This window comes from Panthera tigris, chromosome C1 (genome assembly GCF_018350195.1).
Source record: "Panthera tigris isolate Pti1 chromosome C1, P.tigris_Pti1_mat1.1, whole genome shotgun sequence".
Lineage (NCBI taxonomy): Eukaryota > Metazoa > Chordata > Mammalia > Carnivora > Felidae > Panthera > Panthera tigris.
Window position 1 is genome coordinate 99152460 of NC_056667.1, and position 143088 is coordinate 99295547.

Below are 143088 nucleotides of genomic sequence, written 5' to 3' on the forward strand. Positions count from 1 at the left end.
AGTTTCCTCACCCGGTCATGTTTAAACCAATCCCTGACGAGGGTATTAAACTTATACGCCTTCAAGAGTAGGGGGTACCTGGGTGGCTCCATCGGTTGAGCGTCAAACCCTTGATTTCAGCTCAGGTCATGATCTCATGAGTTCGAGCCCCACATTGGGCTCCACACTGAGCACGGAGCCTGCTTGAGGCCTCTGCTTCCAACTAGCAGATGGGAAGAAAGTATGAGAAAGCCACGTAACTACTTTTTAACCTGCTCCCCTAGGTGTAAGTTCTGTCATTTCATCTAGGCAGAGAGGGAGCTGGGAACGTGGTCCCCGGCAGCAGGACCGATTTCCGGTGACGGTCCCACACTGCGGAACGGGGCACACATTTCGGTAGGCAGCCACGGTGCTCGTGGGGACACCCACTGCTGAGTGGCGCACCAGCAGCTTCTACCACGTAAATATGTCATGAGCCCTTTCTCAGTTCCCAAAATAATGCTTGGCCATAAATATCACTATCGTCCCCGTTTTACAGACACGGAAACTGAGCCCCAGACAGGTTAAATGACTCGTGCCAGGTCAGAGAGCTTTTGTAAGAGGCACAGCCTGAATGGGTGACTCCGGTTCAGGTCTCTTGGCTTCATTCTACATCGCCTGCAGAAAAACATCACCACTTTATCACTTGGCTTTCGGGGCTTCCGGCTCAGGGGAGTGTCAGAAGGAAAACTGTGGAGAATGGACCACACAGGGGAGAAGCAGGTGTCTGCTTTACATTCATCAAGTTGTTTGTTTGTTTGTTTGTTTTGTTCTTTTGTCACGGTATGATGGACTATGAAAATGCTACACTGGCCCCTCTTTCCTAAAGTAATGTTGGCCCGTGTCTGGGCAAATAAGAAAAGTTTAGTGGGAGTATGTCTGCTCAAGCAAGTCCTAACTCTCTCATTTGGCAGGCCAACTAGTTCCCATGACTCACAATCTCCCCCATCCACTCAAGTTAAAGTGTTTCACTGCTGGGTTTTTTTTTGTTTTGTTTTGTTTTTTTACATTGGCATGCCATGAGGAGTGGTAAACTTTGATTTCTCTGAGCTCTCATCATAATCTTTGACCATCCCTGGCATTCTGAATCTCACACACGTGCCCAAGACTGCAGCAGAAGGTTTTCTAGAGGTAGGAGGGAGCATAGGTGAAGGGGAGGGCTAGCCGAGGTTTTTTTTTTTCTTTCAATTTATTAAGATAGTTGTGCCATCCACATCTCGTTTTTTTGTTTTTTTTTTTTAATGAAAATGCCTCTCCCTATAGCTGCCACAGTCAGATGAATGGGTTGGAGGAAGAGAATGCTAAGTAAGTTCATTCTGATTCAAAGTCCTTGGTACATTACTTGAAAATGTGTTTACAGAGGGCGAATTTCTTCTCCTAGAAGAGAGAGCCCCATTCAAGCCATTCACCTCTTTAATCAGAGCTCAGGAACTTTCCAAGTTAATTTATTTTGAGCAATTTCCTGCTGGAAATCCAGCACAGAATGGTCATACCCTCCATTTCAAGTGCTAATAATTTACATTGTAACTCCGGCTGGCTCCCCTGTCTGCATTTGGCATACTTTGTAGAATCATTTTAATATTCCATAATCACTTTAATATACTGTGTAATCTCAGACAACTTACTTAGGCTCTCTGGGCCTCCGATGCCTCATCTGTAACATGAGAGGGTTGGACTAGATAAGTGGCTTTGGATATTTGTTTCCCCCAAATAAAATTTTACGTGGCACTCCCCTGGATGAAGGAGATAAAGCTACATTTGTTGGAGCTGACACATTTATTGAGCAGACCTACTCTGTGTCAGGCACTGTGCTCGCTGCTGGGGTACGAAGCTGAGTAGAAATCAGCCTCTGCTGTCATTAGTGTAACGATATGTCGTGTAACTATAAGACGTGCCTTCAGTAAAGAGCTGGAGATACTCACAGGGTACTGTGGGAGGGGGACACCAGCCTGGAGATAGGAGTGATGAGTAAGCTCCAGCAGATGCCCCAAGTCACAACCCTCGGCCCCTCCTGGGGTTTCCATAAAGCGGTGGGGGACAGTTCAGTGTGTGCCATCAGTGGCCCACCTCAAGCACACCTGTGTCCCTCCTGCCTGCTAGGCCAGGACAGGTGCAGACCAGAGAGGCATGAAGGAGTTAACATCCCTGCGGGCCAATTCCAACTATTGGAGCTGGAAAATCAGAGGGTAATGCCTGACCCTTCTGTTTCCACTGGGGGCAAGGGCGACAGTTCAGAGGCACAGAAGTGTGAACAGTGTTTCAGAGGCTGGGTATGGTGGCAGCAAATGTTCAAAAATGAGAAGCAGCAGAGTGCAGGGGACACTGAACAGTTCAGGGCCGGCTGGACCAGCGCACTGGAGCTGTTAACTACATAGAACCCAAGGTCCATTACCATCCTTCCACCCGGAACGTTCTCAGACCACCCCAACCCTCCACCCGTTGTGTGCTTGGAGAAAGCGAGTTGATTCTAACATTTGCCAGCCAGTGCTGCGGACACACGAACAGTGCGCTGAGCTAGGGTTAGGGGAGGACAGGCAGTTGTCTGTCTGCTGCTCTCAGAAAGGATTTCCTTTCTCAGGAGCTCCCGGGGCTCTGATGGGATGTCATGCCTCTCTCACACAGGCCCCGAGTTCAAGGGCAGCCGCCTGGGCTTAATCACATTCCAGCCTTTCCCTGCAAGCAGAGTTCATTGTGATTATTACCTCATTGTATTTAATCTGCAAATGAGGAGTTAGAATTTAAAATGTCTCTTGAAGGGCAGGAGGTGTGGAACAGAGTATCACCGTGGCAGGGAGGACGGGAAGCGGGTTCCTACGTGGTGCAAGCACAGGAATGTAAAAGAAAGGAAAATGAAGAAAGTCAAATGAGGGCAAGGGAAAAGAACAGGGGCGAGTGAGGCTATGCAAAATTTGTGCTTTTTGTCCTAGGCATCCGTTGGGGGCGGGGGAGGTGCGGATTTCACCATAACCTGTCTAGTCACTAGCATGAAAAGAGAAATACCACCAGTTATAACATTTACGGAGCCCGCGAGGTAAAAAGAAAGCAGTCACTAAGGAAAAGCGCAATTGTTTGTAGTGCTGAGAACAGAGTAACCTTTTTCCGTGATCTCCTAAGCAGAGAGGCTGCTGCCTGATGTAATGACCTGTCCTTCCAGGAAAAGACAATGACAAAGTGTGTCGGGCTGTTTGTTAGGTCATCCCTCATTATAAACTGATGGCATCAGGACAATCTGGAATTCAGTGAAAGCAACGTCATGGGGGTGCCCATATGAGATAGCTAGGTATGAGCTCACTGACTGTCTGCTTAATTCATAATTCAGGGGTAGACCGTAGGGTATTTAGAAGAATTTACAGACTGCATTTACTTCAGGTAATCTTCCATAATGTTGTTTCTCTCAGGTGGGCTTTTGAAAATGCTGCGAAGCGGTGAGTTTGCAATCATCATCTGGATGGTGGCTGTTCTGGGTGGCTGGTTAAGCACAGAGGCACTTGCCCGGCCCGTCAAGCAGCTGACATCCTGTCGTGACGATGCAGGGGCCATGCGAGGCCAGCCCACCGAGGCTCAGAAGCGGGGCCTCCTGTGTTTTCATGGGCAAGATGCCCAAGATTCTCTTCAGAAGGTAACTTTGCATTCTTCCTAACTCAGAGGCAAATGGATGATCAAGACCCCCACAAGATTTATGTCACAGAGCATGGATGCAATTTCAGGCCAGAAAAAAAAAAAAAGAAACACATTAAAATGGGTGCTACAAACCGGCCTCTGCTACAGGGGACAAAAGTCATTCAGTAAAGTACCACGAAGTGGCTGGCTGGCAAAATGCCACTCCCCATGCACCTTCCAAGGTAGACAAAATTGCAAAATGTACCCCTCTGCTAAGTGACTTTCTAAGGGGGGTTTATGAGCTACGGAGTGGATAAAAATGGGGAGATATCCACCCAAACCGACAGCTGGGTTTTAGAATAACTTAGCTATGGGTCCTCCTCAGTAGAGAGTAGGTAGGTAGGTAGCAGGGGTAGCAATCCCAGCTTTCCACGAGAAAGCTGTGGCTGGTGCATGAATTCACCCTGTTCTCTAAGCTCCAGGGCAGACAGCTAGCCCCGCCCAAAGGGGTGGAAGTTCCAGAAAAGGGAAGAGCAGCATGGACAAAGATTTCACTTTGGAAGAGGGACTAGACAAGAGAGTTGGCTGGCCTTAGATAAATCACAGGATCTTGAGGTTGGAAAGGATTGCCTCTGAGGTCAGCTTCTCTGTCCCATCCCCCACCCCACCCCACCCCCATGCAATAATCCCCCCACAGCCTCCCTTACAGGTAGGCATTTAATGTCTGCCTGAAGGCTTTATAGAGTAGGATACTGACACATAATGCAGCTCCCCTCATCATTGAGCTCACTCTGGTTGTGACAAACTAGGCCGATTCTGTCTCTTGGCAATTTTTACCCAGTGACTCAACATAACACCCGAAGCAAGTCTATTCCTCCTTTGAAATGCAAAACTTCAAAATAATCAGAAGATAACTACTGAGAGCTCCCTGTTGTCCTTCTCCAAGTCTTTTGGAAGAACCTATTTCCATATAAGGTAACTCCTCTCTGGACAAGGGTTGCCAGACTCAGCAAATAAAAATACAGGATGCCTAGTTGACTTCAAGTTCTGGATAAACAAGGAATACTTTTCCCAGTATGAGTGTGCTCCATGTGATATTTGGGACATACTTACCCTAAAGAAGTATTCCGTGTTTATCTGGAATTCAGTTTAACTGGGCATCCTGTAGTTGAGGTTGCATCCCTACTTTGAGTGAATTTTAGGTTGCAAATATTTTTACAATGTCGTGCCAAGAACTGGAGACCATATTCCAGTTGAGCCCTGAAGCAGAGCTCAAGTGGGGTGAGAAAGGCTGGTGGGAGGTAATGGCAAGGGGAAGGAAGGCGGACATTCAATGAGGGGTAGATCTGGTCATCTAAGAACATTTTCTCCACTATCTCCCATTCCAGCCTGAGGCCTGAGGTCACAGAGCTCAGCTCTCCGCAGGACCATGCTTAACCCAGTCCAAACAGATGAAGCCCTTACTGTCTTTAAGTTTGTCACTTGGGCATTTCGTAACATCCTCCACAGGCTCACCGGCTTTGAATGACTGTCACTCATCAGGAAACGAAGGCTTCCCCTCCCCACTCTTCCTTTCTAACTTTTAATTCCATCCTCTAATTTGATGATTAAATCTTACATTTCTTTTTGATTGGTAACCCCCTCCGTACCTTCAATGGGGGGAAAAGACACCTGCAAAGAAAACAAGGACTATGTTAACGAGAATGATTACTGGAATGGAAAGGTTGGACACCTTCCCTTGCCACTCTGCTCAAGTAGGGCCAGGGGCATCTGGAGACTGTGTGTGTGTGTGTGCGTGTGTGTGTGTGTGTGCGCGCGTACATGGGCTGGTGCGGATGGCATCACTAACACACCACGTGTGGGTGAATCTTAGAACAATCAGCAAATTCATTCACAGGGACCTTTTAATAATTCCATTCTTAACTTTAAATAATAGGGCGTCTTTCCTGATCTCAGCAGGAATATCTGTCAGGAGTGAGTGTGAGGACCTTCATGGGGTTTTCAGGGGGACATGCCCGAAGACAGAGAAGCGTAATCGAGAGACAAATCCTGGCTGTCTTGACCAGAGCCTCCAAGGGTCCTTTGTGATCTGGCAAAGGAAACCCAGGGTAGGACTCACCTCCTTGGGGATTGGGTGTGGGTCAGAGTTGCTGGAGAGTGAGTCTTGCCTTAGGCAAGCCCACAGATGAACCAAACTGAGAACAATTGGTTGGGGCAAAAGCCTTACCTGTATAGGAGGTTACTCACTCTGGCATAAATATCTTTCATAAGCAAAGCATCATTGGATTCCAGAGTCATGAATTAATAAATTGTGCTAGTCTGCTGCAGGTATTCTGTTTCTTCAGGATTTTATCCTTTGGTAGTCAGGGCTATGCAAAGAGCAGTGGTTATGAGCAACTGTCTGGAGTTGAGTTATTAATTTACACCCATTTTCTGCAACAAAACGGCTGACTTGGGCTGACTCTCATGACACAGCTCACTGCCCGCTACCAATAGGCTATCCACTTCCGTCATCATTCTGCCTGCCCTGCCTGGGCAGTCTTATTTATTATTTCCATTTCAACTACTAACCACTGCTATTTCCATGATTGAAAATGCACCATTAATTTAATAACACCTGGGGGTGGAGAGGGGAGGGGTGGGGAGAAGAATCCCTATCATGTTAAATATACAACATCTATTATAAGCACATCCCTACACCTCACAGCTAAAGACCTCCCAATCATTCGAAACTCATTTCACAGACATACTCTCTGATCAGCTTTATTTGACAACTTTTCCTGGGACCGACCACTCCCTGTGTCACACCTGCACCTCGCCTATGCTGTCACACCTTCCAAGTCATGATGCGTGGACACTAAGCACCTCAAGGGCAGGAAATGCCTTGTCCATCTCTGTATTCCCAGGGTCTAGCCCTGTGCCTGGCATTAATTCGCTGTATAAATATTTGCTGAAGACCTATCATGTGTCCAGACTTGTACTTATTTGTTGAACAAAAGAGTTTTTAGCACCGACTCTTTGCTTTATTACACAAAAATACGAATAGTATGCATGTTGTACCATTTTAGTCGGCTCAAGCTGCTACGGCAAATGCCATAGACTAGGTAGCTTAAACAAAAAAAACATTTATTTATCATAGTTCTGGAGGCTTTAAGTCCAAGATCAAGCTGCTAGATAGTTTAATTCCTGGTGAGGGCCTTCTTCCTGGTTTGCAGACAGATATCATCTTGCTGTCTCTTTACATGGTGCAGAGATCTTATAAGGACACTGATTCCATTCATGAGGGCCCCATCCCATCCTCAGGACCTAATTACCCCCTAAAAGCCCCACCTCCAAATACCTTTTGGGATTAGGGCTTTAATGCATGAATTTGTGGCGGGTGGGGGCAGGGTGTAGGTACAACCATTCAGTCCATAGCGCCAAGACGTGTGGTCCAGACATTAAGTGCTGTGGTGGGGTTAAGAAAGGAAAAGATCCCAGCTTCTGGAGGGGCCCAGCCTTCCTCTTCTCTGTGGTTCCAGCATCTCCCAAGGCCTAACATCAGGCTTGCATTTAAGGTGGATTGAATTAAATTCAAAAACTTCCCAGAGAAATTCTAGAGGGTTCCATGGGATGGCAAGTGGAAAGGGATTTCAGGGTGGGTGAACAGAACGAAGAGCACCTCGGTGGCAAAAATGAAATAAAAATGTTTTCTTTATTGTGTTAAACTAGGATTTACCATTTTAACCGTGTTTAAGTATACAGTTCGGTGGCATTAAGACATTCATATTGTTGTGCCACCTGGGATGAATTTTTTTTAATGTTGATTTATATATTTTGAGAGAGAGAGAGCATGCATGCACATGCATGCAGGAATGGGGGGGGGGGTGCAGAAGGAGGGAGGGAGACAGAATCCCAAGCAAGCTCTGTCCGCCCTGTCAGCCCCAAAAGGCTGGATCCGAAATCAAGACTGGGACGCTTAACCCACTGAGCCACCCAGGCGCTCCTTTAAGAGTCCCTTTTGGGAAGGTCCATACCTGGCTAACCACACACCTGTTAATGGAAATGATGCATCAGAGTAAAAACAGGGTTCCCCTCCCCAACCCAGGCAGTTTGTCCATTAACATCTGTGATCTGTTTTGCGTGTATTAATGAAAGGCCTTGGTGTTGGGGGGGCATGGCACGCCACGATGGTCCCTTATAGGAGCACTCTTGTGAATCACCCTTGTGAAGTTTTAAACGATGAACGCTAACAATTTTTTTTTCAATACTGTGCCTTTTGTATTCAAATCGGAAGCTCAGAACCCTATTCTAGGGAAAAAAAGAGTATTGGTAACCAGTTGTGTCCGCTTAAAGCAACACCCATTTAGTCTTAAGAGTACATTCCATACCAAGAACTGTAGCTATTCATACATGGATTTTTGGTCTTGTTTTTTGTCTTTTCCCCATGGGTGTATTTGTGGGAAGTGTTCTAATCAATGCCATAGGCACCCGGGAGAGGGAAGAGGCCCACCCGGCCACAGGGCGGTGAGCAGAGCCTGTGAGATCGAGGCTCTGGTCTTGCCACTAGGCCGTGAGTCCTTGGGCAGGTCACCTGAACACCAGGTCTCGGTACCACGAAGAGGTTAGAATCGGTGACCTTTAAAGTCCTCTCACCTCTGGGGAAGTCCTACCTGAACAATGTTTGGCAAGAGCATGGCGGCTTGTCGGTGGGGTGCTGGGCTGGAGACGAGCGGTGGTGGGGGTGGGGGTGGGTGGGAGGCAGCTGAGGGAACAGCAGACACGCGTGGGTGCGTCCAGAGTGGCGGGACGCGGGCTGTCGGGGAAGAGAGCTGCAACGATGGAGCTTCCAGCGGAGTCCTTCCGAGGCCAACTTTTAAAGGTCGGAGGAAAGTTGGTCGTGGGGCGGGGGCCCGAGGGGAGAGTGGGGTGGGCTCCGCCGCCTCCTCCCCTTTAAGCGGGTGGCCGGGCGCTGCCTCCGTTACCTGGAGCGGGGAGGGGCTTGGGAAAGTTTGTGTTTGTTGCTGGCAGAGCGCCGGATGGGAGGCGCGGGCGGGCGGGCGCTGCGGCTCTTCCCTTTTGCTTTCGGGAAGCGGTCGGGGCTGCGCGCTCGGCTCGGCGGGGCGGCTCCGGCGCCCGGCTCCCGGTGCCCGGCCGGCGGGAGGCGCGAGGCCGGAGGCGGGCGGGGGCAGGCGGGCGGGCGGCGCGGAGCGAGGGGCTCACGTACGGCCCAGCGCTGGGATTTCTCGGCTCGCGAGGAGAGCGGAGCAGGCGCGCGGCCCGGGCGGGGGAGCGCGGACTCTGGAGCAGCCGGAGCTGGAGGAGGAGGAGGAGGAGAGGCGGCGGGGACGCAGGAGGCGGGGGAGAGCCGCTCCCGCCCGGCGAGCATGGGGCGCCTGGCGCCGAGGCCGCTGCTGCTGGCGCTCCTGGGGCTGGGTGAGTGCACGCGCGGGGCTCGGCGGGGCGCGGGGGGCCCGGGGGAGGCTCGGCGGGGCGCAGCTGCGGCGCGCGGCCTGAGGCGCCGAGGTGCCGGGCGGCTCCCGGGAGAGGCGGCGGGGTACGCGGGCGGCGCGGGCCGGCGGGGAACGGCGCCGAGCCGCCCGGAGCGGGGCGCGAATCCGGCGGGGCCGCCCGGCCAGGCCGCGCGCCTCGCCCCACCTGTGCGGGGAGGGCGGGGGAGTGGCCCGTGGCCGGCTTCCCCCAGCCGCCCCGCAGCCCTCCCTACCTGTTGGCCGCCGGGAGCTAGCTCACCTTGAACTCCCGGCCTCGGAAGGTGCCCGCGGTCCCCAGCCGCGTCCCCAGGAGGGGGGCGGAAATATGAGCCTTTGATGTGCCCCGCCGTAGCCGAGACGGGCCGAATCGCCCCTGGCACATGCCAGCCCACGCTGAGTTGCCTTTCCAGGGATGGCAGGGAATCCGCCAACTTCCTTCTACGAAGGTCACGGGGTGGCCCAGAGCGCTACAGGAAAAATCGGTGTGCGCGTCCTTCGTCATGTTGGCGGTGGCTCGATATTCTGCCTCAGCCTTTTCCTTCAGCTCTTCTTCAAGCTGCCTAGCTGCACATTTGCACACAAAGACCTGGGAGCCGTGGCTTCTCCAACTTTTCCTACCTGTTACTTTTCTTCCCTTTCCTGTCCCCTGTCTTCCACCCTCCCCAAATCTGGGTGCCTCTGGATAATTTGGCCCAGAGCCTTCCCCCAACCCAAGGAATCTTTGGGGTGTGTGTGTGTGTTTTCTCTCCATTTTCCTTTTACCCCATACACACAGACACCATCTTCGTGTAAATCTACGTGATTATCATAGTAGGGTTATTTAACATAACCGTGCAGTTAGCAACAGTAGAAATGCATATGTTTGTTAAGTGACCACCAAGGTACCTGAGGTTCTGACCCCAGTGCTTTGATGTTCTTTAATATTCTTGGATCCCTTTGGTCTGTGTCAACCAGAACAGAAGGAGGCCTGCGACCTGACCCGGGGTTCCCTTCCAAACCCCGAGAGAAGGCAGATCTGAATCATTTGCAGAATGCATGGTGTATGGTGTTTGTCCCAGCCAGGCCCCAGCTGCACACAGGGCAGATGACTACTCTGCACTTACAGGCAGAGGTCCCAGTGGAAGCCTTCCACAGCCACTCCTTTTCTGCTGACACCAGGGCCCACACTGTCCCAACCCCCACGACTCCTGCTGCTGGTGGGCCAGCCTTTCTAGCTGCTACTGGGTTTTCTTTCTTCACCTTTGAAGGCTTTTTCTATAATCCACTCCCTAAGAGAGCTCATCCAGCCATATTACTTTAGCTGCAACCATGTGCAGAAAGCTTCCAGATCTTTCACTTAGTTTTGTAGCATGCCTTGTACGGTCTCGGATCCTAAGGCTTTCCCCTTCACGCCAGGACCCTTGAAGTTCTCTGCTGTGATAGTCCATACCCGTTAATGGACTGATGTATCAGGATCAAACCAAGCCATGGCCCATGGTTGGTTGCACAGATTGTGCACTGCACAACTCTAGGCCACGTTATTCACATTGTAGCCAATGTGAGTGACTCCCCCTAGAGTTGTGCAGTTTACAACCTGTGCACCAGCTCAGATGGTGGGCTCAGGTGGAAGTTTGAAAAGAGTGCCCTTGGGTGTAACTACATCGAGGGAAAGGCAAAGGGGGAAAAGAGATTGGCAAGAGCAAAAATAGAAACGGGGAAAGCACAGCTTGTAGAAGTCTTGGTTGTATGTGTCCCAGTGTATCCTGTGCTGGTTGGGCATTTCGTGTTAACTATACATGAACGTCTATGGTGTTACCAGCTAGTGCCTTTTCTCTAACAGCTCCTGAGCTTGGTATTCCAGATGATAGCTCTGCCCTACAGCATCACACTCGCTGTGGCTTCGTTGTGACCTCTGGGAAGCCCTCCGTGCTGTACTGGCTCCAGAAACTTAATATGTTGATGAACAAGCTCATCTTTCCTCTTGTGTTGCATCCTGGTGTAATCTTGCTGTCACTGCTCTTTTTTGACCTCTGTGTTCACACAGTCCCTCGATTTTGTGGCTTTTTTCCCCTAGCACAGACTCCAGCTTCTTCCCATTCTTCTTGTTTCTGCAGCTACTATCCTACTAGCCCAGGTTCTGATAGTTCCCCCCACAGATAACTTCTGACATCTTCCTGGTTGACCTTTTCCTCCAACCTCCCTTCTCAGTTCATCATTGTCCAGAAGGTTCGTTTTTGGGGGTCCCACCTGTGCTCATTGGTTCTTTATGATTTTTTCCTCCAAGGCTGCTATGCCCTTGTGGTCTCTTCTCTCTGATTTTCCCTCTGAATCAAATACTTCATTCTAGGTAATGTTTGCTGTCCTTTGCATAGAATGTATGTGAACCTTCTGGACTTTCTATTTCCCATGGCCTAGGAATGTTTTTCCTGCTTCTCCCCTCTCGCCTGTGTATTCCCTTTCCCCCTAAAACTCGCTTCCTCCATGAAATTTTCCTACGTCTGCCTCTCCGTGATCACATCAGAATCCACTCAGCTTCGCAGAGAAGGCTTTCACTTCTGTTGCCTGCGTCTGACCCGTCTTGTCCATCCATTCAAATACAGCATTTCTCGAATACCCATTAGAGCCCACAGAACGTCCCAGATGGATGCCTCATGGAGTGGTCGGTGCGGGTGGATGGACAAATAATGAAACAGCTAACTATAAGACAGAATGAAATACCTGACAGAGGAACCATGTGCTGGTAGGAAGCAAGGAAGAGGATGATTAATTTTGACTTGGGGTTGGGGTTGATTTTGCTGAAGAGGTGACATTTGAGCTGAGCCTTGAGGATAATTAGAATTTTGAAAGAAGGGGTGGGAGAGCATTCCAGGAAATGCACACTTGTGGGAAGGCATCAAGTTCAGATGAGTGAGTGTGTGGCTGCTTCAGGAAGGGCAGGGAAGCTCCTTGGAGCTGGAGGGAGGAGGAACAGGTGGGAGGGGAAAGGTGGGTGTAGGGTAGGTCCTGAAGGCTTTCTGTGCTGTGCTGAGAAGTCTGGGCTTTGAGGGATGGGTTTGTTGGCCTCATGGGTGTATTCTCCAGTCGTGTCACTTATTTATCTCACTGTATATAATTGTCTGTTTCTGGGCTAAATCCCCACCCTGATTATAACCCTAGAGCCAGGGACCATGGTCATCTTGTTCACTGTAGTATCCTTACTACTAATAGGGCACCTGGCCCATAGTAGGTATTTGGTAAGTGTTGGCTGACTGAATGAATACACGTATATATCCCTCAATCTGTGGGTAATGGGTAGCCATTAAAAGCTTTCAGGGTAAGGGGCGCCTGGGTGGCTCAGTCGGTTAAGTGCTGACTTCAGCTTAGGTCATGATCTTGTGGTTTGTGAGTTCGAGCCCCGCGTCGGGCTCTGTGCTGACAGCTTGGAGCCTGGAGCCTGCTTTGGACTCTGTCTCCCTCTCTCTCTCGAAAACAAAATAAACATTAAAAAAAAAAAAAACAAAGATCTCAGGGTGAGAGGAACACAACATGGGGATGTATTCGAGGAGGTATGTCTTGCTAACACACAGCATGGATTAGAGAGTGAAAGGTACAAAGATCTGGGGAGGGATTCAGATATTCTCCATGTGTGTCTTTAAAGAAAGGAATAACTTGCAAATCCATCGAAATCGTTTTTAAATGACAAAAGCATTACATCTATATTTTAAAATTCAAATAGGATAGAAGAATTTTGTACTAATTAGGCCAGACTGCTTTAAGAAAGATTCTCGAAGCATAGTGGTTCAAACGATATAGAAGTGTCTTTCCAAACAGTCCCAAGGGGATGTTAAAGGTATCCCTGCCCCTCGCAGCCCTTCTGGCACCCTGGCTGATGGCAGTCCCCTGTCTTCAGCCCACCTAATGTCAGCTTGGTTGTCACCATCACTGTGCCAGCCCCATATTGAGGAAAGATCATAGAGGAGAACACCTGGGGGTTTCATAGGCCAGGCTTGGAAGGGGCGCTCATCATTTCTGTACACATTCCATTCAAGAGAACTTGGTCTGGTCACCCTAGCTGCAAGGGAAGCTGAGAAAAAGTGGCCTGGCAGCAATGGAGTGCCAGCTGCTGTGGAAGAGAAGAGTGGATTTGGCTGGGGGGGGGGGGGGGGGAATGGGGGGGGGACCAGCAGTCTCTGTCAGTTACAAAGGATGTAAGGTAAAAAGCAAATATGCCCACCCTTGCACGGCCCAGGCTCAGCCACTCGCATGATGTGCGTGTGTCCATATACTGAATGTTTCATTGGTTCTTGTTTCTTTTTAAAAAAAATTTTTTTAACGTTTGTTTATTTTTGAGACAGAGAGAGACAGTGTGAGTGAGGGGAGGGGCAGAGAGAGAGGGAGACACGGAATCTGAAGCAGGCTCCAGGCTCTGAGCTGTCATCACAGAGCCCAACGCGGGGCTCAGACCCATCGACTGCGAGGTCATGACCTGAGCCAAGGTCGGACACTCAACTGACCGAGCCACCCAGGCGCCCCGGTTCTTTTCGTTTCTGTAGAGGGCTCTGCACGTGACAGTAACGATATTTGCTGTTTCTAGAGCGCATATCAAGCATCAGGTTTTATTGTGCATTCTCTTACTGAATCCTCACAATACGTTGAGAAAGGTGCTGTTCTTTTCCCCATGTTGCACACGAGGAAACTGACTTCCCGTGTCCCGAGTCATTCAGCTGTTCCATGGCGGAGCCAGGATTTGATCACTGGAGTCCACTGTGCCTGTTACCATGGAAAAGTTGACCGATGTTCGCCATCACCTTATGCTGTTTGTTGCTTGAGATTAGTTTCGCCAGAAAAGGGCGGCAGCATTTGGACACTCGGAGCGCAGTCAAACAGAGGAGGGTCTGGGACAAGTGCAGTCCAAGTGCAATTCCTGAAGGGGCCGTCGCAGGAGCCACCTCCCAAATGTGGCAACTCTGCAACCCTTAGCAGGTCACCAGGGACCCAAGGGCAACTTCCTCCAGAAAGCATGGGAGGAGGGGAAGGCTGGCAGGAGGAACCTAGTGAATGCATCCAGCTTAACGGTCTTTGAAGTGCCGTGGCCTTCAGAGATTCCTTGGCACTCATTTTAGCCTTGTTAACAGAATTCCTGTATCTGCCAAGCTGATTAATGCCTGCCCTGGCTATAATTATTCTTATTAGCCTGCTGAATAGGAAGCCTAGTTGTCAGTGATGGCTCCTTACAAGGCGGTCCGGCCGGTCGGCATTCGTATGACTATTTTGTTTTAGCGTTTTTTTTCCCCCCGTAGATTGAACATACATTTTCATATCGGCACGGTGTGTGGAAGTCCCAGAAGCTGTGTGCTTGTCCGGCAGTGTGTCTGCATCTCACTTTATATCAAATGCAGCTGGGGGGAACCTGTCAGGGCACTTCGTAGCCGGTCAGTTTAATTGCCTTGCTTCCTTAAAGGCAGGGGAGCAAGGCCATATGACTCTGTGCCTTGGGAAAATAACTTGAACTGGCAAAGACGCTTCATAATTTATCTTCTGGAAAAGGCGAAGTGCTGCAGTTGGCACAGTCAGTGGTTTTTAGGTCTTGGAATAATCACTCCCCCCTCACACCCCCCCCCCCCCCAACTGTAGAGTCTTTGCAAAGCACCAGAATGAGACCCGGTCGTTAACGCAGTTGCGGACCGGCAATGTGATTTCCTGGAGACTAGAGATAATGGCACCGTGTACACGTTTGTGTTCTTCGAATGCTGATTTCTCCACAATGTTCCCTAAGTGTTTGTGTGAGATTACGGAGTCGCTCAGCAGCATGATTCAAGTTTAAGTATGATGTTTCTGGGACCTTAATTGCATCCTGCTTTGCACCTTTATAAGCAGCTGGAACGTGAGCATTTGCATCATTTGGGATATTTCAGGGGAGTCGAGAAACACTGGCTAGGGTTGCTGTGTCTCAGATGAATTTTTCTCGGCACTGCGAAGGACAGGATTACGTTGAAGGGTTCAGGACGCATTTCAGAATGGGTGCTCCCTTTGAATCCTAATGAAATAGAAGCAGTGTGCAGATGGTTGGGTTACTTCTCAGACCTTCAAAGTGGCACCAAGGGGCGCCTGGGTGGCTCAGTCGGTTAAGCGTCCGACATCGGCTCAGGTCATGATCTCGCGGTCTGTGGGTTCGAGCCCTGCGTCGGGCTCTGTGCCGACAGCTCAGAGCCTGGAGCCTGCTTCAGATTCTATGCCCCTCTCTCTGCCCCTCCCCCACTCGTGCTCTGTCTCTCTCTGTCTCTCAATAATAAAGAAAACATTTTAAAAAATTTTTAAAATAGAAGTGACACCAAGCCAAGAATGTCCTGGTAACGATTCTTCTCCATCCTTATGTAGAGCGGGACTGGGCCAGAACTTCGCAGCCTGTCGGCCATGGTAAGAGGAGCCAGTGTCATGATGCAGATGCTCTCAGCCCCCGGAGCCCACAGGTCGGAGCTGCCTCTAAACCAGACGCCCTGTTTACTGAAGAAGGCCCTGCAGATATTATCACTTCCCGTGTGCGCTCCGGTTTGACCGCGATTGCTAGTTGTCTCTTACCGGTGAACCACAACCCTTTTGCCCCGTTCTGGCCTTGGGAGGTGCTGTTTGAAGGTGGAAATTGAGCAGTCCAGTGACCTGGTGAGAGGTCACTTATCCATTCAGTGACTACTGAGAGCGTGCACACTCCTCGGCCCAGGCATTGTTTTGACTGCCGATTGCACAGTGAACCGAGCTGACTCAGGTCTGCCGTCCCTCGGGTGGGACGGGATGCATGGGTGTGTGGTGGGTGGTGTCCCCACAGGGTGCAGCACCTCCTGGATGATGGAGGTGAGGGTCAAGGGCATGCAGCCGGGGATGGCAGCAGCTAGGGAGCAGGACCAGGAAAGGAGAGTTCTAAAAGGAATAGTCAGGGCTGGGGGAAGATCCAGGAGAGCCCCCTGCCAGAAGCAAGCAGAGAGGGTTTGAGGAGACCCGCTATGGGGGTTGGTCAAATGCTGCTGAAAATGCAGGAAGATCAAGGCGAAGAGAAGCCTTGGATTGCGAGATTGTGATTCTGACCCAACAGTGAAGGACGAGGCGGAATCGCCGACGTCGAGGAGTGAGTGAAGTGGGACCGCCATAGCAGGTGCCACAGCCCACCTTTTCAGGGTGTTGCCTGCTGGGAGGCCAGGCTGAGCGGGGCGGAGGGCTGCTACAGGATGATTGCTGGGGCTGCACTCCAGGGACGGGAGGCAGCAGGGTGGGAGGCTTCCAGAGCGCCCTGGCCTTGGAGGTCGGAGTGCCAGGCAGTCTCCCCGAGAGGAGGGAAGGGCGAGGTGGAGGGGGGATGTGCAGGGAGCAGTGTGGCATGGGAACCATGGGCTCGGCCACGCTTGCAGCCTTTTTAGCCTGAAGAGTGGTCACAGAGTCCCCAGACATGCCCGATAGAGGTTGTCCGTGTGTTCCCTTTCTCTGCACAAACTGAAAGTGTTTCCCGTGTTCCTCTGGACGTCTTCTTCCTTGTTGATTGGTGGAATTAGCCTCCTTTCTGATGGCTGCTTTTAGACCTTCAGCTGCTAGGTGGGACTTCCAGCAAAGGGACTTTGTGGCCATTTTTATAACCCATCTTTATCTCATGCTCACCGGCTAAGAAGATTTCAGCAGTTTGTATTCCATGTGCTTTTTCTAAACTCTTTCTGCTCTCGGAAATCACTTTCATGGAGGCCAAGTAGGGATCAGGCTTTGGAATGTGCCCTTTAGCAGCCCTCCAACATCGGACGGGTTTCTTCACCTCTCTGACCTTGGCTTCTACATCTGTCAAGTGGGACTAATATCTCGCTCGCAGGTTTGTCACAAAGATAAAAATCTAGAAAAATGCAAACACTACACTTTCTGTGCTCCTTAGACCTTTGCTACTCAAAGTGGGGTTCGGGGACCGGCTGCGTTGGTGGCATCAGGGAGAATCTCAGGGCCTGCACTCCAGTCTGTGGAGTCAGAGTCTGTGTTTTAACCGGATCCCCAGGAGATTCAAATGCCTGCTAAAGTTTGAGAAGCACTGGCCTGGAAGAGAGCTTGGCATGTATCTGGTGGCCTTGGCTTCCCTTGGTGAGCTCTGTCTGAGGCAAAGGCCGTGGTCAGGGTTAGAGCTAGAAGTGAGCTGGGGTGGGCTCTATGGGGATATGACAGGCGCTCAGTTGGCCACGAAGGATGCGGTTCACGTAGGTCTGTTGTGGTGGCAATTATATCACGTCCAGGTGTTGTAGGGAAAAGGCACGATCCTGTGACTAGCAGGAGTTGGGGGCTGGAGAGCAGGTATGCCAGGGAGAAGCCAATATGGGGATTATTCCTCCCTAAGAAATTCCTCCCTACCTCTTACATAGCACTTAGTTTGTGCCCGGCACTGCACTTACCGTATATGAAGTCCTTTAGCGAGCTTCAGAACCCATGAGGCAGGTGCTGTTACCACCCCCATTTGAGAGATGATAACACTGAGTCACAGAGACATGGAGCAAACTGCTCCAGGTTACGGGCAGTGGCGGAGCTGCTGGGATTCAAGCCCACACCGCCTGGCTCCAGAGTCTGGGCGTGTTACCACAGTAGGCTGTTCTGCTTCTCAGTGTCAGTACAGATATGCAGAGTCTGACCTGGGTTGGAAAACAGACAGAGGAATTGATACAATTAGCCAAAATGTGATAACATGTGTTTCCTTGTCTTTTAAAACAGCAGGTGCAGATTCTGGCCCTGATCTTCCACTCACTAGTTTTGTGACCTTGGACAAGTTGCTGACTAGCTCTTAGCCTCAGTCCAGTAAGGCCTGGGCTAGCTGATCCCGAAGGCCCCCTTCCATCTCCAGAACTGCTGGAATCCGCGCTGACCCCTGCTGGCGGCCATATGGGCTGCTTGGTCCAGCCCTGGGGTCCCTGGCTCCTGGCCTATCTTCCCCAGCTCTCCTCCTGTCTATAGCCTGTGCCTCTCACCTCTCACCTGCCTGGCACCTTTCCACAGAGGGACGGCTGGGGACCCAGAGGGCTCTGGGAATTGTTTGTTGTTCTGTGTCCGTGTTGGTAACTGCTTCCTCCTTCCAGACCACTTCCCGTGCTGGGAAACAGGGTATCTTTCCCTGTGGTTCTTGAGGTCACGGAGGTATCCCAACCACCAGGCCAACTGCGCCTTCAGACGGACTTTCTGGGAGAAGTTGCAGAAACAGTAAAACCAATTAGGCATTTCTAGATGGTGGACATTTTCTTATTACTGATTCGGTTGTTTGTAAGTGTTGTTGAGGAAATCAGCCATTAGTGAGTGAGTCGGGGTGGAGATAATCAAGTCTCAGCCCTCAGAAATGTGATTTGTGTTTTCTTCCACATTTAGCCTTCCAATCTAGGAGAGAGCCTGGGAGACGGTTACTTTGCATAGACTCTCTTTTTCCTAAGTCTCCACCCCATAGTGAGAAGAGACAAAGACATCTTTAAATGTGTCCACATATCGACACTAGTTTGGATTTTCCACTTGCCTAAAGGATAAGAGGGTCGAAATTCCGACATTTCCAATCAAGAGCCTTAACTGGCTCAGAAATGTGTTTCTCGTGTGTGGGGACTTTCTTCCTTTTCATTCTGTTAGTCTGAAGGAGGAAGGTAAAAACGACGTTGAATGTGATACCAACGAAAAGGGTGTACCCGGAGGACCTCCGTGTTGTTGCTGTGGCCTTGGTCTTTGCTGCGTCCTGGCTGCCTTGAGATGTAATGTGTGCTGCTGACCTAACAGTGCTCCTCACTCATCTTGGATGTGGAGATTTTCCCAGGCTTACCAGGAGCCTTCCAGGAGTGAGTTCTTGCATGTGTTTGAAGGTGAAGGGCTGGCTCGTGCGGTATGAATGCACCGTCCCCCAGGATGTCCTAAGAGCAGAGTGCCAGCCGATTTGGTGTCTGTCCAGTGCGCTGCCGCTCTGCTTCTGTTGCGGCGAGGACTTCAGAAAGCGAAGCCAAGCCACTTTGGGCATGGCGATTCATTTTTCCATTTTCCGAAGGCTGGCACATCCAAATGTTTTCTTATTTATTACAGGGCACCGTAGTCCGTCATCTTCGACTGAGGAATCCGTGCAGTAAGCCTGAAGCTCAGGCCACGGTGCCTAGCCCAGAGCCTGGCATGTGGCGGGCCCCTGGATTGCGCGAAGTGGTGGCGGTTGTGGATAAATGATTTGTGCCCAGTTGCTACCCTACTCTGCCGTATGAGACGTTCCTGCTTTTCCTCGGGAGCTTACCTTTTAGTGCTTCAGCAGCACTTAGGGACTATTTACTGTGTTTCTGACACTGGGAAATTACAAAGGAACTAGGAAAGGGGGGGCCAACGTGGAGACGGGACCCGTTATAACAGAGTGGATCGCCGGTGCTTTTGAAACGTCGAAGTGGCTGAATCATTAGATAGCTGTGCATATGGGGCTGTCAGGATCCCAGGGACAAAAGCGAGGCCAGGAGCTGTTATTATGGAAAGGCTCCACGGAGCAGGTGGGACTAGAAAGCACTTTGAGCCAGGAGCAGGCAGAGCATTTCAAGTTAGGAAAATGACCCGCACAGTGTCTCAGAGGTGGGAGTAGATCGGTGTCGTGCCGGTTGGCATTCCGTCCGGGAATTAGCTGACTTAAACTGGAACGGTACGAGAGACCTCAGGGGATGTGGATATTAAGCTCTGAGGAGGGGAGGTTGGTGGAGAGGACGAATGTGAGCAAAGTCACCCTGAGAGGTGTTGTCAGTGCCCACATAGCAGCTCAGAGCCCACGTGCATAAGGCTGGTGAGGTCTGCTGGGGCTTGCAGGGAGCTCGCCTGCTAAATTAAGGTGGTAAGTCAGGCCCTAATCCTATTCTGGGTTGTTTCCTACAAGGAAAATGGCTCACAAAACAATTACTGATGTTCCCCATAGATGGTCGATCAGAACATTTCTTCAAAGGACTAACACCTGATAAGAGACACAGATACCTCATAGAGGAGAGAAGGGGGATTTTAGATGCTTTTCTCTGGAAACCCAGTTTATGCAACCGCGTGGTCCGTTCATCAGAGCCCCCGCTTTAATAACAATTTATCCCGCAAATAAGCGTGCAGTCGAAACACCAGGATGAGTCTCAGCTCAAGTGTTGTACCTGGCTCGTAAGTGGCAGAGGAGGGAGCTCTGTGGGCGCATCTCCAGAATATCACAGCGGTGTAGCAAGGTGGGGGTATACTGCCCAGTTGTAGCCTCAGGATCCACGAGCCTTACGGCAGTTAACCCCAAGGCCGGGTGTGAGTTTGGTCCTAAGGAAACAGCAGTGCTCACACGAGCTCTGTGTCCCGTCCAGCACGTTCATCGAAGGCATCCGGGCCTCAGAACAGACAAGTGTGAAAACGGAACCCGTGATCGTTTTCCCCAGTCACCCTCACTCCATGCCCTTAGGAACCGACTCTACAGCCTATGTATGCAGTGCCCCTCTTCTGTTCATATGTCATCTTGGAATTAATTCCATTTGTTTGAGTCTCTGGGGCTCAGGTCAAGCCTTGCTGCCCTGAGAGAGGATGACACGTTCTGATCCAGGATGAGGCTGCCTGTAGCACATTCCTTTGTCATTGGCTCTCGTTGAGCCACGTTCCTTCACAGCACAGCCATCAATTGATGGTCTGTTTATTAGGAAGGGTTTTATCTCACCCCAGCTGGAAGGCCCGTGAAAATGGGACGGTGTCCGTTTTTGTTTACCCCGGCGTGTAGGCATGCAAGCCTGCGGACGATTAGATTAGTGTGTGTGCTTAGAAAATGTCTGTAGATATCTTGCATATATACGTGTGCAAATAGCGTGTGTACTGTAGAGGGCATGTACTGCACCTCTGTGAGATGCACATGTAAAATCTGTGTTGTGGAACCTTAATCACAGGATTCAGAGGTGATCTGTGTGTCCTCTCTTTTGTACGCGTGCTTGCGGTCTCTTTTTGTGACTACCACAGTATTTCTGTGGACTTGCCTGTGACTCCATTTCTAGGACAGAGGGCTGTGGAGTGGGCTAGGAGAAAATGGAGTCCACACGTGAAAAAGAAGGGACGGGAAAGCCTCCAGTCTTACTTAGGAGGTTTTCCTCAGTTTTTTTCCTTGGCAGCTGGTGTGGAGGACCGACGACTCGTGGGCTCTGGCTATTGTCTTTCCGCCACCTCCACCCCTTCCTCCCTTTGTGGGGTTGACACAACCTCTCCCATCCCCAACTGGCATCTCCTCCCTTCCTGGGCTTCCTCGTGCTCACAGCGTGGAGAAGCAGGCTTCTCTACTCCCAGTGCGAGCCTCAGGGGCCCCGTGGCGGGGTCAGTCCAGACCACAGCCCGCGGGCCTGTCACCCCTGCTCCGGCCAGCAGCCAGCTCTGGCCACGTCTGAGGGAAGGGGCAGTGTGCTGCTGCCTGCGGCCCGTGGCTCGCCCCTCCTTTTGCCTCCTTCGTAACTACTACTTCCTCTCCACCCTGTGCCAGGCGTTACTCTAGAGCTCTGGGCACATAGGGATGTAGACACAGTCCCTTGACCCCTGTAGCTGCCAGTCTAGATGTGGAGGCGTGACCCACACACGGGAAGCGAGGTGACGTTGAAGAGGTGTCCGAGATCATTCGAGACGAAAACATGTGGAGAGAAGGGAGAGTATTGGGGGCTGGTTTAGACGGAGGCGCTCTTGCAGGAGAGGTAAGGTGGTGGACATAATGCTCCATACCTGTGTGTGTTACTACCTGTGTCTCCTCTGTACCTGTCTGTGCGTTTTTTAGGCTTTGGTGCCGTGTCTGGAACGAGAACCTTTTATAAGGATCCAAAGCACCCAGCTGTGTTGGCTCCTCTAGCCCCACGGCTGAGTGATAATAACCCTGAGGTGTCAAAATGTGGGCTTTGGAATATTGGGATTGCATCGCCTCCTGAGGTGCCGAGGTCCCCACCCCACGGTGTTCTTGACCGATGCTGTGTGTGACAGGTGCCCTAGCCCTGTGCTCTTTGCTTTCTGCGCTGAGCTTAGCAAAGAGCTCTTCTGGAAGTTACTGATCAGGGGTCATTTCTGATATCAGTGAGATGAAGTAACTCCTGTTCACCCCCCTAGACGATGATCCAAAGATCAGTTTGGGTTCTGACATTCCAGTTTGCCAAAGCCCACTGAGGTAGAAGTGATCAGTCATTCTGTCACCAGGCACGTTGCTGGGCTGGGAATGTGGCGATGAGGAGGCAACGATCTGCCCCTTCAAGGGGCTCACAGTCCTATGAGGGCAGCACACGAGCTTCCTACGAGCGGTGGCTGAGCCGAGTTGCCCCTCAGAGGCACATTCACAACTCTGGCTGGGGACTGAGGCGGGGGGAAGGGGGAGGTTGGGGATCAGGAACGGCTTCCGTCAGGTGAACTTCTATGAGCTTACTGAATCTTGTCGATCATCGGGGTTTTGTCTGACAGAGAAGGGGTGGGGTATTTGTTTCAGGCAGAGGGGAGAGCGAGGGTAGGGAAATTGACCCATTTGTAAGGGCATTTTTGCGGCTAGAGCTGAGGGCCTCTCCAGAGGGAAAGGGTTGGGACGGGAGAGAAAATCGTAAGATTGGGAAGCGCTTTGAATGCCACCTGGAGGAGTTTAAGTCTGATGTTGTAGGTGAGTGTCTGTTTTGTTTTGTTTTTTCAGGTGCTGTGTTCCCTAGAATGCTTTAAGCCCCTCCTGTCCTTTATTTACTTATATCTTAGGATTCCCATTGTTGGAGAACTCCTCTCCTCCTGGCCTTTCTGCAAAGCTGCCACACTGTTTCCGCCTCCTCAGCTCTGGCACTTGGCTAGGTGTTGGCTCAGTCACCTTACCTGGTGATGTGGTTCAGCACACGGTAGGTGTGTGAAATATCAGACTGATAGAGCTAAAGTCTTCTCCTTAAAGGGCGTGTGAACCCAGAGTCTTCTGTTGAAGACCACCACAGTGTATTGCTTACTGAGCCTCAGTGGGGAAGATGGGCAGGGACGTCCACACCACCCATGGCAACTGGCAGTGTGCCTAGAGGTGTCAAGGGTGGGCTTGAGTGAGGCCTCCCTAGGGAAGAAGGGTGGACAAGGCTAAGAAAGAGCAGGGAAAGGGTACCGGAGACAGTAAAATAGAGAGAGAGGACAAAGCTGGCTACGGTAGGAGTAGGGGAGTATTTCACCGACGACTGTCTCAGGTGCCTTCCACGCACAAATGCGAGTTTAAACCCAATGTGAATCCCCCATTCTCTTGAAACTAGAGGCTGAAAGGAGGGCCAGGTGTTCGCCCAGAACTTGGCAGACCACGCTGGCCAGTTCGAACATGGGGAGAATTGAAAATGGCTGAGTAGTGAGGGATGCTGCTCAGTGCTTGGGCCGCTAGCAGCTGTTAATTTTACAGAACGCTCCAAACTAATCCTGGATAAATCTTGCCGCAGCCTTTTCTGTCTCTGGTCCTTGGGCAGAGAATTGTTTAAATCATTCTACACGTAGAGAGTTATTTTGGTTACTCATTAGCGCAGGTTGCCTCAAAGTGGTCTCTGCGCGTGTCATTTGGCCACCTAACTTCTCGGAACCTCAGTTTCCTTATTTAATCCTCTCAAGGTTGAGTATTAAATCATGTGAGCAGGCTTTGCAAACTGTAAAGCAGGGCTATAAATGTAAGGTGGTTTCTGTCCATTACTGAGTCTTTGAGGGCAAAGCTGTCTGCTCAATACTTGGCCTACTGTGTCCGTTAGGGTTCCATCAGGGAAGCAGAGCCACTGTAAATATGGTGGAACAAGGCCTGTGTCAGAGGAATTAATCTTTACACAATTATGGGAGATGCTGAGGAAGTGAAGGCTTGAAAGGGGGAGCCAGAGGAGCCGAGGAAAACCACCGGTCAGGCCTCCTGAAGCACCGGTGGCCAGGTTGGGGCTTACAGAGGACCTGGGAGCCATGCAGAGTGGGACAGTGAAGCGGGGGAGGGGGTGGCAAAGGGTCTGGGAAAAGCCTGTTTAGAGCTACCGCCTCTGACTTTGCAGCCGAGCCGGTGGTGGTCTTGGGGTCACGCTGGTCGCTAGGGATAGTGCTTGGGAAGAAACCTGGAGCAGAAAGAAAAACCGGGACAAAACTAGTGCCCGCGAGTGCCCGCGCATCTGTCTCTCGCCATCTTTAGCCATGGCGACCACCAGAACGTAATGGCTGCAGCTTCCCTTCCCTCTGCCTCCCAAGTCTCACAGGTGCTTCTGAAAAATTCTGGGTTCCTCTCAACCCGGAGCTGCACATGGAGGAGGATGCTGGGAGATGTAGTGCCAGCTTAGCCGAGCTGACACAGTAGAGAACCCCCACGATTTCATAACTTAGAATTAAAGATTTCGCAAGGCTCTGCCCCCACCCCGGGGTCTCTCAGAGGCCCCGGAACTGGAAGCGATGTCATGCTTATAGGATACAGCATTTTACTAGGAAGAAGTTCAGTCAGTTCGTGATCCAGTCTTTTTTTTTTTTTAATATGAAATTTATTGTCAAACTGGTTTCCATACAACGCCCAGTGCTCATCCCAACAGGGGCCCTCATGAACCAGTCTTTTAAGAAGTGGCTTGCAGTTGCGTTTTTCAGCCGCTGGGGGCCCTGCATCTCTCCTGTTGTCCTCGCGCTCCTGTCTGTCGTGCTGGAGGTAATGGTTATCTCAGCACCAGAAGCTAAGTGAAGGCGGGTTGTTCCTGAAGAGCCTGTCAGTTCCGGTGGAGTCAGTGTTGTTCGTGTCACCGGGTTCTTGTTTGACCCACGGCATATGGATACTAGCTCCGCCTTGCCCTGGATGAAGGCTACCCCATGCCCATGAGCAGGTATGAGCAGCTACAGACCGGAGCCAGATATCACCTGAGATAGATGTTAGGTGAGAACAAGGCTTGCATGACTGGACCACCCTTCCCCGCCCCGTGGTCTGTTCGCCACCCTGCCCCTCCCTCATGTTGCGGCAGCCAGCCTGGGCCAGCAAAGACTCAGGGAGGGCCTTCTACGGTAAGCTCAGCCCCTAGGAAAATCCCACTGTGTGAGATTTAATGGCCATACCTGGACCTTGTTGTCACTCAGAATTCTTCTACCGTTTTTTTTTTCTTTTAACATTTATTTATTTGTGGGGGAGAGCACAAGCAGGGGAGGGGCAGAGAAGGGACAGAGGATCCGAAGAGGGCTCTGCGCTGACAGGCTGACACTCATGAGCCCGACGTGGGGCTCGAACTCACGAACTGCAAGATCACACCTGAGCCCAAGTCAGACACTCAACTGACTGAGCCACCCATGTGCCCCTCTTTTCCCTTTTTGATTGTCCACTCTGATTTTCCTCATGACCACAGCTTCTTCCTTCTTTCCCCTTTTAAGTTCCCTTGTGTCTCTTGAACCTAATCTTCATCCTCACTGTGATCCCTCGATCTTGAATGTTCCTGTTGTCCAGTCCACCAGGCCACGCTCACTGTCCTGGGCTCTACTCCTAGTGTGGCGTGCATTTCAACGGTGGGCTTGTCAATATCCCATAACCCACTCCCATAATCCTTTGCCAGTTCTTGCACGTGGTTGAGTTATCCACACCGACCATTGTCTCTGATCCTGAGCTGTATTGTGCTGCTGGGGAGAATCTCGAAACCTGCCCACCCGAGTTTCCCCCAAATCAGGGGCTCATTACTGCATTTCAGCCCTCCCTTGTGTTCATTCTGTAATGGTTTCCTATTACAATCCTTTTTTTTAATGCTTTTATTTAAAAATTTTTAACGTTTATTAATTTTTGAGAGAGAAAGAGAGAGAGAGAGACAGAACATGAGCAGGGGAGGGGCAGAGAGAGGGAGACACAGAATCCAAAACAGCTCCAGGCTCTGAGCTGTCAGCACAGAGCCCGATGCGGAGCTCGACCTCACAAACTATGAGTGAAATCATGACTTGAACTAAAGTCGGGTGCTTAACCGACTGAGCCACCCAGGCGCCCCTCTATTATATTCCTTCTAATGGCTTATTCTAAACCTTTTCCATGATAAGATCTAAACCCCTCTCTGCTACTTTACTGAGACATTGGAGATGAACTTAATGTTTCCTCAAGCTTTTGCCTCAAAACTTTATTATAATTTGGGCATCTGGGTGGCTCAGTTGGTTAAGCATCCAATTTCGGTGAGCTCCGGTCATGATCTCACTGCTTGTGAGTTTGAGCCCCGTGTCGGGCTCTGCTGACAGCTTGGAGCCTGGAGCCTGCTTTAGATTCTGTCTCTATCTCTCTATCCCTCCCCTGCTCTCTCTCTCCCTCTCTCTCTCTCTCTCTCTCTCTCTCTCTCTCTCTCTCAAATATAAAATAAAACATAAGAAAAAGGGGGGGGCTTTAATTTTACCCATCCTTTTCTCCTAAATTCTAACAAAAGTAAGGGCCCTGTCTTTGGCTCCTTTTGTCTCTATAATTATGTATACATTCTGTCTCCCTGTATGACCCCAGGCAACCTGTGGCTTTAAATATCATCTATGTGCTGGTGACTCTTCAATGAAGCTCTTTGCTTGTGCCTCCCCCCAGCTCCAGATATACATAGCTGACTCTTGGTCAACGTGGGTTTGAACTATATATGCAGATTCGCTTACGTGCGGACTTTTTACAGTACCGTACGATAAATATATTTTCTTTCTTCTGATTTTCATAATATTTTCCTTTTTTCTAGCTTACTGTATTTTAAGAATATAATATACACTCCGTAGGACATACAAAATGTTGTGTTCATCAACTATGTTATTAGGAAGGCTTTCGGTCAACAACAGTAGGCTATTCGTAGCTAAGCTTTTGGAGAGTCAAAACTTATATGTGTATTTTTGGCTGCCTGGGGGGTTGGCACCCCTAACCCCCATGTGGTTTAAGGATCGACTAACTATGCAAGGTGTATCCTGAGTCTGACCACTCTGAGAATGACTGCCATTACAGCCTGAGGACAGGTGCCCATCATCGTGTACTTGATCTACTGTACCTTGTCCTCGCTTCCCAGTTGGGCCCAACATAATCCGTCTTTCACACAGCAGCCGGGGGGAGCTTTCTAAAAAGCAGGGTCTGTCTGTCATTCCCTAGCTGATGTGCTTCCCATTCCAACCAGAGTCAAGGCCTCTGCCCCCTCCTTCATTACAGTCCAGTCACACTGACATTTTTTCTATTCCGTGAACACCCCAAGCTTGCTCTGTCTTGGTGCCTTTATACTAGCTGTTCTCTCTGCCCGGAGCAGTCTTGCCCCAGCGTTCAGCCCCTGCCTCCTCCTCATTCTGGTCTGAACTCAAGGTCAAGGTGACCTTGTGAGAGGATCACCTTTCCTGACCTTGTTGGCAAAAGCAGCCTGCTACCCCTCCCCCACCCATCCCTGTCACTATCCTATCAGGTTATTTATCAGCACTCTGGGTTTGTTCCTTGCCCCCTTCCTTACTAGAACACCAGCTTCTTATGAGCAGGGACACTGAGCTGCGTGTCCCCAGTGCCTAGAAGGTGCTTGGAGAACCGACTGGTTGACTTTGCAGGATCAACTTCCCACTTGTGCCCTTTGTCTTGCCGGCTTTGGGTCTTTTTCATGGTTGTGCCCTCTCTGGATTGCATCCTTGACCGTTCCCTTTCCCCTGGCTCTGTCTCTGGAAATCCCACGCCGCATCACTGAGAATGCATTTCCGTGGTTACCAGTGACCAGTAGTTATCAATTCAGTAGTCGTTTCTCAGCAGCGCTCTGCCTTGACTTTTCTGCAGGTTTGACATTGCTATTCGTTTTTGTTTGTTTTTTTCCAAACCGAAACCTATCGCAGGAGTCTGCTCTCGATACTGTGCAGGATGCAGGGTAGGGAGCAGGTCCCGCCTGACCAGCTTGCAGGCTGCCAGGAGCAAGGAGATGGGTGTGTGCATAAGGGAATGGCACCTTACTCTCAGCCTTTTAATCTTGAAAGCCTTGCATCCCACGGCTGCCAGGATAGAAGCCTTTCCTGTTTTTTCCCTAACTCTGTGTCTGTGATTTTTTGTTTTCTTTGCTTTTGCTAAGTCTTTTTCGGCTGCTTGTGTCTTAAATGCAAGAGATCACGGTGGTTTGTCCCTCCTGCTCTTGTCTGCACTCTGTTTTGTGGTGACCTCAGTGATCCCACGTCTTTACCTTTACACAGATGCTCTCTTCACCCACCTCCCTCCATGCGTGCGACTCCACATTCATTTTGGGCTCAGATACCTTTTGGGGGTTTTCCATCCCCACTGCCTGGCGGACCTTTCAACCTGCCTACATGTCACTGGCTCTTTTTCTCCACTGTTTGCTTAGGCAGCTGTTAGCCCTTCCTTGCTGTCTCTAATGCCACAGGTCTATCAATTGAGGCTGCTTCTTAGCGTGGCCCTCAGAGCTGCTGCCTTTCCATTGCCTGCATTGCCCTAGTTTTGGTTCTCCTCTGTCCCACCTGTCCCCGTGCAGAGGGCTCCCGACGGACCTCCCATGTGTCCACTCCTGTCTGCGCTTGGTCACTGCTCCAACCCCCCTGCTCCCCATGGGTCCCTCCCCCCACCCCAGGCTCTTTCCTTATGCTCCTCCCTTCTGCAAAGGATTTTTTTTTTTTTGCGAAAAAAAGCACTTTGATCCTCAGTGTCCCCAGTCCAGCGCCATTCTCAAAAGGCCTAATTCAGCTGTTGACACCCATGAAGCTTTCCACTAAACCCTTTGGGTGGACATGCCCTCACTTTTGAACCCCATGGCACTCGTTAGTACCTCTCTTTGGTCTCTCATATTCTTCCTTATATTACAGTTTTCGTGTGCACCTAATGGCTCTTAACACACTCTAAATCTCCCAGGAGAAGTTCCAGAGGCTGGTTAGCCCTTCTCTCTCCTGTCGTCTCGCACAGGGGCTTCCTGCTCGGTAGCTGTTTGTTGAGTGAGTAATGCTGTCTTATATTTGTCTAGTGCATCCTGAGGAGGTCTGAGCCGAACCTTGCTTTTTTTCTTTTTTTTTTTAAATGATTATACGACCTGCTCTTGTAGAACCTGATTTGCGTTCAGATGGGATTTTGAAGTACCACCATATGTGACTCCATTACACGTTCTCTGCTGGCTCTGACTTGTTTCGTGTGTACATGGCTGCGTTTTTGTCACTTAGGGAGAGCTGCCACCGTCTCTTCCTGCCAGACCTCGCAATGGCAGACGTGAAGAGACAAAGGTTTTTCATTTGGTGAGTCCGACACGCCAGGAAAGGCTCTACTAGAGTTTGCAAGTTTGACCTTCTCTGTGTTCATCTCTAGCTCACATGTGGACTGGGGATTCCGTGTGGAAATCCGTACCCCGTGCGCCCCCCCGCCCCCGCCCCCGGTCTCTTTTAGTGGCCTTGTAAGGACTCAGAAAAGAGGGATTTAGATGTCCTTTGACAAGACAGACTACAATACCATAAGCTCTTTGTTGCAGTATTTCAGCTCTCCCTGTACCAATGGATTCAGTAACTGCCAATATTCATCTTACAAATGGCTCAGGTTGGAAAGTCAGATTATTTGCTTCCGGGCAGCTCAGTGAGATGATAAAGTTTGTGCAATAATGGAAACAATCGCAAAAAAAAAAAAAAAAAAAAAAAAAACCTTTACAGATACACTGTACTCTGTGGGTCTTGATTTAGAATAATGTTGATGATAACCCAAGAAATAAAATCTGCATATTTCCCATGGATATCATGAAGGGGTGGAAGAGGGTAGATAAATACGGTTTAGTCTTCATTAGCTTGTCTCTCTTAATGATTCCTCACGGTTGCCAGTAAGCACTTATTGAAATAAGTGTTGCAGGAATAGCTTACCTTGAAAAACTTGCCTGACTTTTCTTTCCCATCCCCATCCATTCGGCACGCTACAAGAAAGTTGAAGGCCTTTACTAATTTTCTTGAATACTTCAAAGGTAGGGAAATGGTAATCTGGAAGCGATTACCTCTTGCTTCTTAGTTATCCCTACTGCTGAAAAGTCACAGCAGTAGGGATTGCAGAAGTCCTTCCTATATGGGAAGGGATAAAGTTCTTTTCCCTTTTTTGAATATGATTGTGTGAAATGTTCAGGTTAGTATCGCTTAAAATAATGAAGGAACAGGTCCGAGAAGGTTTTGAAGAAACTGGAAATGGTTTATGACAATTCTCTTTCTCTCTATCTACATCATACTGAGAACGTGTAATATTTCCTCTCTTAGTGACTCGTTGTTACGTTGCTGCCTAGCCGGTCCACACTGCCCTTGGAGAATTTGAAATATTTCATATGGAATTTAGAGTGGTTTCTTCTTCCTACTAGGAGCAAGGACAAAACCAACTGAAGGTGGTGATATCAACAATGCAGTCGAAAGCAAACCATTCCGGCCCATCTTTGGACAGGGCAGCACATAGGCCAGATGAATCTGGGTGGGAGTCCCTCCTTTAATAGCTGTGATGGCCTTCTGCAAGTTGTTTAACTTCTTTGCATCTGTTGTCTCAGCTTCGGTCCTCAGTTTCATCAGTTCTCTGATGGGGGAGGTAGTGTCTACCTTCTGGTTCTGTTCTGTGGATTCATTAAGGGAAGTTTTGAATAGCACCCAGCTCGGTGCATGGTATAAGAGACACAGAGCAGATTATACCCAACTTATTGTTGGCAGCTATTTGCTGATGAATCGAAGTGAATAGATTACAGAATAAATGAGAAGTGCTTCTATGAAGTTAGCTGAAATGATGGCTTCTTTGATTAATCAGATATTTTTTCATTACTCCCCTCCCTCCATTAGTTTGTTTGTTATTCATTCTGCCATTTTGGTGGTTATTTTAGAGGTTGGAACATACATCGTTGACTTATTAGTGTCTACCGGTGGTCCTTTTTATCACTTCCAGGATCATGCAAGACCTTAGAACATTGAAGCTCCTCCTCGCTTTTGTGCTGTTGATGTCATATATTTTGATTGTGTATATATGTTAAATTCTAGAAGACATTACTAATATTGGACTGTATAGTCAGCATCCAGTAGATTTGCCACAGAGTTATCCTTTCTGTTGCTCTTTATGCCTTCTTACATCCATGATTCCATCTGGGATCATTTTCCTTCCGTTTGAAGAACTCCCTTTAGTATTTCTTTTGGTATTTCTTTAGTATTTTTTCAATTAATTCTCTTTCGCTTGTTGAGAGTTGGTTGAAGCATATTTATTCTGTCTGCCTTTTAAGGAAATTTTTTTCTGTACACAGTTGTGGGTCGGCAGTTATTCTCTGTCATTACTTTAATTTTATTTTTTATTGTTTTGAATTTACATCCAAATTAGCATAAAGTGCAACAATGATTTCAGGAGTAGATTCCTTAGTGCCCCTTACCCATTTAGCCCATCCCGCCTCCCACATCCCCTCCAGCAACCCTCTGTTTATTCTCCATATTTATGAGTCTCTTATGTTTTGTCCCCCTCCGTGTTTTTATATTATTTTTGTTTCCGTTCCCTCATGTTCATCTGTTTTGTCTGTTGAGGTCCTCATATGAGTGAAGTCATATGATTTTTGTCTTTCTCTGACTAATTTCACTTAGCATAATACCCTCCAGTTCTATCCACATAATTGCAAATGGCAAGATTTCATTCTTTTTGATTGCCGAGTAATACTCCATTGTGTGTGTGTGTGTGTGTGTGTGTGTGTGTGTGTGTGTGTACCACATCTTCTTTATCTATTCATCCATTGATGGACCTTTGGGCTCTTTCCATACTTTGGCTATTGTTGATAGTGCTGCTATAAACATGGGGGTGCATGTGTCCCTTCGAAACAGCACACCTGTATCCCGTGGACAAATGCCTAGTAGTGCAATTGCTGGATCGTAGGGTAGTTCTATTTTTTGGTTTTTGAGGAACCTCCATACTGTTTTCCAGAGTGGCTGCACTGGCTTGCATTCCCAACTCTGTCATTACTTTAAAAATGTCATCCCATTGTCTTACGAGCAGTGTCTGTTAAAAGTCAGCTGTTGGTTGTATTCTTGCTCCCTTCTCTGCCTTTAGAGTTTTACCACGATATTCCTAGGTGTGGTTTTCTCTGTATTCCTCCTGCGCAGGATATGTAGCACTTCTTGAATCTGGGACATGATGTCTTCTGTTAATTTAACATCTTGGCCATTATCTCTTCAAAAATTAATTTTGCCTACTTCTACCACATTCTTTCTTTCTCCTGTAGGACTCTCTTACACTTGTGTTTAACCTTTTTACTGTTTTTTATGTGTCTTGTACACTATTTTCTGTATTTTTCATCCTTTTTTTTACCCTGGGCTTCAGTTTGGATAACTTATATTGACTTTTTTCCTGCTCCTTCTAGTCTACTATTAAACCTGTTTATTGAGCTCTTTTAAAAAAATTTTTTTAATGTTTATTTTTGAGAGAGAGACAGACAGAGACAGAGCGCGAGAAGGGGAGGGGCAGAGAGGGAGGGAGACCCAGAATCCGAAGCAGGCTCCAGGCTCTGAGCTATCAGCACAGAGCCCAATGCGGGGCTTGAACCCACAAGCCATGAGATCATGACCTGAGCCGAAGTCAGACACTCAACTGACTGAACCTCCCAGGCACCCCTGTTTATTGAGCTCTTAATTTCAAATATGTGTTTTTTATTTTGTTTTTTAGTTCTAATATTTCAATTTGATTATTTTAATAGATTTCAGTTAAGGGGTCAAATTCTGTTGTTTATTTCTGTAGTAAAATAATCATAGTTATTTTCAAGTCCACGCTGATAACAGCAGTATCTGGATCCCTGTGGATCTATTTCTCTTGTCTGTTTTTCTTTTTTTTTTTTTTTCTTCCTCTTTTGTAATTCAGTCATTTGGTCCTATCATCTGGAACGTCAGATAAGTTTCAATTGAATACTGAAAAGCCACAGAGACTCTACATCTCTGCACGATGTTCTCTTTTTCCTAAGAAGATGTGCTTGTTTTTCTGGCAGTCCAGCAGAATAAGAGCTCACCACGATCCCGTGAGGGACTGAGATGTTTTGAGACTGGATCTCAGTGTCGACGACAGCTGATTCTTTGAGCTTTGCTCTCACTCTGAGGGCATGGCCCTTCAGGGCTGTCCCCAAACGCCTGGGGTGTTTACTACAGTCTACCTTCCTTTGTGAACTCAGAATTCCAATTTTCGTCTCCCCAGTACTGTGAGATGGTTGAAAACTTTGCTTAACCTTTTAGCCTCCTACTGTTTACTTTCTTCTTAGCTTCTCAGCCACTTACCCAGCCCTGTCCCCCTGAGTGTAGCTTTCATGTCAGTTCGCCTTGAGGAAAAATCAGTGCAGCAGGTCAGGCTGGCTTCTCTGTTTTTGCCTTTTTCTCTGGGATCCTGACTTCTCCAGCTATGACTTCCTAAAGGGGTTTGAACTTCAGTTATCGTCTTGGCCCTGTGAGGCACTGGGAAGCACCTACGTCGCTTAAAAATTGGCAAATGTCTTGGGGCATGTGGGTGGCTCAGTCCGTTAAGCGTCTGACTTCTGCTCAGGTCATGAGCTCATGGTTTGTGAGTTCAAGCCCTGCATCGGGCTCTGTGCTGACAGCTGAGAGCCAGGAGCCTGCTTTGGATTCTGTGTCTCCCTTTCTCTCTGCTCCTACCCCACTCATGCTCGCTCTCTCTCTCTCTCTCTCTCTCTCAAAAATAAACATTTAAAAAAATTGGCAAATGTCTCAAGAGAAAAAGCAGTAGACATTGTGGGGCCCACGTTGGTGTGTTTCTGGGATCTTGGTCCCCTGATCCTACATACCTTGATTACTGACAATGCATTCAATTAGCTGTTTCTTGTATTTTAGCCATCTTTTGTAGTTGTTTGCAAGGCTGGAGTTGATCTGATACAAGCTACTCTCCTTCATAGCAGAAAGGGAAAATCTCCCTAAAGAGGAAATCTTAATTATTGGTCTTTAGAAATGTATACCCTACTTCCCTCCCCTCCTTCCAAAAAAGCATTGGAGGCAATTTACAAAGACATCCATGTACATACATGCAATAAAAACCTTAAGATGAAGGTAAAAAAAAAAAAAAAAAGTACAAGGGCAGTAGGGACATATAGAGATAGAGAAAGGTATGGAGATAGAGAACAGATTATTATTAGAACTTTAAACTGTGTATGGTTTCCATAGTTGACCATATTTGGTACTGACTTGAAGCTAAGGTACGGACGGACACATGAATTTTGTATATGTTGGGGGAAACAGGAGTTGGAAGTTGGGATAGAGAAAAGAGAGATGAAGTTAGCAGTAACAATTGCATTAGGTATTTTTTCTTCGAGGTTGTTTTGTAGGCTTAGGCAAATTATTTGTTTAAAGTTTATTTATTTTGAGAGAGACAGAGTGCAAGTGGGAGAGAGGCAGAGAGAGAGGGAGAGAAAGAATCCCAACGCAAGGCTTGACCTCACGAAACCACGAGACCTTGACTTGAGCTGAAACCGAGAGTCAGATGCTTAACCGACTGAGTCACCCAGGCGCCCTGCAAAATTTATTTAGAACGGGAGTTAGGAGACAGTAGAAGCTTCTGAGACTTACCTGTAAGGGTTTGGGATGTGGTGCTGGGCCACTTAGTAACTGGGAGTGCTAATGCTTTGGCACAGAAGCTTTCATACCGCTACACAGATGTGAAGTTGCTGTGCCCTTATTTTGTCTTGAATAACAAAGGCACTTTTGGCTGTGCCAACTGGCTTGAATGCAAGGAATGCCTGCGTACTTCTTGTTTTCTTGGGAAAGAATGTACAATGGTCCATCAACAGGTATTTTTTTCTGGTACTACATTTCGAGGGAATTTTAACATACGGACGCTTGAGTCATTGAACAACACAGTAGTGTCCTCAGTGGTGCTTTTAAGGCTGATGAAGAAATGCTTTTCGTATGAGGGGTTCTTACACTGAACCCTAAAAACAAATGAAAGCACAGGTTAAAATCGTTCCTTTGTAAAGACCTCTGTGGAGAGCTAAATTAATACGTTTCAGTTGCCATTAAGTGTCTGGGGCTCTTAATTTGAAATACTGGTAGAATTTGGAAAACCAAAGGAGAAAATTGTTCTTTTTCCGTCAGTTATGAACTGATACAAGAGGTTTTGACAAAAATTGGCAGTGGGTGGCTCTGCAGACACTCTTTTTGATTTGAAAAGGGCCATATGCTTTAATTTTTACAAACTATATTTAAAAATATTATTAGCTGTTATTTAACAATATTAAAGGAAGTCTGTGCTAAATACCAGACTGCTCAGAGCAAGTTGAAATTCTGTTACCAAAATTTAACATCTTGGTTTGTACGGATGAGGGAACATCTCTGTTCTGCATGCAAGATGCTGGCTGGGTTTATATCTTTTTAGATTAGAATTTGATCTTTCGAGCATCTGTTCATACCTGCTTTACTTTTCCCAGTGGCACGCTAACGTAGCCAGCACTGAAGGTATTTTTGCAGGTTGAGCTGGAACATGGAGGCAGGAGTGCCCAAGTGATCCCAGGAGAGAGGGGGAAGGCTTCACCGAGGAGGTGCTTCTGGGACAGTGTCTTCCAAGAGGATGAGGAGATTGCTGGAAGGCATTCCAGGTGAAGGAGATACAGAAGCAGGGGCCGTGAGACCTCAGAAAGCATGGCATTTCCAGGAAATGAAGGGTCCTCTGTTTTGTCAGAGGCTGAACTTTAGAGGGTGGAAAAGTGGCAGGAGACAAAGCCACCCGGAGTGGCCAGCCTGCCGGTGACCTCGTATGTCTTTTATTCATTCACTCATTAAGCAAATGTTTATTGAACAAACTGCTAGGTACCAGGCCCTGTTCTAGGCACTGGCATTCAGCAGTGAACAAAGTAGATAACCATCGCTGCTCTTGTAGAAACTCACATTCTAGTGGGAAGAGACAGACAATAAATGATAGTAAAAATATACAAATACACATAGAGTCTATTAGTGATGAGTGATAAGAAAATCTGGCAGGAGTAAGAATGGGGGGTGTGGGTGTGTGCACAAGAGGCTGACCCGGGAATAAAGATCTGAATCCAGTGAAGGAGGCTTCGAGGTGGAGTGTGCTCTGAACTCTGGACCCGCGGAAGAGCACGGAGGTTGGAGAAGATCTGGTTTGTTGCAGGAATGTTAGGGGGAAGGCTTGGCTGGCTACCATCCAGGGAGTGCGTGGGAGAGGAGCAGGAGGTTCGAGAAGCAGCGCTGGGTCCTGTGAGGCCTCAGATGCTAGTCTGTGAGGCCTCTGTGGGTTTGGGCTTTGACCTGAGATGGGGAGCCATCGGCAAGTTTGCAGCAGGGTGATGACCTAATCCAGCCTAAGTGTTTAAAATAGTGCCTCAACTGCTGGGTTGGGAGTACAGGGCACGAGTGGAAGCCAGAGGCCAGCTGGGAGGCTCTTGCAATAATTCAGGTGAGAGGGATGGTGGCGTGAACTGGGGGAATCACGTGGGGGGCCGTTGGGAAAGATCGATTGTATCCTGGAGGTGGTAAGGAGCCATCACAGACCTTGACTAGTGAACGGACGCATGATTCGTGGGTTAAAAAGATGATTTTGGCAACCACGTGGGAAACGGATTACAGAGCTGAGACTAGGGGCTGGGTTGGGTGCCAAAGCTCCAATCACTAAGAAGAGGGAGAGAGACGGGAGAGAGACCTTATAAGGGATGTAGGCTCCTGCCTGAGGGCGCTGTGGGCAGCTTGCTAACCCTGGTCAAGTTCTTGACCACTGACAGAAATTGACAAGATTTGTACATTAGGGAATTCCTTTGTAAACCTTGCCAAGAAAGCAGCGTGGAAGGTTGTGATGAGGTTAGCTCCTTACCACCGCAGGGCACTGCGGTGAGGGTCCACAACTCAGTGACTCCTTACACAGTATGGGTGTGTGTTGGGGTGGGGGTGGTTATTGCTGTCTCCATTTCACGGATGATGAAACTTGGCCCCAAGGAGGTTAAGCACCGGGCTGCACTGCCTCTTTTTTTTTTTTTTTTAATGTTTTATTTATTTTTAAGACAGAGAGAGAGCATGAGTGGGGATGGGGCAGAGAGAGAGGAAGACACAGAATCCAAAGCAGGCTCCAGGCTCCAAGCTGTCAGCACAGAGCCCAACACGGGGCTTGAACTCAGGAACTGTGAGATCATGACCTGAGGCAAAGTCGGACTCTCAACCGACTGAGCCACCCAGGCACCCCTGGGCTACGCTGCCTCTTAAGGGTCTCCCCCACAACATTTCCTTCTGAAAGTTCTCTTAGGGATCTTCACAATTGTCTGGTCATCACTAAAAGTAAATATAAAAAAGAGATTGCATATGTCCTTTGTGAACTCTGGTGACGAATGGGTTCAGGGCTGAATGGTCATGTAGGATTCCAAGGCCCTGGGTTGCCAGTGATAGAAATTCGCTGAAGGGATATGAGTGGGAGTGAGTGAAATTGCAAGATACTGAAATGTGCGGGGGAAGAAGTATGTACACGTGCGTGTGCGTGTGAGTGGAGTGATTGAGGTGGTATGGCTGGATCCAGTGGTTTGTGATGCCAGGTGAGGTTCAATTCACCTTTCTGGTCCAGGTGCCTGCCTGGCTCTCTTTGCTGTAGATGGCCTCCTCACCTAGTCAGGAGGGCTGTGCAAATATGGCTTCAGAGCAAATCATCTCTTTTTTTTTATTAAAAAAATTTTTTTTAATGTTTTATTTATTTTTGAGAGAGACAGAGACAGAATGCGAGTGGGTTAGGGGCAGAGAGAGAGGGAGACACAGAATCTGAAGCAGGCTTCAGGCTCTAAGCTGTCAGCACGAGCCCGATGTGGGGCTCAAACTCACGAGCTGTGAGATCATGACCTGAGCTGAAGTCACATGCTTTCCTGACTGAGCCTGACTAGTGGCCCCTGTTAATATTTGCTTTAAATATTTTGGTGCTTCTATGTTGGGTACATGAGTATATATAAATGTTGTATCTTCTTGCTTGCTTGGACCTTTTATCATTATGTAGTGGTCCTCTTTGTCTTCTATTACAGTCTTTGTTTTAACATCTATTTTGTGTGATATGAGTATAGCTACACCAACTTTCTTTTCATTTCTGTTTGCATGGAATATCTTTTTCCATCCCTTCATTTTCAGTCGGTGTGTATCCTAAAGTAAGTCTCTTGTAGGCAGTATACAGAAGAGACTTGTTTTTTAAAATGCATTCAGCCCCTCTATGTCTTTTTATTGGAGAATTTAGTTCATTTACATTTAAAATAATTAAAGATAGGTATGTACTTCTTGCTATTTTGTTCACTGTTTTCTGGCTGTTTTGTAGTTCCTCTCTGTTCCTTTCTTCTCTTTTTCTCTTCCCTTGTGGTATGATTTCTTTCTTTAGTGTTACATTCGTTTCTCATTTTCTTTTGTGTATTTGCTGTAAGTTTTTGCTTTGTAGTCACCATTAGGTGCACATATACTGTCCCATGTACATGACAGTCTGTTTGGATCGATAGCAACTTAAATGTGAACACATTCCAAAACTCTACACTTTTACGCCCTGCCAGCTCACATTTTGTTTTTGATGTCACATTTTACTTTTTTTTTATTTTATGCATTTATTAACTAATTATTGTAATTTTAATTTTATTACTTTTATCTTTCAACTTTTATACTAGCTTTATAAGTGATTAATCCCCTACTTTTAACATATACTTACCTTTTCTGATGAGATTTTTTACTTTTGTATGGTTTCTCGTTGTTAGTGACATTTTTTTCAGCTTTAAGAAGTCCCTTTAATATTTCTTGTAAGGCTGGCTTAGTGTGATGAACTCCCTTAGCTTTTGCTTATCTGGGAAACTCTCTCTCCTTCAATTCTGAATGATAACCTTACCAGGTAGAATATTCTTGGTCAGAAGTTTTTTCCTTTCAGCATTTTGAATATGTCATGCCACCCTCTTCTGGCCTGCAGAATTTCTGCTGAAAAATTGCTGATAACTTTATGAGGTTTCCCTTGTATGTAACAAGTTGGTCTTCTCTTGCTGCTTTAAAGGTTCTCTTTTTTTCTTTGACTTTTGACATTTTAATTATAATGTGTCTTGGTGTGGCTCTCTTTGGGTATATTTTATTTAGAATTCTCTGTGCTTATTGGACTTGGTTTTCTATTTCTGTCCTCAGGTTAGGGACGTTTTCAGCCATTATTTCTTGAATTAAGTTTTCCACACCTTTCTCTGTCTCTTCTCCTTCTAGGACCCCTATGATATGAATGTTATTCCATTTAATATTGTCCTATAGATCTCTTAAGTTATCTTCATTTTTTATTTTTTTATCTAAAAAAAACATTTTATAATGTTTGTTTATTTTTTAGAGAGAGCACAAGCAGGGGAGGGCCAGAGAGATAGAGGCATAGAATCCAAAGCAGGCTCCAGCTCTGAGCTTGTCAGTGTCACAGAGCCTCATGTGGGGCTTGAACCCACCAACCGTAAGATCATGCCATGAGCCAGAGTTGGATGCTTAACTGACTGAGCCACCCAGGTACCCCATATCTTCATCTTTTAAAATTCTTTTTTCTTCTTGCTGCTCTGAGTGATTTCCAATGCTTTGTCTTCCAGTTCACTGATCCATTCTTTTGCTTCATCTAGTCTGCTCTGAATTCCTCTACTGTATATTTCAGTTCAGTTATTGTATTCTTCAGCTCTGTAACTTTTGGTTGGTACTTTCCTCTATTTTCGTATCTTTGTTGAAATTCTCACTGGGTTCATGCATTCTTCTCCCAAGTTTGGTGAGCATCTTTATGACCATTACTCTGATTTCTTTATTAGGGAGATTACTTATCTCCATATCATTAAGGTCTTCTTCTGAGATGTGTGTGTATGTGTTCTCTTGTTTGGAACATATTTCTCTGTCTTACTTTGCTTGACTCTCCGTTAGTTTTTGGGTATTAGGTGAAATAGCTACCTCTCGGGCATGAAGGAGTGGCCTTGTGTAGGTAATGATCCTTCTTGTTCGACCTTGCCATAGCTCTTAGTTGTCTCTCAAACCTTTGTGATTGTCTAAGTAGCCTGATTTATTCTTGATATGTCCCTATTGTTGAGGGTGTGCCAGGATCTGTCACTGCTCCAAGGGGACAAATCTCATTTATCACCTCGTTTCAGGCTGAGTAGAAGCCAGACCCTTAGGCAGCAGTTTTTAAATTATGCAAATATATACAGTCCTGTGGGACTGCACTTGTAAACCCTGCTGGCCTCCAGACCAGGAGATCTGGAGGCGTCCCTTGGGGAACAGTTGCAAAAATTGGGGCCCTGAGAGAGTGTACAATCTTATTGGAAGTTCTCATCAAGCTGTAGTGAGGCCAGTGGGGTGCACAAGGATGGTGTCTCTTTGCTTATGTTCCCTGGGAATGCCTGCATAGCCTCCGGATGTGTTGGAGACCTGAGGGTTATCCTGCAGGCTGAAGCTTCAGGATAAGTAAATAGGCCTTTTTTCGCAGGAAGACCCTAAGTGTGTTGCCGTCTGCTGTCTGGGCAGTGTCCTGTGGGTGTTGGCTTGCTAAGAACTGTCTTTCTGATTGTCCTAGTCCCCTGGAGTTCAGGAACACCAGCCCCCTTGGCCACCAGGGCCAGGCAGATACGGGGTATCTCCTGTGTGGTTTTTGCATGTCTGCTGGCTTTAGCAGATCAGCTAGAGAATGTAGGGGTGGGGTACCCTGCCAGCTTCAGAAAGGCAGTGGGAAGATGCCCTTGGACTTCAGCAGTGCAGCAGGAGAGTGCCCTGTCTGCATGCATGCTTTGGCCCGAGTTGAGGGTGGGAGAATGCCATGACCACTAGGGCTTGCCAGCCCCAGCCAGGGTGTAGGGGAGCGTCACAACTGCCACCTGCACTCATCAGCTTTGGCAAGGGAGGCCGAGAATGCCGTGATTGTTCCTGCTTGCTTACGCCTGCCAGGGAGCCGGTATTATTGCAGTCACCCAAGATCTCCAGCCTCAGCAAGGCGGCAGGACGGTTCCATGACCACTCACCCCTACCCAGCCCAGTGAGGCCATGGGAGGGTGCTGAGTTGTGCCCAAGCACCCAGTCTACACCAGCAGGGTAGGTAGAGAGCTACAAATGGTCTCTGCCAGTGCCCCCATCTCTGGAGAGAGCGCCAGCTGTCTTTCCAGCAGATGCCCCAGACCAGCAAATGAATCTCCTTCACATACAGTCTGGGTGCTTTTGGAATGGGTGCTTTTTCACTGGATTCTGGGGCAAGTGAGACTGCAGGTAATCCCTTAAATTTTTTTTTTAACGTTTGTTTATTTTTGAGAGACAGAGCACGAGCTGGGGTGGGAGTGGGGGGTGGCGGGCAGAGAGAAAGGGAGACATAGAATCCGAAGCAGGCTCCAGGCTCTGAGTGTCAGCACAGAGCCCAGTGTGGGGCCCGAACCCACAGACCGCAAGATCATGACCTGAGCCGAAGTCTGACGCTTACCTGACTGAGCCACCCAGGCATCCCTAAGCAGGTGATCCCTTTAAAAGAAGAATCTCCATTTCCCATGGCACCGTAGGTTCTTTGGATGTCAGCCCTGTTGGATTCTAAGCCAGATGTTTTGGGGCGCTCGTGTCTCCAACATGGATCCCAAGGGTTGGAGTGTCTGATGTGGGGCCCTGACCCCTTGCTCCTCCAGGAGAAATGCCTGTCTGGCGAGATGTTCCTGCAGTGGGGGGGTGGTTGTTTTAGTGCGACAGTGTTCCTAATTCTCCCACCCATCTCAGTGTAGTCCTTTTGTCTTCTGTTGTGTGGACACAGTTCATCTAGTTTTCAGATCTTTTTCAAAGGGAAGTGATCCCTACATAGCTGTAGATTGCATATGTCCTTGGGAGGAAGTGAGTTCAGGATCTTCCTACACAACCATCTTGGACGCTTTCTTTCTTTCTTTTTTTTTTTTTTTTATTATGAAATTTATTGTCAAATTGGTTTCCATACAACACGCAGTGCTCATCCCAACAGGTGCCCTCCTCAATGCCCATCACCCACTTTCCCCTCCATCCCACCCCCCCATTGGACTCTTTCTTTTTGAAAATCATCTCTATAGTACCCTGATTCCAAGGGAACTGAAAGTTTCTGATTGGCTTCCGCAAAAGTGAGCCAGAATGATTCTGATTGACCCGGTTTCCACCAGAGTCAGCCCGATCTGAGGAGCACTTGAGGAATGCTGGGCAGCAGGAAGGCTATATGCTGTGTGTTTGCCAGAAGCAGTAGATGTGAGGTTATGGGCCACATCCTGTAAGCACCGGGTTGTCCTAGGAAGAAAGCAGCAGCATGTTTGAGTGCTGTTCCGTAACAATATGACAGTCCTGTTGTCTGCAGGAAGACACGTGACCCGCAGTTCCGCGTTATTAGCACCAATAACTCTATTTTTAAGGAGAGTGTTTTAGGGTGTGGCATCTTTTCTTTGAACGGGGCAGCAGTCCAGACCTGCCCCCCGGTAGGCTGACAGCCCCCTGCATAGAGCACACACTAACCTTATCACTATTTCTGTTGTAGGGATGCTTCCTTTTCCCCCCCTTCAAGGAAATGGTAATGGGTGCAGAAAATAAGAGATGGATTTTAAAAAGTGTTCAACTTGTTTTTCTTTTTTTTACCCCAATACAAATTAAGATATATAATTTTCATCATCATCTGGTGCACACACACCTTTGTGTACTTAACGTTGAATGCAACAGTATTTATTCCGTACTAAATGCAGTGGACTCTAATATTTCCTCTTCTGTTGCGTTGTATTAAGACACACACACACATGCTGGTCACAGCCACTACAAATTCGTTTCACAACCACCAAATGGCAACTCAGACTTTGAAAACCATGAAGTGAATCATTGGAGAGCGAGCAACAATGGTGTATCCGTCTGCTCGGGCTGCTGTAACAAAGAACCACTACCTGGGGGCTTCCAACAGCAGATAGGTGCTCTCTCACAGCTCTGGAGACTAGCAGACCGCATGCCAGCGGGGTCAATTCCTTCGGAGGATGAGGGAGAGTCTTCTCCAGGCCTCCCTGCCCGCTTCCGGTGGTTTGTGGGCAGCCTTTGGTGTTCCTTGGCTTGTAAACACCTCACCTCCCGTCTCTGCCCTCATTTTCACGTGGTGTCTTCCCTTTATACACGTCTGTGCATAAAGAGAGGCTTCCCTCTCTTTAAGGATACCAGTCATAGGGTTAGGGTCCTGCTCTGTTCTCATATGACCTCAACCGATGATGTCTAATAACAACTGATAACCTCTGCGGTGACCCCATTCCCAAGTATGGTCACCCGTTGAGATACTGTGGGCTTGGTCTTCACCATAGGGGTATTGGGTGGGGATCGTAATTCAACCCTTAACAAATGATAGAAATACAAAATTGAAAATACATAACAGAAGTTCCCTTTTTATTGAGCTCTTATTACACGGCAGACTCTCAGCCAGGCATTTTCCGTTTCACAAATTCAGTAAATCCTTCTTTCCCCATTTTATAGTTGAGGCAGCCAGAGCTAAGAGAGGTCAGTCTCTTCGTTTTCCTTCAGAGTGTATACTCCTATCAGAGTGTATTTGAGGGCAAATCTGGTGTGGTAGTTGTTCTTACAACTAAACTTTCTAGGGAAATTACTCAATTTTGTATGTGATTTCTGTATAAGACATAACTGGTTCCCTTATAAAAATCTAATTTCTTTGTATTGGGCATGAGCTCTTTCCAGTCCTTCTAATCACTTCATACTTGCTTTTTTAAAAAAAATTTTTTCATGTTTATTTAGTTTTGAGAGAGAAAGAGCGCAAGCGGGGGAGGGGCAGAGGGAGAGAGAGACAGAGACAGAGACAGAATCTGAAGCAGGCTCCAGGCTCCGAGCTGTCCGCACAGAGCCTGATGGTGGGGCTCGAACTCACAAACCATAAGGTCATCACCTGAGCTGAAGTCGGACACCTAACCGAGCCACCCAGGCACCCCTCTTGTCTTTCCATTATAATTGTTAGTATAGTGTTGATTTTGCTCAGTTTTTTTTTTAAACAAGGAGTATTTTTTTTTTTAATTCTTGTGATTTTTGAGTGATGTTCCTTTTGACCTAGCCATGCCTGACGTTAATACTGAAGAAAGAAAAAGAGTTAATTTCGAGAAATCTAGTGAATGTGCACTCATCCTAGTACAAGGTATATGAATACCCAAACTTAGACCTCCTGCATATCAGAGCCCATGGCTTCCCCTTTGCCTTAGTGCTATACCAGTTTGTTCATAAAACTGGCACATCAGGCAGGAGCCAGACAAGTTCATTTGGTCCAAATTGAAATGCTGTACACAGGTCGTAAATGTACCACAAAATCACCCTCAAGTTCATGGGAAAGATGACATCTTAAAGGCCACATAGGTGCGGTCCCCGGGGCCCTATCAGAGGCCTGGGAGGTATGTGCTCTCGGGGCAGGGAACACCAGTAAACTCTTGGCTTTGTCCTCTGAACTCGGCAAGCTGCCGCGTTCCTAACAACGCCCAGCAACCAGCCAGACAAGGCGCTGTCTCCCTTTGTGTTTCCCTATCCTCATTCTGAATTTAGATCAGGGTGAAGAGTAGAGAGAAGGAAATGAGCCAGAAAATAGAAAATTAATACTTGGTGGAGTCGTCATATTTTAATATTAATTTATAGGCAATGTCAGATAACCGGAGTTAAATCTTTTTATCAGCAGGCTGCTCTCGGGTTTCGGGATTGGCATCCATCAGTGTAAATCAGGTCTCAGGAGCCCTAGGGAATGGTCTCCAGGGATGAGGGTTGATCCAGGGTGGGCAGAAATGTAAATACTTGATTAGCTGTGTCCTTTTCTTTCGCACCAACCCTAAAATATTTCTGCATCATGCTGAGTGACAATGGTATGTTAAATAGTAACGGGAGGGAAGAAGCCATTCAGGTTTACGGTTAGCCTACTTTTAATACTTGTCTTCTTCCCCGCCAATCCTAGGAAACTGTTGTGTGAGAGGCACGCACTTGAGGGTTGTATTCCTGGCTCGGGGTTCTAGGGATGGGCTTAACCTTCTCAGATCGAGGCAGCGCCTCATTTTTCCCAGCTGGCCACATGTCACATTTTTGCCACAAGCCTGTGAGCAGGAACACCCAACGGGGTTTTGACCCATTTATCCTGGGATGACCTTCCACGACTCAACGCCCGCCCGTCCTCTCTTGTCATTGCAGCTCTGTGTCGAGGGCGTGTGGTGAGAGTCCCCTCGGGGAGCCTGGTGCGGGTGGTGGGCACCGAGCTGGTCATCCCCTGCAACGTGAGCGACTATGACGGCCCCAGCGAGCAGAACTTCGACTGGAGCTTCTCGTCTTCGGGCAGCAGCTTCGTGGAGCTGGCCAGCACCTGGGAGGCGGGCTTCCCGGCCCAGCCGTACCGGGAGCGCCTTCAGAGGGGCGAGATCCTGCTGCGGCGGACCGCCAATGATGGCGTGGAGCTCCACATCAAGAATGTCCAGCCCTCGGACCAGGGCCACTACAAGTGTTCCACCCCCAGCACTGACGCCACCGTCCAGGGCAACTATGAGGATATAGTGCAGGTTAAAGGTATAGCCTCTCGGGGGGGGGGGGGGGGGGCATCGCGTCAGGGGCCAGACCTTCCCCGGCCACTCGGCTGGGGGTGACTTTGCCAAGAAAGGAGACTCCTCTGGGGCTCTGCTCCCTCCGTCCAATGGACAGAAAGAAGCACCTTACCTGCTTAACAGCAGAGGGTAGGCGGGGTCACCTGGGAGGGTCCTTTCTCTTCACTGTGATTCTGACCCATCCTTGGCTGGCGTGGTGGCAGGGCCCAGGTCTGGGCCAGGCTGCCCGCACTCGCTCCAATGACTGGCTGGACAGCCGTGTGGCCGTGGGCATGCTACATGGCTCCACTTCTCCTCTGTGAAACGGTGCTCCCCTTAAAGGCTCCGAGCACAAGGTGATTAGCAGATTTGCAATGAGAAGGTGACGGTCATGATAACGTTCACTCTCATGAGACTATCACATACTTCCAAGCTTATGCCCTTCTTCGTGCCCTTCATGATCTCAGTGCCCACTCTAGAATTTGTGTGGGTTCTCTGTAGAGACAGGACGACGTGGTCACTGCTAGCTTACAACGGACCCCGCTAGCTTACTGGCCTCTCTGCGGAGAATCATACCTTACGTACCTGGAATGTTTGGGGTTTGGTTTTGTTTGTTTGCTTGTTTTCCATTTCCCAAGTCCTATTAGATTTATTCCCACCTTTGATTCTCTGAACCCAATGAAGACCAGGCAGGATATTTGCCTAATTTACACATGAGGAAGTAGAAGAGCATAGGTTAATTACTTGCCTAAAATTCTCTCAGCTAATTAGTAAATAAGCAAGAACAAACTATTTTCATTTGGGGCCAGCAAAATAGAAACATTATTATCGTTATTACTTAATTATGCATTTATTTGTACCCTGCCTTGTTCCAAAAAAGTATTTATTTATGTATTTTTTTAAGTTTGTTTATTTTTGAGAGAGAGAGAGAGAGAGCGAGAGTGCACGAGCAGAGGAGGGGCAGAGAGAGGGGCACAGAGGATGCGAAGCCGGCTGACAGCAGGGAGACTGATGAGGGGCTCAAATTGATGAACCGTGAGATCCTGACCTGAGCCCCAGTCGGACGCTGAACTGACTGAGCCACCCAGGCGCCCCGCCATAAAGCATTTATATTAGAGCAGGGACTGTAGGTAACGATTGGGCAAGTAGAAGATGTACACGATGATCTAAAAAAAGAGGGCAGACCCAAGTGTCTGTTCCCTCTGTAATCATGCGCAGAACTCTGCCATGTCTCAGCTGCTGTTCCCCTGCCCCCCACCCCGTTCAACCATCGTGAGGGAATAAAACAGCCACATGCATTATGTAGGTATTGACACATCAAATCTGCCTCTTCCGTCACCTCTTCCTTATTCTAACAGAAAATCCTAAAGATGTTTTTTGGAAAAAGTCCCGTGAGACATTCTTGATTGCAGTTCAGTAATGTGTTGCTTTTAGTCACAAACACGCTCTACCTCTATTAGGTCAGATGCACATTTATGTCCCCTGTAATTCTCATGTTGAGGAGTAGGGGGCAGCCGGAGAATTTCCCCCACCCTGTTCCCACAGTGGTTTCCTGTTTCTTCTCCAGTCTTTGGAAGGAAGAAGCAAGGAGAGGCTTTCCTTGGGTGAGGAAAGGAGATAGATAAACGGTCACAAAAGAAACTGGCTGGCTCCCCAGGTGGTGCCTCCGGTGCCTGCCCGGCACGGTCCAGGGTCTGTGTGGCCCTCGGCTTTGTGGCTGTGTGCTAACAGATAACTGGCCACGGGAACTGAGTCATGTGAACCAGACTCACAGACCGATGTATATACTAGAAGGTCATTCATTGTGCAGTAGAGATGGTCTTTAGGATAGGTCTTTTCTAAAGATGTAGTTTTGTCTTAAGGACGCTGAATTCCTTTCTCGGTGTGGAATGTCGAGAAAAACGGAAGAGATCATGAATAGGGGTGTTTGAGGATTCTTTTATCCAGCTTGTAGACCAGCCTGGGAGATTGTCCTTGCCCCCTGGTAGAGGCCACTTTTCTGGTTACCTCGGTTATCACTTCCCTTCCTAACGTGCACTCACCAACACTTTCTTGATTTCTGGCCCCTTATTCTAGACTCTGTAAAGAGGCAGCCTTTTTGCAAATGGCCCTAATAGAGTAAATAGCTAAGGCTTCAGGTTTCCTTAAAGGGTTCCTATCCTGCAGAAACTTTCTGCTCACCCTAGTTATTCTTAGGCATTTCCTGGGCCGCCGGGCACAGGCAGCTCATGCCATGCTTTTGCCGTCTTCCCATCATGCTGCTTTATCTGCTAGGAGATTCTTCAGGCTCCCTATTGCAGCCCTGTGCCCGAACAGAGGAGTGTTTGACAGTAACAGCTAGTTATCTTCCAGCTTTGCCGAGTGCCAGGTACCTTCCCTTATCACTCCTTCAACTCCCTCAACTCCCTGAGATGGGTCCAGTTGTCACCCCTGTTTAGAGATGAGGAAACTGAGGCACAGGGTAGTAAAGCAACTTGTTCAAGGGTGGCAGAAACGCATCCCCAGGGCACAACTCCCAAAAGGGAGTGTTTTCCATCCAGCTCGGGGCGGGGGGGGGGGGATGTCTTCTTAGTGCCTCTTCTTTTTTCTTTTTTCTTTTCTTTTTTTCTTTTCCTATTTTCTTTTTCCTTTTTTCCTTCCTTTTTCTTTTTTTTTTTTTCCTTTTTCTTCTTTTTTTTTTTGCCTTACGCACAAATTAAAATGGGGAGTGTTCCCACGTGGTCATTAAACAGGGCAGGGGCGCAGGGCCGCTCCCCCTGGGGCCAGAAAGCCCTAGAAGGGGCTGGTGCCTGCAGGGGCGGGGGGCGCGGCGCGACTGACGCCTCTCCTTCCTCCCGCAGTGTTGGCCGATGCCCTGCAGGTGGGTGCCGGTGCGCCGCCTGAACCGGGCCTGAGCCTGCGCCTGGGCGAGCCGTTCGAGCTGCGCTGCTCGGCCTCCACGGCGTCGCCGCTGCACACGCACCTGGCGCTGCTGTGGGAGCTGCAGCGGGGCACGGCCCGGCGGAGCGTGCTGGCCCTGACCCACGAGGGCCGCTTCCGCCCGGGGCCCGGCTACGAGCAGCGCTACCGCGTGGGAGACGTGCGCCTGGACACCGTGGGCGCCGACGGCTACCGCCTGTCCGTGGCCCGCGCCCTGGCCGCCGACCAGGGCTCCTACAGGTGCGTGGTCAGCGAGTGGATCGGAGAGCAGGGCAGCTGGCAGGAGATTCAGGAGAAAGCCGTGGACGTGGCCACCGTGCTGATCCAGCCGACAGGTGAGCTCCTGGGACTTATCCGGTTGACACCCTGGCCTGTGTTCTGGCCGGTGACGGGGAAAGAAACAGGCGGGAGGGAGCCCTGTCCTTTGCTGACAGGTCACCTGCGCCCTGGCTTTGAGGGGATGGGGGAGTAGGTGGTGGTGACAGCTGGGGAAAGGCGCATTGGTGTTGTGCCGTGTGCCTGTAGTGTGGCTTTACAGCTGCTTCCCGTCTGGATTCATACTCAGGGGACGCTGCAGGTTGCAGAAAATACTAAGACAGTTTGTTGACTGAAAGCTTAAGTCCCGTTAAGTGTCAGAGTGAGGTCCGACCTGGTGTTCCAAGGGGCTTTGGGGCCGAGCTGTCCCCACCCTGCTCCCTTTATTGTGTTTTGGCTTTATCTTGCTCGGGTGTTTCCTGAATTTCTGAATCCTCCATTCTGCACAGCTGGTGGGGATGTGTGTCTGTCTCATGCACAGACCTCTCGTCTATCTTGGGTCCTCTGGGTCCCCTCAGATGGGCCGTGCCCTGCTAGGTGAGACTTCTCTAGGGCTGGGCCTCTTCTCATTCCATGTATGACACACACCCCAGGAGCAAGCATCTGGCCCTGGGGTCTCCGTGCAAGAAGTTCTGAGTCCTCTCATCTGTGAAGTAGCCTTTGTTTAAAAAAAAAAAAAAAAAAAAAAAAGCCAACACTTTCCTATTCCTACTGGAGAAGTAAGAAAATACAAGAGACATTTAGGAAAAGCCATGAAAAGACAGGTATGAGAGAAAAACAAGCTGTTGTTGACTCAGCATCCAACAGACATTAATGGAGAACCTACCAGGCGGTCAGCCCTGTCTGGGCCCTGGGGTCAGAGGGGTTTGAGGAACGTTTCCAGGCACCGTAGAACCTCCAGCTTTGACAAAGACAGCGTAAAGAGACCATCTCAAGATGTGGCCCTTGCTGTGGATGGATGGCTGTCCTTGGTTTTCTGGGAATCTAACGTGTTCACATCTGTTGCTGCCGCCCCCTGCTTTGTACGGTGGGAAGACAGACTCATTTCCTCAGTGTAAATGCGAATGTGTGGCCACTCTGTAACTCAGACGGGAAGGAAAACAGGAAACCGTGCACACGGGGAGTATTTTTCCTCTGCAGACTGCATGGTCCTGAGCATTTTGCTCTGCCTTTATACCACTGCCCAGGAATTGGGTTTGGTAAAAAAGCAGGTTCCTGAGTGAGGTTCCTGAGTGACCGCAGCCATTAGTGAGGTGAGGCGGGAGGTGCTCTTGCCGAGGAAGGATGCTACCCATCGCGGTCAGTCTTAGTTCCACTGGCCGCAGAAATCACTTTCTAAATGGACTCAGGTCACCTTCCTTTGAGGAGGTGATCTGCCTGGAATCTGCCCTAAGAAGCTGGGATGTTCAGCTTGTATCAGACAACTGTTCTCACAGGGCAGAGGATTAGGAGTTTCAGCTTTGCAACAAGTTACCTTTTTGTGCAGGAATCTCAACTGTAAAGGTATTTGTTATTTCAAACAAGCCACAGAACCCATAATAGCTAGTATGAGACTTGAAAACTCTGAGCCTGCATGTACTAGCCTCTGACTGTCACCTGAGCCTGGGGTTCGTAACCATTTTGTGCCATGGGCCGCTTTGACGGTCTTTTGACAGTCCACAGATGCTTTCTCAGAATTAACGTGTTTTAACTTCTAAAACGCATATTTGAGCTGACAAAGGAAAACAATTACATTAAAATAGTTATCAAAATATTTTAAGACAAATTTGTTATGTAGTAATATTGTGCTTTATTCATTCATTAAATAATCTGTAGTGGCAGGCTTAGTAACTACTGTACTTTCCAAGTAGCAATGGATGCAAATGATATTTTAAGATACGTGCAACAATTACAACATCCTTTGAAAATATCTGTGGCTTCTTTTTTTTTTTTTTTTTTTCTTGAGAGCAAGAGAGAGATCACACATGTGCACAAAGGCAAGATTTTTTTCCCATCCATGTCACAGAGTTTCTAAACTGCCTTCTTGGACTCCAGGTTGAGAGCCACCACACTGGAGTGCTGGCCTTTCTCTTTTGTCAACACCTGCACTCTCCAGAATTACCTTCTTAAATATTCTTATTGCATTGTTATGATAAACAGCCCAAAGCCACTTAAACAGTGGGGCTGTGTAATATATGTGGCAATACCCGCCTCCCCGCCATGTTGGGAGTGGTCTGGTTCATGCACATCTTGGTGTCTGATTTATGGGTTCAGTTCTGTCCAGCCCGAGAAAGCTTCACCACCACAGGCTTTGTCTGAGGTATCCCCTTGCGTTACGAGTCCTTAGAAATGATTCTCCTTTTTCTTTCGCCTGCACTTTCCTGTCTCCCAGCTGTGAACCAGCCCCCCCCCCCCCCCCCCCCAGTCCAGAACATACAGGAACAATGGTTAGTGATGTGACAAGCTATTTCGCAACTTGCGGAGAGAAAATTACAAAGTGAACTATTCAGTTGAAGAGCCGTTTCTGCCGATATTCCTAAAGCTAAGAATCCGTTTTCTCCATATGTGCAGTCTACAGCTGTGTATTTACCCCTGCTTCCCTCACGTGGCTCTCTCCTGAGCCTCCTGCCTCCAGCCACACAGAGGGACGCTAGCAGCATTCCAGGGTCTCTGACCACAGGCATCATATGTGGGGCTGTTCACCACAGCACAGGCTCAGAGCAGAAGTTTCCATACTGACTCCTCTCCAAAGATGCCCTCAAATTACTTTTGGCCCCTTTCAAGAGGTGAAGGAGGAAGCACAATTTGGAGGGTGAAAAATTCGACTTATCAGTTCTCTTTTATACTATTATACCCACTTCGTTTTCCATCTTCGTCAAGGTGGGTCTTGAACGTGGCCTGAAATGGTTGTCGGAAATGTTGTCGGCTCTGGAAATACTCCTGTGAAAACCATCTACTCCAGAGGGCCTGGGCTTTGGGGTTGGGCCATTTCTGAACTAGGCACCAGCCTTTGTTACTGAGCTTCCTCAGGATAGCTGACGCTGAGCCAGTCTTGCTGGAAGACCAGGACTGCGCCTGCACTTGAACCCCCTGGGAGGCGTTAGCTATTTCTCATTTAAGCAGTTGTTCCCAGAGCATTACCACGAATTGAATGTTTTTCTACTCTGATTACAGATGTTCAACTCCTTTAAAAAAACAAAAACAAAAACAAACAACGCTCGAATAAAGTAAAACGTTTCCATGTAAAAAGCTTTGACAGGGGAGTGCTGAAACCAGATCTGTCTTGAGACTGTGACACCAAATACTTCAATGCTTCATCTAAATATAGTCTACTTTTAATCATCCACACTCATGCGAGAAGGCAGTGGTGTGGGGAGGTCAAAAGTCATGGCGTTTTGCAAAGTTTTAGAATATATGCTTTATGTTTGACTTTAAGGTGGGCGTGCCTAACGGAATATGTGATGCTCTAAGTACATTGCATTTTGAAGACTTGACTCATAAGGCATATTGTCTGGTTTCACTTTCCTGGTCCTTCTGTTTAGGATTTTCTCCTGTTGTGCCCAGAAGATGTTTCCACCCTTACCTCCCGCCCGCCAGCCTCCAACCCCAAGGTCCTAGTCCCAAACTAGTTACGTCAGCCAGTCAGAACTGAGCTGTCCTTTCTCTGTAGAAGCACCCAAGTTTTATCACGCACATGGTGAAACTATAATTGTAGTTTTGCGATGTTCCGACTTCTTTTCAAACGGTCGCCTGTGTGACCTTGGGCAACTCACTTAACTTCTCTGTGCTTCGGTTTCCTTGTCAGTAAAAGGGAGATAATGCTAGTACTTACCTCCTAGGGTTGTTTTGAAGGTTAATATTTACAAGGCACTCAGAACAGTGCCTGGCACATAGTAAGTGTATTAGTGTTTGCTGCTGTTAGTATTTTCATGGAATGAAAAGAAACGAGTTATAGTTCCTTAATTTATTCAGTAAATATTTCTCACACACTTACAATTGCACAGAGCCTTCTGACTTTAATGCCATAAATAAGATAAAAGGAGAGGAGGATCTAGGAGCACATGGGTGGCTCAGCCGGTTGAGCATCTGACTTCGGCTCAGGTCATGATCTCATGGTTTGTGAGTTCGGGCCACACATCGGACTCTGTGCCATCAGCCAGAGTCTGGCTGGGATCCTCTCTTCCCCGCCTCTCTCTGCGCTTACCTGTCTTGCACATGCACTCTGGGTCTCAAAATAAACATTAAATTAATTAATTAATTAACTAATTAAAAAAAGGATCTAAAGCAGGGAGGGGCAAACATAACCCTGTTTATCTAGATGGGTTTTGTTTCTTTTTTTTTTCATTTTCAAGTTCTGCGAGTGGCTGTGGCCAGGAATGTGTCTGTGGCTGAAGGAAAGGGGTTGGACCTGACCTGCAACATCACAACCGACCGAGCAGACGACGTCCGACCCGAGGTGACATGGTACTTCAGCAGGACGCCTGATGGCACTTGGCCTGGCGCCCCCGTGCTGGCACGGCTGGACCGGGATTCCCTGGTGCACAGCTCTCCTCACGTGGCCCTGAGTCACGTGGATGCACGCTCCTACCATTTACTGGTTCGAGACGTTAGCAAGGAAAACTCCGGCTACTATTTCTGCCACGTGGCACTCTGGGCACCCGGACACAACAGGAGCTGGCACAAGGTGGCAGAGGCCAGGTCTGCCCCAGCCAGTGTGGATGTGACCTGGCTAGGTGAGTGCCTGGTGGGGGGGGGGGGGACGGGGTGGCTCTTAGCCTTGCTGGCTCCCTCCCTTCCCTGGGATATCCGGATGAGTTAGAGCACTGTGCCTTTTGCGTGATCTTGGCGTTCTTTACATCGGGACCAGCATACTTTAGCCTGGCTAGATCCCAAGGTGGGGGGAAGGAGGGGCAAAGCAGGCTGAAATAGAATCTGGCAGGCAAGGGCAATGTTTGGATAATGTGGCCTCAGTTGTCTCAATACCCTCATTTGAGAGGATATAGTTTCCTTTTGTTGTCAAGATTTGCAGGGTCGGCCCCTCCGAAGGGCTCTTTGAAATGGATCTTTGTTGGAGCGAGAGCACTGCCATTCTCCCTTTCCTTTTCCTATACTCTGAGGTGCTCACTGGCAGGAGCTGGTGCCTTCCTAAAGCCCAGAGCAGAAAGAGAATTCCTTCAGTTAATGGAATGCATTTTTTTTTTTCGCTGAATGCCCTGGAATCCCCAAATGATTTTATTTGCAGCTGCCAGTTCAGTGCAGGGGTCTTCCTGCTCCCCAGGCTCTTCTGGTAGGCCCTCTCACTGGCTGCCAGTTCCCACTGGAGGAGCAGGGCCGTTCTCACCTGTTGACCACCTTGACCCTCACTTTATAACAACTCCGCATGTATGTGAAATTGTCGTGCCCTCGTCTTTTTTTGCCATTCTCATCTCCCCCGGCCCTTGTTTTCCTACACGCTTGCCCCCATCCAGGGCTGACTTTCCTCATTTTTGTTCCTCTCTTATAATTAATTACAGAGAAGCTTAAGCAGGATCGGGGACGAGCGGAGATCGGGGCTCACCATTAGACAGGTGGGGACGGGCCCACTGTCAGACTCTTCTGTTTTGAGCTTGATCTCTCTGCCATCCCATGGCTGTTCTGAGCCCTGATGCAGTCATTGGGCTCTGCTGTGATTGTTAGTAGGTAAACCAGATCTGTAAAGGCCAGGAAATCATTTCCTCCATTGTCTGATGCTACGTGCCCTCCCACCATGACCCCCATCCCACACTTAGCTCTTCCTCGTCTCAGTGTCAAAAGTCTCCCGGGTCAGTGGCACGATCACTGTCTGTTTCTTCCTAATTTATCGGCAGAGAGGGGGAGCCGGCAAGTGGGGAACAGAGGGGGCAGGGAGGGGACGAGGAATAAGAGTGTGAGCAGAAGGTATGGCCGATTCAGAGCGAGACCAGGCAGGGTGTTAATCATCCCTGGTAGCAAAGTGATTCTTTGATATCTGCACAGTAAAAGGAGCAGGGTTTATCCAGCGAGCTTTTATTCCTGCCGTCTGAGCCCTGTGCGAGAGTCTCCCTATGAAGTACTGAACTGGAACAATGCTGGCCCAGCTAGAACTCTCCTTAGCAACCTTCAAAATAAAACAGATGTTGTCAGCACCGAAAGAAGATTTTTCATCTCTGGAGCTGAATCTGTCTCCCGGCTCTGATCCTTGGTGCATTGTATAGTGCGTCAAATCCCAGCGCTGACTCCTGGTCCCACCTCCTCTCCAACTTAGAATCACAGCTCTGGTGGGGTTTTTTTTTTTTTTTTTTTTAGAAAGCACCGCCTGCAATCCAGTGTGAGGGCCTCTCTGAAGTGCTGGTGCACTGATCCCGGCGTCGCCTGGGGGAGATGCAGGGACTGTCAGAAAGCAGGAGGGTTGCTCCGGGAGGGAATGGGCTCTTTTAACTGGAAAGGATTTGTTGGTGGCTGTGTCCTCCAGAGAGTGAGAAGAAATAGAGAGACTAAATGGTGGGAAAAGGCTCCATTATTGTCCCAAGGATCCAGCCATTTGTTTGCCCGTAGAGCGCCGGCACCACTGTCAGGAAAGTCATCAGCGTGCTTTACCCTGACCGATGGAAGGTTCGCAGAACGCCCACACCTTGTGCGGCGCTCTGCACTTGGTGGGCACTCGGGCAACATTGGCTGAATGGATAGATAAACATGGAGAGTATTAAAGCATGTGCATAGGAAAACAAGAATTGCGAGGACAGCAATCATGTTTAGCTTCCAGAATGCACAGAGATAAGTGCAGAAGGATAACTTTCTGGGGGTGTAAGTGGTAGGGACCCCGCCTGTGTTCTTTTTCTTCCTCTTAAACCTCCTCCTTCCCCGTGCCTGTGACTCACTCCATTACAGCTGCCGGGACACTTATCAGGGGTGAGTCGGGCACGAGTACAGCAGCAGACCTTTCTCCAGGACCTCCCCTTTGGACTCTGCCCAGAGACGGATGGGCCTGGCCTGACACTCTATGATTATCTCTAGATACTCGACATGTATGTGCATGCGTGTGGACACCTTACCGCATGCACCTTGGGGGCTGTTGGAGGTGACTGAGAGGTGTCCAAGAAAAATAGGAAGACAGGCGACCTGCCAAGGACTCTGTTTATGTAGGTCATTTTACATTATGTGACTATGGAATGTTGTCACAAAACTGCATCTTGCCAAAGTTGCTTCCCTAGGCAGGTGTTACACAGAACTTTCCGTTTTGCTACTTGACACGTTAAAAATAATAATTACCGTTTATCAAACACTGTACACCGGGCACTGAGCTAAGGGCTTTACATGCATTAAATATTTGATCCCCACGATAACCTCATGAGTGAGGTACTGCCTTATTCCTATCTGAAAACCACTGATTTTTATTTTGGTTATGATTTTGAGGGTTAGGATTTAGGGGAGGACCCTCCAGCATTCATTTCTTTAAAAAAAAATTTTTTTTTTTAACATTTATTCACTTTTGAGAGACAGAGACAGAGCTCACATGAGCAGGGGAGGGGCAGAGAGAGAGGAAGACACAGAATCTGAAGCAGGCTCCAGGCTCTGAGCTGTCAGCACAGAGCCCAGTGCAGGGCTCGAACCTACGAATTGAGATCATGACCTGAGCCAAAGTCAGATGCTTGACTGACTGAGCCACCCAGGCACCCTGAGACCCCATTTCTTTTTTTTTTTTTTTTAACATTTTTATTCATTTTTGAGAGACAGAGACAGTGTGAGCAGGGGAGGGGCAGAGAGAGGGGGAGACACAGAATCCGAAGCAGGCTCCAGGCTCCTAGCTGTCAGCACAGAGCCCAACGCGGGGCTCGAACTCATGAACCGCGAGATCATGACCTGAGCTGAAGTCGGATGCTCAACCAACTGAGCCACCCAGGCGCCCTGGGACCCCATTTCTTAATGAGAGAGTAGCAAGGTCATATTCCGAAAGGGCATGTAGGCTTGGAAATATAACTGCAGACATGTGTGGAAAATAGAATCTACCAAATGGTGAGTGCTTGTTTCTTTTATTTCAAAAGAAACGTTTAGAATGGCTTATAGAGAATTATGTCGCAGTCAAGTCTGTTCCAAGTATTGTCATATTTTTTTTTTAATGTTTATTTTTGAGAGAGAAAGAGTGTGAGCAGGGGAGAGGCAGAGAGAGAGGGAGATACAAAATCCGAAGCAGGCTCCAGGCTCCAAGCTATCAGGACAGAGCCTGACCTGGGGTTTGAACTCACGAACCACAAGATCACGACCTGAGCCAAAGTCAGACGCCTGACTGGCTGAGCCACCCAGGCCCCCCCAAGTATTATTATCTTATGTAGAAACATTCTGGGCTTTTGGAATCCACTTTGCCCCTGAAACTGTAAAGCATAAAGTTTTAAAAGCTGGGCCGTTCTTGTCCTGATGGCTTGGGGTTAGTGCACTGAGCAGAGGAGGGAGTCGAAGCTGATTGGGGTCTTCTCGTCTCGTACGTGCCATTGTGTTAACCAGACAGAGATGCATGGGTCTGGTGAGTCCAAGAGCACTTGAAGCAGCCGGGAGGGCTGTGATGGTTTTGTAGAGGGTAAGAAAAAGCCTCTTTTACTTAGGATTTGTGTCCTACTTTTGAAGGAGAGAAAAAAGATTTAAGTTGGCTTGCAAAATGAAGCCCGATTTAAAGCAGGAGATATAAAAATAAAAGCAAGATCAAAAGGGGTGAGAAACAAATCAAAGAATAGATATCGCAAGGTGGTTGGGATCCATTAGTTAGCTCCACTTGAGTGCTGAATTTGCTTCTGAAGTTTTGAAGAGTCGGGGCAAGAAGAAATGTGATTGTACAGTTCACCTCTGATGAAGGAAAACAGAGAGAGCCAAACTTTCTGTTGGCACTGAATTTATCATGTGCTTTTTTTTATGTAAGGGCATCAGAGAACATAATGGACAGTGCTTTCAACTGTTCCTTTATGAAAGGCTCTGAGTGATTGTTTAAATGGATGTTTCTCATATCCACTCTATAAAAGCTGAGGGCGTAAATCTTAAGTGTGTGAAGGAGTTTCTGTAAGAAGCTGTTACTATGGAGGACAAACGTTGCTTTGTGTTGACCCAATTTGGTATATGGCTAAAACGAGAGGCTCTGGAGGAAGGGTTGGTTGATCTACACAGCAGGCCACCTCTCTCTGCAGTCAGATGCCTGAAATGAGTCTTTGGCACGAGTTGGATCCTAATCAGTTTATGGTTGAGCTGTCTGCCCAAAGTACCAGACCTCTGCGGTGTTAATTGGAGGGCGTTCCGTGGGTTTCGGCTACAAGAACAGGAGGAGGCAGAGCTGAGCCAGGCTTTTCAGTCCCAAGAACCTGATTTGCATTCTTCCCCACCAGAGGACTGTCCCTTCTTCCAGCCATGTGCCAGCGAGGAAGGTAATTATTTTCCTTTAAAGGAAGCTGCTAATCTGCTAAGTACTTGGTAGAGACTTCAGAGTTCTGGGCCGTCCACAGGAGATAAGATTCAGATCTGCAGAACTTATGGGTGACTGTTATCAGCTGTCTGTCCGGGGTTATCTCTGGAGGCAGAGTAGCATGTGGGCCGGTGCTGGAGAGCGGGGATGTGCTCCACCGCTCTCTAGGCATGTTATCTTGGGTGCGTTGCTAAGGTTGTGAGGCTTCGGTTTTCTAGGTTTCCGTGGAACGCTGCCTATGAAGTGCTTTTAGCACAGTGACTGGCGCTCGAGTCCTCTCGACATCCTCTTGGCGATAACGAGGATTTATTGGAAGGGAGGGTCAATATATAACGTACTCTTCCGCACCAAGTCCTTAACCAAGTAAGACGTGGGAGTGTGTCTCAGAGGATGGAGGGACTAAGGATGTGGGTCCCAGAGGCAGCTGCTCCCGAGGAGAGGGGGTCGAGCTGACCACGCCCAGCTCCTTTCCTGCCCCTGCTCCCCCCAAACCCGGCAATTCACTCTTCCTTCTCTGGGATCGGTGAGGAGGATGAAGCGAGAAAGGAAACTGAGTGAGGTCGTCCAAACGTTGCTACTTTCTTCTCTGAAGTGGCTGACGCTGAAAACAACCTCCCAATCGTGGTCCTGTAAGGTGGGGTAGGGGGTCTCCCCCAAACAACGAGTTTTTATAGACTGTTTAAACCTCAGAGAATACGCAGTAATTGTTACGCAGATGGCGAGAGCGGCCACTCTGACAATTAGCCAGCCGGTTCGCTGCCCCCGTAGTACCTTCCCAGTGCGAGGCAACAGAACTGGCATCGGCAGACACGGGGGCACGCCCTCTCCCGTTCCCTCTAACTCGTGCGTGCAGCCTGCCCATCTGATTAGCTGTCCCAAGTTAACAAGGCTGCAGAGCGGGTATTAGAGCTGGGCCCTGTTGCACACAGTTTGGGATTAGTGCCTCGGCTGTGATTACCACTCTCGTCTTCTGGGATGTTGGTGGGTCTTGAGAAAGTGTTCGCAACCGGGTATGTAAGGAGGCTGTGCACTTCGGTCCTGGTCGGGGAGCCAGGCCAGGATCCTGCTCACATGCACGGTGCAAGACCTGAGGCTTCCAACTTCACACCTCTGGGCTCTGGGTTTTGTTTTGCTTTTTTTGTTTTTTTTTTCTATTTAGGAAACGTACGTGGAAATAGTACCTATATTCAAAGGTTGTTAAGATTAAGCAAGAACGCGAGGAAATGTATATGGCACGGTGTGTGGTATATGGAAAGTCCTCAATAAATGCTGGCCGCTATGATTGTCATTGTAAAACAAGTATAATAATACCATTGTTGTGTAATTCCTGTTCGAGGAAAGGAGGTGATCTGTGTGAAAATGTCCACTGCAGGCCCTACACACAGTAGGCACAAATTACCTGCTTTATCAAATGAGCCAAGGCTTGTGACAGCTTCTCATTGTGTTTGAAAGTTGTAACAAGGGAGTTCAGTGACATATATTGAAAAAACCAAGCCTTTCTTTGGGCAGGGGGTGGGGAGTCTATTAGAGACTGTAGCTTTGGTGGGGGGGTGGGGGTGTGTATATGAGCAGAGAGCCTCGTGGAGCCAGATTAGGGAGCAGACCCTTGTTTCTAAGAATAGTAGTGATGATGTCATGCTTAGTCTGGTCTCTGTACTCTGTGAAAGGGCTTACAGTGTGGGTGAGTTGTTTGTTAATTTTTTAAAACTTTTTGGAATATAAATGTAAAAAAAAACTCACGCAGAAGCGGAAAGAACCATCAGCTTCAGTAATTGCCAGTAGGTTGCTAATTGTATTTTGTCTCTCTTCCCTCCCGCAGACAGACAGACACACATACTTTTTCTGGTAGAATTTAAAGCATATCCCAGACATCATGTCATTTTGCCATTAAGTACTTTCGTGTGCATCCTTAACTAATAAGCAGGTTTTTAAACATAACCACCATTGCATTCTTAGCTGATTTCTTGATGAGATCAAGCAGGATAAATCAGTAGTGAAATGCTTATGCCACAAACGAGCATTTTTATGCAAAATATTAAATATATTCCAATTCAGCAAACGGTTTAATATCATTTACGTACAAGGCACTACATGCCTGGCACAGAAGGAGGAATTAGGTAGCTGGTCTCTGGCCCTGGGAAGCGACGTACAGAAGGTCCATAAGACATACCTATGATAATAATCAAAGTTCAAGGCAGTGTTCAGATAAAAGGCTTGGAGAGCAGGGAGCCTGGTGGGTGTTGGGTCTCTGTGAAGGTTTGTTGAACAAGAAGCAGAGGTATGACAGGTGAATTCCAAGTAGGCGTTCTCTGGTCAGTAGAGAAGGCTATACAGAAGACAAATGTGTGATGGAGTTCGAAGAACGGGCACAGTTCTCCACAAACAAGGTTTAAAATCGCAAAACAACAAAAAAGGGAAAATTTCTACCTGTGTGCCAAAACAAAACTGAAAGAAGAACCCACCTGTACTCCCGCTGTTCTGACATAGAGGGGCCGTGTATGCCTCCTCCAGGAGTCCAAGTCCAAAGTCGGCCTGAAAGGCTGGTGGGTAGTTCACATGGCCTTTGAACATCCTTTAAATCACTGGAACCTGTGCCTTGTAAGTTCACAAGCCGAGCACCCACTTGTTTTTGTTCGTCTTTGCAGTATGGGGGCCTAAGATTTAGTCTTAACAGAGAAGGAGACCAGCCAGTCAACGAGAATCTCCTGTCCTGCTGAACTAGACGTTCACATGCTGCAGCCCCGCCGTGCTCTGCCTTCTCTGTGTTTGGATTCATCGGGTTTAAACTGACTCACTTGGGGGTGGGGTGTGGAGTGGAACGGGGGAGTCTGTTCAGTCGTCTCTTCAACAGCCACCAAGCAGGTGTCGCAGGTGCTGGGGCAGAGGGAGCGGCAGGAAGGGAGGTAGAAAGCCTGGAAGCGTGGGAGGAGGTCAGGGAATGAGAAGAGGTGTCACCCCAGGGGAATGTAGAATAGATATAAGAAGGCAGCAGGCGGTGAGGCCAGATAAATGGGGTAGACTCACACTCACGAGAGCCTCGTGTGCCAGGCTGGGGAGTGTGCCCATCACCCTGGAGGTGAGAAGGAAAGCCATGGGAAGTTTACGGTACAGATGACCTGATACCTGTGTCCGCCTGGAGGTGGGTTGATTACTTATAATAGTCTCGGCCAGAGGCAGAGAGGGCCGGGATGAGGGCGGTGTTCATGAGCCTCCCACTTTTGTTCACAGATACTTACAGAGACCTACTGTGTGCAGGTCCTGGAATGGGAGCAGTGTGAGGCTTAGGGCCCCTCAGAGTGGAGAGTCGGACACGGCACACGCCTTGAGCAGAGGTGACCTGGAGAGCGAATGGTGGGTGTGGCAGCAGGAACAGTAATTGGGAAGTTAGGAGGAGGAGCTGGCCGAGTCTGGAGCAGGAGTCAGCTGTATGTGCGTGCGCGTACGTGCGAGTGTGTATGAGTGTGCATGTGTTTGTGAACGTGTGCTTGCGTATGTGTGTGCGTGCATGTGTGTATGAGTGTGCATGTGTATGAACGTGTGCTTATGTGTGTGCATGCGTGTGTGTATGAGTGTGTATGTGTATGAACGTGTGCTTATGTATGTGTGTGCGTGTGTGTGTGTAGGAGTACGTGTGTGTATGAATGTGTGCTTACGTATGTGTGCATGTGTGTGTACGAGTATGTGTATGAATGTGTGCTTACATACGTGTGCGTGCATGTGTACAAGTGTGTGTGAATGTGTGCTTATGTATGTGTGCATGTGTGTATGAGTGTGTATGTGTATGAATGCGTGTTTGCGTATGTGTGTCCCTGCATGTATGAGTGTGTGTACGTATGCGTACGAATGTGTACGTGTGTGTGTAATGTATGAATGTGTGCTTTGTGTGAGCATATGAATGTGCTTGTATATGTGAGCATGTGTGCATATATGAAAGTGCGTATGTGTGTGCATGCATGTATGACTGTGCTTGTGCATGTGTGTGCCTGCATGCATGTGTGTGTATTATATATTTGCATGCGTGTTTGTGTGCGTGTGCATTGGCAGAGGCAGGTGGGGAGCGAGGTGATGGTACAAATGTGGTACGCTGGCCATGCCACAGACACACCCACCTGAGATGCCTAGAAGCCAGCTCTGTGCTGGTGTTTGGGTCTGAGCCTAAGGAGGAACCCAGGGGAGCAGCTGGATTCCAGTATCCAGGGAATGAGCTGTGGGGGTGCCTTGTGGTCTGACCACAGATGTCACTGCTTCTCTACCATCCGTCTTTCATGATAATTTTAATAGCTTTATTTTCAGCATGCCTCTGGAGGAATATGCTCAGGGAAAGAAAGTAAACCAGCAAGGACTGAGGGCTTATTTAAAAAAATATTTTTGGGGTGGGGGGTGCCTGCGTGCTCAGTCAGTTAGGCGTCCGACTTCAACTCAGGTCATGATCTCACGGTTCGTGGGTTCAAACCCCCACGTCGGGCTCTGTGCTGACAGCTCGGAGCCTGGAGCCTGCTTTGGATTCTGTGTCTGCCTCTCTCTCTGCTTCTCCCCCACTCATGCTCTGTCTCTCTCTCAAAAATAAACAAACATTAAAAACATTAATTTAAAAACATTAAAAAAAATTTTTTTTTAAGTTTGTTTATTTTTGAGAGAAAGAGAGCATGAATGGGAAGGGCAGAGAGAAAGAGGGAGACACAGAATCCGAAGCAGGCTCCAGGCTCCGAGCTGTCAGCACAGAGCCCGACGCGGGGCTTGAACCCACGAACCGTGAGATCATGACCTGAGCCGAAGTCAGACGCTTAACCGACTGAGCCTCCCAGGTGCCCCTTGAAGGGCTTATTTTTAAGAGCTGGTGACTGCTAAGGAAACAGAAGAAAAATCCGACAGCTTGCTTCTCGGCCATTTGGATGGTGCTGGTCATCCAGGCTTAGGTGACGGCACGTGGAGGGGAGCTGCCTCTGTGGGTGAGATTCCTGGTGATGGTGCCATACCAGTGTCATTGCCAGGCACGACATCCCGTGATGCTACAGGTCATTGTGCCAGTCAGTGGGAGTGAGAAAATAGTTTCCAAGATGGAACGTGGTTTATCCGGGAAGCGAGGCTGTCCTTGAAAGGCATTAGAAAGGATATGGCCCTGGGTTCAGATCCCACTTTGGAGCTGTATGGGCACGTGACTGACCTCTTTAAAGCTCTGCTTCCTCAAATATGAGCTGGGAATGGTGAATGGAGTTCGCCAATATGCACGTGTGTCCGTATATATACGTATATGTGTGTGTGCATAGGCATACACACACGTGCCAGGCACCAGTGTAAGCACTTTTGTGTATATTTTAACTCCTTTTTTAAAAAACATCTTATTTTTAAGTGATCTCTATACCCAACGTGGGGCTCGAACTTACAACCCTGAGATCAAGAGTCACACGCTGTACCAACAGAGCCAGCCGCGTGCAGCCTGTATAGTTTAACTCTTAGTCCTCACAAGCAGCATTGCGAGCCAGTAACTGTTACTATCTCTATTTTTATAGGTGAGGCACCAGAGAGGTTAAGTAGTCTGCCCAAGTGCACAGCAAGTAGATGGCCAAGCCAGGATTCGAACGGTCTGCCTCCGGATCCCTGGCTCTTCACCACTGCCCTTTACTGCCTCAGTTTGTTGTTCTGGTTAACATGGAACTACATGAAGGGTCTTCGTGTTCTGCTCGTAATGGGGGTGGGATCCGTGCATGGCAGTGGCTTCTACTGCCGTGTCACGAGCACTCGGTGTGGCTCTCCAGGTCAGTCCTGACAGAGCAGTGCGATCTTGCCATGTGCCCGGCCAGTCCACTGCTGTCCTTGCCGCGCGAGAGGAACCTGGTTGTCCTGTCTGTGCTCAGGTAGCTCTGGCAAAGTCTGCCAGGAGGAAAGGGTCTGAAGCCTGGGATGTAGGGTAATCTGGGAAGGTCTTAGGCACGGGACGGTGTAAAGGCATTTGGGTGGTATTTATTCCACAGGCGGTGTCATTGCCGAGGCAGCGTGGGGTGCCGGCCCTGTGCCCAGGAGGCAGGACACACCCCAGCTGTGCGACTCTAGCACATTCACCTGTCCGATGAGGAGGCAGCGTGGCGTTCTGGCAGCCCATGCTGTTTCCGTAACCTCCACCCCGCGGCACGGCGTGCTCCCGTTGGTGGGCCAGGTCCCCTTGGTTTAACTATATATGCCACAGGGCCTACCCTCACTTGCAATGAAATGCTTGTGAAGATGCCATTTGAAGGTGTTAGGATTTTGTGTTCTTTCCATTTCCTGGCCACTGAATCATTCTTGGAGAAGTCATGATGTTACACATTTTATTAGAGGTGTAAATCACAGAACAGTTCCTTGACCTCAGCAGTTTATAATCTGAATGAGTCATCAATAAAAGCAACGTTAAATAAAACTAAACTGTTTGGGGTGATGGGAATAAAGATCGCCGTAGCAGATGGAAAGTTCCCTTTAGGGAGAATTAGTTTTCTCCTGGCGGACCATATGCCACAAGAGAAGAATGTGACTTTCTGTAAAAGCCAGGCAGCACACGTTGATTGAGTGCCCGCTGCATACAAGGCTGTGTATCTGGCACTCGGGGATGAGATCTTCAACGGTAATAACAGGGACGCTGCTGTACAAGCGTACCTCCACGGCTTATGGGAGCAGGGAGAAAGGGTGCAACACTCTGGGGACCCTGAAGGCGGACACAGAGGAGGTTACAGTGAAGGATGAGTGGAAGTTTGCAGGGCGGTCAGGAGGAGACGGCCACTGCCAGCAGGTGACCACAGTGGTGTGACACGGTGCGGGGGCTGGAGAACCTCAGATCGTTGAAAATGACCCGAGGAGGGGGTGGAAGGCCACAGAGAGGTTCTAATGCCAGTTCCTTGGCAAGTGTGGAGGAAGGCCTTGGGGACAGCAGAGACAGAAACGTGGAGTGGTAAAAATGGATGAGATGGGTGCAGCGAACCTCCGAGGAAGGAGGGTTTTCACACGAGGGAAGAATAAAAGTGAGAGGGCTGTGACGGCAGTCAGGGGATGCCAGGAGGGTGCTGGCTTCCCTCCCACCCCCGGCAGAACGTGCACGTGGCAGGGAAGTGGCGTGGTCCCAAGAGAGCCTGCTCTGCTCTCCCGTGTGCGGGAACTATGCGGGAGAGTCACGTGGGGCAGCGAAGACAGTGTCGTGTGGGGAGGCTCTACTGACTACTGAACACATTGAGAGGAAAAAAGTCAGAGGACCAGGAAAGTGAGGATGAGAATCTTTGGGGCGAATGGTGACCTGAGGGCCTTGCCTTTGGAGCCTGGCCAAGGGTGGCAGGAACCAGGCCAGGGTGGGGATCGGCCTCGAGTGCTGGAATGTACTCTGGGATGGGGTTTTCCCGTGCTGCTCCAGCGGGGGCTTTGGAGCTCTGTCAGCACAGCCTGGCAGGCTGGCTTTACCAGGCAAAACCTCGGTAGAGCGTGAGCACTGAGCCTCTCGGCTCCCTCACGAAAGACCGACCTGCTGGGGTAACTGACACAGCCCCCGAGCCTATGGAAAGGTCAGGACTCTGATTACAGGCATTTATTTGGCTTCTGGCCTTGGGAGGTTTCCTGGGTGGCAGCGTTGTACAAGTTTTGCAGGAACTGACTCTTTCTAGATCCTTCCTCTCCAGCGCAAAGATTTTGATTCCTGAGTCGGCAAAGACCGACTTCCCTGTGGTCGGTAGGATGGGCATTTGACGGTCAGGACGGGAGTAGCGCTTGTCTCATTCTTTTTGCTAATTCCTAGTATGTTGCTGTCTGGTTTTATTTATCCTGCCCCTTCCCCCCACCTCTCTCCCTCTCCCCCTCATTCAGAACCAGACTATCAGGTGTACCTGAATGCTTCTAAGGTCCCCGAGTTTTCAGACGACCTCACAGAGCTGGAGTGCCGCATAGTGGACATGAAGAGCTTGCAGGCCAGCGTCCGTTTCACGGTGTCCTGGTACTACAGGGTGAACCGGCGCAGCGATGACCTGGTGGCCAGCGAGCTGCTTGCAGTCATGAACGGGGACTGGACGCTGAAGTACGGAGACCGAAGCAAGCAGCGGGCCCAGGACGGAGACTTCATTTTTTCTAAGGAGCGTACGGACACGTTCAGTTTCCGAATCCAAAGGACCACAGAGGAAGACCGAGGCAGTTATTACTGTGCTGTGTCTGCATGGACCAAACAGCGTAACGACAGCTGGGTCAAGAGCAAGGACGTCTTCTCCAAACCCGTCAACATATTTTGGGCATCGGAAGGTAGGCGCGTTAGTCTTGTTCAGGGACGGTCCGTTTTCTCGTTTGGGCCCGGGTCGTCCCACTGCGCGTTTTTACGTGCCCGGCCCACCTGCAGGCTCCCTTGCTGCCAGGAAGCCCAGAGAATGCAAACTCGAGTGACTACTGCATTTATCAACAGCGTGAACCCCTTCAAGAGGCTGATGCTCGAGGAGGCTCAGTCCCGGGGAGAGAGCTGGCGCTGGGTGGGTGGTAGACGCTCATCTCGTAGGTGCCCGCAGTGTGGAGGGGCTCCGCCCTTGACACTTGCTCTGCTGGGTGGTCTGGGGTGTTTGGGGTGGGTTCGTGTCTGCGAGTTCCTGCTGGATGCAGGCACGTTTGTGGTGCCACAGATGAAAGGGCAGCCATGGGCCACCGCACCTGCCCCTGAGGCGTCAGTCATCCATTCAGAGAGATTGTTTCTGGGGAGAGGTGACAAGAACTTGGGGGAAGCAATTTTGTCTGCCTTGGGATGCCCGACTCATCAAGTCCTTCACTGCAGGGAGCTCAGGCTTCCTAGGTCCCCCTCGCGCCCGAGGTGTTACATACCACATGCCCTTCGACACACCTCAGTTGACTGGTTGCCACCCCCTCCGTACTACACGCCCCCCTCCCAAACCCAAACAGGCCCCTCTCAGACTCCGTGGGATCTCCTGTTGCCTGAAGCTCAGCTTGGAACATTCCTTTCTCTTTCCCACCTGAAACATGACCAGCCTCGCTCTGTCCCCTGAGGCCGCTGTTTCCCCTGGGGTCTCCTGAGTAGAGGGGTTTCCTCCCCACGCTCCTTCTACAGCAGGGCCTATTCATCAGCTTGCCACCCCTTCATTGGACTCCTGGTCCTCATTCCTTCTGGGAAGGGAGGCACTTTTGTTTCACGGCCACACCCTCCAGTCCTCTTACTGACTTGCTAGCTTCTCTCTGCGTACAGCGCTGGCCCACACTTCGGCTGCACATTGCAAACACCCGCGGAGCTTCCAAAAAACCCTGATGCCTGGGACGCCTGGGGGGCTCAATCGGTGAAGCGTCCGACTTCGGCTCAGGTCATGATCTCGCAGTCCGTGAGTTCGAGCCCTGCTGTCTGTGCTGACAGCTCGGAGCCTGGAACCTGCTTCGGATTCTGTCTCCCTCTCTCTGCCCCTCCCCCACTCATGCTCTGTCTCTGTCTCTTTCTCTCTCTTTGTCAAAAATAAATAAACGTTAAAAAAAAAAACACCCTGATACTTAAGTCCCCCAAGGGGTCCTGTCTTAATTGGCCTGAGGGTATATGCAGTCTGGGCTTTGGAATTTTTAAATGCTGCCACGCCACTTCTCCTATGTGGCCAGGGTGGAAAAGCCTGGTGAAGATAAACCTTTCTGTCTCAGTCCCCTGCCCTCCTCCCGAGTCATCGTGTCCTCTGTGTGGCTTGGTCATTTCCTCCCACGTTCACACCCTACACTAGACCGTCTGAGTTGTGATCACCAAAAACCTTCCGCGCCCTCCATTCCAGGCGTCCTGTTCAATAAACACACCTTCCGTTTCTTCCCACCACCCCCTCCGGTACTCCCGCATCAGCCCTTTAATCCTACTGGACTGGCAGTCCATGACCTTGTATGTACTGGCCTTCATTTCTCTCTCCTGTCATAGCACCACTTGTCAAGGGCAGTCCAGTCTACACCTGTTGCCCTGTGTCATTTTTTTTTTTTTTTAATTTTTGAGACAGAGAGAGACAGAGCATAAGCAGGGGAAGGGCAGAGAGAGAGGGAGACACAGAACCCGAAGTAGGCTCCAGGCTCCGAGCTGTCAGCACAGAGCCTGACGCGGGGCTCGAACTCACAGACTGTGAGATCATGACCTGAGCCGAGGTCAGACGCTTCACCACCCAGACTGAGCCGGACTCAGTCTCACCACCGGACTGAGCCACCCAGGTGCCCCTGCCCTTTTTTTAATAGCCCCTGCTTTCATTCTGAGGTATGTCCGGGGGTGGAAGGGAGAGGGTAGATGTGCAGTCACCTCGCTTAGATTCCCAGCCAGCCGTCACCGCCCCCTTGCACGCTGAGCTCCCTTTTGCCCTGCTCTGGTTTTGCATGGTGCTCTGACCTAACCACGGGCCAGTTCAAAGCCGCCTGCTCTCCCCCCTACCTGCATTTGTCATTGGACAGAAACATTTAAACGTGTGGGCTGGCTTCTCTTTAAATCTCGGATCGTTTATGGCAGCGGAGCTCTTAACGCTGCCTGGCAATCATTCTGCATTTCCCTAATCTGTTCACTTCCCTCCTCTCCACAGTGATTATTGCATACCACCTTCTCTGAAATCCTCCTCTCCCAGCCTTACCCTCAACTGTTTGCCCTGCTTTCTCTTTCCCTAAAGAAGCAGAAACCATCAGAGGAGAATTTCCCCACACTCGCCCCCAGCCCAGGTCCTTGCAAAGGGCAGCTTCTCCCACCGGTCAGGCATGTGGCTCCCCCCTCTTCTGTTGTCAACATTACTACAATTTCCAGACCTTTCCTGTTGACCTATAAACGTACCGTTAGACCTCTTGTCTTTTACTTTTGTATTTTATGAAGTAACTTTTTTAATATTTATTTTTGAGAGTGGCGGTGGGGGGGAGGGGGAGGAGCAGAGAGAGAGGGAGACAAGTTCCAAAGCAGGCTCCACACTGTCAGCACAAAGCTCCACGTGGGGCTTGAACTCACGAACCATGAGATCGTGACCTGAGCTGAAGTGGGATGCTCAACCAACTGAGCCACCCAGAGGTCCCTTTAAAGGAATTTTTTTTAAGTTTCTGTATTTATTTTGAGAGATAGAGAGCATGCATGCATGTGCATGTGCAGGGGAGGGGCAGAGAGAGACAGAGAGAGAGACAGAGAGAGAGAGAGAGACAGAGACAGAGAGAGAGAGAGAGAGAGGGAGAGAGAGAGAGAGAGAGAGAGAGAGAGAGAGAATCCTAAGCAGGCTCCATGCTTAGTGTGGAGCCTGACTCTGGGGCTTGAACCCACGAACTGTGAGATCATGACCTGAGCCGAAATCAAGAGTTAAATGCTTAACCGTGTCACCCAGGTGCCCCTATAGAGTAATTTTGATCTCACTTCACCCTCCATCTTTCCGTTCCCCAAGCCCCTTGGCCCCCACTCACTGCTCTTTCTTTCGTTTTATAGCCAAAGCATTTGATTTGTCTGTACTGGGTGTCTCCAGTTCCTTTTTTCCTGTTCCTTCTGGCACCTGCCCTGATCAGGCTTTTGTCCCCGGTCCTCATGTTAAGGTCGCTAGTGATTGACATACTGCACAATCCAGTTGTTGGCTGTCCTACTTGACTTGGGATTTAGTGCCGGTGATCATTCCCTCCTCCCAGAAGTACTTTGGTTTTTCCTTGGCTGTGGGACGCCGTCCTCTCTGGTCTTCCCTTGGCTGTGGGACAGTGTCCTCCCTAGGCTTCCCTCCTACCTCACAGCTCTTTCTTCTCCGCCTCGTTTGCTGGCTCATCTTCATTTTCTCACACATGATCCCCCGCTAACCATACTGTATATTTTACTTATTTATTTTGTTCCTCTTCCTCTGCTAGCATATAAGGCATTCTTTGTTTATCGCCAGTGCCTGGAATATGGGAGGCTCTAAGTACTTGGGTAATTAATCAGTGGATTACCAAACTCACGGGTGAACCAAGAAAGAATGTGGGTGGCTCTGTGGGACCTCAGGAACCGGTGACACTGGACAGACACTGTATAACACACGTGTTCTGCCTAATAGGTTTGGTGCTCCCGCAAAAACCCAATATAAAAATTTCAGTTTTTAGCTAGGCAGATTATAGAATTAATAATCTTATTAAAGGATAAAAAGAATATGTTTAATTCATTTATTCATCCATTCAACCAATATTGAAGTACCTTCCGCGTGCCTGACATTGAGCTGTCATAATATAGATGACTCCTAATGTGTATATGCTTAGGGATTTCTGTTTTCACAGAGAAGCAGGGAGTACCGTGCTTAAACGTAAAGTTAGTGTAGCCATGGATACTCGCCCAAAATGTTAAAACAGTGTCTCTGTGGGAAGGACTAGAGCTACAGGTGCGTGTTCCAGTCACTTGAGTAATCACCCCATTCTGACCGAGAGCATCATATGATGAAACGGAAAGAACCCATTTCTCCCTTGCTCTGCTCCTCCCAGCGGACTCTCCCTCACCCAGCAGAACCTCAGGGGAGGGCAGGCAACTGGCGTGGCCTAGAGTCCCCCTTGGGTGTTGGGTTCAACCACGTCTCCTCCCGTCCTCTAAGCGTGAGCTCTGCCTCCTGTCCTTGAGGGCACCGCAAGTCTCCCAGATTCCCTCACGCCCACCAGATCGTTCCAGACTCTTCTGCTTCATCCAGCATGGTGGCCTGTAGCCTGCTTCCAGATCCGTGTGGTTTTCTTTCCGGGTTTCCGGATTTTCTTAAGTGCTGTCGTGCGGCAGTTTGCGCCTAAATTCCAATTCCCCCGTCATTGTGCTCTCAGACGTACGTCCATTTTAACCAGGCCTGTTGGAAATCACCTCTTTCTGGTACTTCGTTCCAGATTCCGTGCTTGTGGTGAAGGCAAGGCAGCCAAAGCCTTTCTTTGCTGCAGGAAATACATTTGAGATGACGTGCAAAGTGTCTTCCAAGAATATTAAGTCGCCGCGCTACTCTGTTCTCATCACCGCTGAGAAGCCTGTTGGGGACCTCTCCAGCCCCAATGAAACCAAGTACATCATCTCCCTGGACCAGGATTCCGTGGTGAAGCTGGAGAACTGGACAGACGCATCGCGGGTGGATGGTGTTGTGCTAGAGAAGGTGCAGGAAGATGAGTTTCGCTATCGAATGTACCAGACTCAGGTGTCAGATGCGGGGCTGTACCGCTGCGTGGTGACAGCCTGGTCTCCTGTCCGGGGCAGCCTGTGGCGAGAAGCAGCAACCAGTCTGTCCAATCCTATTGAGATCGACTTCCAGACTGCTGGTGAGTAGGGAGCCCTGTTGAACCACACACTGAACTAGAGAGACCCTAGGATCTTGATCCAGGGGCTTACTTTTTTTTTTTTAAATGGCTTTCTTTATTGAGGTGTGATTCACGTGCCATACAGTTTACCCATTCAGAGGGCATAATTCGGTGGCTTTGAGGACAGTCACAGCTGTGCAGCCATCACCACAGTCGATTGGAGAACATTTTCCTCATACGCCTGCAGAAATCCTGTACCCCTCCGCCGACACCCTTCAATCCCTAGTCTCCCAGCAAGCACTCCCCTTCTTTCTGTCTCTATAAACGTACCCGTTCTGGACACTTTACGTTAATGGAATATAATATATGGTCTTCGTGTCTTTTTTTTTTTTTTTCCACCTTAACATAGGGTTTTCTGTTTTTTGTGTGCCTGTATTCTTAATTGTTAAACAGTGTCCTCAAGGATATCCATGTTGTAGCATGTATCGGTAATTCATCCATTTTTATGGCTGAATAATACTCCAGTGTGCAGAGACACTACGTTTTGTTTGTCTGTTTATCAGCTTGTGACCATTCGGGTGTTTTCTAGTTCCTGGACCATTGCGAATAATCCTTGTGAACATTCGTGTATCAGTTTTTGTGTGTAAAAACTACCTTTCTTTTTTTTAAATAGATGAACCCAAACTCAGCTATTTTAGATCCTTTAGAGAACACGGTGGAGTACAAAGAGAAGAGGGAGCTGAACCCCCAGAGGGGTTGTAAATGGCTTGCCAGAAGTGCAAGGTTCAGAGCCAAGACCCCCGTGGCATCCAGCCCCATAGCTTTCACTCTTTAGTGGGTCTTTAGGGGTCCCCAGGACTGAAGGTGATGGGCACTAGTTTTGGTCCAACTTACAGAGCAGTATTTCCCCGTAGGGGATGAGCTTCTGACCTTATGCCTCCCCTTGCTTTGGGACTGGAGAAAGATTTCCCGTCAGTTAATCGAGTTACCAGAGTTGTGGTGGTATGGATGAATGAATGTACCTGTCACCAGTTCGTTAGGAATAATTATTGGTGGTGTTCAGGTATGGGAAGATCAGTTAAAACAAGGGCATTTTTGTGTCTATTTCCGACTTGATTTTATCTTTGGTTAAGTAGAATGTTTTTATGCCTGTAAGGCAGAAAGGTCCACTTTTTTTTTTTTTTAATGGCATGGATACATAGAGAAGTGTTTTTTTCATCTGTGTAATTCATGAAGCTCTTCTGAAATCTCTGGGTATGTGTGTGCATTTTGGTAGGTAGGTCAGTTAAAAGTTTTTGATCCCCAGTTTTGTTTAGGATATCAAGGTGAACGATCATCATTTGTGAGTTTAATGTTGAATGTTTTCAGTCAATCTCCCATGGATCGCAGGGAGAAATTTCTGAACGTGTACATTTATGCTCACCTGTAAAAATTCAAGTGTTAATTGAATCAGCATAGTGAATACGAGATATTTGTTGAATTAAATGATTACTTTTTATATTAAAGGTAAACTAGACCTTAAAGTTTATTTTTTTCTGTTAAAGTTTTTTTTTAGTATTATTTTGTATTAACATAAACTTTAATACTATAATGAAATTATCTTGGGGCACCTGGGTGGCTCAGTTGGTTAAGCATCTGACTCTTGATTTTGGCTCAGGTCATGATCTCATGGTTCCTGAGTTTGAGCCCTGTGTTGACATCAGCCTCTGTTGATAGATGACAGTATGGAGCCTACTTGGGATTCATTCTCTCTGTCACTCTCTCAAAATAAATTTTAAAAAAACTTAAAAAAATTGTCTTCTGGCATCTTCTAATCCGTTAACCTTTAGGTTACTGAAGAGGAAATATTGATTTAAACCCTGAAATTTGGAAAGAGCAGAGAAAGTGCAAGTTTCTTTTATTGTGTATTTGCTTGTTTGTTTTTTAATAATAGCTTTATTGAATTACGGTTAACACATTGGAAAAGTCACCCATGTGAACTGTACAATTGAGTAGTTTTTAGTATATTCACGGAGTTGCGCAACTGTCCACAATCTCTTCCGGAATTTTTCATCACTCCAGAAAGAAACTCGACTCATTAGTACTCCCCACCCCCACCCCCAGCCCCCACAGCCACTAATCTTTCTGTCTCTGTAGAGTTGCCTCCTCTGGACATTTCACATAAATTGAATCACATATGTGGACATTTGTGCCTGGCTTCTTTCATTTTACATAATGTTTTCAAGTGTCCATGTTACGGTGTGTGCCATTGCTTCATTCCTTTTCGTGGCTGAATAGCATTCCATTGTGTGGACGTCCCACATTTCATTTATCCATTCGTCTGTTGATGGACATTAAGTTGTTTCCACTCTTTAGCTACTGTGAATCATGCTGGCATAAACATTAGCGTACAAGATTTTGGATGGACATGAGGGTTCATTTCTCACCGAGGAGTGATGCTGGGTCATACGGTAGCTCTCTTTAACTCTGAGGAACTGCCATGTTTGTTTTCCAAAGCAGCCGCTCAGTTTTATATTCCCACCGGCAACGTGTGACGGTTCTAAGTGTTGCACATCCTCACCAACCCTGGTATTCTCCATCTTTTCTAGAAGAGCCAACCTGGTGGGTGTGTGAAGTAGTATTTTATTGTGGCTTTAATTTGCATTTCCCCAATGACTGTTGATGTTAGGCATCCTTTCGTGTAGCTATTGGTCATATGTGTATCTTCTCTGGAGAAATGTCTGTTCAGATTGTTTACTCATTTTTAAATTGAGTTATTTATCTTTTTATCATTGATTAGTTGAGTTTTTCATACGGTCTGGATACAAGCCCCTTCACAGATACATTGTTTAAAAATACCTTCTCCCCGTCTGTGGGTAGTCTTTTCACTTTGTTGATGGTATCCCTTGAAGCATGCAACCTTTTAATTTTGATGAAGTCCAATTTAGTTTTTTCTTTTTTTGTTTATGTTTTTGGTGTCTTGTCCAAGTAACAATTTCCTGATCCAAGGTTGTGAAGATTTATGGTTCTGTTTTCTTCTAACAGTTTTACGTTTCAACTCTTAACATTTAGGGCTATGATCCATTTTAGTTAATTTTTGTGTGTGGCAGGGGAAGGGATTCAGTTTTGCCTTGTTACATGTGAAGAACCAGCTGTTCTTGCACCATCTGTTGAATAGCCTCTTCTTTCCCCCTTGACTTGTCTTGGCACACTTGTCAAGAATCATTTACCCGTAAGTGTAAGGGTTTTTTTAGACTCTCAGTTCTATAACATTGCTTTGTATGTCTGTTCCTATACCAGTACCACATTGTTTGATTACTGAGCTGTGAGGTAAGTTTTGAAATCAAGAAATATGAGCCTTCCCAACTTTGTTCTTTTTCAAGATTGTTTTGGCTTTTCTAGGTCCCTTGCATATCTGTATGAATTTTAGGATCACCCATTAATGTCTGCAAAAATGACAGCTGGGGCTTTCATAGGACTTCTGTTGAATCTGTAGATCAGTTTGGAGAGTATTGCCATATAACAGTACTGCCTTCCAATCCATGAACATGGTTCATCTTTTTATTTATTTGGGCCTTCTTTAATTTCTGTCAGTGATGTTTTATAGTTGTCAGCATACAAATCTTGAACTTCTTTCATTAAATTTATCCTAAGTATTTTATTTTTTGATGCTATTGTAAATGGAATTGCTATTTATCTATCTATCTATCTATCTATCTATATATTTATTTATTTATTTAGAGGGAGGGAAGGAGAGAGGGAGAGAGGGAGAAAGGGAGAAAGGGAGAAAGAGAATCCCAAGCAGGTTCCATGCTGTCAGCACAGAGTCCGACATGGAGCAGGATCCCACGAACCAGCAGATCATGACCTAAGCCAAAATCAAGAGTTGGACGCTCTACCGACTGAGCCACCCAGGCACCCCTGGGATGGCTCTCTTAATTTCCTTTTCTGTTTATTCGTTACAAGTGTATAGAAAGAAATACAACTGATTTTTGTATATCAATGTCAAGTTCTGCAACCTTTTATATTGATGTCAGACTCTGTGACCTTGTTGGGCTTATTACTAGTTTTAATTGGTTGGTTTTTTTTTTTGTTTGTTTGTTTTGTTTTTTTTTTTTTTGGTTGATTCCTTGGGCTGTTTTAAATACAATGAAATGGCATCTGTGAATAAAGACAATTTTAATTTTTCCTTTCCAAACTGAATGCCTTCTAATTCTTCTTCTTGCCTAATTGCCCTGGCTAGCATCTCTAGTACAATGTTGAATGGTAGTGGCACGAGAGGATATCCTTGTCTGGTTCCTGATCTTACAGGGAAAGTTTGCAGTTTTTTACCATTAAGAATCATTGTAACTGTGGGTTTTTCATAGATGCCCTTTATTGAGTTGGGGAAGTTTCCCTTCATTACTGGTTTGGTGAGTGGTTTTTTTGTTTGTTTTTGTTTGTTTGTTTTTACCATGAGAGATGGTGAATGTTGTCAAATACTTATTCTGTATCCATTGATATTCAGAGGATTATGTGGTCTTTGTCTTTCATTCATGTATCTGTTTTACTCTCTATAGGAGTTTATTCCATCTTGTTTTACATTTGTTATTTGCTCTTTCTCTCGAATTGTTATGGGAAAGAAGGGAGACATAAGATCTTTTTATTCCTGGGTGAGGAATGGGTATTGAATCTATTTCTCAATTCCTTAAAAATCTCTGCACAACAGATAAAATGATAAAAGGTTGAAGACTGGCTTCGGTCTTAGACTGGCTAAGGTTTTTATTGTATTTAATCCATGCAGTTGTCATGGCCAGTTCACAGTTGAATTAGGAGAAGTTGCCATCAGATCCTTCCAGCACAGTGCCCTCACATCGATTGACTCCCAGCAAGCACTGACTTGATATTGAAGAGTGTTTGCTTCCTAAAAATCAGCAGCACACCATAAGAGCCATATGACAAAGAGGTCCTTCCTGGTGTCCACCTTTCTATCCTCTGGTTTGGGGGTACTTGCCTCTTGGTACGAGGACGGTGTTTCCCAAGGGGCCCTGCTGAGTCATGAATTTCACTGACCCAAAGTGTCAGGGGGAAATATGGATTAAATGTTATGGTGTTCAAGGTTTTGGCCTTTCAAAAAGGATAATACGAAAGCGCTTCTCCTTAAAAGAGAAAAAAATTTTAAATATGATACAGTAGAAAAGGAAAAGAATTACCCATAACCTACCAGACCTTGTTAATTGGTGTTGTCTGTCTTCCTAGAAATCCTCTCTTACGTGTTTTCTTCATGACTGTGACTTCAGGCCGTATATACATTTTCATGATCTGCTTTCCCGCCTTAACCTTATAAGATACGTATTTTTCATGTTAAAACAAATTCTAGGTAAATAACAACTTTAATGACTACACCTCCTAGAAAATTTAGTTAGCCATTACCCTATTGATGGACATGCGGGTGGCCTACAGTTTGGGCTTTCACAAAAATACTGCTGTTGATAACCTTTTTTTAGGGGCTGGAGTTGGAACATGGTCCTGTCGGTGTTTGTATTTAAAAACTAAGTGGTCCATGTGTTTACTCTCTGCAGACTAGGAATCGGGGGACATCTAGTGACTCTGATTGTTCACTTACATTCTCTGTGCCGACGTCTGTCATCTGTGAAGTTAACCAAATTCCCTCGCAAAAACAGCATTACCACAGAAATTGACCATAATAAAAATATTTCCAAGGCTGGCATAAAGACCCATATTAACAGCAAGTTGTTGATTTCATTAGAAGGAAGTGCACCCCCGTTTATATATCACAATGAAGGCCTTTTCCCAGACCCTTGTCTGCATCGTGAGCCGTAGCACAAGTGCTCCGTTGTTCCCACAGCCGTAGCCGCTAGGGGAAATGACAACCATAACTTGTGACCTACAAGGCATTTTGGGTTTTCTTTGGACATACAAAGAAACGAAAGTGAAATTTGTCCAAATTGGTAAGTCTTCCTTTGCGGGTTCAAATTTAGAAACCTAAATCCATGATGAGGATCTTCCTGTTTTATTTTCATTTTGTGGTCTGTCAGAAGGGGGCTGGACACTTCCAGAAAGCCCCTTGGTGGAGCTCTGTTTCTAGTCAGAGAAAAGAAAACGTGTGGTCCTCACGGGTCACCTTGGCTTCTACTAACATGCACTCCCAGGGAGCCATCGAGGTAGATCAAATCCAGGCTGGTCAGGACCTGTGGGAACCGTGGCTGGGAGGGCAGTTAATTGAAGGGCAGGCCATCCACACGTAGGTCAGGCTTCCCTCTTCTCTCTGCTTTCGTCCCTTTCCCCATGCCCGGGACCGCCATTCTGTCATGATCCCCCTGCCCTGCTCCCAGAGTTGATGCCCTCCTGCTGCCTGTGGTTCATCTGAACTCTCCCCACAACCTGCTCAGGGCTGCCCCACCCCCCTGAGCTGCCGTCTCCTCCACTCACCCTTTGCCTTTCTCCCAGCAGAACAGACCACTCTGGTCCTTGGTGTGAGGAAAGCAATCCGAGCAGTTCATCTTCCCACTCACGGTGAAGTGAAAATACAGCCTTTTCGACTCTGCCTCGTTGGTTCGCATGACCTTCACACTCTTTCTCGGTCATTTCTTGTAGGTGTTAAAAAAAAAAAAAGTACTTCCTCCTCTTTGATGATCTGATTTAAAAGTTAGTAATCACAATATTTTTAGCTTTGAATGAGTTTCAGAATCTGTGTCCAGGGCCATCTCTTTTTGCTTCCCAGGAAACCCAAGAGAAGTCCCATAGATATTCTGGAACCTTCTTCAGGTTTGCCTGTTCTGAGATTTTAGAAATTAGAATAAGGTAAATACTGAGCTCTTCGGATCAGGTTGGCTGAAAGCTATGTAATGCCATCACATAAAACTGAGGAGTAAAAGGAGTGAAGAGGATAGGAGCCAGATTGCGGCCATGCAAAGGGATACTTTTTTTTTTGAAGTTTATTTTATTTTTTTAATTTTTATTTTGAGAGAGACAGAGAGAGACAAAGAGAATGAGAATGAGCAAGGGAGGGGCAGAGAGAGAGGGGAACAGAGGATCTGAAGCCGGCTCTGTACTGACAGCAGTGAGCCCAATGTGAGGCTCGAACTCACAAATCGTGAGACCATGACCTGAGCCAAAGTCAGAAGCTCAACCAACTGAGCTACCCAGGTGCCCCGTATTTTATTCTTAGGGAGAGGGGGAGGGAGAGAATCCCAAGCAGGCTCAGCACTATCAGTGCAGAGTCCGACGTGGGGTTCGAACTCACAAACCGTGAGATTATGACCCGAGCCGAAACCAAGAGTCAGCCGCCCAACCAAATGAGCCACTCAGGCGCCCTGGCATACTTTTTTTTTTTTTTAATTTAATAAGTCACTTACTTATGTCTAGTAATCAAATAGCATAATAGCAATTATATCTACAGTCAGATGCATCTAACTGACTCTGTGGCAAATATTATGAAATTCTAGCACTAAATCCTCTTTATGTGTTCACTCTTTATACTTCCAATTTTGTTGCTCATTTTTGTGCTCACAACTCGAAAGTTTGGAGTACCTGTGCCCTATATAGTTAGCACACTTTGGGTAGCACCATCTTCTGGCCTCTGGAAGAAGAAAAAAGTTCTTTTTTTTTAAAGCAAACTGAAAGTCAAGGAGAGGTGTTCTCAGGAAGGTGTGCAAGACCGATCCTGTGTGGGTAGTGTTTTGAAGCAATACCCATGCTGCCTCGATTTCCCCTGACAGATTGGAGCCTGTGGTGCCCGCCAGTGCCCCCTACAGTGTCGTCATTGTTGGCAAGTTGGTCTGCTCACTGGATCTCAGCCTCCTAACGGCAGAGCCCCTGTCCCCAGCACAGTGAGGCCGCTCTCCCCGTCGGGGGGCAGAAGTGTCCCCAGTCCAGTCCTGTTCCCTCTGCTCTCCTGCCACCTTGGCCTGGAGGTGACCCGCACAGAAGCAGAAGCAACCCAGGCTGTATCAGGCTGGCAGGTGGGGGTGGCCTTCGAATGGGACCACGGTTGTCATCAGAGAAGAGGTACGGGAAAAGCCAGAAGCAAAAGTAATTCTGTAGGAAGAGTTCTGTGGTGGCTGTAATGAAGAGGACGCTCATTTGACTGTGTGTGATGCACGTGTCTCTGAAGAGAAGCAAAGCCACCTTAGACCGCCACCTAGCCCAGGTCCAAGGAAGGCGGGCCACGTTTAGATGGCCATTAGAGCGCCAGGAATGGAATTTAAACACGAGTGTGAACGGGAATAATGAGGTGCCATCACTGTTTTCCAGGTCCTATATTTAATGCCTCCGTGCATTCAGACACACCGTCGGTTATCCGGGGAGATCTGATCAAGCTGTTTTGTATCATCGCTGTTGAAGGAGGAGCTCTGGATCCAGGTATTTCTCTCTGTCTTGCCTCCTGCTCCATCTTGCTTTCCCTGAATGTGTCTCGTGTCTTCCCACTGTGTTGCGTAGACCTGGAGGCCAGGGATTAGACTCTCGGCTGATCCCAAATTGCCTAGCTCAGGACTTGGTACTCAGTAGGTGTTTAATAAATACTTGTCGATGGAGGCATCTGTGCGTTAGACGATTCCAGACACTGGAACATGAGCTCTCAAGGCAATCGGTGGGCCACTTCCGGGGCCGACACAAGCTGCTTTGAAACCTACCAGCAGAGTCCAGCCCCTTTCCCTGGTCTTTCATTCATTTATTCATTCAGAGATGCATTGAGCGTCTTCTGTCAACAGGTACTGGGAATAGAGGAGGCACTAGAACACGTCTCTTCTCACGGAGATTGCCACCTGATTAAGGAGACAGAAATCACCATATAATGTAATATCAGGTGGTGTTAAGTCTGTGATGAAATACAGAGCAGAGTAAATGGGGCGAGCGACCAGGCGGTGCTATTGTTTAAATTCTTGGGAAACCTTTGTAAACCTTTTCTTTGCAAAAAATATTAGCACTGCCAACAGGACGCCTAGGAGCCGTGGGCCATCAGTCTTATACCTGTTCTGCCTGGCCCCCTTCAGCGGCCAGTCGGTGTCTTCGCCTGACACTTAGACCCGCAGGGTTCGAAAGGAATCGAGCTCTGCGCAGAGACCACTGGATGCGTGGCCCTGGGATGGGCACGGGAAGCAGGTTTTCATTCTGTATTCAGGGCAGGTTGTAAGCAACGCGAGGACGGTCTGCAGGGAAACCAGAGTGAATGGCACGATCCCTCTGGCATCGAGCAGCAGAGGCCTGGGTGGCCGCAGGCCCTCCGGCCCGCGGTTCGGGTAGCCACTACCGCAGGGTCAGCAGTTACGTTCCATAAAGGGTTCCGGTGAGAAGTATTTTTGGCCTCGTGGGAGGCCTGCAGCAGTCACCTCTGCAGCAGTCACCTCCGCAGCGAGAGCAGCCGCGGACAGTATGTAAGCAAATGCGCTTGGCTGTGTTCCACCGAAGCTTTATTGACAAAAATAGGTAGTGGGCTGGGTCTGGCCTGCGGGCTGCAGGTTACGGACCCCGGGACTAGCTGGTTGACACCGAATTGGTTCTTGCAGGGAGCCTCGACATGGTTGAGGTTTAGAGGTGGGAGAAAGAAGAATTGGTGAAAAAGAAAAGAAGTCCCTCCAAGCCACCAGTTGGTTAGCTCTGTTCTCAAGGTGTGGGGTAGGGTGCCTCGGTCTCGAATAAGCTGAGATGTGGACGGGGGGGGGGGGGGGGGGGATGACAGAGTGGTATTCAGAAGTAGAAACGAAAGTGAAAGTATAAGAGGCTGGCGGGAGGAGGGGAGGTATGTCCTTTTCAGCGGTTGGTACCATGTTTACCCTTGAAGCTCGTTTGTGACACATGCAAAAGTAAATCATGTAAATGTTCATTCTCAGCAAATGAATGGGTCCCCGTATGTTAATTATGCCCTTAATATAAGAGTCTTTTCCCCCAGGGTAATTACCGAAGCTCTAGGTGGCTGTTATCATGCAGATCACAGTTTTCCAGAACTTTGCCCCCGTGGACGGTGTGGGTGGAAGATTCTGAATAATTAAGCACACGCTATAATTCAGGTTTTCCTCACGCATCCGATGGGCCGTGAAGGAATTCTCTTTTGGAAAGGACATATCACATACGTGGGCCAAGCGCCAAGGCGCTCTTGTGCCCAGAAGGGGAGGGACGGGGCAGATCGTGTGGCCCTTTAGAGGCAGTGTCTTAGGTCACGCCCTCTAGAAGCAAAGCCCCGAGACAGGTGTGCAAGTGATTAATTGAAGTTGTGCGCCCAGGGAGTGAGGGAGTCCAGCCGGGCAAGGGAAGGAAGCCAGGCAAAGACGTGACTTCAGAACGAGTCTTAACTCCCCACGGGGAGTTCTGGCGAGTGGGTTGTACCACAGAGTATGGCCTCCTTGAGGTGAGGGACTGGGCTTTTAGATCCCCGCCATCAGTCAGCCACTGTTCACGGGCTGAACGGTTGGGGAGCAAGGGTGTTTCCTAACCTCCAGGAGGTGGCTTCTGTCAGCTGAGGCTAACCCTCGGCAAGAGGGCATGGGTGTGAGAGTGTTAGCAGTCAGCACCGTCAGCAGCTGGTCGGGGCGGGCACCGCGAGCCTCTGCTACAGGCGCTAACCCCCTCCCTGTTAGCACCTGTTTGTGGACGGTGCGTGTCGTACTGTGGAGGTAGGGCTAGCGAGCGCTTCCTACGTGCGAGGTGCTGTTCTAAGCATCTTGCAGAGATAGCTAACTTAACCACGGTGAAGCCCTAATACTCATTTTACAGCCGAGGAAACTGAGCCGCGGGGAATTAAGTCACTCCTCCAGGCCACGTGGCCCGCCAGTACTGGTCCAGCCCGGGAGCCTGGCCCTCCAGGCCGGCCTCAGCTCTGTGAGGCGCGGCGGGACTGGGGCACGAATCGGAGCCCACATAACGGGGACAGCAATTGTGACTTTGCCTTCGGTAACCGCCCCGCGTCCGCAGGCGACAGCTGCACTGAGCACGTGACCATGATCCCGGGGGCCCCCTCTGCCCTGGCACCGTGAGGGCGTGAGGATGTTGACAGCACTTCCTCTGCCCCCCCTTCCCCCGGGGAGTTGGTCTTCTTGGCAAGAGATGACCCACACACTGAGAACAATCCCGATTTTCTGCTCAAGTGCCACAGCGGACGAGGGGGAGGGAAAGCAGGTATTTTGAGCGTTGGCGTGGAGAGCTGTCATCCTGTGGGTAGGGAGCTGAGGTTTGCTCTGGCGCTTAGCATTTTCAGAGCAAGTTGGAAAGGACTTAACCATGTGGATAATTTTGTACAAAGCCTTGCTTTTGTTTTTTTTCTTTTAATACGTAAGCACCTGAATACGGTTTGCCTTGACGTAGCGCTATTGGAGGTCACCAGTGTATTTTCGCTAGTGAATAAATGTTACTTTTTGTTTAACAGACGTGGGGTAATTTCACATGTATGCAGAAAGCCTTGTCAAGTGAATTTGAGAGAAAACGGTGTTGGGGGCGCCCGGGTGGCTCAGTTGGTTGAGCGTCCGGCTTCGGCTCAGGTCGTGATCTCACGGTTTGTGGGTTCGAGCCCCGCATCAGGCTCTGTGCTGACAGCTCGGAGCCTGGAGCCTGCTTCAGATTCTGTGTCTCCCTCTCTCTCTGCCCCTCCCCTGCTCACGCTCTGTCTCTCTCTCTCACTGGCTCTGAGAGGTGAATAAACATTTAAACACAGAGAGAGAAAACCGTGTTTGTGGCCTCGTGGTCCTTTCTTGCCTGCTGGATGTGTCCCAGTTCTGACACTGCTGCTCCACTGGGAACGGCCAGAGGAAGAGGTCAGGGGCTCATGGCATGTGCTCTGACTTCACACCCTGTGAGCATTGCCTCTTGTACCAGTCTTCTTTGTCAGATGCCCATCTTCATTTATTTGACGCTGTTAGAGCCCTCGTTTTGCAGAGTACTTTAAGGTTCAGTAGTATTCCTCTCTGGGACTGTTAAGTTGTGTTCAATTTTCTCAGTTTGACGGTTTTTTTTTCCTCTTGTCTGGAACTCGAGTGCTTCGGCCGGGGAAGAAAAGGACTGAGAACAATAAAATCTAAACTGTTGACACTGAATTGTGTACCGGTCACTTTACGTACCTTTTGTCTTTGACCGCGGTTAGCGGCCTCTGGGTCTGGGCTCTTCTGCCTGAAATGTCAAGGAACACTGCTGTGGGAGATAGTTTGGGGTGCCCGTTGGACTGGGCAGTGGCAGGATAGAGAGGGCAGATTCTGGGGGTGCCTGGGTGGCTCAGGCGGTCAAGCATCCGACTCCTGCTCTCGGATCGTGGGTTCTCGCACCGCATCGGGCTCTGCGCTGACAGCAGCCTGCTTGGATTCTCTCTTCCCCCTCTCTGTCTGCCCCTCCCTTGCTCACTCTCCCTTTGCCTTTCTCTCTCAAAATAAATGAATTAAAAAAAAAAGAGGGCGGAGTCGGGGCGCCTGGGTGGCTCAGCCAGTTAAGTGTCTGAGTTCGGCTCAGGTCACGATCTCACGATTTGTGAGTTCGAGCCCCGCGTCAGGCTCTGTGCTGACAGCTCGGAGCCTGGAGCCTGCTTTGGATTCTGTCTCCCTCTCTTTCTGATCCTCGCCCGCTTGTGCTCTGTCTCTCTCAAAACTACATAAATGTAAAAAAAAAAAAAAAAAAAAAAAAGAGGGCAGAGTCCACAGCTACGCTCCCTGGGTAAAGCCACACGTTCTCCCGCCCCTGGCTCTGTGACCTCGAATAAGGTATTTGGTCCCGCCGTTGAGCGGGCAGTGTGACAGAGCCGTCATCATGGGGTCGCGAGGATCCAGTGAGACCCAAGGCATACAGGCCAGCGCTGGCCCCTGGCGAGGTTACGCGCGTGTTAGCCTCGTGTGGCGTTTCCGCCCGTTGCGCTGACCCAGGGTTTTGGCGTGGTCTGTAATCCACAGACGACATGGCCTTTGACGTGTCCTGGTTCGCGGTGCACTCCTTCGGTCTGGACAAGGCTCCCGTCCTCCTGTCTTCTCTGGATCGGAAGGGGATTGTGACCACGGCCGAGAGAGACCGGAAGAGCGAGCTCAGCCTGGAGCGTGTCGGCGTGCTGGAATTCTTGCTGCGAGTCCATGGCTCCGAGGACCAGGACTTTGGCAACTACTACTGCTCCGTGACCCCGTGGGTGAGGTCCCCAACAGGCTCCTGGCAGAAGGAGGCAGAGATCTACTCCAAGCCCATCTTTGTGACTGTGAAGATGGATGGTAAGGAGGACGTCCGGTTATGTCTCTGGGCTGTGCGGCGGCCGACAGGGTCAGGTGGCCGCCCTTTGAGGAATGTGCCACCCAGCACCCGGCCCTCTCTCTCTCTGTAGACCTGCCCTGGGCCGGCACGCAGAAGGAGGCCTTGCTGCTACCCCAGGTGCGGCATCGTGTGCCCAAGCCGCCACCGGGAGGTGGTGGTTAGGACTTACCGGAGAGACGTTTGATGGTTTCTCCGAATTCTGTGCAGACCCCTTTCCCTGTCACGGGGCTGGCATGGATTTTGCCAGGCAGAGCCAGAGAACGGCATCGAGGGAGCGGGTTCAGGGCCCCGGGAGAGGCGGTGAGTGGGTTCCTGCCCCTCCTGCCCTCTTGGTTTTGATTCTTGGAAAAGGGAGGATCCAACTGGTGTCATTAGCATGCAGGGGGTTCTCTCTGGAACCCTGGGACGAGAAGGGGGCTCCCTGCCTTGTTGGCCCACACCGGCCTCCAGAGTCATTCTATGTAGGTGGTCGGAGGGCCCCCTTCCCACCCCTCTGTTCCCCGAGCATCCCAGAGCGGGGGCAGCTGTTCCTGGGCTAATGAGAAACCTGTCTTCTCTGCAAAAACTTCAGAGTACACATTAATGGAGAAATTCCCCAGAGAGAATTAAAGCCCCGGCGCCTCCGAGGGTTAGGGGAGAGCTTTGAGTGGGTGTCCCTGAGATGTCAGTGTGGGGGAGACTGGAACTGGAGCCCCAGCTTGTCCACGGATGCCTTAGCCTCTGTGGCGCTCTGTCTCCTCTGCCGTACGATGAGCTCTTCCGAAAGGTGAGCGACATTAAATGCCAGCTGCCAGCAGGCGTGCTAGCCCCCACGCAAAGAGTGCTGCTGCTTCTGGGAGAAGGGACTTGGGATTTGGGGGTGTGCGGTCCATACCGTGTCTGTGCATTCCTGAAACTTCGTCATTTATCCCCTGTTTGCATCGCAGAAATTCCTTGCTTCAAGTAGCTCCATATGAAAAGCCAGATTTCCTGAACAAGGGAGGGAATTATTCACTTTCCTGGATAATCGACTCTAGTGTTACTTAAAATAGCCCCGCTAGTACACTTCAGTTATTCGATGCACAGAATTGATGTATGAACAGTGTTGTGTGTTATTTTTTTTTTCTTTTAAGAACGCATCTGCTGCTGAATGTGCGGCGCCCTTATACTGACTTTTAAAAATCAGTCTCCTGCCAAAACCCTAAAAAGCAAGCTGACATTCAGAGACATCAAACGAACGAAATCTTTTTCCCGGTTTTTTGTTTCTCCCCCACAGAACCGGGCGGGGTGTCATCTGCTCACTTTGTGGGCAGATAAGAGGGCTCCTGCCCGGAGCGCTGCGCTAGGTGCTGGGGACAACTTGAGTGCGAGCTGGGCCCCACGGGGACACCCGCTTGGGTGGGGAGGGGAGGGGAGAGGAGGGGGCAGGCTTCCCGAGGCCGCCTCCTCGCATCACTGACCGGCATCCCCCTGTTCCTTCCCTCCAGTGCTGAACGCCTTCAAGTACCCGCTGCTGATCGGCGTGGGCCTGTCCACCGTCATCGGGCTCCTGTCCTGCCTCATCGGGTACTGTAGCTCCCACTGGTGCTGTAAGAAGGAGGTCCAGGAGACAAGGCGTGAGCGCCGCCGCCTCATGTCCATGGAAATGGACTAGGCCACGCCGGGGGAGCCGCGACAGGGGCGGTCTAGGAGCGACGGGGCGGGAGGAGGACCGCGATCTTTTTCACGCGCAGTGTGTGACACTAGAAACCAGTCCTCTCCAATCTCAGGTGGGACCGGGCGCTCTCTCCCCCCCGCATGTCAAGTTCTGAGCGCGGACACGTTTACCAGCCCACGACTCTTCTTCCCACGGCACTTTCTGGTAGAACAATCGCGTGTGTGTGTTCCCGGCTGCGGCTTTTTAATGGTTACCCTTTGTCTAATTTTTTTCTCCTACCGGTTTATAGATCTCTGACCTGTGTGTGTTCGTATGTTTGGTTTCGAGGGGTCGCGGTGAGGAAGGACGGTGGCTCTCAGAGTTCTTTGTCTTAGGTGAGGACAGAGCTGCCCGCCGGGAGCCAGCTTCCGTGTCGGGCCAGTGTTAGGAGGGCCGCTAGACGAAGCCGTCCGCCCCGGCCCGGCCCAGCGACAACACAGACCTGTGCCGCAGGCTCATTCGTGGCTTTGACCACCCTACCCACCCCGTATTTTCAGGGGTTTAGACATTTGAAATCTAAACTTGCAGTATGTAACTTCTTACTGAGCCCAAATGCTTTTTTTTTCTTTTCCTTTTCCTCTTTTTTTTTTTTTTGCTTCTCTGCCCCCTTTCCATTTCTTTCGTATTTGCTTTATGTGAGCGTGCTGAAATGGCCCTGGAATCTAGAATTTGGCTCCCCACCAAGCACCTTATCTTGCCACCTTAGCCTTAAGAATGAATATGAAGAAAAATACACAGCCACCTCTGTCCGGGGCAGTAAGAAGGTCCTCAAGGAAGACGAGGTTGGGGACGAGGGAAGGAGCAGGCCCTCACTCCGATGGTTCTGAGGCCGCCGTGCCTCAGGGGGCCCCAGGGAGCGCAGAAGAGGGTCCTGGGGGGTCAGCTGTCCTCGGCTCGGGCCAGGAGTGTCGGGGTGCCGGGGCTGTGTCTGGAGGAGGACGCCACCTCCGTCCCCCTCTCCTGCCCTTCGTGGGAGGCGAAGGCCTCGGCCGCTGAGGGACACCCACACGTGTACCCCACGTCCTTCGTGGCTGCTTGGGCTCCTTAATGTGAAGGTGTATTGCTGCTTTTGCAAGACTGACCGACTTCACAGAATCAGAAATTGCCTGGAAGAACCGTGCATTTTCCATGACCTTTTCAGCCCTTCAAGTCTTCGTAAGACCCCCCGCCGGGGGTCAGCGAGCAAGGGTACGCTTTGTGGTATGTTTGCTTTCCTGTTAGGAACACGAAGGAAACCAGCAATTTACTGCCGTGTGAACAGCCTACAAAGTAGATCTGAGAGCAATCCGTTTTGCCCGACTGCTCGTACCCGGAGTAGGACGCGGACCAAAAGAGCTCCTCTGCTCCCCGAGGCATCTGCCCCTGCATAGCACTGGCCTTTCGGAAGCATCCCAGTGGGCTTTCTGAGGCTCACTGGTGAGTCATGCCCCGCACTGCAATCCTCTGCGCTTTCATCCTGGCTCTGACGGATCTCACGCTGCTCTGTCTTCCGAAGGGAAAAAAGATTCGTTTGTTTTGAGCAATAAAGTCCTACAAAATGATGGCCATTCATGTGCGGCTCTTTGTCACAAGGGGCCAGACGAGCCACACTCCCCCGCCCACCGGCTCACCATCGTCCCCGCTGCTTCCCTCCCTGCGCTGCCCACAGCCCACTCTGCCCTTGTCACTGAGTCGCCCCCAGGAGGCAGATTGCCACCCCGCTTCCCTTTTTGTCCTGCTCACCTAGGGGACCACCCACGGTAGACGCCGTGTTAACGGTAGTGGCACAAATGAGTTCCAAGCCCAGCACCTGCCCCACCCGAGCACGGGTGACCAGAGGAACAGGAGGAGGCCTTGATGGCACTAGATTCGGGTCTTTTCTACCAGTTGTTTCTTAACTATGCTATCTCAGAGGAGGTGGGTCCCAGGTGATTGTATATACGGGAACGGAAGAGGGAACACACATTCACAGGTGCTACGTTAGGGACACCAGTGCCCTTTGAGTCCACACAGTTATCACCATTAAAAGAAGATTCAGGATTGTCGTAGTGCAGGCCCTTCTTGGTAGAGCAAAGGGTACCTTGCTGTGAGTGTGGCCAGGTGGCCCCAGGTATGCGTAAAACCATGGATGGGTCACGCCAGACACATGGCAAGTGACAGGTGTTCACATGCTGTACCTTCTGCTCTCAAACCGCGACTGCTGGGGGTATCGCTCCATGGTAGAGCATTTGACTGCAAACTGCCACTGCAGCTCGAGGCTGGGGTTGCTAAGGCATTGACCCCAACCCCACCCTGTGATCGTGGGGCTGGCCACACTGCCAGTCGCCGCGGGGCTGGTACAGAGGAGGAAGAAATCCCAGGGTGTTGTACCAGGGACCTCACTCCATCCAGGGCCAGAAACTGGCCTGGAATGTGTGTCCTTTTAAATATGTGAGATACATTCTCTTGCTGTACCAAATACGGCTCCCCACCCCCCCCCCCAAAGTGCTCTTCTGGAAGGGGGTTCCTGCCAGAGGCACTGGTGTGAACAGAAGAAGAACCTAGCCACAATTCACACAGATGAAATTGCACTTCTTAACAAAAGAAACTTTATAAACAGTTTGGGGTTTTGTTTTTTTTTTTTTTTTTTTTTTTTTACTAATCATAAAAACAGCCCCCAGGAAGAGCCTAAGCTATGTTCAGATAGAAGCCTCAAAATTACTTTCAATTGTTTACTTTATGATGTTTACATAACACTTTTCACTTTTTAAAAAAGAAAAAAGAAAAAAAAATGCAAACTCTGACTTTTTAACAACGCTTCGGATTTTTCATGGGACGATGGAACTCTGACTCACCAACTGGATTTAAATGTTAATTTAGAAATGTATTTATTTGTGTGTTTCCCTCCCCCCCCCCCCCCACGTGGCTTTTCCTTAAGATCCTGGCAAAGGACATCCCTCCTGCCCAGACCCTTGTCTGTTTCCCCCGGTGGCTCTCGCTTCTTGCTTTACAGACTGCCTGCAGCCATGATTTTGTCACTGACATCCGTGAGCCAAAGACTGAGCCTTTTGGGCAGGAATAATAAGCAATACTACACAACTTGCTACTTTCAGAAGACTTGTGTTTTTTTTTTAGCTTCACCAATGGCAGCAGAGGAAGAAGGGATCTGGGATTTCGGTAAGTCCTCCTCTGCTGTTTGACCAAATTCTCCGTGATAAATATTGCGCGCAGATCACTAGGCGAAAAAAAAAAAAAAAAAGTTGACTCTGTCTTTCTTAGCATCGCACAGAAGGATCTGCCAGATTTGACGTAGACAAAGAAAGGGTCTCGTGTATTTTTGTCCATACCCGATGTTACATGAACTAATTGTATTGTTTTATACTGTGACCACAGATATTATGCAATGCACCGTTTGTTTTTTATTTCATTAAAGGAAGTTTAATTTAAATTGAAGTCGTGTGAGGAACTTGGTCTCGTTATCTTTTGGTCCCCTCTGCGTGAGGCATCACGGCCGAATGCCAGTGGCAGCTTTAACACCTTCCGATCTCTCTGACTCCTGCAATAACGTTGTAGGTTGTCACTAAAGATAGAAGTGGATCTAACAGGATCAGTACTGAGAGCCCCACCACATGGAAAGCTGGGGGCCAGGATCCTGTTGCTGAGGAAGGTCTCCTGGTTCTTTGGTAAGTTCTCATGACCTTATGGGTCTCTCGTCATGAGAGGGGGAAGTTGGACGTTGTTCCTTTCTGCGGATGAGGAAACAAACGCAAGGTTCTGTGACCTTATCGTGACTGGAACACAACGGCTTTTCTGACTCATGACCCAGTCTGGAGCCAAACTGGTCCAGGAGGTGCCGGCCCCTGTGATAGAAAAACAGTGCTCCTTCCCAGGCCACTGGCTTCTGGAGCCCCAACTCTCTGCTGGTCTCTGCCCCCCCCACCCCACACTCCCCTGTGGGTCCCATAGTGTCCTGGGTAGGGAGCTTCTCTGTGAGGTCTTCAGGGGCCGGGTCTGCGTCCCAGTTACTAACCTTGCCTAAGGATATAGAAGGTACATGCAGTGTATAAATGCACAATTAATGCCGTACTGTGGGGGATGGCCCGTCACTCATGCTTCTCGGTGAACCAGGAGGGTTCTGCTCACATCAGAATGTGACATAGTCACAGCTGGGTTTTAGCAGCCCCCTACCGATGACCGAACCTGTTCCTACCTCAGTTTAAATCAAAGACAAAACGACAGGGCGCCTAGGTGGCTCAGTCGGTTAAGGGTCCGACTTCGGGTCATGATCTCACAGTTCGTGGGTTCGAGCCCCGCTTCGGGCTCTGTGCTGACAGCTCAGAGTCTGGAGCCTGCTTGAGATTCGGTGTCTCCCTTTCTCTCTGTCCCTCCCTGCTTGCATTCTGTCTTTCTCAAAAATAAATAAACATTTAAAAAAATTTAAATTAAAAACAAAACAAACATTTGCTTGCCCACATACCATTTGCTTGCCCACATACCATTTGCTTGCCTGGCTAACTTGTACTTGGGTCCCAGGGAGCCTTTTCTGCTCCTCCCGGCTAGCTGAGGGCCCCCTGACAAATGCTGTGGAAGCCTGAAAGTGGTGTGAGGGCAGGGACCATTCGCTGCTGTGGCCCCAGGGGCCTCGTCATGGCAACAGCAAACACAGGGATTATTGTAATATGCCGTACACCAGGTTAAGTACCTCCAGTCTTCCCACGGTGGCTTCAGCAGACGCTGTCTTAACTGCTCTCCGTGTAACTGGATCTTCCCAATAAAAGCCACTCATTAACTCTGACCCACAGACCACTGTACGTCGCACCCTGTTTTTTTTTTAACATACGGGTTTTGTTATTATTAGGTGTTACAGGGCCAGCAGAACAAGAGATGACCGGCACTGAAAAGCTAGTTTGTTTTATACTCCCCGATCCCAAGAGGAGGGGGCGCACCGTGCCACACGCTGGGAGGCCACATGGCCGAGACCAGGGTCCATCAGGAGGCGGAGGGCGGGGAGAAGCACAGGCAGCAGCCTTTATCGTGGTTTTCACGGGGAAGAACGGGCAAGGCAGGGTCCGCAGTTTGGTTAATTTCATTGGGCTCTGGGGTGCAGAAAACCTAAAACCTAGTTTTCTGGTACCTGGCCCTGGGGTGAGGAGGGCAGGAGACAGTGGTCCTGAGTGTGGGTGCCGCTGGAGAAGGTGGTGGGGGCGTGGGCTCTGGGTCCGTGGCTTTGTGCGTGCAAGGCGTGCTCACGGTGAATCAGTTCCTCTCGCTAGGAACTGGCCGGCTCTGGGAGCAGCGGTCCCCAGGGTCAACGAGGCCCTAGATATTAGAGTCTCAGAAAACAACATAGAAGGACATGATTAATACGTTCGCCAGTTGAGGCTCGCCGGCTGCACGGGCACACCTGAGTTCCACCTGCAGCGGCGACGTTCACCTCAGCCCTCGCCGTCCTGATTATCCTCCAACCTGTTTGTGCCACCAGTGTGGCTCCTGTGATTACGTAAGTCCATTGCACGGCCACCAGTGAGATGTGAGTGCCAGAAAAAGAGGTGTGGTGACGAGATGCCTAGATGTTTACAGGTGACGACCCTACTCCCACCCAGAATTTGGACACTTAGGGAAGGACTTGAGTTTAGGAATCCTGCCATCAGTCCCCGCTTTGTGTTTCTCTGGACGCCTTTTGAAATAGCCACTTGGAGGGGCTCTTTGGGAACAAGACCCTGTAATACACGCGTTTGTAATTTCAGAAGCTCACATAGTTATTTATTGAACAACTTAAAATATTTTGTCACAGGGGCACCTGGGTGGCTCAATCGGTTAAGCGTCTGACTTCTTCAGCTCAGGTCATGATCTTGCAGTGTGTGGGTTTGAGCCCCGCGTCGGGCTGTCTGCTATCAGCACAGAGCCTGTTTCCCACCCTCTCCCTCTGCCCCTCCCCAGCTCCTGCTGTCTCTCTCTCTCTCTCTCTCTGTCTCTCAAAAATAAATAAAAATTTAAAATAAAATAACCATTTAGAGTGAAGCCCTGGAAAAGTTGGAGTGAGACCCTCCACCCCAAGCACCTTAAAGTTAATAGGGGTTTGCTCCCCTGCTCTCTATCTCGTGCTCACCCGTGACCTTGGCACGGAGGCCACCCTAACCCCAGCTTGGTGCCCCTACGCCCGTTGGCTGGGATGTGCAAGTAATAAATCTTGTGACTTTACGTCCTTTGTGTGAGTGTCTGGAAACTGCACCTTCCATCAAAGCGGCCCTGGGGGGCTTGGATGCTGAGAAAGCTACCTGCTGACCCCACGTGTGTGGCTCGTGCCCCCTCATTCAGCAGGTCATAATCTGCATATTCTTAACTGCATACAGAAGCTCCAGCTTGCCAACCAAGTGTGGATAAAAGTAAGATGAATTCTCTGGAAAGGCTCAACCAAGACAAATTGCTTTAAAAAAAAAAAAAATGCTATCAGTAGGTCCAGGCAAAACTGTTAAAGACTGATGGCGGACAAATCACGAAAATGTGGAAAAGATTCTGTACTTTGTTGGCTTTGCAAATGTTTCTTAAATTCTTCATTTGAAAGAAATCGTAAGTTCTTACTTCATTTGAAAGAACTCAAACTTTAAAGTTTTAGACTAGACATGATAGGTTTGGTCTCTGCAGGAAAGGGTTAGAAGGCTCCGGAAAACAGACCCATGCTCCAAGGAAAGACCTGGGCTTATGTCGAGAGATTGGTGAATGAATACGTTGGTTGACGTGAAGATAACGTGTAAGATACATAGGAATCTTTTTCCAATTGAAAATAACATGCATAGGGGCGCCTGGGTGGCTCAGTCGGTTGGGCGTCCGACTTCAGCTCAGGTCATGATCTCGCGGTCCGTGAGTTCGAGCCCCGCGTCGGTATCTGTGCTGATGGCTCAGAGCCTGGAGCCTGCTTCCGATTCTGTGTCTCCCTCTCTCTCTGCCCCTCCCCTGTTCATGCTCTGTCTCTCTCTGTCCCAAAAATAAATAAACGTTAAAAAAATAAAAAAAGAAAAAAAAAGAAAATAACATGCATAACGTACATAGGAATCTTCTTCCAATTGAAAATAACATGCGTAACGTACATAGGAATCTTTTTCTAATTCTCAACTTTACCTGACATTTTCTGTTCATTGACCAACAGCTCTAATCATTTCAGATGATAGAGTTCCTGCTGTTAATATTCCCGTTCTTAGAAATAAGGAAATTACGACACATTAATTTGCTCAAATGAACTAGGAATTGAATTGAGACCTTTCTGACTCCAAAGTCTATACATTCATGCCCCCCACTCCTTATCTACAGAGGATACATTCCAGGACCCCCAGAGGATGCCTGAAACCACAGATAGTACCAAACTGTTTACTTAATGTTTTTTTCCTATGTGTACATATATACAGTTTAACTTACAAATTAGGCATAGTAAGAGGTTAACAACAATAACTACTAATAAGATGGGACAATGATAACAATATATGATAGCAAAAGGTGAATGTAGTCTCTCTTGTTCCCAAAATATCTTGTGGTCCTGTAACTCTCCTTCCTGTGATGAAGTGAGGTGAGTGACGGATGTCAGCATTGTGATGTAGCGTTAGGCTACTACTGACCTTGTGGCGGTGTGACAGAAGGAGGATCACCTGCTTCCAAAAGGCTGCAGGTGCCTGCAGAAAGTAAAGCCGTAGGTAAGGGAGAAATTCCTGTGCATGTTGTAAATCAGTACACCAGCCACAGAGCCTGAATATTCTAAGCTTTGAGTATTTGTTGACTAGATAGATGAGTCAGCACTGGATCCTATCACTACGAAATTTCATAGGTCTTGTAGGAGAGGGTGGCACATAAATAATTCATTTTATTACCATATAAAAATGACAGAATCTACAAGCCTAGATTTTAAATTGTTTTGAATGAACAGGTATTTCCCAGGTAGGGAGGGGGCAGGGTTCCAAGGAGAGGAGTTAGTATCTGCACAGTTAAAGAGGGAAACAATGGTAAGACCCAGCAGAAAGACACCGTTCTGTGTCTGAAGGGCAGAGAGTTGACAAGGGCTGGCTCATAAAGGTCAAGTCAAGGAGTGTGGACTGGATCTTCTAGAAATATTTGAGGAGCCGCCGAAACACTTTGATCAGGAGAATGCCTGGCTAGGTTTCTATGTTACATCATCCTGTCATCGGGGAGGGTGGTGTGCAGGGAAGGCTGGGAGATGAATTGAACTGCGTTAGTCCAGCAGGAAAATCGAGGCCCCCGGTTGTGACAGCAGCAGGTAGGATGGACTCCTCAAAGATTTGAGGAAGAGCCGATAGGACTTTATAACCGGATGTGGAGTGTGGAGGCCAGAGCGTGGGTCTGGGTGGATACAGCCGCGTCCAACCACGTCGGACACTCAAAGTGTGAACAAGAAAACAAGGATTTCAGCTTCAGACTCCAGTTTGAGTTTCCTGGAGGACCTTCAAATGGAAATGTTCTCCACCAGCAAGGTGGTTGGGCTGGCACTTAAGGGACAAGGTGGGGTTGGAAGTGTATGTGATGGTCCGCATACAAATGGGGGATGAGACACAGCTGTCAGTTACTCCCGGGTAGGAAATTTAAGGACTAGCCCTTAGCAAGGGAGCATCTGGAGACGGCAGATGGCCTAGGAATCCCTTCTGCTGCTCTTTCTCTTCTGCTACCGTCCCCGACTCCCCATCTTCTACGCCCAAGCCGCATCCCCACCCAACGCCCTGGCTCTTGCCCCTGCCCACAGAAGTCCAGTTCAGCCTTTGCCCCACAGACAGGAGTCGCCATGCCCCATGAAAAGCTCTTCGGCCTTGGTTAACTAATTGTCAGCTCCTGGTGGAGCCAGGCAAATGGGAAGAGACCTGGGTATCATTCTCCATCGTGGGGCCAGGTCACAGCTGGGCCCTCTCAAAGCCTGTTTCTTCCTCTGCCTCACAAGGGTGTTGACTGAGGTCAGTATGGTCCCTTCCTGTGGGGTCACTGCTTGGTGCTCCACGAATGTAGGCTTGGTCCGCAGGCTTCCTCTGCCTTGGCAAATTCAACACCTGTGGGATGGCCCTCAATCTGACCTAAGTTGCAAGAGCTCAAACAGGGAAAATCATGACGAGCTTCCTACTGACCCCTTGGGGTTTTTCTTTTCCATCTCCTCCCACTCTCTGCCTTCTGGAATCATGAACGGCAAGCCAGAAGGTATAATAGCAAGAGCACTCTCACCACACACCTGTCAGGATGGCTAAAATCAAAAACACAAGAAATAAATGTTGGCAAGGGTGTAGAGAAAGAGGAACCCTCGTGCATTTTGGTGGGAATGCAAACTGGTGCAGCCAGTGTGGAAGACAGTATGGAGGTGCCTCAGAAAGTTAAAAATAGAACTACCCTACAATCCAGCAATTCCACTACTGGACATTTACCTAAAGAATATCAAGACGCCAATTCAAAAAGATACATGCACCCCTGTTTATTGCAGCATTATTTATAATAGCCAAATTATGGAGGCCGCCCAAGGGTCCAGTAATAGATGGCTGGATAAAGATGTGGTGTGTGTATCCACACACACACACACACACACACACACACACACACACACACACACACCACATACACAATGGAATCTCATAAAGAAACCTTGCCATTTGCAACAGCATGGATGGATCTAGAGGGTATTATGCTAAGCGAAATAAGTCAGAGACAAATACCATATGATTTCACTCATGTGGAATTCAAGAAACAAAACGAAAAGCAAAAAAGAGACAAACGAAAAAACAGACTCTTAACTATAGAGAACAAACTGATGGTTACCAGAGGGGAAGGGGGTCGGGGGGATGGGTAAAATAGGTGATGGGGATTAAAGAGTGCACTTACTGTGATAAGCACTGGGTGATACACGGAATTGGTGAATTACTATATTGTACATCTGAGAATAATATAACACTTGTATGTTAACTGTACTGGAGGTAAAATTAAAAAAATAAAAATCACTGAGCCAAGAGCAAATAGGCATCCATTTCCTAGCCATACAGTCTTGGCTAGGTCAGTTGATTCCTCTGAACCTCCGTTTCCTCATCTGTAAGATGGGATTAGTCGTACCTGTCACATGGTGATGTGAGCTATTCTCTAAAATCGTGTATATGAAAATATCTTGCACAAAGCCTACGTGTAAAAGGTCCCTGTTGAAATATGTTGGGGCCTGAATGCTTCAGAGAGGAGGCCACATATCTAGCTGCTGTGATTTTGTGGGCTACGTGTGCATTTCAAGTCTCAAAAAAACCCCACACATTTCTTTTTATTAATCTTCCAGGAACTGGAACAAAATTGTTTCTTTTGTACATTCCTGTGTTGCTTTGTCCATTACTGGCTCTCTCCCTCCATCTGATTCAGGAAGTACATTTTTACATTCTTTTCAGCTGATACAATTACAATGCAGTGATTCCCCAGGTAATGGAATAACACTCTCTCTGGCTCTCTTTCTTTCTTGTTTTTTCCCCCTGTGGACAACGGAAAGCTTCTTTTTCTTTTCTTTTTTCCTCTCCAGAAAAGAAGCGACATCACTCAGTCAGTGTTAATTCTGGCAGAAATGGAGCCACTAAAATGAAAAGGGGAAAAAACCATTCTTTCTGGCAACGGCTAGAAATGAGAAGTTGCATCATATTTATTTGGTTGAATGTATTTCAGGAATACCAATACCGTGTATTATTGGCAACCATCGTCTCTGTGGTCAATGCCCATTTCTAAACTAATTCTTCTTTCAGGGCATGTGGCAGATTGATTACATCAGTGACTCCGGTTCTTTACCTGTCCTTCTGCCCCTGTCACTTTGCAGTTCTCCTCACTAGAAAGATGATGGAGGCTGTTAACCTATCTCTTGCATTTGGACTTGGCCATGTGACTTGCTTTGATCTATGGGATGTTAGCAGCCATGATAAAAGTAGAAGCTTTAAAAAGCGCTGTTGTGTTTCCACGAGTTATTTGGCCCCCTGACATCACCATAAAAACCTGCTTGGGCTAGCCTACTAGAGGGAGTGCGAGGGATGCAAGCCAAGGCTGTTCTAGACCATCCGGCTCTGGACAGGTGACCCACAGGCTTTTGAACAAAAAGAAATGTTTACTGTTGTAAGCCACCAAAGTTTTGTGGTTTGTTCCACAGCAATAACTAACTCATACAGTGTGTTTGCCTAAAATTTTGGTGCCTGGGGGTGACCCATGACTTCTCCAACTGAAATGATGAACAAATTACTGTACTTGAAGCCCCATTGATGTTACAGTTAACAGCCTGGAGAGTAGTTTGAAATCCCTATTCAAGGTAAACTATCCTTTAACTGTTCCCTAAATATAACCTGCACATCCCTGCCTCTGTATCTTTGTACATTTCATTTCTCCCTACTGGAATTTCCTTCCCTCCCTCCTCTGCCTGTTTGAATCATACAGATCCCCAAGGACATACTTAAAACCAGCCTTTTTGGAATGACCTATGGCTGTTCCCTGCCTACAGTGGCCTCTCCAGCCTATTAACTCTTAGGATATTTCTCGTTTGAGCCATAAAGTGGATACTCAACACACGCTGCCTTATTTGGTTACCCTCCCTCTCCCTCCCTCCTTCCTTCCCATTCCTTCCCTCCTTCCTTTTTTTCTTTCTTTCAAACAAATACATACATATTCAAGCACATATATAAAGCACATATGGAAAAAATGTTAAAAATTGTTTGAATATAGGTGTAGGTTTGTGGTGATTTTAAAATAATGTCCATGAATTCTTGACACTCCTCCTTTCAAAACGCACAGCCTAATTTCCCTCCCCTTGAGCGTGGGCTGGACTTAATGATTCCCTTTTAACAAGTAGAATAGGGCGGAAATGGTAGTGTGTAACTTTGAAACTAGGCCATAAAAGGCACTACATCTTCCTCCTTGGCCTCAGTCTGGGGGGAGCCAGCCTCCATGTTGTGAGGACACTCAAGCGTTGCTGTGGAGAGGCCCACGTGATTAGGAGCTCATGCCAACTGGCTACTGCTTCTTATCTATGGTTGTTTATTAAACTAGATTTCAAGTTCCTGGAGGGAAGGGCTCGTCTTCCACTTGTTTTATCTCCAACCCTTGCATCATAGTACCTTGAAAAGGGAAGTATAGAGCTTTTCACTAAACACATTAATATTTATAGGTTGACTAACATTGGAGAGCTAATTGTTAGGTATCATCACCAATAAATAACACCAGAGGGAGAGAAAGTGAAAACTAAAAAAGGGTAGAAGCTAGAGGCTTCCAGATCTGAGTTTGTTGAATGTTACACTATTGTACTATAATTGCCACTGGGAAAGTAAGTCCTATCTTAAATGCTGCTTTTACCCTAAAGATTGGCCTGATTTCCCATTCTCCTCAAATCAGCTATGCCTTCTCCCTCCTTCAAATGTCCATCTCTTTATTTGCATTTCTCCCAGGTGACCTCACCTAACTTACCTTGTGTGATAGCCAATCGTGTTCCTGTTCACCTCCAACCAGCTCCAGCATCCCTCAGAAGATCCTCAGATCAGAGGCTACCTTCTAATTCCAAATGCATCTCTAACTATTTGTCCTCAGTATATATATATATATATATATATATATATATATATATATATATATATTTTTTTTTTTTTTACAGAGTTGATCAAAGTTTATTCATTTATTATTTTTCCCCTGATATTTAAATCAGCTTTACTAAGCTAAAATTTTTAAAAATACAAAATGCATCCACTTTATGGATACAGTATAAGGAATATTTTAAGTACTTTATTTTCTAGACTAATTTTAGGCTTATAGAAAAAAAATTACAGAAAGTACAGTGAGTTCCCATAGGATTTCTCTGACCCCTGAAAACATTTCTCTGTCAGCAAAGTAGCAGGGTACAAAATCAACATACAGAAATTGGTTGCATTTTTATACACCAATAATGAAGCAACAGAAAGAGAAATAAAGAAACTGATCCCATTTACAAGTGCACCAAGAACCATAAAATACCTGGGAATAAACCTAACCAAAGATTTGAAAGACCTGTATGCTGAAAACTATAGAAAGCTTATGAAGGAAATTGAGGAAGACATAAAAAAATGGAAAAACGTTCCATGCTCATGGATTGGAAGAATAAATATTGTTAAAACATCAATATGACCCAAAGCAATCTACACATTCGATGCAATCCCAGTCAAAATTGCACCAGCATTCTTCCCAGAGCTAGAACAAGTAATCCTAGAATTTGTATGGAACCACAAAAGACCCCAAATAGGCAAAGTAATATTGAAGAAGAAAACCAAAGCAGGAGGCATCACAATCCCAGACTTTAGCCTCTACTACAAAGCTGTAATCATCAAGACAGTATGGTATTGGCACAAAAACAGACCCATAGACCAATGGAATAGAATAGAGAACCCAGAGTTGGACCCACAAATGTTTGGCCACCTAATCTTCGATAAAGCAGGAAAGTATCCAATGGAAAAAAGTCTCTTTAGCATATGGTGCTGGGAGAACTGGACATCGACATGCAGAAGAATGAAACTAGACCACTTTCTTACCAGTAAGATCTGCCCCAGCCTGCCTCTGTGGACCCTTCTCCCTCCATACCAGCCTCAAACTTTACCCCAACAGGGGAACGTGACTGGTGCATTAGTATCCACACTAGACTGCTTCTCCCCCAGCTGTACCTGCCCCTCTTCATTCCTAATTGTCTCATTTGGCCCAGCCCCACCCAGCCTGACCTTGCCTCCTGCCCACTGACTTTTCCTACCCCTTTCAGCAGCTGCATTGACTGTTGTGCTCGAAAACATTGCATTGTGATTATCTGAGTAGGTGGAAGTTTCCCGAGAACAAAGGCTGGGTTGTTAACATCTTCGTTTGTGCAGAACTTAGCAAAGCACCCAGAACACAGAAGTACTAAACAAGTTGGATGGATGAATGGATGGATGGATGGATGGATGGATGGAACGAGCAGAAATCTGCCTGATACTGTGGCCTGAAGCAGACCAGTTCATTCTTGATGTATCTAGATGTAGCCTTGACCTAGGGAACGAATGTCTTCAGTGAGCCCGTCCTTGGATGATCTTGTCTTCTAGGGTGAGTTGGCCTGGGTTCAGTGCCAACTGTCATATTTAGGCATTCATTGACCATCCTTGGTGCCAGGCCCATATTGGGCAGATGAAGATTCACTTACATGTCACATGATGGTAGATGATTTTACTGAGCATTTACTAAGTACCAGATACTGTTCTAGGTGCTTTAAGTGAATTAGTTCATTCAATTCACACAGCAGTCTGATGGGGTACATACTATTAGTATCTCCATTTTGTAGATGAGTTAGAAAAGTTAACAAGCACATAGAGCTATTAAAAATAGAATCTGCATGCAAACCCAGGCAGCCTGGTTCCAGAGACTGACATTACCAGCACCTCATGTCTCCCCAGGTTCGTGTTTTCGGGGGGGTCCTTGCATTTCTCGGTCCCTTCCTCTCCCAAGTTGGAAGGACAGGTAAGGGCTAAGAAGAGAAAATTTCAGCTTGTTTTTTTTTTATTTAGTCAGTTATATTCCCTCGTGATTACTTAAGGATACGCAGTTAGCCAGGATGGGGTCTGTATTTTCTTCTTTCTATCTGTATACGTTTACTTACCCAGTGTAACTTTTCTCACCCAGATTTGAGCGATTAGCAAAAAAGTTCATGATGCAAACGGTTTTGCTCTGTGCAAACCATCTGTCTTTCTCAGTGGGCTGGAAACCACACCACTGCTTCCTCTTTACCTTTGTAGTGAGAGCACAGCCTTTGTCACTGGGTGTCTGAACAACTTCAGTGACACCGCCAGGAGAGGTCTGTACTGGTCCAAATGGCACACATCCTATACGTGGCATCTCTCTTTCTCCTTCTGAGTAAGTGTCATAATTGTGCCTGTCTCTGTTGTCACCGGATCTAGTCAACAGGAGGCTGGTGGGTGGTGAAACAGGACAACTTGGTACTTAATGGGAAAAACCGTGCCACACATCTCTGGCACACGCAGTAATTTTTGACTTACTGATAATGGTTTCATGGTTTGCCTCAGCATCCTCGAGTTCCAGGGAGGTGCAGTGCTTGGTTGAGTCCCACAGACCTGGTCCCACTGTTTTGTTTTGTTTTGTTTTGTTTGTTTTTTTTTTTTTACATTTGTCTGTGGGGCCAGTTCTGCCAGTTTTGCTGGTCCTGCCTTTACCTTTTCTTCCTGGGCTAACCCATCCCTGGAGAGAGTGAGGGCCCAGCTCCCCAGACTGACAGGTGGCCTGAAGGTTTCTCTGATGTGTGAGCCTTGGGGATGTGGCTGGATGGAAGGAAAAGGTATTAGGGTACTTAGTAGTTTTAGGTTAAGCTAAAAGAAGGTTCTGGACATCACCCACGAACTGAAGCGGGGGAATTGACCTGAGGGACTGAGAAGGGGCCAAGAAGATTCACTGGGCTCCGCTAAAGGGCATATGGAGGGGCCTTAGCTATGGCCCAGGAGCATCGAAACATATTAGAACAGGGTGGAGGAAAGGGACATTTGAGGGTAGACTGAAAAGCTGATGGCCTGGGTTGGGAATGAAATCTTTCCAGAGCAAGTAGCAGGTACTGGTTTTGTGCTATGGGTTCCTTTAGCATCTGGTGAAGCCTAGAGAACCCACCTTAGCATCATTTTTTAAATGCCTAAAATGAAATGCATAGGATTATAGGGGAAGTCAGTCATGCTGAAATGCAATCATCAAAATATCTTTAAAGAGTGACGTAGTGATGTATCTGCTTCTTTGCGGATTCCATAAGGAGATCTAGAGGTGGTCCGTCAACCACCAAACTTCAAAGTAGGAATGAGTATGAATCATATTTCAAGATATTTTCAACAACTGTAATATGATATGGAAATATCTATGGTTTGCTGTCTACATTCATGACCAAAGGAAATGCTGAGTTCTCATTAAGACTTGTGAAGATAAAGATGTAGTTTTTTGTTTTTCACTGGAGTTTATGGGCCCTGTGATCCTGTGTGTGGACCCAGGCTAGGAACTCCTGCTGTAGAGACTAGATTGTGTTAGTGCGGGGACTCAAGTGATGGTAGGGGAACTAAGTGCTGTGACTAAAGCATGGAGAGGCTACAGCATTCAGCACACTGGGGTGCTTCATGAACACTGGCTTGAACTGAACGGGGTACAGTGGATGTTGGATTGTGTGAAGCAAGGCTCAGATCTGGGGCCTGATGGGTAAGAGGTGGTCTGCAGGATTCATTACAAGGACCAGTTAGTTGCTGGGCGATGGGCACCCACCAGACTGGCTTGGCAAGCTTTGATGGCTGGGTTGTTGGATGGGGACCTTCCTATGTGCCCTGGTCACTTGTTGAGTATGAATCTTGGTGGGGTTTTTTTTTTCCTGAGTATGATTCTTAAGTGTATGTGCTTTGTGTATTTGGACTGTGTGTTTGGCCTGTGTATTGGGGAAAACGGAGTGTACATTGTGCAACAAGTCAGACGTTGCAAACTCTCTCACACGCTTTCTTTCTTTTTTTTTTTTTTTTCTGGTGAGCAGGCTGGAAGCCCTGGGTGAAGGCAGGTTGTAGGCAGGTTCAAAAAAGAGAAGCTGGAAGCTTTTCCTTAACTCATGTAAACAATTATAAATATATATGAGGTGTATATTTACTACTTCTTTTATTTTAATGTTTAGTATTTTTCTTATGAAAATTTTTTAATGTTTGTTTATTTTAGAGACAGAGAGACAGAGCACAAGTGGAGGAGGGGCAGAGAGAGCCAGAGACAGAATCTGAAGCAGGCTGTAGGCCCTGAGCTGTCAGCACAGAGCCCGACGCGGGGCTTGAACTCATGAGCTGCGAGATCATGACCTGAGCCGAAGTCGAACACTTAACCGACTGAGCCACCCAGGCGCCCCAATATTTATTATTTTTGAGAGAGAGAGCGGGGAAGAGGCAGAGAGAGAGTGAGAGGACTCAAAGTGGGCTCCGTGCTGACAGCACAGAGCCCCATGCGGGGCTCAAACTCCCTGTGAGATCATGACCTTTAACCAACAGAGCCACCCAGGCACCCCTGTATTTATTTCTTCTAAATTCTGACTCACTATCCAGCACTTATTTTGTGTACAGCCACAGTTTTTATGTGAGAACACATAAATCAGGAAGTAACTTGAAAGAACTTTGGAAGCCCACGCTTTGTCCTTCCTTATACATATGGAGGGAAAATTATAAATCATGAAGGAAATTCAACCCTGATCAATTGACCAGTTGTGTTGTTTAGCAAATGTATACTTTGTCCAAATTATTTTTTTTAAATAAGCGTAAAGACCGATCGGTTCTGTTAGAACATGGTGCTAGATGAGGTGAATGTCATGGGTAGATGAGCTCTTGGACTTAGCTTTGCCTGCCTGATCCATCACCCCTCACGCTGACTGCCCTACATATAAAAACCACTAAGGTGGGAGGGAGGGTACTGGGGAGGGGCCGATTTTTTTTTTTTTAATCGTACTGAGACTTTATGCATAGAAAAAAAAAATGTTTTTGGTTGGAAGTTCTCTCAGCCTCCAAGTGTATAGGGTTTTTATACGTGTAAACAAAGAGATACTGCTTGTCTTGCTTGACGTTCTCCAGGTAGGTTTTGTGTAAAGTGGAATCATTTGAAGTTGCTGTTTTTGTGTGTCAAAAATGGTCAATTATGGGCCATTTTGTATGATTCAGCCTAACAGCTTCCATTTAAGTAATATTGTAGTCATAAATTTGGCAGTCCCGGGGATATTTTTGAACAAAGCCAGTACCTGAGAATTCTCTGTGTTTCAAAAGTGTGACCTCAGTGGAGTATGTCGGCACCCAGATGTGTGCCCATTAGGCAATGGGAATTTGAGCTGCCATGCAAAGATTTCTAACCCTCTGATTGGAAGAGAAAGCAACAGAAGAGCCCTCTGAAGTAGTTTACCCCTGAGGAGGAGGAGAGATGTGTACAACATATCCCACAGAGAATGTCCTTATACAAGATGCTTCAGCGCATGGTCCCAATGCATAGCCATTTGAGTTGACCTCTGTCAGCCATTCCTTTCACATTAAAAATACCTATGAAACTTCCACACGGTTGCTCCACTTCTCTGAGAAAGCAGTCCCTTCCCACTCATGTTCTTGACCTCACGCCTCTACGAGGACCTTCCTCCATTCATCATCCTCTCTGGCGTCATCTATCTTTACCCCTCTACACCTTCTCTGTCCTTGAACATGGCCTTCCAGCCCTCCCTGCTCCTCCCCTCTCAGCTACTCTTTCCAGCTGCCACCCTATTCTGCTTCCTGTCTCCACAAGACGTCTTGGGTAGTTTACACCCTTTCTTACCCTTGAAATCCTCTGTTTCTGCTCTAGTGAAATCTCTTTTTACAAAGATTTCCACTGATATCTTCCTCATCAAATTAAAAAGACTGTGCCCTGCCTTTAGGGTCCTTACCCTCCCAGCAGCGCTCAACAACCAGACAAGCTCTTTTGTGTCAAGTTTTTCCTCCTTTGGTTTCCGAGCTGCTGTGTCCCGGCTGCTCTCCTATCTCCCTCACTCTTCCTTCTGTAGGTCTGTTCCTCATCCTGTCCCTGAACTAGAGAGACCCTCTAGTTACCTCTCTTCAGCCTTCCTCCTTGTATTCCCTATCATTGCCCAGCACTGTCAGCGACCGAATCTGCACCTGTGGCCCAGAACCCTCGGTGGTTACAAGCAGACATTCATAAGAAGCAGTGAGAAGCAATGGAGACAGCCAGGGATTTGACATTTGCAAATCTGGGTTGGAGTCTGGTTCAACCATTTGCAAGTCTCACATTGCTAAATATGGGGATATCAGAGTTCTTAAAAGGATTAGATTACAAATATTTTCCAAGTTGAGTAGACTTGAGTTGAGTAAGTACCAATATATAGGGGTTCCTGGGTGGCTTGGTCAGTTGAACCTCTGACCCTTTTTTTTTTTAAGTTTATTTATTTATTTTTTGGGGGGGGGGGTAAGAGAGAGAGGGAAAGAGAAATCCCAAGCAGGCTTTGCACTGTCAGCATGGAGCCCTGATGACAGGGCTCAATCCTAAGACCGTGAGATCATGACCTAAGCCTAAATCAAGACCAGATGCTTAACCAAGGCACCCTGAGCCTCCGACTCTTGTTTTCTGTTCAGGTCATGATCCCAGGGTAGTGGGATCAAGCCCTGAATCAGGCTCTGTGCTGAGCATAGAACCTGCTTAGTATTCTCTCTCTCTCTCTCTCTCTCTCTCTCTCTGTCTCTGTCTCTCTCTCTCCCTCTGCCCCTCTTCCCTACTTGGATGTTCTCTCTCTAAAGTTAAAAAAAAACAATAATAATTTAAAAAGTACAAATATATATATATTTAAATATTATTTCCAAATGCTTGCTGGATATCCTTCCTGTTTACCTAATGGTGTTCGAATTTCGTATTTTCAAATATCAAACGCATTATCTTCTCCCTCACCCTTGAACACGCAACAGTCTCTTCCTGATACCCTTATTTCTATTAACAGTACTATTTCACCCTCGGTCAGCCTCACAAAACCTGCCATCATTTTTTATTTCTTCCTGCCTTTCATCTCCATCCACCCCTTCTACCTCCAAGCATCCAAGGCACTGAAAAACTCTCTAGATTTTATCTCCACAGTGGCTTTGAAATGACAGTCCCTTTCTTTCCATTCCTATTGCTGTCATTACTTCTTTCCCGGGCTACCAGAATTCCCTAATGTTTATTTCTAACTTCCATCATCCTACACAGCTGTCAGGCTAATTTTCCTAAGACCTTTCCAACACTTCCAGTGGATTCCCCAGCACCTAATCAGTCAAGTTCAAACTTTCAGACATGATAGTTAAGTCCTTCATGCTTTGGGCCCCAAATTCCTATCAACCTTGCCTCCTTCTATTAATCTTGATGTAACCCTTCCCCTGATCCAGTTTATCGCTCCTTAATTCCTAAACAAGTCTTCCAATTCCTACTCATACAATTTTCTCATGAAGTCTCCCCACTTAAATTATCCTAATCTTTTTGATTCTCCAAATTCCACTTCTCATACCATCTCTCTCCCATAAACCTTCCCTGTTTCCCCCCTTCCTTCAAATTCCTCAGAACAGTTTTATCATCCCCTGTCTCAGAGAGATGACCACCACCCTCCTTGACTTATACAGTCACAAAGTTAAAGACCATCCCCATCCCATCTTCGTTTCTTAGTTCCTTGAAGTATCAGGAATACTATAAGTTGTTGAATAAATATTGGATTGGCAAATAAAGCACTAGAAAATGGAGTGCTAATTTTTGCAAGAAAATATTTCAGATGTGGTATCCATCACTGAAAAGTCATGGAAAATGTTGAAAAGTGTTGCCTAGCCACCAAAATAATATTGTGGTAACATGCTGTGTTAGAAACAGGTTAGTGGTAACTTAGAAACCATACTTCTAAAAGCAGTCTTTTTTGAGAGAGAGAATGAAAGGGGCAGAGGGCAGGAGAGAGAGAGAGAGAGAGAGAGAGAGAGAGAGAATCCCAAGCAGGCTCCACACTCTGCGCAGAGCCCGATGCAGAGCTCAATCCCACAATACCTACATCATGACCTGAGCCAAAATCAAGAGTTGGACGCTGAACCGACTGAGCCACCCAGGTGCCCCAGAAACCATCCTTCTAAAAACATTTTTATTGTGGAACTATAACACATAGGAAAGTTAACAAAACATAAACATGCAGCGTAATAAATAAGTAAAAAGTAAAAACCATGTGATCACTATCCAGATCGTGAGCTAGAATATTGCTAGAAGCACCCGTCCACCCTGCCACATGCCCCATCCAGATCATAACCCTCTCTGCACACACCATCACTGTCCTGCCTTCCGTGATAACCACTTCCCAGCTTTTCTTCCTTTTTAAGTGGCTTTATCTGTTATTTTTCCATTTATTGAACACTCTAGTGTGGTTTTACCTGTTTTTAAATTTTTATAAAGACTGAAATCACTCTGTATATAGTCAAAAGGATTCTCAAGTATTCTGCATCGTTCATTAAACACAGTCATCCACAGTACAACCAGTCACAATCCATCCACTTTCACTTCTGTGTAATATTCCATTTTATGGACATACCACAGTCATGTCATTCAGCTGTTGATGGACATATGGGTGCTGTCCAGACTGGGGCCACAATGAACAGTGCTGCTGTGGGTGTCCTTGCACAGGTAGCCTGATGCACGGGCACACATTTCTTTAAGATATGTGCCTAAGTCTGGCTGGCGTTGCCAAAAATGCCTCAAATGGTCTCTGTTGAGTAATGTTTTGGTAAGTAATAAGTTATGTTTTTCCTATATTTATGTTCTAACTTCCGTTCGAACATAATATAAATATATGACATCAACCGGGATTTATGAATAAATTGGCGTATTTTCATTACTACGGGAAATGCGTGTGGTGGATTGGAGGTTTGCTTGTTTCCCAGTTTTGCATTAAGCGTTCAGTCTGTGATCTGTAGTGGACTACATCAGATAACCACTTGCCGTTTCTCCCCGTTTTTTGTAGGGCCCCTTCTATCAGAATTGTGTCCGTTCCAAAATTCCTATCCTCAGCCTTCTCATGGTCTCTGTAAGGCCATTTTTCCTTTCTCTCACTTTCTTCCACTCTAGTCTCCTTGCCTTGCTGCTGTTTTCGTGGATTTGCAAAATTCAGCGGGTACTCTGCTGCTGCCCTACCTTCTTACGAACTCTATTCTGTTCGTTCCACAATCCCAGCAATTGCTGCCCATCGGACTCTTCTGACGTCTTTCCATCTTTCCTCTCGTCTTCAGCCCCCAGGCCCCCAGTGAAAGATTCAGCTCACCCTTTGGCACCTGTCATTAGCTCTTTGTTCTTTGTGTAACACAAACTAACCTTTGGTATTCACATGCTCCATAAACACAGACATTTTAATTTCTGCCAAATGCCGGAGTTTGAAAACGTGCAAAGAAAATGCTGCTATTTGGGGCGCTTGGGTGGCTCTGTCGGTTAAGCGTCCGACTTCGGCTCAGGTCATGATCTCGCGGTTTGTGAGTTCGAGCCCCACCCGTGTCGGGCTCTGTGCTGACAGCTCAGAGCCTGGAGCCTGCTTCAGATTCTGTGTCTCCCTGTCTCTCAGCCCCTCTCCTGCTCATGCTCTCTCTGTCTCTTAATAATAAATAAATGTTAAAAAAATTTTTTTAAAAAGAAAGAAAATGCTGCCATTTGATCATATTCTGTCCTTTCACCCTAATGCTTGAGATGTGTGTCTCAACAGGCAGCATTCCTGAGTAGTCCCAACTGAAAACTTCTGGTAAGAGGAGAACTGAAGTGAATTTGATCCCAGATCCTGGTGGACTTGATGGGCCATCTTTTAGGAAGCTTTTCAGTAAGGCTGCAGTGGCTCTTTAAAAAATTACAAAAAAAAAAAACAAAAAAACCCCCAAACCCTCCCCAGTATAGAAAGGAAATGCCTCGCTCTTCAGATGCTAATTTTAGCTAGTCCTGCATCAGACCTGGCCGCGGGCTACAAATAGTTCTAACCAAGTAGCAAGACAAAGAAAGCTGGGCACCATGGACAGCGTGGGCGGTGCCCTAGACTTTGTCTCTCCAGCAATGTCTGTGAGGACAGCCTGACAGCCACCCGGGAATTGGAGTCTGGAGGAAGTACTTGCTGAATTTTCCTGTAAAATAATGTAAAAGGCGAATTATCATGCATTGTATTTACTTTCAAATAAGTGCCCTCAGATAACACTGGGCACTAAGCGTTACCAGTCATAACACGGGTGAAGCTTTTTTTTTTTTAAGAGCCTAGGAATTACTGTGGAAGTTAAAGTTGTAAAAAACCCAATGAACTCATGAAGGCATTCCACTGCTCCTCAGCCTGGAGGAGGTGTTGAACATTTGAGTTGATTATAGCTAATAACCTGTGATCTCATTTACTAGAACTATAATACAGGGAGCTGTATAAGGTGGCACACGGGGGACCGGAGCACTAATCTATTTTTATTCCCCTTTCTTCCTCCTCCTTGCAAGCTAAGCTCAGCATTGGCCAGAGAAAAGTAACGGTCCAGAAAGGACCGCTGTTTCGGGCTGAAGGCTACCCTGTCAGCATTGGCTGCAATGTAACTGGCTACCAGGGACCTTCTGAGCAGCACTTCCAGTGGTCCGTTTACCTGCCGACAGCCCCGACTCGAGAAATCCAGATCATAAGCACCGCGGATGCCACCTTCACTTACGCGGTGTACGCGCAGCGAGTGCGAAGCAGGGGGATCTACGTGGAGAGGGTCCGGGGCAACTCAGTCTTGTTGCACATCTCAAAGGTCCAGCTGAAGGATTCTGGAGAGTATGAGTGTTACACACCGAACACGGATAAAAAATACTACGGCAATTACAGTGCGAAGACTAGACTCATTGGTAAGCTGTTTGGCCTCCTGCGCCTGCCGGTCCCCCGACAAGCCAGACCCCCACCATCACGATGCCTTGCAACGTGACGTGCCTTCACGTTGTGTCAAGCCCTTTGGCAAGAGAGCCCTCGCGGCCCACTGGATGTGTTGCAGATTGGTCACAGATCGGTATCCCACATTCTCTAAAACTCTCAATTCATCTCTCTAGTCAACCTTGCCATGAAGTGTCTAAGTCTCCGAAGGCCTTGTCCATAGCTAGCTGCAGGTTGATCAGACAGAACTGTGTAGGTTCTCCCCAGGCCATGTCTCTTCTTGGAGGGAGAACATTAACTTGGTAAAAGAGCTGGTATTAGCACGATCAGTGATAAGTCGTCAACGTGGAAATTATGATTCCCCAATTACTCGAGCAGATTTACGTAGAGAGAGAGGTTCATAGTCCTTGCAATGACCACGTTGCCCCTTTGCCTAGAATATCTTAGCACCCGTCTTTCAGTCTAGCCAACTCCTACATATGCTTGTGGACCCAGCCTAGGTATTCCCTCTTCTGTGAAATCTGTCCTGTCTCAGGCAGTGCTCCCATATCTTAGTTTCCTCCTGATGCTCTATTCACATCACTATTGTTAGCACTCACCCAGGTTATGTGATATTTGGCTCCTTACATGACCCCTACCTCACCCAGAGCTCTGTGAGCACAGCTACCTCGGCCCCCAACACAGTGACTGGGACTGAGTAGTTGCTCAAGCAGTATTTGTTGATTGAATCTAAGTGTTGCTTTCACATAAGCAGAGGCTGTGTGATTTCCCTTGAGGAAGAACATGATGATAGGTGAGTAGGGTGATTATCAAAATTGTGGTAAGGGTTGCATTTTGGCTCTGGGTGATAGATTATAAGAGATTATTTCAGGGACGCCTGGGTGGCTCAGTCGGTTAAGCGGCCAACTTCAGCTCAGGTCATGATCTCACGGTCCATGAGTTCGAGCCCCGCGTCGGGCTCTGGGCTGATGGCTCAGAGCCTAGAGCCTGCTTCCGATTCTGTGTCTCCCTCTCTCTCTGCCCCTCCCCCGTTCATGCTCTGTCTCTCTCTGTCTCAAAAATAAATAAAACGTTAAAAAAAATTTTTTTAAAAAGAGATTATTTCAGAACTTTACAAAGAAGCAGGTTAAGTAAGGCATAAGGAAGTGAAGCGACTTGCTCCAGTTCCTGTCGTCAAATAGGGACAGACTCAGGATGAGAATGTAGGTCTCCTAGCTCCCAGTGCTTTTCCGTCTTAAATACTCCGTGTCTAAGTAGCTAAATTGGTCACAGCCTACGCTAAAAATGTAAAGTCAGGGTCAATACATCCCCGAGCCATTAGTTTTGCCAAGTTCCATAGGCTATGTGTACAGATGCCAATGTTCCCCTTGGCAATAGGGAAGGCATATGGCTGGTGGAAAACAACTCAAAGTGTGTGCTTTACAGATGGTGGGTCAAGGCACCATCTTCGTCTAAGGAGGCTTGTCTGATGGGTTCCTGGGCCAGTCAGTTGTCATCTTTCCTTTGCTTTCAGTTATTCCTGATACCCTCTCTGCCACCATGAGTTCCCAGACTCTCAGTAAGAAGGAAGGCGAATCATTAGAACTTACGTGTGAAGCATCCAAAGCGACAACTCAGCATACCCACCTGTCTGTCACCTGGCACCTGATCCAGGATGGAGAAAGAAGCCAAGCTACCGAGATTATTTCCCTCTCCAAAGATTTCATGTTGATCCCTGGGCCCTCATTTACCGAGAGGTTTGCCGCTGGTGATGTGCATCTCAACAAGCTTGGGGTCACTACCTTCAGGCTGGCCGTAAGGAGGCTCCAGCCCTCTGATCAAGGCCAGCTGTTCTGTGAGGCAACCGAATGGATTCAAGATCCAGATGAAACCTGGACTCTAATCACGAAAAAGCAGACGGATCAAACAACTCTGAGGATCCAACCGACAGGTAATGATCTTCTCAGGAAATTCATTAGTATGTTGGTAGTGGGTATTTTGGGGCCATCTTTTTTTATTTTTTCTAATCTTCAGTTGAATCTAAAAAAAAAACACATTTAGAAAGTTTGAATAAAATTTGTTTTGGGCATCTAGGAAGCATCAATAAGAAGAAAGACATTTGGTTTGGGGGGGGTCTGCCCACAGCAGGGTTCCTATGGGATAAGGTCTGTTGAATGGTTAGATAGATGCCACAAATCATGCATGGAAACGGTGTTATTCTTGCCAAGCTCTGTGTAAGCACTTTATCTGCACTTTATCTAATGTAGTCCTTACCCTATGGGGCAGCTAGTCATCTCCCCATTTTTAAAGCAAGGAACCTGAGCCTCAAACAGGCTAAATACTGGTAAGAAGTTGAGCTGGTGTGTTTCTCCAGTGATCCTGCACCACAGATACCCGGGACCCAGAGTAGCCCGCTTCCAGGGTGGAGGCTTTCTTCGTCACGGCCAGGCTTTCCTCCCACCTGACACCATTTCCTACTTGGGATGGTGTCCCTCTTCATGATCCATTGGCGTTTTCATCAAAGCAAGCAGGAAGCCTCAGCTGTGATTCCTGGTTTCTCTACATAGGCTATGGTCCAATAGGAAGAGGTTGTGAAAACTATATATATCCATGCTAAAAGCAGTGATCCAACGGCGGATCATTGGAAGTTCCTTCTTTTTTTTTTTTTAGGAAAAGTGTTATTCTGTTTCATTAAAAAAATTGTCTTTGGCCTTGAGTGTCCAAGTTATACTCAGTGAGTTCTGTGGGGGCACATCATGGGTGCTTTTTCTCTCTGAGAACTTTTTATATAAAAGTCTTTATTTATGTTGACAAAAATTGTATATATTTAAGGTGTGCATGATGGTTTTTTTTCATTTGAAATTTATTGTCAAATTGGTTTCCATACAACATCCAGTGCTCATCCCAACAGGTGCCCTCCTCAATACCCATCACCCACCCTCCCCTCCCTTCCACCCCCCATCAAGGTGTACATGATGTTTTGATAGACATGCATTTTGAAACCATTACCACAGTCAGGCTAATTAACATATCCATTATCTCACATAGTTACTTTGTGTGTGTAGTGTGTGTGGGGGGGTGGGGGGGTGGGGTGGGTGTGTGCGTGTGTGTATGGTGCGAACCCTTAAGATCTCTGTTCTCAGCAGATTTCAAGTATGCAACACGGTGTTATTAACTGTAGTCACTTGCTATACATTAGATCTATAAAACTTATCTCACATAATGGAAACTTTGTCCCCTTTGATCAAAATCTCCCTCTTCCATCCCCTCCCCCAGATCCTGGCAACTACCATTCTACTCTCTGCTTTTATGAGTTCGGCAGTTTTAGATGCCACATACAAGCGAGTTCCCGCAGTTTTTGTCCTTCTGTGTCTGGCTTATTTCACTTAGCCTAATATCCTCCAGGTTGATCCGTGGTGTTGAAATGACAGGATTTCCTTTTCTCTCAGGGCTGCGTAATATTTCAGTGTGTATATATACCACATTTTCTTCATTCATCCATCCATCAGTGGGTACTTAGGTTGACTCCATTATCTTTGTTACCATGCATAATAAACATGGGAATGCAGATCTCTCTTTGAGATACTGACTTCATTTCCTTTGGATACTACACCCAGAAGTGGGATCACTGGGATTATATGATAGGTCTGTTTTTAATTTTTGAGGCACCTCCACACTGTTTCTATAATGTTACATTCCCACCAATATTACATTCCCTTGCCTCCACATCCTTTTTTTTTAATGAAATTTATTGTCAGATTGGTTTCCATACAACACCCAGTGCTCATCCCAACGAGTGCCCTTCTCAATGCCCATCACCCACTTTCCCCTCTCCCCCACCCCTCCCATCCACCCTTAGTTTGTTCTCTGTATTTAATAGTCTCTTGTGGTTTGTCTCCCTCCCTCTCTGTTTGTAGCTATTTTTTCTCCTTCCCTTCCCCCATGGTCTTCTGTTCAGTTTCTCAGAATCCACATATGAGTGAAAACATATGGTATCTGTCTTTCTCTGCCTGACTTATTTCACTTAGCATAATACCCTCCAGTCCCATCCACGTTGCTACAAATGGCCAGATTTCATTCTTTCTCATTGCCAAGTAGTATTCCATTGTATAGATAAACCACATATTCTTTATCCATTCGTCAGTTGATCTCCGCATCCTCACCAATACTTGCTTTAACTTTTCCAACCCATGAACCCAGAATATCTTTCCCTTTATTTGCATCTTCTTTACTTTCTTTAATCCATATTTTGTAGTTTTCAGTGCAAATGTCTTTCGCCTCCTTGGTTAAATTTATTCCTGAGTATTTTCTTCTTTTCTTCTTTTCGACTATTATAAATGAGCTTTTTTTTAATTGAGATAAAATTAGTATATGACATTAAGTTGCAGGTGTGCAACATTAGAATTCGATGTTTGTATACACTACAAGGGATCACCACCATAAGTCTAGTTACAGTCCATCAGCATACAATTGAACCCCTTCACCCATTTTGCCCACTCTCCAACCCCCTTCCCCTCTGGCAACCACAAATCTGTTCTCTGTATCTGTGAGCTCATTTTTATTTTGTTTGTTCATTTGTTTTGGTTTTTAGAGTCCCCATATAAGTGAAATCATATGGTATTTGTCTTTCTCTGCCTGATTTATTTCACTTCAAATAATACCCTCAGGGTCCATCCATGTTGTTGGAAATGGCAAGATTTCTTTCTTTTTTATGGCTAAGTAGTATTCTTCTGTGTGTGTGTGTGTGTGTGTGTGTGTGTGTACACCACATTTTCTTTATCCATTCATCCACTGATGGACACTTAGGTTGTTTCTGTATCTTAACTATTATAAATAATGCTGCAATGAACATAAGGGTACATATATCTTCTTGGTGTTTTTGTATTCTTTGAATAAATACCCAGAAGAGGAATAGCTGCATCATAAGGTAATTCTATTTTTAATTTTTTGAGAAATCTCTATACTGTTTTCAATATTGGTGGCACCGATTTACATTCCTAACATCAGTGTAAAAGCATTCCCTTGTCACCGCATCTTCTCCAGCACATGTTATTTCCTGTCCTTTTGAAAATAGCCATTCTAACAGGGATGAACTAATATCTCATTGTGGTTTTGATTTGCACTTCCCTGATGATGAGTGATGCTGAACATCTTTTCACGTGCCTGTTGTCCATCTGCAGAAATTGTTTTCTTAATGTCTTTTTCCAGTACAGTAAAACCTTGGTTTGAGAGCATAAAGCATTCCAGAAACATGCTGGTAATCCAAAGCACTTGTATATCAAAGTGGATTTCCTCATAAGAAATAATGGAAACTCAGATGATTTGTTCCACAACCCAAAAATGTTCACATAAAAATGATTACAATACTGTAATATAATATAAAATAATAAAGAAAATACAAAAATATAAAGAAAAATAAACAAGTTAACCTGTACTTACCTTTGAAAATCTTCATGGCTGGTGTGAGGGAAACAAGAGAGAAGAGGGTTATTGTGAAGGGTGACTTTCACTATCACGAACAGATGTTGATTACGGTATAGTATCGATAAACTTTTGCCATATACTGTATTTAATGTAATTGGCAATAAGGCAGCAGAGGAAAGGGTCTATATGTGCAGACAGCCTGACATATAGAATTCATAGAATGAGCAAAGCATTTCTAAGCTTACTCTTGTCTGGAAATCAAAGGACTATCCATAGGCACTTTGAAGTGACAAAAATACACTGGTGCCAGTTGTGGGCACCTTCCAACGTTCTGAAAAATCACTGACTTCTGCCAAACACCACGGTGTGAGACTGAGCATCTGAGCATGGGAGACGATCACCCACAATCCCACAGCAAAAGAGAGAGAAAGAGAAGAACCATTGGCTCAGTTGTGATCATGTGACGTTTGATGTCACGTACTACTCATATTGCAAGACATCGCTCGTTTATCAAGTTAAAATTTATTAGAAATGTTTGCTCGTCATGCGGAACACTCACAGAACAAGTTACTCGCGATCTGTACTTTGTTGTTTCGCCATGCTTTGTTGTTAGTGTATAGAAATGCAACTGATTTTTTTTGTATGTTCATTTTATATCCTGCAACTTTACTGAAACTATTCATTTTAATAGTTTTTTGGTGGAGTCTTTTGGGGTTTCTATATATAAGACCATGTCATCTGCAAATGGATGATTTTACTTCATTTTTACTTTATTTTTTTTTACCCTGACTAATTTCTCTGGGTAAGGCTTCCAGTACTATGTTGGATAGAAGTGGTGAGAGTGGGCATCTTTGCCTTTTCCCAGTCTTAGGAAAAACTTTCAGTTTTTCATGGTTAGGGATTATGTTAACTGCAGACTAGTCATACATCACATGTGCTTTAACTTAAGAAAATTCCACTGGATATTCTCAGCCAAAAAAAAATCCCAATTTATAGCAATTCAACATACCATAAGATGTTATATATTTTTTATTAAAAAAAGATACATTACTGTATACTTTATATTTCTATGCATACGTTTTGCTTAATAGGATTGCATTCAGAAAGCTATGTATGCTGTTCTTTCTGAATGATTTAAGGAATAGTCAAGGGCATCTTTGCTTCTAGGCATTTCTTTGGCTGACCTGCTCTTTGGAGCTAAACTCCCACATGAAATTCAATCCTTGTGGATCCTTATAGGAGGTATTATCTCCCTGCGGTACTGAAAGGACAGATGCTGTGACTTCTCTAAATATCTGCTTTGCTTTTGTTTCCCAGTGAGAGATTTTCAAGTCAACATTACCACCCAGAGCACGTTTACAGCAGGGAAACCCTTAGAACTGGTTTGCCTGGTCGTAGGCAGTGGCCAGGACCCACAGCTTCAGGGCATCTGGCTCTTCAATGGTAACGAGGTGGCCCGCATCAATGCTAGTGGTGTTCTGGACCTCAAGAGAGACTACAGAGAGAGAGCAAGTCAAGGACAGCTCCAGGTTTCAAAGTTAAACCCCAAGGTTTTCTCTCTCAAGATCTTTTCTATGGGCCCCGAGGATGAAGGGGCCTACACATGTGCCGTGGAAGAGGTGGTAAGAAATCAGATGGACTCCTGGGATGTGCTTCAGAGAAAGCAGTCACCGGACAGCCGCGTGCATCTGAGGATGCCAGCAGGTATGTGAAGTCAGGGCCACACATGACGGGGCCATTCTCAGCTTCCCTCCTTTGTGAGTACAGTATGACTTCACGGACACAGCGGACTTCTCCTGCAGAGGCAGGTGTCAGTCGGATCACTTTGAGGTGGCGTGAAAGACACACAATTAGATTGTCCTGAAGCCTCTTCTTGCTGTCTTAGGTCTTCGATTCTTTGATTCTGTCTGCTATTAGTCCTAATTTTTGCACCTTGGGTTTTTCTTTAAGCAGGGAACACCTGTATCAATGAAACCCTCTGTCTTCTATCGTTGTCTGTGTGATGTGAGTGTGTGAAGAGGGAAAAATGACACTTGGCCTCCTTCCTGGGGAATGCACACGTACATTATGCTCCTCAACCCACCCCCCCAAACACCTTTCAGGTACCTTTGGTCAATCCTCTGTTATCTTAACCTGATACACAGGATGATAGTGCATCTTAATGCCACATCAAAGCATGACTCAGACTAAGAAATGAAGAGGTAAATGATAGCAGGCAGATGTCGTCCCCTGCATTTTGCTGTAATGTGACGTGCCTGTCCAAACCACTTTGGGTATCTGTACGCATGAAAGTGGAAGGCCACTTAGGCCTTGTTTGGTTCATGAAGGTTGGGTGACCTGAAACATGGTTGAGCAGTCAGTGCTTTTTGTGTGAAGAGAAAACAGACAAATCTACAACTAACATTAGGATGCTCCGGGCTGGGTATTATATTCTAAGTCTGGAAAGACTAATTGCCCAAGAGCACAAAACACAACCCAACAAAAAATAAAGATACCCTTGTCTCACTGGTTCCTTGGAGGCATCTCCAAAGATGGACACATTTCCCTTTCATGCTTTTCTCCGTCACCCCATTTGCTAGCAATGAAGATCACAAGCTTTGGCCTAGAGTGGCAAGCCAGGAAGCGTGTTGGTGTTAGTTTTCATGCTAAACATTTGGTCAAACTTTCTAGGATTCAGGAAGAACTAGGTGGGCGGGCTTACATACTTACACAGGTCTAGGTCTCTGTTTCACGCATCTCAGTCGCTGCTGAAACATATCGGTAAAGCTTTCTTAAATTCCACAAGTGGGAATTTGTGCCAAAGGGTGCCCAGATCCTAAGCCCATCAGTAGGGTGGTCTTCCAAAGCAAAAAATAGTTCTTTGTACAGGCTGGAATCCAAACTGGGCCCAGTGTGCAGAAACAGAAAAAAATTGTTAGCAAATTTATTAAGGATCCTGTTGAGCATTCACAGTTTTGAAAATCAAACCAAAGTATGAGCAGAGTCTTATCATTCTATGAATATTTTAAACAGAAGGGGGTACTCGCTACCACTGTGAATCTGTAACTTACACACGCTTGATAAGTTTATTACTTCTTACCAAGGGGCAGTAATGACTGTAATGAGTTAAGGACACCTCATCTTTTCTTAAAAAAATTGATGTTAGTTGAAGCTAATCATAATGGTTATATTAGAGTAGTGAGATTATGAGTAATAATTTCCTCTTTACATTCTAAGCTTCAGTTAGGAGTCTATTTTAACTTGAAAATGACTCTAAGTATAATCCTGCCTCTAACACCCAAAATTTGGAAGCAGGCTTGCATATATGTGATATAATATATAGTATATATAAAATATTATTGAAATAAGAATCAATAGTATTATTAATTATATTAAAATATTAAATACATATATTAAATTTATTTGTGGATATCAACCTTCATTCTGCCTTTGTAACATACATATACATACATATACACATACATACGTATACATACATATATATATGTACATATACATATATGTACATATATATATAAAGCAGGAGAAGACTAAACTCCTTCCTCAGCAGGGAAGAACAATTTGCAAATTCACTTAGATCCTATTTAAATTTCTCATCCCAGTTCTATTTTGTTTTTTTCTCTTTTGTCTTTGAACCACCCCACTTTCACTAAGCACCTATCATTACAGCCAAAGCTATTAGCTTCCCCTTGCCAGCAGGCTAAGCCCTTAAGCATGTACCACTTTTAGTCCTCCCAACAATGCCATAAGGTGGGTGTGATTATTACCTTTGTATTTGCAGGAAAGAAAATCGAGGCTCAGGGAGGACAGTGTGTTTCCCAGGGTAACTCTGACTCCCAGGGCTTCGGCCTTAAGCCTGGGATGCATGAACTACTGAGATGTCTTTGCCTTGCCCACACAGCACCCAGGACAAAACCTTGCCCAGGACGCGTCCAAATGTTTGCATTTCCACGTGTCTTGAATTTCTGGGAGCCAGACGTATATTTGCAGTTTAACATTGTAGTTCAGCTATAAGAAGGATCTTCCCTCAATCAAACCATTAATATATCTCTAGCTATATGAATATATGATTTGAAAAAGAGAAATCTATATATGTGTATTTTCTCCCAAGTAATTGCTTTTAATGGTAGTATTCTGTTTATTCTGTTGTTCTTGTTTTTTGTTTTTTTTTTTTTCCAATAAACTCTGCAACCAGTGTGGGGCTTGAACTCATGACCCGGAGATCAAGAGTCACATGCTCCATGGACCGAGCGAGCCAGGCACCCTTAATAGCAGTAATTTGAACAGAAATCTAATTACCAACACTCGTTCCCTGTTCAAAACACATACTAATTAGGGAAAGATAAGTAGGGAGAGGAATGTCATTTTGAACTGTGAAACACAAAATTCCAAAAAACTAGAAATTTAAATAAACACAGCTTTGTTACTTTCAGGCTCATATACCCACCCTAATTAATCTAAGAAAATATTACCAGATGTTTTCCCAACTAGATGTTCTTAATGAAGGGCTGATTTAACAAATCACTAAAAACGAGGGCAAATTATAAATTGTTTAAGTGTAAATAAGTTCTCCTGATATTCTTTCTATTGTCTTGTGCCCACTATTTAAGTGTTTAGCCAATCTCTTTTCTGAGGGTGGTCCAGGACTACACGGCCTGATATGATTGGTCACAAAACGAGTCAAATCCTAATTAAAGAGATGTCACTGTGTTTTCGAAACGTTTTCATTTACTTGAAACCTTTTTTTTCCTCTCAAATCTGTAATCCACAGCAAGAAATGTGGCCTTATCTACCAAGAGCAAGCAGCAAGCAGTGTGGGAAGGAGAGGTATTAACCCTTCTCTGCAAGGCCGATGGCACCGAGAGTCCCCTGTCTGTGGAATGGTGGCGCCTCCCACAGGGCCAGACGCAGCCAGAGTTCGTGGCTGGCATGGGGCGGGATGGCACGGTGCAGCTAGGCGCCCCCTACAAGGAACTCAATAACCACGGCAACACAAGGCTGGAGAAAACGGACTGGGCCACTTTCCAGCTGGAGATCGCCTCCACCACCATTACGGACAGTGGTATATACGAGTGCCGAGTGTCTGAGAGCGCCCAGAACCAGGCCAGAGGTCAGAGCTGGACTCAGAAGTTGTCGGTCACCATCAGATCTCTGGGTAAGTGTCCAAGAAATCCTTTTCTGAACTTGCGGGTCGTCGGTACCTTCCTCTGCAGTGCGACGCAGTAGAATCTGATTGTGTGTCACCCTGAACCCCCCAGTTAGGGCACGTACACCCCAGGACACGGAGCATCGTTTCTGGCTGCCATGTCTGTCAACTACTCTCTAAAGTTTCCTCATCTTTACGAAGATCATCTGTAGGGTGCCCCTTGCAGGCTATTATTCACAGCTAAAAACAAAAGCCTATGACCTGGAGTAGACTTACAGAGGACACATGGCCAGTGGAGCTGAGCCTCATACATTTGGGCTTTTGACAGCTGTGGCCCTGTGTTGCAGAGTCTTCTAGCATGTTCCCAACAGTGACACTGAGCCTGTGAGTGGAAATAAGGGAAGGAGGCCAGCCACTGGGCTGGTGAGTGCTCCACCCACTCCGTAGCAGCTGTCTAAGCAGCGGGCTGGAGAGACACTGCCTGTTTGTTGTCACTACTGAGAACACTCTCAGAAGAGGGTCAGCTTTGGAAATCTGAGGACAGATTTCAGGACAGGCTGTACTGTGAATCAACTTTTACCTCCAAATATTTGATTCTCCCGATGTACAAATGCATGGCTCTGTGTGAATAGGTGAATAGGAAGGCTTTGATTTGATAAGCATATTAGAAATCCTGTTTCCCATCTATTTCTGCCCACAGAGTCGAGTTTACAGGTTAAGCTGATGAGCCGTCAACCCCAAGTGACATTAACCAACACCTTTGGCCTGTCCTGCATAGTGGAGGCTGACTTCTCCCACCTCAGGGTGCCACTCACTGTGACGTGGCAGTTCCAGCCAGCAAGATCTCGGGTCTTTTATCTGCTTGTGCGAATCGCCTGGAACGGCACTATTGAGTGGGGGGATTTCCTATCTCAGTTCCAAAAGAAGACAAAGCTTTTGCAGTCCTCATTTTACTCTCAACTCCTAATCCACGATGCCACGGAGGAAGAAGCAGGAGTTTATCGGTGTCAAGTAGAAGTTTACGCCAGAAATTCCCCAGACACGAGCGGCCCCCCGAGGGCTTCTGCCGTCTCTCACTCGCTGATGATAGCCATCACTTTGCCAGGTAAACACCACCTGAAATTAATCCATGCTTTAAAAACAAGCCAACACATTTCTCCCATGTTGGGTAAGTTTGTAGAATTAAAACATAAAATACCTTCTCCCCATGTTCTTACTGTATAAGTTAGCACCACAGAGAACCAATATCCAGGCTGACATTGAGTTAACGTGCATGGGATGGCCATACTGATTGTTAAAACATTGACAGACTTCCACACTGACTAATAATAACTGTGGCTCCATGCCCCTTCCCCCCTTCCCATAAGTTCCCAGCACCTGCAAGGTACCATGTGGCACAACAGGGGGCCTCTAAGGCCAGCTCCTAGAGCTGGGGGAGGCATTCTTTTGGATTGGTCACTGCCCATGCCTCATGGGTCATTAAATGTTTGGAATGTCTCCATTAGTGGTATGGATAACGTAAATTCCATTAGAATACATTTATCCTCTTGTTTTACCACGTGAATGTATAAGAGAGGATATGATTATAGTCAAATATAATTTACCTTGTCAGCTGGTAAAAGAACAGAGGTAAAAAGTATGACACAACCTGGGCAAAGTTCTGCTGGGTCATGCATCTTCTTTCATGGCTTGCATTCTTTTAAGGCAGAGTGTTCAAGAGCCTTTGAAGTCATTTCAATCTGACAGGCACCAGACAGCAGCATAGCTGTGGACAAGTCACACAATCCATCCAAGTCTAGGTACTTCATCCATAAATTGCTCTTTAAAGATGCGCACGTTAAAGGTGGTGACACACAGATAATGTGCCTAGTACAGTGCCGATGCGTGGAGTGGATGCTCAGACATGGTAGTGGTCATTCTCTCTGCTGCTGAGTGACATCTTTTGTACTAGTAATGATCTCCTTGTCGATTGACTCATCTTCTACTTTCCATCTTGAATTTGAGCTCCAGCCACACTGAGCTAGTTGCAGGCCCTCAAATACTCTATGTTCTCTCCCTCTTTCAGTCTTTGTTCAAGTCATGTGTTTTGTGTGGAACGCTTTAGCCTCTTCTCCATCAGACTAATTCCTATTAACCCTTAAGACTTAGGTTAGAGGTCTCTTCTCCAGAAAGCCTCCCCACACTCCCATATTTGAGTTAGGTAGTCGTGCCCTGTGCTCTGACTTCTGCATACCTCTGTCACTCTTGGGTGACACAGTCTTGTAATCCTAAGCCTCTGTGACTGTACTAGTGTCTCCCTCTAGACTGTGAACCCACGGAAGGGAGGTAGCCACAGAGTGGGGAATAGTCTGACAGAGAACACAGTGTGTGCTTAATAAATGTTTGTTGAAGGAAGAATAAAGGGATCTACTGGCAACTTCAAGAAGCAGTTACAAAAGCAGAATCAGTGATGTCAGCAAGAGGTTAGAATAAGGTTTGGAAGGCAGGTTTTAGCATTCATCTTCCCGACGGAGCAGAAAAGCTGCTGGAATAAAAGGGTAGTTGACTATGTATCTGTATGAGATTCTTACAGTTGACTGGCTGCAAAGAAACATATAATGTTAATAGCCCCACGTACAACTTGCTTTTGTTTACCTGAGTTCAAGGGCAGATACCAACAAGGGCGTTTGGCAAACTGTGAATCAGGGGGTACTCTGGAGAGTGAGCACACAGACAAAGCATTAATAGGGGCACTTTCTCTCACTTTGATTTATGAAATGCTGCAGAAGAGAAGATGTCTAAGCTTCAATAATGAGGCATTATCATGTGGAAGAGATTAGTTTCCTGTATGACACTTCCTCCCACCCCATGTTCCCATCCCACTCATCCAGGTAAGGGTAGAACCAGGACCAGTGGCTGGAAGGTATGGAGTGGTAAGATTCAACTTGATATCAGAAAGAATTCTCTAGTGGCAGAGATGTCCAAAGATGGAATGGACTGGTTTGTCAGTTGGGGAACTGTTCAGAGGCTCAATGGGCAGTGAGTGGGGCTGCTGGGGAGGAAATTCCCCCATCCAGTGGATGGAGGAGACATTGTCCCAGTTGGCCTCTAATGTCCCTTCTGCCTTAAAATTCTATTTTCTAGCAAAGTAACAAACAAAACAAAGTAACAAAAAAAAGTAACTGTCACCATTCTTTTCATTTAGAGAGCAAGCTAAGAGTGAACTCAACCAGTCAAGTCCAAGAGATCTTCATCAACTCCAACACCAACATAGAATGTAGCATCTTGTCCCAGTCCACTGGAGACCTCCAGTTAGCCGTTATTTGGTACTTCTCTCCCATTTCCATGAATGCAACCTGGCTGAGGATCCTGGAAATGGACCAAACCAATGTTGTAAAATATGGGGATGAATTTCACTCCCTACTGAGAAAACAAAAATTCCACCCCAAGAAAGTTTCCCAGGACTTGTTTCAGCTACAGATTCTGAATGTGGAAGACAGCGATCAGGGCAGATACCACTGTGCTGTGGAAGAATGGTTCTTGTCCAGAAACGGCACTTGGCACAAGCTTGGAGAAAAGAAGTCAGGTCTGACAGAATTGAAACTCAGGCCCACAGGTAAACCTCATGAGTGTATTCTCACAACGGCTTTCTATAGGATGGCCTTCTTCTCTTGGGCAGCTCTTCAATGGAGTGATTATGTTGAAGGTAGAAAGGTGACCCAGGGCCATAGGGATAGTGGCCACCTACACAATGAATGCAGGACCTGGTGGCCCAGCAGAGGACGTGGGAGTCACGTAAGGTGAGTCAATCTGAGGTTTTGAGGAGTCTGGATGGGAACAAGATCCCTTTGATTGGTTTGCCTATCAGCCTGGCAGCCTGCTCTATGCAGCTACCCAGGGTATCGTATCTCTAGATCTCTGTAATAACAAGCTGTGTCATTCCAGTGGGGCTCTACTGTAATTTGGCAAAGAGAGAGTAATACGAAGCATATTTCTCCCACTGTGAACAGAAACTGTACAACTCTATAGGGATGTGTGGAGAAATTGCTTTTCAACATTTGGCTGCCTAAACATACGGCAAATAAGAGTAGTTAACTGTCGGAATGCTTACTGAGGGAGTCTCCTCTTCCTCAGGAGAGCTTTAAAACTGTAATAGAAGTTCCATCCACATGCGCTGGTCTAAGAGCGCTGCGGTTGAAGTGTGGGCAGGGTTGGTTAGATCTCTTGGTATCGGTTTGGTCACCTCCAGTGTTGATTAAAATGAGACAGATGTCACGGCTAGGGTTCGGGAACTGGCTGAGATCCAACAGCACAATGCAAAGAAGTTAGTCTGGTTTGGTGCTTAAAATTGCATTTTCAATGGTACACCCACAAATAAGATTATAATAAACGTTACTATGTATTAGACAGTTAGAGATACAAAGAGAAATAAGGCACAGCTCTTGCCTTAAGGAGCTTACGGTCTGTAGGGGGGGCAGTGGAGCCAAACAGTAGTGGAGCATAAGGCTCTCTTTTCTTGCTGCTCTGGTTCCCCTTCTCTGTGTTCTTCAGGCCCTTCTTCTCCCTGGTAAATGTGGGTGCTCCTCAGGGACAGATCCTGGGCCCCTTTGTCTCATTATTCTCTGCTCTCTCCAGAACTTCTCAAATACTGTGTTGGTTTCAACTACCACCTTCGATGAAATAGCGCAAAGTCTTTACACTTCGCTCCGATCTCTTGAGCTCCGGCTCTTTCTTCCCAACTGCCTGTTGTACATTTCTGCTTGGATGCCCCTGAGACCCTCACACGCAGCACGTCCCAAACCTCATTATCATTCTTGCCATCCCACAAGACCCGTGCAAACTTCTGCATTCTCCATCTGTGTGGCTGGCAGCCCTTTCTCCCAGTTGCCTAAGCCAAATCTTGACAGTGTTTGCACAGCCTTTAAGGAGGCAGCCGCTCCTTGGCTCAAGCTAGCAAACCCTTCCCATCCGGAAATGTGGGCTCAGTGTTGCCCAATCTTTTAGTACATCAAGAAACGCCTAAAATCTTTTTTGGTGATATCTCTTGGTGGAGACTATACACAGCTAATCCAAATTTTTAAAAAAGACTGTGGGAGTCAAACAAAACATATCTGTGGGTTAGGTGTGGCTGGCTGGGGGTGGCCAGCTGTGTACCCCAGGGCAGGGAGTGAGTTAAGAGGCCCCAGGGAGAGATACTGAGAAGGAGTGGTCAGAACTGCAGGAAAGACACGTTCTCTGAAATCAAAAGAAGAGAGAATTTCAAGAAGAAAATGGACTTCGGTGATAAAACCCACAGAGCGGACAACAAAACTAGAGTGTCTTGAGCTGGGAAATCAGGCCCATACTAATGATCTTGGCCAGAGCATGGGATAGAATTAGAAGGTGTTTGCATTAAAGTAGGGAGGAATTTGAGATGAGGAAGCAGAGACAGAATCAGATAAACTAATATTTCACATACTTTGCCATGAATGGAGGGAGAGAGTAAATATGGCAACAACAACAAAAATCCAGGATCAGACAAAGTTATCCTTTTAGAGGAAGATATGGGACGCCTGGGCGACTCAGTTGGTTGAGTTTCCAACTTTGTTTCAGGTCATGATCTCATGGTCCATGAGTTGGAGCCCCGAGTCGGGCTCTATGCTGACAGTTCGGAGCCTGGAGCCTGCTTCAGATTCTGTGTTTCCCTCTCTCTCTGCCCCACTCATGCTCTGTCCCTCTGTGTCTCTCAAAAATAAATAAACATTCAAAAAAAAATTTTTAAGATTGATCAATAAATGTGTTTGTAGTAGAGTTGAAAATTTAGCGTATACTATAGTTTACTTTGTTAGTAACTGCTCTGGTCTTCATTTGAAGTTCTCACCAGCAGGTTAGGAGGGGAAAATTTTTCTTAAGTTTATTTATTTATTTTGCGAGGCAGGGGAGGGGCAGAGAGAGAGAGACAGAGAGGGAGAGAGAAAGAATCCCAAGCAGGCTCCATGAGCACGGAGACTGACATGGGGCTCGAACTCACGAACCATGAGATATGACCTGAACCAAAATTAAGAGCCAGATGCTTAACCAACTGAGTCACCCAGGCACCCCAGGAGAAAATTTTTAAGAAGTAAAGGTCAAAATCTGTTTAAGACTTAGTCTAATCCAGTAATTTAAATCGTCTTTCCTTGAGTGGTATTCTAACACTTGTATAAAAATGTTCAGTCTCTCAGATAGCCTCCTCTTTCCCTGCATCTTGGACTGAGATGATATCTGGGTATATGGGAGGAAGGTAATTTGCCAAGAATGAGGGGCAGTGGTGCAGTAATGACTTGAGGGAAGGGCCAGAAGTTTTGGATGGTCCATCTGGGCAGAAGAAGAAAGAGTTGGCCAGGGAGAGGTAAAACAGCAGAGCAGAGCACCCACTGAAGCTGGTGGCTTCAGAGGCAGGCCTTCAGCAGACAAGAGGTAGGGCTGAAGGGAAATGGCTGGTTTGCTTCATCGCACAGAATGTTCTAGCACACGTTGAAGAAGGACAGGGGTCAAGGGAAAACGTTAAAGATGAGAGACCTGGTTATCTAAAGAGTTTAAGATGGCATCTCCTCAGTGAGAACTAGATCTTTCAGAGGGGGTACCCAATCTAAAAATCTGGATTCTTCTCTAACTTATTGCCATTTTATTTCCTAGGAAGCAAGGTACGCGTCTCCAAAGTGTACTGGACAGAAAATGCTACCGAGCACAAGGAGGTGGCCATCCGCTGCAGCCTGGAGAGTTCTGGCAGCTCGGCTTCTCTGTACTCTGTGATGTGGTTGCGCAACGGGGAGCATTCAGGAAGGCAAATGCTGGTACACCTTCGGCATGATGGCTTGCTGGAGTATGGTGACGAGGGGCTCGGGGGGCATCTGTACTGTTACCGCTCATCCCCTACAGACTTTGTCCTGAAGCTTCATCGGGTCAGAATGGAGGATGCTGGTTTGTACTGGTGCAAGGTGACAGAGTGGGAGCCACATGGTACCCCTGGCACGTGGGTCAACCGAGCATCAGATGAGTCCCAGCATGTGGTGCTCACGGTGCTGCCTTCAGGTAAGTAGGGGTTAATCTGCCCTGGCCCCTGGTCAGGAGAATCTTTGTCCCCCGCCCCGTCTTGTGTTTCCCTCCCAGTTACGTTTTGCTGAACGCAGTTTACAGATTCCCTAAAGAAAGTGACTTTGCAGTTTCTGTCAATAGTGATTGCTAGTTCTCATTTGGACAGATGAGGTCTACACAAGTTTTCGGGCACAGACACGGAAATGTCAGGGGCATCTGACCTGCTTCCCCCGCCCCTTCTCCTCCCGAACCAAAAAAGCCATCCACATCGTATCCCTTTCAATAACAAAATTATGTTCGAAGCGGACATCTTTACCCCTTGGCTGGTTCTCCAGTCTCAGAATGCTCGGATCTGCAGAGGGAGTTGGAATGAGGGATAGGGGCCTGGTGATGGGATGTTTCATTTGGTCTCACTGCAGTCAACTGCCTCTACATGCTCCCCACCTCCAAACCAAAGCGAAACTTTTCTTAATGAGTAAGTGCCATGTTCTTCTCTCTCGATAGGTCAACAAATCAGCAGGGCTTTGAGAACGATAGTCATGTGGTGGGTGGGCCTCACGTGACTGCAGCTTGAAAGGCATCAGAGAAGGAAGTATGCCCTGTGGAGCTTGCTTATGGGGTCCAGCGAGGAAGGCAGCTACTTAAAGACCTTGGCCCAAGAGTGACCATTGTCCACGTGGGAAGGCCAACCTACTCAGCTAGTGCACAGCTTGAGGAGGGGTGTGGAGCAAGAGGCTGTGAAGGAGAAGAGGGCAACCTTCCAGCCAGTACAGTGCCAAGCATGTAGTAGGCATTCATTAAGCATTTGTTAATGAAAGCAAAAATTTCTCCAACCAGACCCATAAATCTTCCCTGGTGATCAGTGTGCTGGCTAATATGGCCAGCTCATCTCTGAGCTGCTTCTTTCTTTCTTTCTTTCTTTCTTTCTTTCTTTCTTTCTTTCTTTCCCTTTTTATGTAAATTGTTTTAATGTTTATTTATTTTTGAGAGAGAGAGAGAGAGAGAGAGGGAGGGAGAGGGAGAGAGTGGGAGAGGGGCAGAGAGAGAGGGAGACACAGAATCTGACACAGGCTCCAGGCTCTGAGCTGTCAGCACAGAGCTGGATGAGGGGCTTGAACTCACAAACCCACATGATCATGACCTGAGCCAAAGTTGGATGCTTAACCGACTGAGCCACCCAGATGCCCCTGAGCGGCTCCTTCCTGGTGGGGTTTAGGGAAAAGGCGAGAGGTGCGCTGAACTTAATAGTGGGAAGGGGACACCGGAGATGCATAGCTGTGACCTTGGTGCCCCACACCAGCAAGAGTAAAAAGGATCAATTCTAGGTAACATTCCTGAAACACCAGCTAGCTTTGGTGACACTCTCTGGGGGCAAAAAGCGGTGCTGGGAATAGGTGGCAACTTCTCCAAAATAGGGACAGTTGTGTCCCCGCCCCAGCCAGGCTTCTAGAGCAGAAGTCAGAGTTCTCTGACTTGCTCCCTAGGGCTCCAGCATCCTCTTCCCCCAAGTGTTCTTCAGCAGAAGTTTTCTCCCCAGTGTCCAGAAGATATTTTTCTTCTATTCCAACAATTACGGGAAGTCCCACAACCTGAGCACATTCCATACATGTTTTCTCCCTGGAATCCCTAGGCTCTGTAGAATCAGCACTTTTTGTGGCAGAATAAATAGATAATAACTGTAATAAATATATATTCTGTGATGAAAAAGCACATCTCCTCTGAGAGACATGGGATCCTACACAGCAATATATAAATTAACTATATATATATATATATATATATATATATATATATATATATAGTTAATCTTTGTAGAATCCTTACAAGTCAGGTGTAAGGTTTTTAGAAGATAAACTCTGGAAAGAAAACATTAAAAGTTGGGAGGTCTTTGTATTCTTTACAGTTGAAGAAGCTTGAAAACCTGTGCCATGATAAGCTGAGGGTTTTTGTTATAGACACAGTGGGGGTTCCCAAGTAAATCCTTGCTTACAGCATTTTGCTTCCTCTACCTGGCTGTTCTTTCCTGGTAGTTGGGGAGGCAGTGGTGGGGGGGGGGGGTGTGAGATGCAAAATCCCAGGGTTTGGAATCAGACAAGCCTAGGCTTGGATCACAGCCCCCTGCCACCTATGAGCTGTGAAATCATACCCTGGTTCCTTAACCACTGTGAGCCTCAGCTTTACTCATAAAATGAGGATCGTAATACAAATGTGTGTAAAGTAGCTAGCATAGTCCATGGATATTGTAAGTGCTCAAGAAATGTTAACTCTCTTTCCTCTTATGCCTCCAAACATGCTATACACACACACACAGACAACACACACACACACACACACACACACACACACACGTATATACTATATCTATCTATATCTATCTATATCTATATATATGCAAAATATTTTTAATATATACCTCTTACTCCTTTTATTATTTTTAATGTTTATTTGTTTTTGAGAGAGAGGGAGAGAGAGAGACAGTGGGAGAGGGGCAGACAGAGAAGGGGACACAGAATCCGAAGCAGGCTCTAGGCTGTCAGCATAGAGGCCAACAAAGGGCTTGAACCCACGAACTGCGAGATCATGACCAGAGCTGAAGTCTGATGCTTAACCTACTGAGCCACCCAGGCGCCCCATGACAAAATATTTTAAGTTGTTCAATAAATAACCATGTGAGCTTCTGAGATCACAAAAACATGTATTACAGAGTCTGTTCCCAAAGAGCTCAGATTCTTTTTCCTTTTTTTTTAATGTTTATTTTTTGAGAGAGAGAGAGAGTGGGGGAAGGAGGCAGAGAAGGAGGAGACAGAGAATCCCAAGCAGGCTCCGTGCTGTCAGCACAGACCCTGATGTGGGGCTCAAACTCCCGAACCGTGAGATCATGACCTGAGCTGAAACCAGGAGTCGGATGTTTAACCAACTGAGCCACCCAGGCATCCCCCAAAGAGTTCAGATTCTGTTGGGGAAGTAAAGTCCAAAATGGTAGGTGTCATCAAAGAAATAGTTTTAGGGTGCTGCACAAGGAGCAGAGGCAGGGCTGGGGTGAAGGGCTGGGTGGGGAGGAGATCTGGGAAACTCCCCAGAGTATGGGGCCTATGAAAAGGAAGAGGACATATTTTAGGGAAAGGAAAGGCTAGGCAAGATGATCATAAAAACTGTGGTGCAAGGGCAGGGGCACCTGGGCGGCTCAGTTAGTTTAAGTGTCCGACTTTGGCTCGGGTCGTGATCTCCTGGTTCATGGGCTCGAGCCTTTCATTGGGCTCTGTGCTGACAGCTCAGAGCCTGGAGCCTGTTTCAGATGCTGTGTCTCCTTCTCTCTCTGCCCCTCCCCAACTCATGCTCTGACACTCTCTCTCTCCACTCATCTCTCTCTCAAAAATAAATAAACATTAAAAAATTATTAAAAAAAAAACTGTGGCGCAAGGGTAAGAGAGGCAGCTAGTGAGATGGGAGGGTATGGATCTCAAACTCATCCCACATATGTAGCTAAGGAAGGTGAACTGAGTCATGAACCTTATGGAGTGTCAGCGAAGTTCAATCAGGGGAGTGACATCATGAGATTTGCATTTTAGGAAGCTCCCACTGGGAGCCCTGTTAAAGATGAGTTGGAAGGGAGGCAGACACAGAGCAGAGAGCACTATTTGAAATTGATAGTAGGAACCCAGGTGAGACAAGATGAAGGTCCAAATTAAGGCAGTGCTTTAATGAGGGATGAGAGAAAAGCAGGCAGTCAGTGTTAGGCAGCAGCATCTTCAGGATTTAGAGACTGATTAGGTGCATGTGGAGGGTGAATGGGCAGAAGGGGAGAATCAAGGATGAATAAGAAGTTTCTAGCATGGGTGGTTAGTGGGGACATTCACTAAATGAGGTAATATAAGGTCTGATGGAGAAATTAGTTCAATTTTGAATAAGTTGAGCTGGAATTGATGTGTGGAGTATGTGTGAGTTATCCAGAGAGTTCTACCCAATAGACATGGGGATTTCCAAGAGAGATCTTTGCCAGAGCTGTAGATTAGTAGGCATCAACTCATAGCCAATAATGGTGTCCAACGATGCATCCCTGAGATACTATTGATCAGGGAAGTACAGAAGAGGAGACTGAAGGGGAACGAAAGGAGTAGCCAAGAGGTAGGAGGAGAACCAGGGTTTGGTGGTATCCTAGAAACCAAAAGCAGAGAGCACAGCAAAAGGGAAGGGAAAGCCAACAAACTCAACTATCGTAAAGAGGTCAATTAAGATAAGAACGGGCAAGTGTCCATGGGATTTCACACTGCAGGGCAATTGCAGAGAAGTAATGAGAAAAGGCAGACCACAGTGAAAGAGTGGACACATCAAATATAGATTACACTTTCAAGAGCTTTGATGTAAAGGTAAGAGAGAAGATAAGTGGCAAGAGGTGTCAGTGAAGTTTTACTTTGTTCTGTTTTGGTTTGGAGCTGGTAGGGACTTGAGCACTTTAAAAAATTCTAGAGGGGAAAGAGGCCGCGGAGAGGAAGATGATGACGCTATACCACCTGCTGACTGCAGTGCCCCTCCATGCCACCTTTGGTCAACACCTACTAATCCTTCACCTCCCAACTTATCCGCTACCTTCTCAGGGACTAACATGCTACCAACTCTCCACTTCTTAGATGGTTTTCTGCCACCTCCCTGTGGCAATTTCAGGGTGGGTTAGTTTAGGACTACCTAATAAATCTGTGGAGCGCCGTGGCTCAAGTGGAGACAGAAAAGTTAAGACACATCTCCCTGGGGGAATGGAATGGACCTGGTATTTGCTTCTCCATCTGACCTCCTTACCTATGACTAAGCCAAGGCAGGGGCTAGAGATACCTTAGTCTTCCTACCTCACCCTCAGACCCCAGACATAAATGTCTTATTCTAGAGAATTCTCTGTAATTAATTAATAGGCAAGATTATAAGGCTTTCTGGGGACTGGATTACTTGTCATCTTATGTATTTGTTACTCTTCCCCAGCTTCTAGGTGGGTAAGGATATACTTAGAAAGTGACCCTTCAAAGGAGATATGTGCCCCTACCACACTGAAGTTTCTGGAGAGACCATAACATTTTTCTATGCTACCCCGGTGCCTCCCACAAAGTCTGGCACGTAGTACTCAGTAAGTGCTTCATGAAAGAATGAGCAAGCGAGTCTTCAGTTGGGATGAAACAGGATACTGTCAGGCACCATTCATTCTGGGATGCGCTTGTATTGGGTTCCCGAACCCTACTTTCATTTCTTGGCGGGAGCCAACTCTCTCCCGTGGCCACACTTGGCATGGTCCGTTGGTGAATTTGGGTTGGGGTGGGGGCAGAATTGGTAGCCCCCTCGCTCTCCGGTATCTGTCCTCTGCTGAAGTCAGTACTTCTGAGGTAATATGGAAAAGGAATGCTCCTCATGGTGTATTTGGCTGTGGGTGGGAGCAAGTTATCAACCAAGCCTCGTGATGAAGTGTTCTCATTACGCTTTTGGCTCTGTCTTGCAGACCTTGTACTTCGAGCATCGGGCACTTACTCGGATTGATTCAAAATGCCAAACCTTAATGGTTTGGGATGTCGCTAATTCTAATCCAGATATGGGTGAGAGGCAGATGGTGGGGACTGGTGATTGTGGGATCCAGAGCAAACCCTGCCCTCCCAGGAGAGGTAATTTAGAAGCATTGGAGCTGACAGTTGCTAGCTGTTGGCCAACTCGGCACTGTGAAGAGCGCCTGTGCTATCCTTTGATGGCAGATTGCTCCACACAGAGCAGTCTCCTCCCCATTAAGATACCCAAACCCTCTGGCAGTCCCTTCACGCTGAAGGTTAGAGTCTCAGGGGAAAAAGAAAAAAAGCCAAGTACCGGATTTCTTCTCACCTTCTGCGTGCTGGTGCAAATCTCTTCAGTATCGCACCACCGTCCTAGCAACGGTGACACGGAGGTGGACTCTCACTTCCCAATTCTCTGCCTCCCATGATAGGGAAGGGAAGTCAGAGTCTCCTACATAGTCATTCGACTCTCAGTGGAACGTCACCCAGCCACGGAGACGGAGGGACCAGAGACTTGAGGGAGAGACTGGGCCTGCGGAAGAACGTGGCCAAGCTTGTGGTGCCTGTGTGGAGAACCAGCTGGTTGAGCCCCGTTTTCTACCCGGTCTCTTGGGAGAGCATTGCCTGTGATTTTCCTACCAGCGTACTGATAGTTATTCCTTGCTGACTCAACAGATGTGCTGAGCGCTCTGTTAAATACTTCATTATCTTATCATGACTCTAGAAATTATTATCCCCATTTGATCGATGAGGAAACTAAGCGTTATTGAGGGCAAGTAACTGGTCCAACGTCAATAAGAGTATGTGGAAGAGCCAGAATGTGAACCTGGCTCCCTTCGAGATGGAAGAGGTACTCAGTCGCTACTGTGCATACGAGTAGCGTGAAGTGTCAAGGCCCGTGCTCTTCTCCGCTGTTTTCTACAGCTCCGGTCTCTTTCAGCACTGCCATTTCTACCTCCTTCCTACCCACATGCCTTCAGATATATTAAGATAAGACCTGGGGAGATTTATTGTAGTCAAGCAGGGCCTTAGAGAGAGGGGTCAAGTAGGATCTATAGAGAGAGAGTGATAATGAATTAAAAGTCTAGCTTTATCATTGCCCACCCTTTCAAAAACCAAAACCAACTTGAGGGCGAAGAATATACATGAGACCAGAGAAAATCCAGCTGCAAACTCCTTTAGCTCGTCAAGTCCTGTTCAGAGCTAGCCTCATGTTCAGTGATGGTCTTTACTCTGTGTAACAGGACGACAGCCACCCCTGGGTTTCTGTGTGTGCAATGCACTCACGCAATTGATTCATCCATCGGTTTCCATTGATGACCTATGGACAAAGTGCTGTACAAGATAAAAAGATGCATAAGACATGGGCCCTGTCCTTCAGGAGTTCACAAGGCAGGAGCCGGACAAATGTTTAAGGCTCTTTCTTGACTTCCAGCAAAGAGACGTTCTTCAAGGTGCAAATGCATCAACAATGCCAAAAATGGGATTCTTGCGGTAGAAGTTGGTGGAAATGACCTCCAAAGCCGTTTACATCTCTAAGAGTCTATAATCCCATGAATCCTATAACTTAACCTCTGAAGAAGAACTTGCTTATGTCATTACAATTTTCCAATAAAAGCACAGCTACTATTAGCATCAGAGTTTTCCAAAAAGCCCCAAGTTCAAATATCCTGTCATAAACAAATGTCGTCGGAAGACTACATTTAGTGGTTGGTGTCTCTCTAAGCATGTGCCTTTGTGCATGGAGGTTGTTAGGCACTGCCTCCTGGAACCTGTGGTGTTTGCAGCCCTGTCCCTTTGCCTCTCTGGCCGTGTGGCCAGGAGCCACTTTGGGACTGCTTGTGCATGCCTGGCGTGTCTGTGCGCTGACAGTGCCCCCCCTCCCCACCCCGCCACGGACTGCAGTTGCTGGAAGATCGTGTGCTTTAGCTTGCCTTTATATAGTAGCCTTTGCCCAGGTGGTTGCAGTCAGTCCGGTTCGATTCAGATCAGCCAACGTTGTCAGGCAAGTGCCGGGCATAGCAGGGGACACAGAAACCAATGACGCTATCAGTGGCTATCAGTCGTACTCAACTGTGGTGGAATGAAGGAGATGGATAAGGAGGAACAAAAGTGGTCTATACCAGGGGGTATGTGAGAGGAGCATTGGAGAGGACTGTGCCCGAGGCAGGTAGAGGACCCAGGAGAGGAAGTGTTGTCTGAGCTGGGTCAGGAGGACCCAGAGGATTAGGATGCAGAGAGCGTGCGTGATGGAGGCAACAGTAAGGGCAACACAGGAGGGGAGCCAAACGGAGGGTGCCTGGGTGGGGGGATCCCAACAGGAGAGTCCGGACCGAGCTTCTCACTGTAGTTGCTGTTGTGTAAAAACAGTGCACTGTGTGAGTGTGCACACGTGCACGTGTGTGTGCCGCGTGCGTGCCCATGTGAGTACGCACACTTAAGCAGCAGCCGTGGGAATAACTCAGTTAAAAATTCAGGACCAGCAACAGAGCTGAGAACGAGGGTTGAATTATAGATATCTTTTCTGAGGATAGAAGATTAAAGGAGAGGTTTTCTTTTTTTGTTTTATTTTTCTTCGCGGCTGTTGGTTTTAAGTAGGTCATTGGAACCCCCCGCCCAGTGGTTGGGACAAGCTGGGTGAGGGCAGCTAGGCTGGAAGAGCCCTATTCTGGACTCCTCTGCCCACATACGATTTAAAGGGCCCACCACTACTTGGCCCCACTATTTTTACATATATTTCCCTGTAACAATAAATCCCCCAAGTGTTTATCATTGATTAGTGCAGGTAAGCTGGAGACTAATTATCTTCTTTATTGTTCTTTTCATTGCAGAGCCCACATTTCCCTCCAGGATCTGCTCATCAACACCTTTACTCTATTTCCTGTTCACCTGCCCCTGCATTCTGTTTATCCTTCTGCTCATTTCCCTCGTCTGCTTGTACCACAAAGCCAGGAGGTTGCGGGCACTGAAGCTAAACGCGCTGAAAGAAAAGACTCTCTGGGTGGATTTGAAACGGGCTGGAGACTGGGTAACCACCTGGAGGGAAGAGGAAGACCATTGAATCCCGAGAGCCGTCTGCAGCCCTATGGAAAAGTGTGGGCTCTGGAATTGGACTGAGCATTGGTGTGAATGAATCCTGATTGTGTCCTTCTTGGTGTGTGTGGCCTTGGGCAAGTTACCTAGGAATCAGAGGGAATGTGTATGTGGTTTCTTTGTGTGTTAAGTCATCTACCCCTTGCCTTCTCCCAGGAGCTAGATGATTTACCCTGTGTTTCATTTGCCGCACCTCACAGAGGTTCAGGGTCCCCTTCTGTAAGGAGAGAACCTCCCTCACACAGCCTCTTGGGTATTAGTTGCGATCCTATGGCGAAGCCCAGGGTGAGGCTGCCCTCTGCTTTCTCCTCCCTATGTCACTGATTCCCAGGAAAGCATTCCGAGTGGTCCAGTCACACTGGCTCTAGGTAATCTTTTGCCCCCAAATAAGAGGTGTGGGAAGGGGCCTGATGTCAGCAAGGCAAAAAGGAATTGGGAATATGCCCTTCATTGACATCAGATCTACTTCCCAATGTGGATGTGACTTCCTTCAATGCAGAAATCCTGTCTTGCCCCCATCCCATCTATAAATGCTACTCAAGGACAATCTCTGCGTAGACGGTACCTAATTAATATTGATGGGTTCTTTGAAGAAATTATAAAGCATTTTGTAGTCTGAGTTTCTGCTTCCTCTTTCTTCCTCCCTCCTTTCCTTCCTCGCTTTCTCTGTTTTCTTTCTTTCTTTCTTTCTTTCTGTCTGTCTTTCTTTCTTTCTCCTCACCTCACCTCTCATCTCCTTTTCTTCTTTTCTCTATAAGACTATTAGGTCATTAGGAAAAACTTTTTTTTTTTTTTTTTAACGACAGTCAACCCCGAGGCCTCATATCTCCCCTTCCTCCCCACACCAAAAGATCCATCTGGGTCCTGGCTTTTAGCCAATGTCTTATTTTCTTTGACCTGACAGCACTGGGTAGTAGCACAGAGTGTTGTGGTAGTTCTTTGGGGGAGGAGGAGTAACAGGGCCCCTGTCCCCTCCTTCTCCAGCAGGGGCTGGGAGCCCAGGGGGATCACTGGGTCAAGTCTGGTTCCTCAGAGTCCCCAGTTCTCAGCCAGGAAAGGTCAGGAGGGCTGGGGTTGGGGAGTGTCATGGCTTACAGCTTTTAACAACTGGCCCCAGGATATGATAACTGTTCCCACTGGGCCTGAGGTCTCCTCATCTTTGTTTCAAAAGCTGCCCAGGCCCTATCGGAGCCAGAATTGGAAATCAATCAGTGCCACCTAACAGACTTGAGAAAACGCATCTATTTATTATCTATGTGACCAATGGGGTTGCTTTAACACTTGGCGATTTGCATGTCCAAGGAGAGCAATTTATTTTTAATTATTTTATCAAGCACACACGTCTTCTGCAAACATAATTAGTTCCCTTGCCAGGGGATTACCGGGGCTCTGAGAACTCCCACTGTAGCCTATGGGTTCCTTACGTTTCTCTCCCTTTATCGGCTCATTTGAAATACTACAAGTGTTTCCTTAAATGTGTCAACACATCTGTCTCTTGTCTCTCAGGTAGGGTGGCATATTTTTCAGAAAACAAAGCTAAGGTTATGACTCCTTAGAAAGTGTGATGCCCCCTGCCCACCCCCCGCCCCCGGCAGAAACCTGGAGTTTAATTGGTATTTTGAAGAGAAAGAACAGAATTGAGCCCCGTCAGATAATCCCAGCAGACTCTAGTACTGTCCCCTGCCTGGGCTACTCTTTCCCCTTATCTCTCTTCCTCTGTCCTCAGCTGGGCCCCGCCTTTCAGAAGCTTGGAGCTCAGCACTTTTTCACGTTTGAATCCGGCTCAGACATTGCACAGAGCAGACACTCAAATGTCCAACCGCACCACCCAGCGCAGAGCACGGGAACGATTATTTCCCAGTGAGCACCTCCTAGTGTCTCACACAGCCTCTTGGGTATTAGTTGCGATCCTATGGCGAAGGCAGAGATGGGGGTGAGGGATCTAGTGGTGACCCGCCCCATCCCCTGGGGTCGTCACCTTGCATCTTCTGGATGCTCTGCTTTCATACAGCACGTTAGGTGTCCAGAGAAGCCACACGGCTCCATTTGGCCCATGGGGAATTTTCAGGCAACCAAGCCCCAAAGTCATCTTTTCTCTTTTCTTGAACTGAATAAAATTTTTCACCTAACTCAGGAGACATTTTACATGAAACCTCTTCTTTTTCCAATTATGTACTTGTTCCATTTTCCTGTCTAAAACTTAGTACAGAATTGTACTTTTGTTCATTGATTTCAACTTTTCCGTTCTATGTCAGCACCTGGTTTTCCCGTCAGCATCTTGTGTTTCAAACCCTCTTTGGTAACAGAACAACCCTCTGTCTCAGGAGTTGGCCACCTATGGCCCACAGGCCAAATGCTGCCCACCACCTGTTTTTTAAAATACGATTTGTGCGAATACAGCCACTCCTGTTTGCCTACATATTACCTCCGGCCGCTGTCACAATAAAACTGCAGTGGTGAGTCACTGCCAGGGGGGCTATATGACCCGCAATGCCTAGAATGTTTACTATCTGACACTTTACAAGAAACGTTTTCCAACCCTGCTCTTTTTTAGTGGCTAGTGTTCTGTCTCCGCCATGCCCTGTGTTCCTGGGAAATTTTATTTGACCTGTTGTATCTGTATCTGTAATATACCTGATTAACTGAAGAATAATCCTAAGCCCTCTGGATCAGTGTCCAGTCCAAACAGTTGTGAAGTTCGAATCCTCTGCCATACTCCTACTGGAGATGGAAAATGCATCACTCCGGAGGTATTCCTACTCTGTGTGGGGTGAGACGACAAGGAGGTGACAAAGGCATGAATAGGCTGTTTTTGTTCTTTATAGTCTATTGAGATGTATAGGAAACAAGATCTTGAACGTGCACAAGAACTTGGCCTTTATTTGGTGGACAGTGGTGAGCCATTGAATGTTATTTAGCAGGGAAGGGGCAGCTCCCTTCAGGAGAATTGAAAAAGGAGCAGCATAGATGATGGATAGGGGTTGGGTGAGGGCTGGGGCAGTACCAGGACAAAATGACACCGCTAGCCTCAGGACACCACCTCCACTGTCCTCTAATTTGTGTAACAGGGATAAAAACAGCTTTATGAGGTTTGTGGACTGAACCAAACTGTCAGAAAGTTTCAAGTCTTACAGCAAGCTCAAAGAGGTAGCTAATGTATATTTGTTAAAGACAATGACATGTTATGAGATTCTTCTTCTGGTTAATAAATATTAATTTTCTATTGATAAGTGTAGAGATGAGAGAGTAGTATCCTTTCATTTAATTGGCTTTCCATTTACCTTATCTTTTGTGTTTTTAAAGATTTTATGTATGTATGTATGTATGTTTATTTTAGACAGAGAGAGAGAGAGAGAGAGCAAGCATCGTGGGGGAGAGACAGAGAGGGACACAGAACCTGAAGCAGGCTCCAGGCTCTAGCTGTCAGCACAGAGCCTGATGTGGGGCTCGAACCCACAAACTGTGAGATCATGACCTGAGCTGAAGTCTGACGCTTAACCAACTGAGCCACCCAGGCACCCCTAAAGACTTTATTTTTAAGTAATCTGTACAACCAACGTGGGGCTTGAACCTATACCCTTACCTTATCTTTTTGATGCTTGCTTTTTTGTTTAATTTACTTGTTAGACATTTGGAGTTTCTACTATGTCATATTTAAATCCAAGGCTCCTTTTGGATCAGCTCTGACTTCCAAATAGAGATATTTTGACTAGAAGAATAACTATCACATTAAACCATTTGCTGAGATGGTTTTGGCGAGGAGGTATAAGTTCATATGTCATAAATAACCAGTAAATGAAAACCTGAATTCGTTATGCCTTTAAGGTCACAATGGCACAGGGTGTTGAAAGTGTGTGCTTCAGTTTTAAATGGAGAGATAATCCATTTTTGTGGATGGAGAGTCTCAATACTGTTAAGATGCCAATTTTCTCCAGATCGCTCCATAGATTTGATGCAGTGGTTATCAATCGGGGAGAGAGGGCAGGGCAGTTGTGCTTGCCAAAGGACATTTGGCAATTTACAGACACATTTTTTTAAATAATCTTTTTAATGTTATTTACTTTTGAGAGAGACAGAGAGAGGCAGTGCGTGAGCAGGGGTGGGGGGCAGGCAGAGAGAGCAGGAGACCTAGAACGTGAAGCAGTTCCAGGCTCAGAGCTGTCAGCACAGAGCCCAACATGGAGCTCCAACTCACAAACCATGAGATCATGGTCTGAGCCTAAGTCAGATGCTTAACCCACTGAGCCACCCAGGCGCCCCTTGACCTGTGTGGCACCACCTGGGGTGGGGGGAGGGGTTACTACCGGCACTTAGTGGGCAGCGGCCAGGGTTGCTGCTAAATCTCCTGCAATGCACAGGACAGACTCCTTTCCCCACAGCAAAGCCCAAAATTTCAATAGCGTTGAGGATAAGAAACCCTGGTTTAATGGAATCCTAATCCCAATCCCAGGCAATTTTAGAAATCGATGAGCTCATTCTAATAAATGAAAATATAAATAATCTAGACAATATTTAAGAAGAAAAAGTTGGAGGAATTATGAGCTCAAGTTCCAGGACATTCTATAAAACTATAATAATTACAACAGTGTGTTGTAGGAGCATCTGGCTGGCTCGGTCCATGGAGCACGTGACTCTTGATCTCAAGGCCAGGAGTTTGAGCCCCATGTTGGGCATGGAGATTACTTTAAAAATAAAGTGTGATGGTATATATATTTAAAAACTGCATATTATAGGTGCAAGTATAAACAAGGAAATCAATGGAACAGAATGGAGTCCAGAAATATACATACATATGTAGATTCACCTAATTTCCATTATAGGTGCTACTGCAGTGGGGAAATCATGTTTCTTCTAGCTGCTGATGCCATCGGATATTCATATGAAAAAAAAAAAAAGAACCTTGACACCTACCTCACATTTTATACTACAAAGGAAAAAAATAAACTGGGTACCACTAAAATAAAATATTCATCAAAGATATCATTAAGTGATTATACACAAGCCATGGATGGAGGGAAAATATTCACAAATCATATCTAACAAAGAATTTATATCCAGAATATATACAGAACTCCTATAAATAATTTTTTAAAAAATGTTTAAATGTTTATTTTTGAGAGAGAGAGACAGAGAGACAGAACGTTAGCAGAGAGGTGCAGAGAGAGAGGGAAACACAGAATCCGAAGCAGGCTCCAGGCTCTGAGCTGTCAGCACAGAGCCTGACGCAAGGCTCCAACCCACAAGCCACAAGATCATGACCTGAGCCGAAGTCAGATGCTTAATCGACTGAGCCACCCAGGCGCTCCCATAAATAAATTTTTTTTAAAAAGGAGGAGCATGAAGCTCAACTTAAAAATAGACAAAAGACTTGTACAGGGGTTTTACAAAAGAGAATTATCAACAGTCAATAATCACGTCGGTCAGTTCAGGCTTCATGAAGCACATGCCAAGATGGGATTAGACATGCAAGGGGTCTACTGAGGGAAATGCCTATGAAGGAAAAGGGGGGTGGGGCAGGAGAAAGTGGGGAGAGCCCTGGACTGTGGTGCAGGTTTGACATCTATAAAAGGATCAGGGAAGGAAGGCGGATGATGTAGGAAGAACTTTAGACACTGCAGTTTTGAGGTAATCTGGGCCAAGCTGATGGGAGTCTCTTAAACAAAGATTGGCTATTGGAGAAGGGCTCCACTGGGCAGAAATGGTCTAAGTCTAGTATCTCTGCCCTGCTTAGTCTTTGACTGGAAGCAGCAAATTTCCTGGGAAAATGTGGCCTCAGTGTGAGCATCGTGACAGATATGATGATCTAGCTGCTGGAAGCTGTCAGTCAGCTATGTTCCCTGCAAAAGGTTCCCTTGAAGTGAGATCTGAATAGTGCAGCCCCGTGGCCACAGCATCTGAAAAGACGCTCAACATCATCACTCATCAGAAATCTACAAATTAAAACAACCACGAGATACCCGGATGATTAAAATGTTAAAGACAATACCAAATATCAAACACAGGTAAGAATTTAAAGTTACCAGAACTTAATATGGTGCTGGTGGCAGTGTAAGTGTGTTCAACTATTTTGTAAAATAGTTTGGTAGTTTTTGATAAACATGTACCTGCCCTATGACCTAGCAACTCCACTCCTGGCGTTTACCCGAGAGAAAGGAACAGCTCTATCCACCAAAAGACATAAACAAAAATACAGCTTTATCCATCATTGCTAAAAACTAGGAACAACCCCACTGTCCATCAGTAGGTGAACGGACGCATAGTTTATATATATTGTGGAATACTACACATAATAAAAATGAACAAACTGCTGTATATGTGATGGCATGGATGAATATTACAGCATTTTTTGAGTGAAATAAGCCAGGCACAAAAGGGTATGCACTATAAGATTCATTTATTTGAAATCCAAGAACCGGCAAAACGAATCTATGAGGACAGAAGTCACCATAATCATTTCCTCTGGCAGGGGAAGTATTGACTGGGAAGTAGCAGGAAGAACCTTCTGGGGCAACTGAAATGTTTTTTACCTTTATCTAGGTGATGGTTTCATGGGTGTATGTATACCTACGTAAAAATTTACTAAGCTTTCTTAAGACCTAGCAATTTATGTAAATAATCTAATATTTAACTTAATAAATATATAAATATAGTAGTATATAACTGAAATAACTGTATGTAAATAACTTACACCTAAGTTAAATTTTTTTTAACGTTTATTCATTTTTGAGAGACAGAGAGAGACAGCACAAGTTGGCTGGGGGGGTGGGGCAGGGAGGGCAGAGAGAGAATGAGACATAGAATCTGAAGCAGGCTCCAGGCTCCGAGCTGTCAGCACAGAGCCCAACACAGGGCTCGAACTCATGAACCACGAGATCATGACCTGGGACAGAGTCAGAAGCTTAACTGACTGAGCCACCCAGGCGCCCCACAAAAAAATTTTTTAAGTGTTTGAGAACCAACTAGATGACCAACACAGAGGGAACGATTTTAATACAGTGGGAAAAAAGATTTTATTTGTTCCACAAACATTTCCAGATATTCCGCGTGTGCCAAGACATATGCTCGGAGTTAGGAATGCAGAAATAAGTGATATCATCCATTCCCTCTAGGAGGAAAGGAGAAGGGAGCTGATGTTCACTATGTTGAGCCGCCATCATGGGTTAGGAGCACCAGAGCTTTACAACAAACTTGTGAAGCTGAGATCTAACCATAAACCAGGAGAAAGCAGTTAAGTATCATGCTTTAAGTATCAAAAAGAGCTGGCCCTTGAGCCCAGATGCATGAACTCCAAAAGCAACACCCTTTCTATCACACTGTGCTTCCTCTACTTATAAAGATGCCACCATCTCATTCTGAGCAAAGAGCTGCACACACAAGGTAGAACA

General features: G+C 47.2%; 2 protein-coding genes across 2 annotated transcripts; both read left to right on the forward strand.

The window, feature by feature from the left end:
• Window positions 1–8786: 8786 nt before the first annotated feature.
• Window positions 8787–89545, forward strand: PTGFRN (prostaglandin F2 receptor inhibitor). The gene is made up of 9 exons (XM_042993820.1): window positions 8787–9033; window positions 45054–45422; window positions 48277–48690; window positions 53002–53382; window positions 65907–66332; window positions 70875–71294; window positions 79509–79616; window positions 84119–84424; window positions 85931–89545. Exons 1-9 carry the CDS (start codon window positions 8985–8987, stop codon window positions 86095–86097), a joined length of 2640 nt encoding a protein of 879 aa, XP_042849754.1. The 5' UTR covers window positions 8787–8984; the 3' UTR covers window positions 86098–89545.
• An 11297-nt stretch (window positions 89546–100842) lies between these two features.
• On the forward strand, window positions 100843–136342 carry CD101 (CD101 molecule). The gene is made up of 9 exons (XM_015534637.2): window positions 100843–100974; window positions 109102–109482; window positions 111018–111434; window positions 116225–116611; window positions 119679–120062; window positions 120754–121158; window positions 123238–123648; window positions 126690–127085; window positions 135442–136342. The coding sequence occupies exons 1-9, from the start codon at window positions 100932–100934 to the stop codon at window positions 135669–135671; spliced, it is 3054 nt and encodes a 1017-aa protein (XP_015390123.2). The 5' UTR covers window positions 100843–100931; the 3' UTR covers window positions 135672–136342.
• The last annotated feature ends 6746 nt before the right edge of the window (window positions 136343–143088 follow it).

Coding starts and splice junctions, on each gene's coding strand:
- CD101 (XM_015534637.2), top strand. CDS start 100,932: ATGGCACACATCCTATACGTGGCATCTCTCTTTCTCCTTCTGA. Junction 111,435..116,224: donor TCTGAGGATCCAACCGACAG/GTAATGATCTTC, acceptor TTTGTTTCCCAG/TGAGAGATTTTCAAGTCAAC. Junction 127,086..135,441: donor GCTCACGGTGCTGCCTTCAG/GTAAGTAGGGGT, acceptor TTTTCATTGCAG/AGCCCACATTTCCCTCCAGG.
- PTGFRN (XM_042993820.1), top strand. CDS start 8,985: ATGGGGCGCCTGGCGCCGAGGCCGCTGCTGCTGGCGCTCCTGGGGCTG. Junction 53,383..65,906: donor TGTGGATGTGACCTGGCTAG/GTGAGTGCCTGG, acceptor CCCCTCATTCAG/AACCAGACTATCAGGTGTAC. Junction 71,295..79,508: donor GATCGACTTCCAGACTGCTG/GTGAGTAGGGAG, acceptor ACTGTTTTCCAG/GTCCTATATTTAATGCCTCC.